Raw genomic sequence first — 144179 nt, 5'->3', positions numbered from 1 at the left:
AGATTGGTTAACAGTGTTTTCCTAAAACCAGCACCTCAGGAAAGTACATTTATCCTTTTCATGATGGTATCATGGTTTGTGAATAGTTTTCCAATCTTTTTTGTTCAAACTAAGTTTTGGTGCATTCGTGACTATTAAGGCGTTTTCAGGCCGAGAGAAAGCTGAAAACGCACAGAACACAAGAATGCATTGGTTAACAGTGCTTTCCTAAAACCAGCACCTCAGGAAAGTACATTTATCCTTTTCATGATGGTATCATGGTTTGTGAATAGTTTTCCAATCTTTTTTGTTCAAACTATGTTTTGGTGCATTCTTGACTGTTAAGGCGTTTGCAGGTCGAGAGAAAGCTGAAAACGCACGGAACACAAGAATGCATTGGTTAACAGTGTTTTCCTAAAACCAGCACCTCAGGAAAGTACATTTATCCTTTTCATGATGGTATCATGGTTTGTGAATAGTTTTCCAATCTTTTTTGTTCAAACTAAGTTTTGGTGCATTCGTGACTGTTAAGGCGTTTTCAGGCCGAGAGAACGCTGAAAACGCACAGAACACAAGAATAGATTGGTTAACAGTGTTTTCCTAAAACCAGCACCTCAGGAAAGTACATTTATCCTTTTCATGATGGTATCATGGTTTGTGAATAGTTTTCCAATCTTTTTTGTTCAAACTAAGTTTTGGTGCATTCGTGACTATTAAGGCGTTTTCAGGCCGAGAGAAAGCTGAAAACGCACAGAACACAAGAATGCATTGGTTAACAGTGCTTTCCTAAAACCAGCACCTCAGGAAAGTACATTTATCCTTTTCATGATGGTATCATGGTTTGTGAATAGTTTTCCAATCTTTTTTGTTCAAACTATGTTTTGGTGCATTCTTGACTGTTAAGGCGTTTGCAGGTCGAGAGAAAGCTGAAAACGCACGGAACACAAGAATGCATTGGTTAACAGTGTTTTCCTAAAACCAGCACCTCAGGAAAGTACATTTATCCTTTTCATGATGGTATCATGGTTTGTGAATAGTTTTCCAATCTTTTTTGTTCAAACTAAGTTTTGGTGCATTCGTGACTGTTAAGGCGTTTTCAGGCCGAGAGAACGCTGAAAACGCACAGAACACAAGAATGCATTGGTTAACAGTGTTTTCCTAAAACCAGCACCTCAGGAAAGTACATTTATCTGTTTTATGATGGTATCATGGTTTGTGAATAGTTTACAAACCATTTTTGTTCAAACTAAGTTTTGGTGCATTCATGACTATTAAGGCGTTTTCAGGCCGAGAGAACGCTGAAAACGCACAGAACACAAGAATGCATTGGTTAACAGTGTTTACCTAAAACTAGCACATCAGGAAAGTAAATGTATCTGTTTTATGATGGTATCATGGTTTATTAATAGTTTTCCAACCTTTTTTGTTCAAACTAAGTTTTGGTGCTTTCTTGACTATTAAGGCGTTTGCAGGCCGAGAGAACGCTGAAAACGCACAGAACACAAGAATGCATTGGTTAACAGTGTTTTCCTAAAACCAGCACCTCAGGAAAGTACATTTATCCTTTTAATGATGGTATCATGGTTTGTGAATAGTTTTCCAATCTTTTTTGTTCAAACTATGTTTTGGTGCATTCGTGACTGTTAAGGCGTTTTCAGGCCGAGAGGACACTGAAAACGCACAGAACACAAGAATGCATTGGTTTAACAGTGCTTTCCTAAAACTAGAACCTCAGGAAAGTACATTTATCCTTTTCATGATGGTATCATGGTTTGTGAATAGTTTTCCAATCTTTTTTGTTCAAACTAAGTTTTGGTGCATTCGTGACTGTTAAGGCGTTTTCAGGCCGAGAGAACGCTGAAAACGCACAGAACACAAGAATGCATTGGTTAACAGTGTTTTCCTAAAACCAGCACCTCAGGAAAGTACATTTATCTGTTTTATGATGGTATCATGGTTTGTGAATAGTTTACAAACCATTTTTGTTCAAACTAAGTTTTGGTGCATTCATGACTATTAAGGCGTTTTCAGGCCGAGAGAACGCTGAAAACGCACAGAACACAAGAATGCATTGGTTAACAGTGTTTACCTAAAACTAGCACATCAGGAAAGTAAATGTATCTGTTTTATGATGGTATCATGGTTTATTAATAGTTTTCCAACCTTTTTTGTTCAAACTAAGTTTTGGTGCTTTCTTGACTATTAAGGCGTTTGCAGGCCGAGAGAACGCTGAAAACGCACAGAACACAAGAATGCATTGGTTAACAGTGTTTTCCTAAAACCAGCACCTCAGGAAAGTACATTTATCCTTTTAATGATGGTATCATGGTTTGTGAATAGTTTTCCAATCTTTTTTGTTCAAACTAAGTTTTGGTGCATTCGTGACTGTTAAGGCGTTTTCAGGCCGAGAGAACGCTGAAAACGCACAGAACACAAGAATAGATTGGTTAACAGTGTTTTCCTAAAACCAGCACCTCAGGAAAGTACATTTATCCTTTTCATGATGGTATCATGGTTTGTGAATAGTTTTCCAATCTTTTTTGTTCAAACTAAGTTTTGGTGCATTCGTGACTATTAAGGCGTTTTCAGGCCGAGAGAAAGCTGAAAACGCACAGAACACAAGAATGCATTGGTTAACAGTGCTTTCCTAAAACCAGCACCTCAGGAAAGTACATTTATCCTTTTCATGATGGTATCATGGTTTGTGAATAGTTTTCCAATCTTTTTTGTTCAAACCAAGTTTTGGTGCATTCTTGACTGTTAAGGCGTTTGCAGGTCGAGAGAAAGCTGAAAACGCACGGAACACAAGAATGCATTGGTTAACAGTGTTTTCCTAAAACCAGCACCTCAGGAAAGTACATTTATCCTTTTCATGATGGTATCATGGTTTGTGAATAGTTTTCCAATCTTTTTTGTTCAAACTAAGTTGTGGTGCATTCGTGACTGTTAAGGCGTTTTCAGGCCGAGAGAACGCTGAAAACGCACAGAACACAAGAATGCATTGGTTAACAGTGTTTTCCTAAAACCAGCACCTCAGGAAAGTACATTTATCTGTTTTATGATGGTATCATGGTTTGTGAATAGTTTACAAACCATTTTTGTTCAAACTAAGTTTTGGTGCATTCGTGACTATTAAGGCGTTTTCAGGGCGAGAGAAAGCTGAAAACACACAGAACACAAGAATGCATTGGTTAACAGTGTTTTCCTAAAACCAGCACCTCAGGAAAGTACATTTATCCTTTTCATGATGGTTTCATGGTTTGTGAATAGTTTACCAACCATTTTTGTTTAAACTAAGTTTTGGTGCATTCATATCTGTTAAGGCGTTTGCAGGCCGAGAGAAGGCTGAAAACGCACAGAACACAAGAATGCATTGTTTAACAGTGTTTTCCTAAAACCAGCACCTCAGGAAAGTACATTTATCTGTTTTAGGATGGTATCATGGTTTGTGAATAGTTTACAAACCATTTTTGTTCAAACTAAGTTTTGGTGCATTCGTGACTATTAAGGCGTTTTCAGGGCGAGAGAAAGCTGAAAACACACAGAACACAAGAATGCATTGGTTAACAGTGTTTTCCTAAAACCAGCACCTCAGGAAAGTACATTTATCCTTTTCATGATGGTATCATGGTTTGTGAATAGTTTTCCAATCTTTTTTGTTCAAACTAAGTTTTGGTGCATTCGTGACTATTAAGGCGTTTTCAGGCCGAGAGAAAGCTGAAAACGCACAGAACACAAGAATGCATTGGTTAACAGTGCTTTCCTAAAACCAGCACCTCAGGAAAGTACATTTATCCTTTTCATGATGGTATCATGGTTTGTGAATAGTTTTCCAATCTTTTTTGTTCAAACTATGTTTTGGTGCATTCTTGACTGTTAAGGCGTTTGCAGGTCGAGAGAAAGCTGAAAACGCACGGAACACAAGAATGCATTGGTTAACAGTGTTTTCCTAAAACCAGCACCTCAGGAAAGTACATTTATCCTTTTCATGATGGTATCATGGTTTGTGAATAGTTTTCCAATCTTTTTTGTTCAAACTAAGTTTTGGTGCATTCGTGACTGTTAAGGCGTTTTCAGGCCGAGAGAACGCTGAAAACGCACAGAACACAAGAATGCATTGGTTAACAGTGTTTTCCTAAAACCAGCACCTCAGGAAAGTACATTTATCTGTTTTATGATGGTATCATGGTTTGTGAATAGTTTACAAACCATTTTTGTTCAAACTAAGTTTTGGTGCATTCATGACTATTAAGGCGTTTTCAGGCCGAGAGAACGCTGAAAACGCACAGAACACAAGAATGCATTGGTTAACAGTGTTTACCTAAAACTAGCACATCAGGAAAGTAAATGTATCTGTTTTATGATGGTATCATGGTTTATTAATAGTTTTCCAACCTTTTTTGTTCAAACTAAGTTTTGGTGCTTTCTTGACTATTAAGGCGTTTTCAGGCCGAGAGAACGCTGAAAACGCACAGAACACAAGAATGCATTGGTTAACAGTGTTTTCCTAAAACCAGCACCTCAGGAAAGTACATTTATCTGTTTTATGATGGTATCATGGTTTGTGAATAGTTTACAAACCATTTTTGTTCAAACTAAGTTTTGGTGCATTCGTGACTATTAAGGCGTTTTCAGGGCGAGAGAAAGCTGAAAACACACAGAACACAAGAATGCATTGGTTAACAGTGTTTTCCTAAAACCAGCACCTCAGGAAAGTACATTTATCCTTTTCATGATGGTTTCATGGTTTGTGAATAGTTTACCAACCATTTTTGTTTAAACTAAGTTTTGGTGCATTCATATCTGTTAAGGCGTTTGCAGGCCGAGAGAAGGCTGAAAACGCACAGAACACAAGAATGCATTGTTTAACAGTGTTTTCCTAAAACCAGCACCTCAGGAAAGTACATTTATCTGTTTTAGGATGGTATCATGGTTTGTGAATAGTTTACAAACCATTTTTGTTCAAACTAAGTTTTGGTGCATTCGTGACTATTAAGGCGTTTTCAGGGCGAGAGAAAGCTGAAAACACACAGAACACAAGAATGCATTGGTTAACAGTGTTTTCCTAAAACCAGCACCTCAGGAAAGTACATTTATCCTTTTCATGATGGTATCATGGTTTGTGAATAGTTTTCCAATCTTTTTTGTTCAAACTAAGTTTTGGTGCATTCGTGACTGTTATGGCGTTTTCAGGCCGAGAGAAAGCTGAAAACGCACAGAACACAAGAATGCATTGGTTAACAGTGTTTTCCTAAAACCAGCACCTCATTAAAGTACATTTATCTTTTTTATGATGGTCACATGGTTTGTTAATAGTTTTCCAACCTTTTTTGTTCAAACTAAGTTTTGGTGCATTCATGACTATTAAGGCGTTTGCAGGCCGAGAGAACGCTGAAAACGCACAGAACACAAGAACGCATTGGTTAACAGTGTTTTCCTAAAACTAGCACATCAGGAAAGTAAATGTATCTGTTTTATGATGGTATCATGGTTTGTGAATAGTTTTCCAATCTTTTTTGTTCAAACTAAGTTTTGGTGCATTCGTGACTATTAAGGCGTTTTCAGGCCGAGAGAAAGCTGAAAACGCACAGAACACAAGAATGCATTGTTTAACAGTGTTTTCCTAAAACCAGCACCTCAGGAAATTACATTCATCTGTTTTATGATGGTATCATGGTTTGTGTATAGTTTTCCAATCTTTTTTGTTCAAACTAAGTTTTGGTGCATTCGTGACTATTAAGGCGTTTTCAGGGCGAGAGAAAGCTGAAAACACACAGAACACAAGAATGCATTGGTTAACAGTGTTTTCCTTAAACTAGCACCTCAGGAAAGTACATTTATCTTTTTTATGATGGTATCATGGTTTGTGAATAGTTTACAAACCATTTTTGTTCAAACTAAGTTTTGGTGCATTCATGACTATTAAGGCGTTTGCAGGCCGAGAGAACGCTGAAAACGCACAGAACACAAGAATGCATTGGTTAACAGTGTTTTCCTAAAACCAGCACCTCAGGAAAGTACATTTATCCTTTTCATGATGGTATCATGGTTTGTGAATAGTTTTCCAATCTTTTTTGTTCAAACTAAGTTTTGGTGCATTCTTGACTGTTAAGGCGTTTGCAGGTCGAGAGAAAGCTGAAAACGCACGGAACACAAGAATGCATTGGTTAACAGTGTTTTCCTAAAACCAGCACCTCAGGAAAGTACATTTATCCTTTTCATGATGGTATCATGGTTTGTGAATAGTTTTCCAATCTTTTTTGTTCAAACTAAGTTTTGGTGCATTCGTGACTGTTAAGGCGTTTTCAGGCCGAGAGAACGCTGAAAACGCACAGAACACAAGAATGCATTGGTTAACAGTGTTTTCCTAAAACCAGCACCTCAGGAAAGTACATTTATCTGTTTTATGATGGTATCATGGTTTGTGAATAGTTTACAAACCATTTTTGTTCAAACTAAGTTTTGGTGCATTCATGACTATTAAGGCGTTTTCAGGCCGAGAGAACGCTGAAAACGCACAGAACACAAGAATGCATTGGTTAACAGTGTTTACCTAAAACTAGCACATCAGGAAAGTAAATGTATCTGTTTTATGATGGTATCATGGTTTGTGAATAGTTTACAAACCATTTTTGTTCAAACTAAGTTTTGGTGCATTCGTGACTATTAAGGCGTTTTCAGGGCGAGAGAAAGCTGAAAACACACAGAACACAAGAATGCATTGGTTAACAGTGTTTTCCTAAAACCAGCACCTCAGGAAAGTACATTTATCCTTTTCATGATGGTTTCATGGTTTGTGAATAGTTTACCAACCATTTTTGTTTAAACTAAGTTTTGGTGCATTCATATCTGTTAAGGCGTTTGCAGGCCGAGAGAAGGCTGAAAACGCACAGAACACAAGAATGCATTGTTTAACAGTGTTTTCCTAAAACCAGCACCTCAGGAAAGTACATTTATCTGTTTTAGGATGGTATCATGGTTTGTGAATAGTTTACAAACCATTTTTGTTCAAACTAAGTTTTGGTGCATTCGTGACTATTAAGGCGTTTTCAGGGCGAGAGAAAGCTGAAAACACACAGAACACAAGAATGCATTGGTTAACAGTGTTTTCCTAAAACCAGCACCTCAGGAAAGTACATTTATCCTTTTCATGATGGTATCATGGTTTGTGAATAGTTTTCCAATCTTTTTTGTTCAAACTAAGTTTTGGTGCATTCGTGACTGTTATGGCGTTTTCAGGCCGAGAGAAAGCTGAAAACGCACAGAACACAAGAATGCATTGGTTAACAGTGTTTTCCTAAAACCAGCACCTCATTAAAGTACATTTATCTTTTTTATGATGGTCACATGGTTTGTTAATAGTTTTCCAACCTTTTTTGTTCAAACTAAGTTTTGGTGCATTCATGACTATTAAGGCGTTTGCAGGCCGAGAGAACGCTGAAAACGCACAGAACACAAGAACGCATTGGTTAACAGTGTTTTCCTAAAACTAGCACATCAGGAAAGTAAATGTATCTGTTTTATGATGGTATCATGGTTTGTGAATAGTTTTCCAATCTTTTTTGTTCAAACTAAGTTTTGGTGCATTCGTGACTATTAAGGCGTTTTCAGGCCGAGAGAAAGCTGAAAACGCACAGAACACAAGAATGCATTGTTTAACAGTGTTTTCCTAAAACCAGCACCTCAGGAAATTACATTCATCTGTTTTATGATGGTATCATGGTTTGTGTATAGTTTTCCAATCTTTTTTGTTCAAACTAAGTTTTGGTGCATTCGTGACTATTAAGGCGTTTTCAGGGCGAGAGAAAGCTGAAAACACACAGAACACAAGAATGCATTGGTTAACAGTGTTTTCCTTAAACTAGCACCTCAGGAAAGTACATTTATCTTTTTTATGATGGTATCATGGTTTGTGAATAGTTTACAAACCATTTTTGTTCAAACTAAGTTTTGGTGCATTCATGACTATTAAGGCGTTTGCAGGCCGAGAGAACGCTGAAAACGCACAGAACACAAGAATGCATTGGTTAACAGTGTTTTCCTAAAACCAGCACCTCAGGAAAGTACATTTATCCTTTTCATGATGGTATCATGGTTTGTGAATAGTTTTCCAATCTTTTTTGTTCAAACTAAGTTTTGGTGCATTCTTGACTGTTAAGGCGTTTGCAGGTCGAGAGAAAGCTGAAAACGCACGGAACACAAGAATGCATTGGTTAACAGTGTTTTCCTAAAACCAGCACCTCAGGAAAGTACATTTATCCTTTTCATGATGGTATCATGGTTTGTGAATAGTTTTCCAATCTTTTTTGTTCAAACTAAGTTTTGGTGCATTCGTGACTGTTAAGGCGTTTTCAGGCCGAGAGAACGCTGAAAACGCACAGAACACAAGAATGCATTGGTTAACAGTGTTTTCCTAAAACCAGCACCTCAGGAAAGTACATTTATCTGTTTTATGATGGTATCATGGTTTGTGAATAGTTTACAAACCATTTTTGTTCAAACTAAGTTTTGGTGCATTCATGACTATTAAGGCGTTTTCAGGCCGAGAGAACGCTGAAAACGCACAGAACACAAGAATGCATTGGTTAACAGTGTTTACCTAAAACTAGCACATCAGGAAAGTAAATGTATCTGTTTTATGATGGTATCATGGTTTATTAATAGTTTTCCAACCTTTTTTGTTCAAACTAAGTTTTGGTGCTTTCTTGACTATTAAGGCGTTTGAAGGCCGAGAGAACGCTGAAAACGCACAGAACACAAGAATGCATTGGTTAACAGTGTTTTCCTAAAACCAGCACCTCAGGAAAGTACATTTATCCTTTTAATGATGGTATCATGGTTTGTGAATAGTTTTCCAATCTTTTTTGTTCAAACTAAGTTTTGGTGCATTCGTGACTGTTAAGGCGTTTTCAGGCCGAGAGAACGCTGAAAACGCACAGAACACAAGAATAGATTGGTTAACAGTGTTTTCCTAAAACCAGCACCTCAGGAAAGTACATTTATCCTTTTCATGATGGTATCATGGTTTGTGAATAGTTTTCCAATCTTTTTTGTTCAAACTAAGTTTTGGTGCATTCGTGACTATTAAGGCGTTTTCAGGCCGAGAGAAAGCTGAAAACGCACAGAACACAAGAATGCATTGGTTAACAGTGCTTTCCTAAAACCAGCACCTCAGGAAAGTACATTTATCCTTTTCATGATGGTATCATGGTTTGTGAATAGTTTTCCAATCTTTTTTGTTCAAACTATGTTTTGGTGCATTCTTGACTGTTAAGGCGTTTGCAGGTCGAGAGAAAGCTGAAAACGCACGGAACACAAGAATGCATTGGTTAACAGTGTTTTCCTAAAACCAGCACCTCAGGAAAGTACATTTATCCTTTTCATGATGGTATCATGGTTTGTGAATAGTTTTCCAATCTTTTTTGTTCAAACTAAGTTTTGGTGCATTCGTGACTGTTAAGGCGTTTTCAGGCCGAGAGAACGCTGAAAACGCACAGAACACAAGAATGCATTGGTTAACAGTGTTTTCCTAAAACCAGCACCTCAGGAAAGTACATTTATCTGTTTTATGATGGTATCATGGTTTGTGAATAGTTTACAAACCATTTTTGTTCAAACTAAGTTTTGGTGCATTCATGACTATTAAGGCGTTTTCAGGCCGAGAGAACGCTGAAAACGCACAGAACACAAGAATGCATTGGTTAACAGTGTTTACCTAAAACTAGCACATCAGGAAAGTAAATGTATCTGTTTTATGATGGTATCATGGTTTGTGAATAGTTTACAAACCATTTTTGTTCAAACTAAGTTTTGGTGCATTCGTGACTATTAAGGCGTTTTCAGGGCGAGAGAAAGCTGAAAACACACAGAACACAAGAATGCATTGGTTAACAGTGTTTTCCTAAAACCAGCACCTCAGGAAAGTACATTTATCCTTTTCATGATGGTTTCATGGTTTGTGAATAGTTTACCAACCATTTTTGTTTAAACTAAGTTTTGGTGCATTCATATCTGTTAAGGCGTTTGCAGGCCGAGAGAAGGCTGAAAACGCACAGAACACAAGAATGCATTGTTTAACAGTGTTTTCCTAAAACCAGCACCTCAGGAAAGTACATTTATCTGTTTTAGGATGGTATCATGGTTTGTGAATAGTTTACAAACCATTTTTGTTCAAACTAAGTTTTGGTGCATTCGTGACTATTAAGGCGTTTTCAGGGCGAGAGAAAGCTGAAAACACACAGAACACAAGAATGCATTGGTTAACAGTGTTTTCCTAAAACCAGCACCTCAGGAAAGTACATTTATCCTTTTCATGATGGTATCATGGTTTGTGAATAGTTTTCCAATCTTTTTTGTTCAAACTAAGTTTTGGTGCATTCGTGACTGTTATGGCGTTTTCAGGCCGAGAGAAAGCTGAAAACGCACAGAACACAAGAATGCATTGGTTAACAGTGTTTTCCTAAAACCAGCACCTCATTAAAGTACATTTATCTTTTTTATGATGGTCACATGGTTTGTTAATAGTTTTCCAACCTTTTTTGTTCAAACTAAGTTTTGGTGCATTCATGACTATTAAGGCGTTTGCAGGCCGAGAGAACGCTGAAAACGCACAGAACACAAGAACGCATTGGTTAACAGTGTTTTCCTAAAACTAGCACATCAGGAAAGTAAATGTATCTGTTTTATGATGGTATCATGGTTTGTGAATAGTTTTCCAATCTTTTTTGTTCAAACTAAGTTTTGGTGCATTCGTGACTATTAAGGCGTTTTCAGGCCGAGAGAAAGCTGAAAACGCACAGAACACAAGAATGCATTGTTTAACAGTGTTTTCCTAAAACCAGCACCTCAGGAAATTACATTCATCTGTTTTATGATGGTATCATGGTTTGTGTATAGTTTTCCAATCTTTTTTGTTCAAACTAAGTTTTGGTGCATTCGTGACTATTAAGGCGTTTTCAGGGCGAGAGAAAGCTGAAAACACACAGAACACAAGAATGCATTGGTTAACAGTGTTTTCCTTAAACTAGCACCTCAGGAAAGTACATTTATCTTTTTTATGATGGTATCATGGTTTGTGAATAGTTTACAAACCATTTTTGTTCAAACTAAGTTTTGGTGCATTCATGACTATTAAGGCGTTTGCAGGCCGAGAGAACGCTGAAAACGCACAGAACACAAGAATGCATTGGTTAACAGTGTTTTCCTAAAACCAGCACCTCAGGAAAGTACATTTATCCTTTTCATGATGGTATCATGGTTTGTGAATAGTTTTCCAATCTTTTTTGTTCAAACTAAGTTTTGGTGCATTCTTGACTGTTAAGGCGTTTGCAGGTCGAGAGAAAGCTGAAAACGCACGGAACACAAGAATGCATTGGTTAACAGTGTTTTCCTAAAACCAGCACCTCAGGAAAGTACATTTATCCTTTTCATGATGGTATCATGGTTTGTGAATAGTTTTCCAATCTTTTTTGTTCAAACTAAGTTTTGGTGCATTCGTGACTGTTAAGGCGTTTTCAGGCCGAGAGAACGCTGAAAACGCACAGAACACAAGAATGCATTGGTTAACAGTGTTTTCCTAAAACCAGCACCTCAGGAAAGTACATTTATCTGTTTTATGATGGTATCATGGTTTGTGAATAGTTTACAAACCATTTTTGTTCAAACTAAGTTTTGGTGCATTCATGACTATTAAGGCGTTTTCAGGCCGAGAGAACGCTGAAAACGCACAGAACACAAGAATGCATTGGTTAACAGTGTTTACCTAAAACTAGCACATCAGGAAAGTAAATGTATCTGTTTTATGATGGTATCATGGTTTATTAATAGTTTTCCAACCTTTTTTGTTCAAACTAAGTTTTGGTGCTTTCTTGACTATTAAGGCGTTTGAAGGCCGAGAGAACGCTGAAAACGCACAGAACACAAGAATGCATTGGTTAACAGTGTTTTCCTAAAACCAGCACCTCAGGAAAGTACATTTATCCTTTTAATGATGGTATCATGGTTTGTGAATAGTTTTCCAATCTTTTTTGTTCAAACTAAGTTTTGGTGCATTCGTGACTGTTAAGGCGTTTTCAGGCCGAGAGAACGCTGAAAACGCACAGAACACAAGAATAGATTGGTTAACAGTGTTTTCCTAAAACCAGCACCTCAGGAAAGTACATTTATCCTTTTCATGATGGTATCATGGTTTGTGAATAGTTTTCCAATCTTTTTTGTTCAAACTAAGTTTTGGTGCATTCGTGACTATTAAGGCGTTTTCAGGCCGAGAGAAAGCTGAAAACGCACAGAACACAAGAATGCATTGGTTAACAGTGCTTTCCTAAAACCAGCACCTCAGGAAAGTACATTTATCCTTTTCATGATGGTATCATGGTTTGTGAATAGTTTTCCAATCTTTTTTGTTCAAACTATGTTTTGGTGCATTCTTGACTGTTAAGGCGTTTGCAGGTCGAGAGAAAGCTGAAAACGCACGGAACACAAGAATGCATTGGTTAACAGTGTTTTCCTAAAACCAGCACCTCAGGAAAGTACATTTATCCTTTTCATGATGGTATCATGGTTTGTGAATAGTTTTCCAATCTTTTTTGTTCAAACTAAGTTTTGGTGCATTCGTGACTGTTAAGGCGTTTTCAGGCCGAGAGAACGCTGAAAACGCACAGAACACAAGAATAGATTGGTTAACAGTGTTTTCCTAAAACCAGCACCTCAGGAAAGTACATTTATCCTTTTCATGATGGTATCATGGTTTGTGAATAGTTTTCCAATCTTTTTTGTTCAAACTAAGTTTTGGTGCATTCGTGACTATTAAGGCGTTTTAAGGCCGAGAGAAAGCTGAAAACGCACAGAACACAAGAATGCATTGGTTAACAGTGCTTTCCTAAAACCAGCACCTCAGGAAAGTACATTTATCCTTTTCATGATGGTATCATGGTTTGTGAATAGTTTTCCAATCTTTTTTGTTCAAACTATGTTTTGGTGCATTCTTGACTGTTAAGGCGTTTGCAGGTCGAGAGAAAGCTGAAAACGCACGGAACACAAGAATGCATTGTTTAACAGTGTTTTCCTAAAACCAGCACCTCAGGAAAGTACATTTATCTGTTTTAGGATGGTATCATGGTTTGTGAATAGTTTACAAACCATTTTTGTTCAAACTAAGTTTTGGTGCATTCGTGACTATTAAGGCGTTTTCAGGGCGAGAGAAAGCTGAAAACACACAGAACACAAGAATGCATTGGTTAACAGTGTTTTCCTAAAACCAGCACCTCAGGAAAGTACATTTATCCTTTTCATGATGGTATCATGGTTTGTGAATAGTTTTCCAATCTTTTTTGTTCAAACTAAGTTTTGGTGCATTCGTGACTGTTATGGCGTTTTCAGGCCGAGAGAAAGCTGAAAACGCACAGAACACAAGAATGCATTGGTTAACAGTGTTTTCCTAAAACCAGCACCTCATTAAAGTACATTTATCTTTTTTATGATGGTCACATGGTTTGTTAATAGTTTTCCAACCTTTTTTGTTCAAACTAAGTTTTGGTGCATTCATGACTATTAAGGCGTTTGCAGGCCGAGAGAACGCTGAAAACGCACAGAACACAAGAACGCATTGGTTAACAGTGTTTTCCTAAAACTAGCACATCAGGAAAGTAAATGTATCTGTTTTATGATGGTATCATGGTTTGTGAATAGTTTTCCAATCTTTTTTGTTCAAACTAAGTTTTGGTGCATTCGTGACTATTAAGGCGTTTTCAGGCCGAGAGAAAGCTGAAAACGCACAGAACACAAGAATGCATTGTTTAACAGTGTTTTCCTAAAACCAGCACCTCAGGAAATTACATTCATCTGTTTTATGATGGTATCATGGTTTGTGTATAGTTTTCCAATCTTTTTTGTTCAAACTAAGTTTTGGTGCATTCGTGACTATTAAGGCGTTTTCAGGGCGAGAGAAAGCTGAAAACACACAGAACACAAGAATGCATTGGTTAACAGTGTTTTCCTTAAACTAGCACCTCAGGAAAGTACATTTATCTTTTTTATGATGGTATCATGGTTTGTGAATAGTTTACAAACCATTTTTGTTCAAACTAAGTTTTGGTGCATTCATGACTATTAAGGCGTTTGCAGGCCGAGAGAACGCTGAAAACGCACAGAACACAAGAATGCATTGGTTAACAGTGTTTTCCTAAAACCAGCACCTCAGGAAAGTACATTTATCCTTTTCATGATGGTATCATGGTTTGTGAATAGTTTTCCAATCTTTTTTGTTCAAACTAAGTTTTGGTGCATTCTTGACTGTTAAGGCGTTTGCAGGTCGAGAGAAAGCTGAAAACGCACGGAACACAAGAATGCATTGGTTAACAGTGTTTTCCTAAAACCAGCACCTCAGGAAAGTACATTTATCCTTTTCATGATGGTATCATGGTTTGTGAATAGTTTTCCAATCTTTTTTGTTCAAACTAAGTTTTGGTGCATTCGTGACTGTTAAGGCGTTTTCAGGCCGAGAGAACGCTGAAAACGCACAGAACACAAGAATGCATTGGTTAACAGTGTTTTCCTAAAACCAGCACCTCAGGAAAGTACATTTATCTGTTTTATGATGGTATCATGGTTTGTGAATAGTTTACAAACCATTTTTGTTCAAACTAAGTTTTGGTGCATTCATGACTATTAAGGCGTTTTCAGGCCGAGAGAACGCTGAAAACGCACAGAACACAAGAATGCATTGGTTAACAGTGTTTACCTAAAACTAGCACATCAGGAAAGTAAATGTATCTGTTTTATGATGGTATCATGGTTTATTAATAGTTTTCCAACCTTTTTTGTTCAAACTAAGTTTTGGTGCTTTCTTGACTATTAAGGCGTTTGAAGGCCGAGAGAACGCTGAAAACGCACAGAACACAAGAATGCATTGGTTAACAGTGTTTTCCTAAAACCAGCACCTCAGGAAAGTACATTTATCCTTTTAATGATGGTATCATGGTTTGTGAATAGTTTTCCAATCTTTTTTGTTCAAACTAAGTTTTGGTGCATTCGTGACTGTTAAGGCGTTTTCAGGCCGAGAGAACGCTGAAAACGCACAGAACACAAGAATAGATTGGTTAACAGTGTTTTCCTAAAACCAGCACCTCAGGAAAGTACATTTATCCTTTTCATGATGGTATCATGGTTTGTGAATAGTTTTCCAATCTTTTTTGTTCAAACTAAGTTTTGGTGCATTCGTGACTATTAAGGCGTTTTCAGGCCGAGAGAAAGCTGAAAACGCACAGAACACAAGAATGCATTGGTTAACAGTGCTTTCCTAAAACCAGCACCTCAGGAAAGTACATTTATCCTTTTCATGATGGTATCATGGTTTGTGAATAGTTTTCCAATCTTTTTTGTTCAAACTATGTTTTGGTGCATTCTTGACTGTTAAGGCGTTTGCAGGTCGAGAGAAAGCTGAAAACGCACGGAACACAAGAATGCATTGGTTAACAGTGTTTTCCTAAAACCAGCACCTCAGGAAAGTACATTTATCCTTTTCATGATGGTATCATGGTTTGTGAATAGTTTTCCAATCTTTTTTGTTCAAACTAAGTTTTGGTGCATTCGTGACTGTTAAGGCGTTTTCAGGCCGAGAGAACGCTGAAAACGCACAGAACACAAGAATAGATTGGTTAACAGTGTTTTCCTAAAACCAGCACCTCAGGAAAGTACATTTATCCTTTTCATGATGGTATCATGGTTTGTGAATAGTTTTCCAATCTTTTTTGTTCAAACTAAGTTTTGGTGCATTCGTGACTATTAAGGCGTTTTAAGGCCGAGAGAAAGCTGAAAACGCACAGAACACAAGAATGCATTGGTTAACAGTGCTTTCCTAAAACCAGCACCTCAGGAAAGTACATTTATCCTTTTCATGATGGTATCATGGTTTGTGAATAGTTTTCCAATCTTTTTTGTTCAAACTATGTTTTGGTGCATTCTTGACTGTTAAGGCGTTTGCAGGTCGAGAGAAAGCTGAAAACGCACGGAACACAAGAATGCATTGGTTAACAGTGTTTTCCTAAAACCAGCACCTCAGGAAAGTACATTTATCCTTTTCATGATGGTATCATGGTTTGTGAATAGTTTTCCAATCTTTTTTGTTCAAACTAAGTTTTGGTGCATTCGTGACTGTTAAGGCGTTTTCAGGCCGAGAGAACGCTGAAAACGCACAGAACACAAGAATGCATTGGTTAACAGTGTTTTCCTAAAACCAGCACCTCAGGAAAGTACATTTATCTGTTTTATGATGGTATCATGGTTTGTGAATAGTTTACAAACCATTTTTGTTCAAACTAAGTTTTGGTGCATTCATGACTATTAAGGCGTTTTCAGGCCGAGAGAACGCTGAAAACGCACAGAACACAAGAATGCATTGGTTAACAGTGTTTACCTAAAACTAGCACATCAGGAAAGTAAATGTATCTGTTTTATGATGGTATCATGGTTTATTAATAGTTTTCCAACCTTTTTTGTTCAAACTAAGTTTTGGTGCTTTCTTGACTATTAAGGCGTTTGCAGGCCGAGAGAACGCTGAAAACGCACAGAACACAAGAATGCATTGGTTAACAGTGTTTTCCTAAAACCAGCACCTCAGGAAAGTACATTTATCCTTTTAATGATGGTATCATGGTTTGTGAATAGTTTTCCAATCTTTTTTGTTCAAACTATGTTTTGGTGCATTCGTGACTGTTAAGGCGTTTTCAGGCCGAGAGGACACTGAAAACGCACAGAACACAAGAATGCATTGGTTTAACAGTGCTTTCCTAAAACTAGAACCTCAGGAAAGTACATTTATCCTTTTCATGATGGTATCATGGTTTGTGAATAGTTTTCCAATCTTTTTTGTTCAAACTAAGTTTTGGTGCATTCGTGACTGTTAAGGCGTTTTCAGGCCGAGAGAACGCTGAAAACGCACAGAACACAAGAATGCATTGGTTAACAGTGTTTTCCTAAAACCAGCACCTCAGGAAAGTACATTTATCTGTTTTATGATGGTATCATGGTTTGTGAATAGTTTACAAACCATTTTTGTTCAAACTAAGTTTTGGTGCATTCATGACTATTAAGGCGTTTTCAGGCCGAGAGAACGCTGAAAACGCACAGAACACAAGAATGCATTGGTTAACAGTGTTTACCTAAAACTAGCACATCAGGAAAGTAAATGTATCTGTTTTATGATGGTATCATGGTTTATTAATAGTTTTCCAACCTTTTTTGTTCAAACTAAGTTTTGGTGCTTTCTTGACTATTAAGGCGTTTGCAGGCCGAGAGAACGCTGAAAACGCACAGAACACAAGAATGCATTGGTTAACAGTGTTTTCCTAAAACCAGCACCTCAGGAAAGTACATTTATCCTTTTAATGATGGTATCATGGTTTGTGAATAGTTTTCCAATCTTTTTTGTTCAAACTAAGTTTTGGTGCATTCGTGACTGTTAAGGCGTTTTCAGGCCGAGAGAACGCTGAAAACGCACAGAACACAAGAATAGATTGGTTAACAGTGTTTTCCTAAAACCAGCACCTCAGGAAAGTACATTTATCCTTTTCATGATGGTATCATGGTTTGTGAATAGTTTTCCAATCTTTTTTGTTCAAACTAAGTTTTGGTGCATTCGTGACTATTAAGGCGTTTTCAGGCCGAGAGAAAGCTGAAAACGCACAGAACACAAGAATGCATTGGTTAACAGTGCTTTCCTAAAACCAGCACCTCAGGAAAGTACATTTATCCTTTTCATGATGGTATCATGGTTTGTGAATAGTTTTCCAATCTTTTTTGTTCAAACCAAGTTTTGGTGCATTCTTGACTGTTAAGGCGTTTGCAGGTCGAGAGAAAGCTGAAAACGCACGGAACACAAGAATGCATTGGTTAACAGTGTTTTCCTAAAACCAGCACCTCAGGAAAGTACATTTATCCTTTTCATGATGGTATCATGGTTTGTGAATAGTTTTCCAATCTTTTTTGTTCAAACTAAGTTGTGGTGCATTCGTGACTGTTAAGGCGTTTTCAGGCCGAGAGAACGCTGAAAACGCACAGAACACAAGAATGCATTGGTTAACAGTGTTTTCCTAAAACCAGCACCTCAGGAAAGTACATTTATCTGTTTTATGATGGTATCATGGTTTGTGAATAGTTTACAAACCATTTTTGTTCAAACTAAGTTTTGGTGCATTCGTGACTATTAAGGCGTTTTCAGGGCGAGAGAAAGCTGAAAACACACAGAACACAAGAATGCATTGGTTAACAGTGTTTTCCTAAAACCAGCACCTCAGGAAAGTACATTTATCCTTTTCATGATGGTTTCATGGTTTGTGAATAGTTTACCAACCATTTTTGTTTAAACTAAGTTTTGGTGCATTCATATCTGTTAAGGCGTTTGCAGGCCGAGAGAAGGCTGAAAACGCACAGAACACAAGAATGCATTGTTTAACAGTGTTTTCCTAAAACCAGCACCTCAGGAAAGTACATTTATCTGTTTTAGGATGGTATCATGGTTTGTGAATAGTTTACAAACCATTTTTGTTCAAACTAAGTTTTGGTGCATTCGTGACTATTAAGGCGTTTTCAGGGCGAGAGAAAGCTGAAAACACACAGAACACAAGAATGCATTGGTTAACAGTGTTTTCCTAAAACCAGCACCTCAGGAAAGTACATTTATCCTTTTCATGATGGTATCATGGTTTGTGAATAGTTTTCCAATCTTTTTTGTTCAAACTAAGTTTTGGTGCATTCGTGACTATTAAGGCGTTTTCAGGCCGAGAGAAAGCTGAAAACGCACAGAACACAAGAATGCATTGGTTAACAGTGCTTTCCTAAAACCAGCACCTCAGGAAAGTACATTTATCCTTTTCATGATGGTATCATGGTTTGTGAATAGTTTTCCAATCTTTTTTGTTCAAACTATGTTTTGGTGCATTCTTGACTGTTAAGGCGTTTGCAGGTCGAGAGAAAGCTGAAAACGCACGGAACACAAGAATGCATTGGTTTACCAGTGCTTTCCTAAAACTAGAACCTCAGGAAAGTACATTTATCCTTTTCATGATGGTATCATGGTTTGTGAATAGTTTTCCAATCTTTTTTGTTCAAACTAAGTTTTGGTGCATTCGTGACTGTTAAGGCGTTTTCAGGCCGAGAGAACGCTGAAAACGCACAGAACACAAGAATGCATTGGTTAACAGTGTTTACCTAAAACTAGCACACCAGGAAAGTAAATTTATCTGTTTTATGATGGTATCATGGTTTGTGAATAGTTTACAAACCATTTTTGTTCAAACTAAGTTTTGGTGCATTCATGACTATTAAGGCGTTTTCAGGCCGAGAGAACGCTGAAAACGCACAGAACACAAGAATGCATTGGTTAACAGTGTTTACCTAAAACTAGCACATCAGGAAAGTAAATGTATCTGTTTTATGATGGTATCATGGTTTATTAATAGTTTTCCAACCTTTTTTGTTCAAACTAAGTTTTGGTGCTTTCTTGACTATTAAGGCGTTTGCAGGCCGAGAGAACGCTGAAAACGCACAGAACACAAGAATGCATTGGTTAACAGTGTTTTCCTAAAACCAGCACCTCAGGAAAGTACATTTATCCTTTTAATGATGGTATCATGGTTTGTGAATAGTTTTCCAATCTTTTTTGTTCAAACTAAGTTTTGGTGCATTCGTGACTGTTAAGGCGTTTTCAGGCCGAGAGAACGCTGAAAACGCACAGAACACAAGAATAGATTGGTTAACAGTGTTTTCCTAAAACCAGCACCTCAGGAAAGTACATTTATCCTTTTCATGATGGTATCATGGTTTGTGAATAGTTTTCCAATCTTTTTTGTTCAAACTAAGTTTTGGTGCATTCGTGACTATTAAGGCGTTTTCAGGCCGAGAGAAAGCTGAAAACGCACAGAACACAAGAATGCATTGGTTAACAGTGCTTTCCTAAAACCAGCACCTCAGGAAAGTACATTTATCCTTTTCATGATGGTATCATGGTTTGTGAATAGTTTTCCAATCTTTTTTGTTCAAACTATGTTTTGGTGCATTCTTGACTGTTAAGGCGTTTGCAGGTCGAGAGAAAGCTGAAAACGCACGGAACACAAGAATGCATTGGTTAACAGTGTTTTCCTAAAACCAGCACCTCAGGAAAGTACATTTATCCTTTTCATGATGGTATCATGGTTTGTGAATAGTTTTCCAATCTTTTTTGTTCAAACTAAGTTTTGGTGCATTCGTGACTGTTAAGGCGTTTTCAGGCCGAGAGAACGCTGAAAACGCACAGAACACAAGAATGCATTGGTTAACAGTGTTTTCCTAAAACCAGCACCTCAGGAAAGTACATTTATCTGTTTTATGATGGTATCATGGTTTGTGAATAGTTTACAAACCATTTTTGTTCAAACTAAGTTTTGGTGCATTCATGACTATTAAGGCGTTTTCAGGCCGAGAGAACGCTGAAAACGCACAGAACACAAGAATGCATTGGTTAACAGTGTTTACCTAAAACTAGCACATCAGGAAAGTAAATGTATCTGTTTTATGATGGTATCACGGTTTATTAATAGTTTTCCAACCTTTTTTGTTCAAACTAAGTTTTGGTGCTTTCTTGACTATTAAGGCGTTTGCAGGCCGAGAGAACGCTGAAAACGCACAGAACACAAGAATGCATTGGTTAACAGTGTTTTCCTAAAACCAGCACCTCAGGAAAGTACATTTATCCTTTTAATGATGGTATCATGGTTTGTGAATAGTTTTCCAATCTTTTTTGTTCAAACTAAGTTTTGGTGCATTCGTGACTGTTAAGGCGTTTGCAGGTCGAGAGAAAGCTGAAAACGCACGGAACAGAAGAATGCATTGGTTAACAGTGTTTTCCTAAAACCAGCACCTCAGGAAATTACATTCATCTGTTTTATGATGGTATCATGGTTTGTGAATAGTTTTCCAATCTTTTTTGTTCAAACTAAGTTTTGGTGCATTCGTGACTATTAAGGCGTTTTCAGGGCGAGAGAAAGCTGAAAACACACAGAACACAAGAATGCATTGGTTAACAGTGTTTTCCTTAAACTAGCACCTCAGGAAAGTACATTTATCTTTTTTATGATGGTATCATGGTTTGTGAATAGTTTACAAATCTTTTTTGTTCAAACTAAGTTTTGGTGCATTCGTGACTATTGAGGCGTTTTCAGGCCGAGAGAAAGCTGAAAACGCACAGAACACAAGAATGCATTGGTTAACAGTGTTTACCTAAAACTAGCACATCAGGAAAGTAAATTTATCTGTTTTATGATGGTATCATGGTTTGTGAATAGTTTACCAACCATTTCTGTTCAAATTAAGTTTTGGTGCATTCATATCTGTTAAGGCGTTTGCAGGCCGAGAGAAGGCTGAAAACGCACAGAACACAAGAATGCATTGTTTAACAGTGTTTTCCTAAAACCAGCACCTCAGGAAAGTACATTTATCCTTTTCATGATGGTATCATGGTTTGTGAATAGTTTTCCAATCTTTTTTGTTCAAACTAAGTTTTGGTGCATTCGTGACTATTGAGGCGTTTTCAGGCCGAGAGAAAGCTAAAAACGCACAGAACACAAGAATGCATTGGTTAACAGTGTTTACCTAAAACTAGCACATCAGGAAAGTAAATTTATCTGTTTTATGATGGTATCATGGTTTGTGAATAGTTTACCAACCATTTTTGTTCAAATTACGTTTTGGTGCATTCATATCTGTTAAGGCGTTTTCAGGCCGAGAGGACGCTGAAAACGCACAGAACACAAGAATGCATTGCTTAACAGTGCTTTCCTAAAACTAGAACCTCAGGAAAGTACATTTATCCTTTTCATGATGGTATCATGGTTTGTGAATAGTTTTCCAATCTTTTTTGTTCAAACTAAGTTTTGGTGCATTCGTGACTATTAAGGCGTTTTCAGGCCGAGAGAAAGCTGAAAACGCACAGAACACAAGAATGCATTGTTTAACAGTGTTTTCCTAAAACCAGCACCTCAGGAAAGTACATTTATCTTTTTTATGATGGTATCATGGTTTGTGAATAGTTTACAAACCATTTTTGTTCAAACTAAGTTTTGGTGCATTCATGACTATTAAGGCGTTTGCAGGCCGAGAGAACGCTGAAAACGCACAGAACACAAGAATGCATTGGTTAACAGTGTTTTCCTAAAACCAGCACCTCAGGAAAGTACATTTATCCTTTTCATGATGGTATCATGGTTTGTGAATAATTTTCCAATCTTTTTTGTTCAAACTAAGTTTTGGTGCATTCTTGACTGTTAAGGCGTTTGCAGGTCGAGAGAAAGCTGAAAACGCACGGAACAGAAGAATGCATTGGTTAACAGTGTTTTCCTAAAACCAGCACCTCAGGAAATTACATTCATCTGTTTTATGATGGTATCATGGTTTGTGAATAGTTTTCCAATCTTTTTTGTTCAAACTAAGTTTTGGTGCATTCGTGACTATTAAGGCGTTTTCAGGGCGAGAGAAAGCTGAAAACACACAGAACACAAGAATGCATTGGTTAACAGTGTTTTCCTTAAACTAGCACCTCAGGAAAGTACATTTATCTTTTTTATGATGGTATCATGGTTTGTGAATAGTTTACAAATCTTTTTTGTTCAAACTAAGTTTTGGTGCATTCGTGACTATTGAGGCGTTTTCAGGCCGAGAGAAAGCTGAAAACGCACAGAACACAAGAATGCATTGGTTAACAGTGTTTACCTAAAACTAGCACATCAGGAAAGTAAATTTATCTGTTTTATGATGGTATCATGGTTTGTGAATAGTTTACCAACCATTTCTGTTCAAATTAAGTTTTGGTGCATTCATATCTGTTAAGGCGTTTGCAGGCCGAGAGAAGGCTGAAAACGCACAGAACACAAGAATGCATTGTTTAACAGTGTTTTCCTAAAACCAGCACCTCAGGAAAGTACATTTATCTGTTTTATGATGGTATCATGGTTTGTGAATAGTTTTCCAATCTTTTTTGTTCAAACTAAGTTTTGGTGCATTCGTGACTGTTAAGGCGTTTTCAGGCCGAGAGGACGCTGAAAACGCACAGAACACAAGAATGCATTGGTTAACAGTGCTTTCCTAAAACTAGAACCTCAGGAAAGTACATTTATCCTTTTCATGATGGTATCATGGTTTGTGAATAGTTTTCCAATCTTTTTTGTTCAAACTAAGTTTTGGTGCATTCGTGACTATTAAGGCGTTTTCAGGCCGAGAGAAAGCTGAAAACGCACAGAACACAAGAATGCATTGTTTAACAGTGTTTTCCTAAAACCAGCACCTCAGGAAAGTACATTTATCTTTTTTATGATGGTATCATGGTTTGTGAATAGTTTACAAACCATTTTTGTTCAAACTAAGTTTTGGTGCATTCATGACTATTAAGGCGTTTGCAGGCCGAGAGAACGCTGAAAACGCACAGAACACAAGAATGCATTGGTTAACAGTGTTTACCTAAAACTAGCACATCAGGAAAGTAAATGTATCTGTTTTATGATGGTATCATGGTTTATTAATAGTTTTCCAACCTTTTTTGTTCAAACTAAGTTTTGGTGCTTTCTTGACTATTAAGGCGTTTGCAGGCCGAGAGAACGCTGAAAACGCACAGAACACAAGAATGCATTGGTTAACAGTGTTTTCCTAAAACCAGCACCTCAGGAAAGTACATTTATCCTTTTAATGATGGTATCATGGTTTGTGAATAGTTTTCCAATCTTTTTTGTTCAAACTAAGTTTTGGTGCATTCGTGACTGTTAAGGCGTTTTCAGGCCGAGAGAACGCTGAAAACGCACAGAACACAAGAATAGATTGGTTAACAGTGTTTTCCTAAAACCAGCACCTCAGGAAAGTACATTTATCCTTTTCATGATGGTATCATGGTTTGTGAATAGTTTTCCAATCTTTTTTGTTCAAACTAAGTTTTGGTGCATTCGTGACTATTAAGGCGTTTTCAGGCCGAGAGAAAGCTGAAAACGCACAGAACACAAGAATGCATTGGTTAACAGTGCTTTCCTAAAACCAGCACCTCAGGAAAGTACATTTATCCTTTTCATGATGGTATCATGGTTTGTGAATAGTTTTCCAATCTTTTTTGTTCAAACCAAGTTTTGGTGCATTCTTGACTGTTAAGGCGTTTGCAGGTCGAGAGAAAGCTGAAAACGCACGGAACACAAGAATGCATTGGTTAACAGTGTTTTCCTAAAACCAGCACCTCAGGAAAGTACATTTATCCTTTTCATGATGGTATCATGGTTTGTGAATAGTTTTCCAATCTTTTTTGTTCAAACTAAGTTGTGGTGCATTCGTGACTGTTAAGGCGTTTTCAGGCCGAGAGAACGCTGAAAACGCACAGAACACAAGAATGCATTGGTTAACAGTGTTTTCCTAAAACCAGCACCTCAGGAAAGTACATTTATCTGTTTTATGATGGTATCATGGTTTGTGAATAGTTTACAAACCATTTTTGTTCAAACTAAGTTTTGGTGCATTCGTGACTATTAAGGCGTTTTCAGGGCGAGAGAAAGCTGAAAACACACAGAACACAAGAATGCATTGGTTAACAGTGTTTTCCTAAAACCAGCACCTCAGGAAAGTACATTTATCCTTTTCATGATGGTTTCATGGTTTGTGAATAGTTTACCAACCATTTTTGTTTAAACTAAGTTTTGGTGCATTCATATCTGTTAAGGCGTTTGCAGGCCGAGAGAAGGCTGAAAACGCACAGAACACAAGAATGCATTGTTTAACAGTGTTTTCCTAAAACCAGCACCTCAGGAAAGTACATTTATCTGTTTTAGGATGGTATCATGGTTTGTGAATAGTTTACAAACCATTTTTGTTCAAACTAAGTTTTGGTGCATTCGTGACTATTAAGGCGTTTTCAGGGCGAGAGAAAGCTGAAAACACACAGAACACAAGAATGCATTGGTTAACAGTGTTTTCCTAAAACCAGCACCTCAGGAAAGTACATTTATCCTTTTCATGATGGTACCATGGTTTGGGAATAGTTTTCCAATCTTTTTTGTTCAAACTAAGTTTTGGTGCATTCGTGACTGTTATGGCGTTTTCAGGCCGAGAGAAAGCTGAAAACGCACAGAACACAATAATGCATTGGTTAACAGTGTTTTCCTAAAACCAGCACCTCATTAAAGTACATTTATCTTTTTTATGATGGTCACATGGTTTGTTAATAGTTTTCCAACCTTTTTTGTTCAAACTAAGTTTTGGTGCATTCATGACTATTAAGGCGTTTGCAGGCCGAGAGAACGCTGAAAACGCACAGAACACAAGAACGCATTGGTTAACAGTGTTTTCCTAAAACTAGCACATCAGGAAAGTAAATGTATCTGTTTTATGATGGTATCATGGTTTGTGAATAGTTTTCCAATCTTTTTTGTTCAAACTAAGTTTTGGTGCATTCGTGACTATTAAGGCGTTTTCAGGCCGAGAGAAAGCTGAAAACGCACAGAACACAAGAATGCATTGTTTAACAGTGTTTTCCTAAAACCAGCACCTCAGGAAATTACATTCATCTGTTTTATGATGGTATCATGGTTTGTGTATAGTTTTCCAATCTTTTTTGTTCAAACTAAGTTTTGGTGCATTCGTGACTATTAAGGCGTTTTCAGGGCGAGAGAATGCTGAAAACACACAGAACACAAGAATGCATTGGTTAACAGTGTTTTCCTTAAACTAGCACCTCAGGAAAGTACATTTATCCTTTTCATGATGGTATCATGGTTTGTGAATAGTTTTCCAATCTTTTTTGTTCAAACTAAGTTTTGGTGCATTCGTGACTATTAAGGCGTTTTCAGGCCGAGAGAAAGCTGAAAACGCACAGAACACAAGAATGCATTGGTTAACAGTGCTTTCCTAAAACCAGCACCTCAGGAAAGTACATTTATCCTTTTCATGATGGTATCATGGTTTGTGAATAGTTTTCCAATCTTTTTTGTTCAAACTATGTTTTGGTGCATTCTTGACTGTTAAGGCGTTTGCAGGTCGAGAGAAAGCTGAAAACGCACGGAACACAAGAATGCATTGGTTAACAGTGTTTTCCTAAAACCAGCACCTCAGGAAAGTACATTTATCCTTTTCATGATGGTATCATGGTTTGTGAATAGTTTTCCAATCTTTTTTGTTCAAACTAAGTTTTGGTGCATTCGTTACTGTTAAGGCGTTTTCAGGCCGAGAGAACGCTGAAAACGCACAGAACACAAGAATGCATTGGTTAACAGTGTTTTCCTAAAACCAGCACCTCAGGAAAGTACATTTATCTGTTTTATGATGGTATCATGGTTTGTGAATAGTTTACAAACCATTTTTGTTCAAACTAAGTTTTGGTGCATTCATGACTATTAAGGCGTTTTCAGGCCGAGAGAACGCTGAAAACGCACAGAACACAAGAATGCATTGGTTAACAGTGTTTACCTAAAACTAGCACATCAGGAAAGTAAATGTATCTGTTTTATGATGGTATCATGGTTTATTAATAGTTTTCCAACCTTTTTTGTTCAAACTAAGTTTTGGTGCTTTCTTGACTATTAAGGCGTTTGCAGGCCGAGAGAACGCTGAAAACGCACAGAACACAAGAATGCATTGGTTAACAGTGTTTTCCTAAAACCAGCACCTCAGGAAAGTACATTTATCCTTTTAATGATGTTATCATGGTTTGTGAATAGTTTTCCAATCTTTTTTGTTCAAACTATGTTTTGGTGCATTCGTGACTGTTAAGGCGTTTTCAGGCCGAGAGGACACTGAAAACGCACAGAACACAAGAATGCATTGGTTTAACAGTGCTTTCCTAAAACTAGAACCTCAGGAAAGTACATTTATCCTTTTCATGATGGTATCATGGTTTGTGAATAGTTTTCCAATCTTTTTTGTTCAAACTAAGTTTTGGTGCATTCGTGACTGTTAAGGCGTTTTCAGGCCGAGAGAACGCTGAAAACGCACAGAACACAAGAATGCATTGGTTAACAGTGTTTTCCTAAAACCAGCACCTCAGGAAAGTACATTTATCTGTTTTATGATGGTATCATGGTTTGTGAATAGTTTACAAACCATTTTTGTTCAAACTAAGTTTTGGTGCATTCATGACTATTAAGGCGTTTTCAGGCCGAGAGAACGCTGAAAACGCACAGAACACAAGAATGCATTGGTTAACAGTGTTTACCTAAAACTAGCACATCAGGAAAGTAAATGTATCTGTTTTATGATGGTATCATGGTTTATTAATAGTTTTCCAACCTTTTTTGTTCAAACTAAGTTTTGGTGCTTTCTTGACTATTAAGGCGTTTGCAGGCCGAGAGAACGCTGAAAACGCACAGAACACAAGAATGCATTGGTTAACAGTGTTTTCCTAAAACCAGCACCTCAGGAAAGTACATTTATCCTTTTAATGATGGTATCATGGTTTGTGAATAGTTTTCCAATCTTTTTTGTTCAAACTAAGTTTTGGTGCATTCGTGACTGTTAAGGCGTTTTCAGGCCGAGAGAACGCTGAAAACGCACAGAACACAAGAATAGATTGGTTAACAGTGTTTTCCTAAAACCAGCACCTCAGGAAAGTACATTTATCCTTTTCATGATGGTATCATGGTTTGTGAATAGTTTTCCAATCTTTTTTGTTCAAACTAAGTTTTGGTGCATTCGTGACTATTAAGGCGTTTTCAGGCCGAGAGAAAGCTGAAAACGCACAGAACACAAGAATGCATTGGTTAACAGTGCTTTCCTAAAACCAGCACCTCAGGAAAGTACATTTATCCTTTTCATGATGGTATCATGGTTTGTGAATAGTTTTCCAATCTTTTTTGTTCAAACTATGTTTTGGTGCATTCTTGACTGTTAAGGCGTTTGCAGGTCGAGAGAAAGCTGAAAACGCACGGAACACAAGAATGCATTGGTTAACAGTGTTTTCCTAAAACCAGCACCTCAGGAAAGTACATTTATCCTTTTCATGATGGTATCATGGTTTGTGAATAGTTTTCCAATCTTTTTTGTTCAAACTAAGTTTTGGTGCATTCGTGACTGTTAAGGCGTTTTCAGGCCGAGAGAACGCTGAAAACGCACAGAACACAAGAATGCATTGGTTAACAGTGTTTTCCTAAAACCAGCACCTCAGGAAAGTACATTTATCTGTTTTATGATGGTATCATGGTTTGTGAATAGTTTACAAACCATTTTTGTTCAAACTAAGTTTTGGTGCATTCATGACTATTAAGGCGTTTTCAGGCCGAGAGAACGCTGAAAACGCACAGAACACAAGAATGCATTGGTTAACAGTGTTTACCTAAAACTAGCACATCAGGAAAGTAAATGTATCTGTTTTATGATGGTATCACGGTTTATTAATAGTTTTCCAACCTTTTTTGTTCAAACTAAGTTTTGGTGCTTTCTTGACTATTAAGGCGTTTGCAGGCCGAGAGAACGCTGAAAACGCACAGAACACAAGAATGCATTGGTTAACAGTGTTTTCCTAAAACCAGCACCTCAGGAAAGTACATTTATCCTTTTAATGATGGTATCATGGTTTGTGAATAGTTTTCCAATCTTTTTTGTTCAAACTAAGTTTTGGTGCATTCGTGACTATTAAGGCGTTTTCAGGCCGAGAGAAAGCTGAAAACGCACAGAACACAAGAATGCATTGTTTAACAGTGTCTTCCTAAAACCAGCACCTCAGGAAAGTACATTTATCTGTTTTATGATGGTATCATGGTTTGTGAATAGTTTTCCAATCTTTTTTGTTCAAACTAAGTTTTGGTGCATTCGTGACTATTAAGGCGTTTTCAGGCCGAGAGAAAGCTGAAAACGCACAGAACACAAGAATGCAGTGGTTAACAGTGTTTTCCTAAAACCAGCACCTCAGGAAAGTACATTTATCCTTTTCATGATGGTATCATGGTTTGTGAATAGTTTTCCAATCTTTTTTGTTCAAACTAAGTTTTGGTGCATTCGTGACTATTGAGGCGTTTTCAGGCCGAGAGAAAGCTAAAAACGCACAGAACACAAGAATGCATTGGTTAACAGTGTTTACCTAAAACTAGCACATCAGGAAAGTAAATTTATCTGTTTTATGATGGTATCATGGTTTGTGAATAGTTTACCAACCATTTTTGTTCAAATTAAGTTTTGGTGCATTCATATCTGTTAAGGCGTTTTCAGGCCGAGAGGACGCTGAAAACGCACAGAACACAAGAATGCATTGGTTAACAGTGCTTTCCTAAAACTAGAACCTCAGGAAAGTACATTTATCCTTTTCATGATGGTATCATGGTTTGTGAATAGTTTTCCAATCTTTTTTGTTCAAACTAAGTTTTGGTGCATTCTTGACTGTTAAGGCGTTTGCAGGTCGAGAGAAAGCTGAAAACGCACGGAACAGAAGAATGCATTGGTTAACAGTGTTTTCCTAAAACCAGCACCTCAGGAAATTACATTCATCTGTTTTATGATGGTATCATGGTTTGTGAATAGTTTTCCAATCTTTTTTGTTCAAACTAAGTTTTGGTGCATTCGTGACTATTAAGGCGTTTTCAGGGCGAGAGAAAGCTGAAAACACACAGAACACAAGAATGCATTGGTTAACAGTGTTTTCCTTAAACTAGCACCTCAGGAAAGTACATTTATCTTTTTTATGATGGTATCATGGTTTGTGAATAGTTTACAAATCTTTTTTGTTCAAACTAAGTTTTGGTGCATTCGTGACTATTGAGGCGTTTTCAGGCCGAGAGAAAGCTGAAAACGCACAGAACACAAGAATGCATTGGTTAACAGTGTTTACCTAAAACTAGCACATCAGGAAAGTAAATTTATCTGTTTTATGATGGTATCATGGTTTGTGAATAGTTTACCAACCATTTCTGTTCAAATTAAGTTTTGGTGCATTCATATCTGTTAAGGCGTTTGCAGGCCGAGAGAAGGCTGAAAACGCACAGAACACAAGAATGCATTGTTTAACAGTGTTTTCCTAAAACCAGCACCTCAGGAAAGTACATTTATCCTTTTCATGATGGTATCATGGTTTGTGAATAGTTTTCCAATCTTTTTTGTTCAAACTAAGTTTTGGTGCATTCGTGACTATTGAGGCGTTTTCAGGCCGAGAGAAAGCTAAAAACGCACAGAACACAAGAATGCATTGGTTAACAGTGTTTACCTAAAACTAGCACATCAGGAAAGTAAATTTATCTGTTTTATGATGGTATCATGGTTTGTGAATAGTTTACCAACCATTTTTGTTCAAATTAAGTTTTGGTGCATTAATATCTGTTAAGGCGTTTTCAGGCCGAGAGGACGCTGAAAACGCACAGAACACAAGAATGCATTGCTTAACAGTGCTTTCCTAAAACTAGAACCTCAGGAAAGTACATTTATCCTTTTCATGATGGTATCATGGTTTGTGAATAGTTTTCCAATCTTTTTTGTTCAAACTAAGTTTTGGTGCATTCGTGACTATTAAGGCGTTTTCAGGCCGAGAGAAAGCTGAAAACGCACAGAACACAAGAATGCATTGTTTAACAGTGTTTTCCTAAAACCAGCACCTCAGGAAAGTACATTTATCTTTTTTATGATGGTATCATGGTTTGTGAATAGTTTACAAACCATTTTTGTTTAAACTAAGTTTTGGTGCATTCATGACTATTAAGGCGTTTGCAGGCCGAGAGAACGCTGAAAACGCACAGAACACAAGAATGCATTGGTTAACAGTGTTTTCCTAAAACCAGCACCTCAGGAAAGTACATTTATCCTTTTCATGATGGTATCATGGTTTGTGAATAGTTTTCCAATCTTTTTTGTTCAAACTAAGTTTTGGTGCATTCTTGACTGTTAAGGCGTTTGCAGGTCGAGAGAAAGCTGAAAACGCACGGAACAGAAGAATGCATTGGTTAACAGTGTTTTCCTAAAACCAGCACCTCAGGAAATTACATTCATCTGTTTTATGATGGTATCATGGTTTGTGAATAGTTTTCCAATCTTTTTTGTTCAAACTAAGTTTTGGTGCATTCGTGACTATTAAGGCGTTTTCAGGGCGAGAGAAAGCTGAAAACACACAGAACACAAGAATGCATTGGTTAACAGTGTTTTCCTTAAACTAGCACCTCAGGAAAGTACATTTATCTTTTTTATGATGGTATCATGGTTTGTGAATAGTTTACAAATCTTTTTTGTTCAAACTAAGTTTTGGTGCATTCGTGACTATTGAGGCGTTTTCAGGCCGAGAGAAAGCTGAAAACGCACAGAACACAAGAATGCATTGGTTAACAGTGTTTACCTAAAACTAGCACATCAGGAAAGTAAATTTATCTGTTTTATGATGGTATCATGGTTTGTGAATAGTTTACCAACCATTTCTGTTCAAATTAAGTTTTGGTGCATTCATATCTGTTAAGGCGTTTGCAGGCCGAGAGAAGGCTGAAAACGCACAGAACACAAGAATGCATTGTTTAACAGTGTTTTCCTAAAACCAGCACCTCAGGAAAGTACATTTATCTGTTTTATGATGGTATCATGGTTTGTGAATAGTTTTCCAATCTTTTTTGTTCAAACTAAGTTTTGGTGCATTCGTGACTGTTAAGGCGTTTTCAGGCCGAGAGGACGCTGAAAACGCACAGAACACAAGAATGCATTGGTTAACAGTGCTTTCCTAAAACTAGAACCTCAGGAAAGTACATTTATCCTTTTCATGATGGTATCATGGTTTGTGAATAGTTTTCCAATCTTTTTTGTTCAAACTAAGTTTTGGTGCATTCGTGACTATTAAGGCGTTTTCAGGCCGAGAGAAAGCTGAAAACGCACAGAACACAAGAATGCATTGTTTAACAGTGTTTTCCTAAAACCGGCACCTCAGGAAAGTACATTTATCTGTTTTATGATGGTATCATGGTTTGTGAATAGTTTACAAACCATTTTTGTTCAAACTAAGTTTTGGTGCATTCGTGACTGTTAAGGCGTTTTCAGGCCGAGAGGACGCTGAAAACGCACAGAACACAAGAATGCATTGGTTAACAGTGCTTTCCTAAAACTAGAACCTCAGGAAAGTACATTTATCCTTTTCATGATGGTATCATGGTTTGTGAATAGTTTTCCAATCTTTTTTGTTCAAACTAAGTTTTGGTGCATTCGTGACTATTAAGGCGTTTTCAGGCCGAGAGAAAGCTGAAAACGCACAGAACACAAGAATGCATTGTTTAACAGTGTTTTCCTAAAACCAGCACCTCAGGAAAGTACATTTATCTTTTTTATGATGGTATCATGGTTTGTGAATAGTTTACAAACCATTTTTGTTCAAACTAAGTTTTGGTGCATTCATGACTATTAAGGCGTTTGCAGGCCGAGAGAACGCTGAAAACGCACAGAACACAAGAATGCATTGGTTAACAGTGTTTTCCTAAAACCAGCACCTCAGGAAAGTACATTTATCCTTCAGGCCGAGAGAAAGCTGAAAACGCACAGAACACAAGAATGCATTGGTTAACAGTGCTTTCCTAAAACCAGCACCTCAGGAAAGTACATTTATCCTTTTCATGATGGTATCATGGTTTGTGAATAGTTTTCCAATCTTTTTTGTTCAAACTAAGTTTTGGTGCATTAAGGCGTTTTCAGGCCGAGAGAACGCTGAAAACGCACAGAACACAAGAATGCATTGGTTAACAGTGTTTTCCTTAAACTAGCACCTCAGGAAAGTACATTTATCTTTTTTATGATGGTATCACGGTTTGTGAATAGTTTACAAACCATTTTTGTTCAAACTAAGTTTTGGTGCATTCATGACTATTAAGGCGTTTTCAGGCCGAGAGAACGCTGAAAACGCACAGAACACAAGAATGCATTGGTTAACAGTGTTTACCTAAAACTAGCACATCAGGAAAGTAAATGTATCTGTTTTATGATGGTATCATGGTTTATTAATAGTTTTCCAACCTTTTTTGTTCAAACTAAGTTTTGGTGCTTTCTTGACTATTAAGGCGTTTGCAGGCCGAGAGAACGCTGAAAACGCACAGAACACAAGAATGCATTGGTTAACAGTGTTTTCCTAAAACCAGCACCTCAGGAAAGTACATTTATCTGTTTTATGATGGTATCATGGTTTGTGAATAGTTTTCCAATCTTTTTTGTTCAAACTGAGTTGTGGTGCATTCGTGACTCTTAAGGCGTTTTCAGGCCGAGAGAACGCTGAAAACGCACAGAACACAAGAATGCATTGGTTAACAGTGTTTTCCTAAAACCAGCACCTCAGGAAAGTACATTTATCTGTTTTATGATGGTATCATGGTTTGTGAATAGTTTACAAACCATTTTTGTTCAAACTAAGTTTTGGTGCATTCATATCTGTTAAGGCGTTTGCAGGCCGAGAGAAGGCTGAAAACGCACAGAACACAAGAATGCATTGTTTAACAGTGTTTTCCTAAAACCAGCACCTCAGGAAAGTAAATGTATCTGTTTTATGATGGTATCATGGTTTGTGAATAGTTTTCCAATCTTTTTTGTTCAAACTAAGTTTTGGTGCATTCGTGACTGTTATGGCGTTTTCAGGCCGAGAGAAAGCTGAAAACGCACAGAACACAAGAATGCATTGGTTAACAGTGTTTTCCTAAAACCAGCACCTCATTAAAGTACATTTATCTTTTTTATGATGGTCACATGGTTTGTTAATAGTTTTCCAACCTTTTTTGTTCAAACTAAGTTTTGGTGCATTCATGACTATTAAGGCGTTTGCAGGCCGAGAGAACGCTGAAAACGCACAGAACACAAGAACGCATTGGTTAACAGTGTTTTCCTAAAACTAGCACATCAGGAAAGTAAATGTATCTGTTTTATGATGGTATCATGGTTTGTGAATAGTTTTCCAATCTTTTTTGTTCAAACTAAGTTTTGGTGCATTCGTGACTATTAAGGCGTTTTCAGGCCGAGAGAAAGCTGAAAACGCACAGAACACAAGAATGCATTGTTTAACAGTGTTTTCCTAAAACCAGCACCTCAGGAAATTACATTCATCTGTTTTATGATGGTATCATGGTTTGTGAATAGTTTTCCAATCTTTTTTGTTCAAACTAAGTTTTGGTGCATTCGTGACTGTTATGGCGTTTTCAGGCCGAGAGAAAGCTGAAAACGCACAGAACACAAGAATGCATTGGTTAACAGTGTTTTCCTAAAACCAGCACCTCATTAAAGTACATTTATCTTTTTTATGATGGTCACATGGTTTGTTAATAGTTTTCCAACCTTTTTTGTTCAAACTAAGTTTTGGTGCATTCGTGACTATTAAGGCGTTTGCAGGCCGAGAGAACGCTGAAAACGCACAGAACACAAGAATGCATTGGTTAACAGTGTTTTCCTAAAACCAGCACCTCAGGAAAGTACATTTATCCTTTTCATGATGGTATCATGGTTTGTGAATAGTTTTCCAATCTTTTTTGTTCAAACTAAGTTTTGGTGCATTCGTGAATGTTAAGGCGTTTTCAGGCCGAGAGAACGCTGAAAACGCACAGAACACAAGAATGCATTGGTTAACAGTGTTTTCCTAAAACCAGCACCTCAGGAAAGTACATTTATCTGTTTTATGATGGTATCATGGTTTGTGAATAGTTTACAAACCATTTTTGTTCAAACTAAGTTTTGGTGCATTCATGACTATTAAGGTGTTTTCAGGCCGAGAGAACGCTGAAAACGCACAGAACACAAGAATGCATTGGTTAACAGTGTTTACCTAAAACTAGCACATCAGGAAAGTAAATGTATCTGTTTTATGATGGTATCATGGTTTATTAATAGTTTTCCAACCTTTTTTGTTCAAACTAAGTTTTGGTGCTTTCTTGACTATTAATGCGTTTGCAGGCCGAGAGAACGCTGAAAACGCACAGAACACAAGAATGCATTGTTTAACAGTGTCTTCCTAAAACCAGCACCTCAGGAAAGTACATTTATCTGTTTCATGATGGTATCATGGTTTGTGAATAGTTTTCCAATCTTTTTTGTTCAAACTAAGTTTTGGTGCATTCGTGACTATTAAGGCGTTTTCAGGCCGAGAGAAAGCTGAAAACGCACAGAACACAAGCATGCAGTGGTTAACAGTGTTTTCCTAAAACCAGCACCTCAGGAAAGTACATTTATCCATTTCATGATGGTATCATGGTTTGTGAATAGTTTTCCAATCTTTTTTGTTCAAACTAAGTTTTGGTGCATTAAGGCGTTTTCAGGCCGAGAGAACGCTGAAAACGCACAGAACACAAGAATGCATTGGTTAACAGTGTTTTCCTTAAACTAGCACCTCAGGAAAGTACATTTATCTTTTTTATGATGGTATCACGGTTTGTGAATAGTTTACAAACCATTTTTGTTCAAACTAAGTTTTGGTGCATTCATGACTATTAAGGCGTTTTCAGGCCGAGAGAACGCTGAAAACGCACAGAACACAAGAATGCATTGGTTAACAGTGTTTACCTAAAACTAGCACATCAGGAAAGTAAATGTATCTGTTTTATGATGGTATCATGGTTTATTAATAGTTTTCCAACCTTTTTTGTTCAAACTAAGTTTTGGTGCTTTCTTGACTATTAAGGCGTTTGCAGGCCGAGAGAACGCTGAAAACGCACAGAACACAAGAATGCATTGGTTAACAGTGTTTTCCTAAAACCAGCACCTCAGGAAAGTACATTTATCTGTTTTATGATGGTATCATGGTTTGTGAATAGTTTTCCAATCTTTTTTGTTCAAACTGAGTTGTGGTGCATTCGTGACTCTTAAGGCGTTTTCAGGCCGAGAGAACGCTGAAAACGCACAGAACACAAGAATGCATTGGTTAACAGTGTTTTCCTAAAACCAGCACCTCAGGAAAGTACATTTATCTGTTTTATGATGGTATCATGGTTTGTGAATAGTTTACAAACCATTTTTGTTCAAACTAAGTTTTGGTGCATTCATATCTGTTAAGGCGTTTGCAGGCCGAGAGAAGGCTGAAAACGCACAGAACACAAGAATGCATTGTTTAACAGTGTTTTCCTAAAACCAGCACCTCAGGAAAGTAAATGTATCTGTTTTATGATGGTATCATGGTTTGTGAATAGTTTTCCAATCTTTTTTGTTCAAACTAAGTTTTGGTGCATTCGTGACTGTTATGGCGTTTTCAGGCCGAGAGAAAGCTGAAAACGCACAGAACACAAGAATGCATTGGTTAACAGTGTTTTCCTAAAACCAGCACCTCATTAAAGTACATTTATCTTTTTTATGATGGTCACATGGTTTGTTAATAGTTTTCCAACCTTTTTTGTTCAAACTAAGTTTTGGTGCATTCATGACTATTAAGGCGTTTGCAGGCCGAGAGAACGCTGAAAACGCACAGAACACAAGAACGCATTGGTTAACAGTGTTTTCCTAAAACTAGCACATCAGGAAAGTAAATGTATCTGTTTTATGATGGTATCATGGTTTGTGAATAGTTTTCCAATCTTTTTTGTTCAAACTAAGTTTTGGTGCATTCGTGACTATTAAGGCGTTTTCAGGCCGAGAGAAAGCTGAAAACGCACAGAACACAAGAATGCATTGTTTAACAGTGTTTTCCTAAAACCAGCACCTCAGGAAATTACATTCATCTGTTTTATGATGGTATCATGGTTTGTGAATAGTTTTCCAATCTTTTTTGTTCAAACTAAGTTTTGGTGCATTCGTGACTGTTATGGCGTTTTCAGGCCGAGAGAAAGCTGAAAACGCACAGAACACAAGAATGCATTGGTTAACAGTGTTTTCCTAAAACCAGCACCTCATTAAAGTACATTTATCTTTTTTATGATGGTCACATGGTTTGTTAATAGTTTTCCAACCTTTTTTGTTCAAACTAAGTTTTGGTGCATTCGTGACTATTAAGGCGTTTGCAGGCCGAGAGAACGCTGAAAACGCACAGAACACAAGAATGCATTGGTTAACAGTGTTTTCCTAAAACCAGCACCTCAGGAAAGTACATTTATCCTTTTCATGATGGTATCATGGTTTGTGAATAGTTTTCCAATCTTTTTTGTTCAAACTAAGTTTTGGTGCATTCGTGAATGTTAAGGCGTTTTCAGGCCGAGAGAACGCTGAAAACGCACAGAACACAAGAATGCATTGGTTAACAGTGTTTTCCTAAAACCAGCACCTCAGGATAGTACATTTATCTGTTTTATGATGGTATCATGGTTTGTGAATAGTTTACAAACCATTTTTGTTCAAACTAAGTTTTGGTGCATTCATGACTATTAAGGTGTTTTCAGGCCGAGAGAACGCTGAAAACGCACAGAACACAAGAATGCATTGGTTAACAGTGTTTACCTAAAACTAGCACATCAGGAAAGTAAATGTATCTGTTTTATGATGGTATCATGGTTTATTAATAGTTTTCCAACCTTTTTTGTTCAAACTAAGTTTTGGTGCTTTCTTGACTATTAATGCGTTTGCAGGCCGAGAGAACGCTGAAAACGCACAGAACACAAGAATGCATTGTTTAACAGTGTCTTCCTAAAACCAGCACCTCAGGAAAGTACATTTATCTGTTTCATGATGGTATCATGGTTTGTGAATAGTTTTCCAATCTTTTTTGTTCAAACTAAGTTTTGGTGCATTCGTGACTATTAAGGCGTTTTCAGGCCGAGAGAAAGCTGAAAACGCACAGAACACAAGCATGCAGTGGTTAACAGTGTTTTCCTAAAACCAGCACCTCAGGAAAGTACATTTATCCTTTTCATGATGGTATCATGGTTTGTGAATAGTTTTCCAATCTTTTTTGTTCAAACTAAGTTTTGGTGCATTCGTGACTATTGAGGCGTTTTCAGGCCGAGAGAAAGCTGAAAACGCACAGAACACAAGAATGCATTGGTTAACAGTGTTTACCTAAAACTAGCACATCAGGAAAGTAAATTTATCTGTTTTATGATGGTATCATGGTTTGTGAATAGTTTACCAACCATTTTTGTTCAAATTAAGTTTTGGTGCATTCATATCTGTTAAGGCGTTTGCAGGCCGAGAGAAGGCTGAAAACGCACAGAACACAAGAATGCATTGTTTAACAGTGTTTTCCTAAAACCGGCACCTCAGGAAAGTACATTTATCTGTTTTATGATGGTATCATGGTTTGTGAATAGTTTACAAACCATTTTTGTTCAAACTAAGTTTTGGTGCATTCGTGACTGTTAAGGCGTTTTCAGGCCGAGAGGACGCTGAAAACGCACAGAACACAAGAATGCATTGGTTAACAGTGCTTTCCTAAAACTAGAACCTCAGGAAAGTACATTTATCCTTTTCATGATGGTATCATGGTTTGTGAATAGTTTTCCAATCTTTTTTGTTCAAACTAAGTTTTGGTGCATTCGTGACTATTAAGGCGTTTTCAGGCCGAGAGAAAGCTGAAAACGCACAGAACACAAGAATGCATTGTTTAACAGTGTTTTCCTAAAACCAGCACCTCAGGAAAGTACATTTATCTTTTTTATGATGGTATCATGGTTTGTGAATAGTTTACAAACCATTTTTGTTCAAACTAAGTTTTGGTGCATTCATGACTATTAAGGCGTTTGCAGGCCGAGAGAACGCTGAAAACGCACAGAACACAAGAATGCATTGGTTAACAGTGTTTTCCTAAAACCAGCACCTCAGGAAAGTACATTTATCCTTCAGGCCGAGAGAAAGCTGAAAACGCACAGAACACAAGAATGCATTGGTTAACAGTGCTTTCCTAAAACCAGCACCTCAGGAAAGTACATTTATCCTTTTCATGATGGTATCATGGTTTGTGAATAGTTTTCCAATCTTTTTTGTTCAAACTAAGTTTTGGTGCATTAAGGCGTTTTCAGGCCGAGAGAACGCTGAAAACGCACAGAACACAAGAATGCATTGGTTAACAGTGTTTTCCTTAAACTAGCACCTCAGGAAAGTACATTTATCTTTTTTATGATGGTATCACGGTTTGTGAATAGTTTACAAACCATTTTTGTTCAAACTAAGTTTTGGTGCATTCATGACTATTAAGGCGTTTTCAGGCCGAGAGAACGCTGAAAACGCACAGAACACAAGAATGCATTGGTTAACAGTGTTTACCTAAAACTAGCACATCAGGAAAGTAAATGTATCTGTTTTATGATGGTATCATGGTTTATTAATAGTTTTCCAACCTTTTTTGTTCAAACTAAGTTTTGGTGCTTTCTTGACTATTAAGGCGTTTGCAGGCCGAGAGAACGCTGAAAATGCACAGAACACAAGAATGCATTGGTTAACAGTGTTTTCCTAAAACCAGCACCTCAGGAAATTACATTTATCCTTTTCATGATGGTATCATGGTTTGTGAATAGTTTTCCAATCTTTTTTGTTCAAACTAAGTTTTGGTGCATTCTTGACTGTTAAGGAGTTTGCAGGTCGAGAGAAAGCTGAAAACGCACGGAACACAAGAATGCATTGGTTAACAGTGTTTTCCTAAAACCAGCACCTCAGGAAAGTACATTTATCCTTTTAATGATGGTATCATGGTTTGTGAATAGTTTTCCAATCTTTTTTGTTCAAACTAAGTTTTGGTGCATTCGTGACTATTAAGGCGTTTTCAGGCCGAGAGAAAGCTGAAAACGCACAGAACACAAGAATGCATTGGTTAACAGTGTTTACCTAAAACTAGCACATCAGGAAAGTAAATTTATCTGTTTTATGATGGTATCATGGTTTGTGAATAGTTTACCAACCATTTTTGTTCAAATTAAGTTTTGGTGCATTCATATCTGTTAAGGCGTTTGCAGGCCGAGAGAAGGCTGAAAACGCACAGAACACAAGAATGCATTGGTTAACAGTGCTTTCCTAAAACCAGCACCTCAGGAAAGTACATTTATCCTTTTCATGATGGTATCATGGTTTGTGAATAGTTTTCCAATCTTTTTTGTTCAAACTAAGTTTTGGTGCATTAAGGCGTTTTCAGGCCGAGAGAACGCTGAAAACGCACAGAACACAAGAATGCATTGGTTAACAGTGTTTTCCTTAAACTAGCACCTCAGGAAAGTACATTTATCTTTTTTATGATGGTATCACGGTTTGTGAATAGTTTACAAACCATTTTTGTTCAAACTAAGTTTTGGTGCATTCATGACTATTAAGGCGTTTTCAGGCCGAGAGAACGCTGAAAACGCACAGAACACAAGAATGCATTGGTTAACAGTGTTTACCTAAAACTAGCACATCAGGAAAGTAAATGTATCTGTTTTATGATGGTATCATGGTTTATTAATAGTTTTCCAACCTTTTTTGTTCAAACTAAGTTTTGGTGCTTTCTTGACTATTAAGGCGTTTGCAGGCCGAGAGAACGCTGAAAACGCACAGAACACAAGAATGCATTGGTTAACAGTGTTTTCCTAAAACCAGCACCTCAGGAAAGTACATTTATCCTTTTAATGATGGTATCATGGTTTGTGAATAGTTTTCCAATCTTTTTTGTTCAAACTAAGTTTTGGTGCATTCGTGACTATTAAGGCGTTTTCAGGCCGAGAGAAAGCTGAAAACGCACAGAACACAAGAATGCATTGGTTAACAGTGTTTACCTAAAACTAGCACATCAGGAAAGTAAATTTATCTGTTTTATGATGGTATCATGGTTTGTGAATAGTTTACCAACCATTTTTGTTCAAATTAAGTTTTGGTGCATTCATATCTGTTAAGGCGTTTGCAGGCCGAGAGAAGGCTGAAAACGCACAGAACACAAGAATGCATTGTTTAACAGTGTTTTCCTAAAACCAGCACCTCAGGAAAGTACATTTATCTGTTTTATGATGGTATCATGGTTTGTGAATAGTTTTCCAATCTTTTTTGTTCAAACTAAGTTTTGGTGCATTCGTGACTGTTAAGGCGTTTTCAGGCCGAGAGGACGCTGAAAACGCACAGAACACAAGAATGCATTGGTTAACAGTGCTTTCCTAAAACTAGAACCTCAGGAAAGTACATTTATCCTTTTCATGATGGTATCATGGTTTGTGAATAGTTTTCCAATCTTTTTTGTTCAAACTAAGTTTTGGTGCATTCGTGACTATTAAGGCGTTTTCAGGCCGAGAGAAAGCTGAAAACGCACAGAACACAAGAATGCATTGGTTAACAGTGTTTTCCTAAAACCAGCACCTCAGGAAAGTACATTTATCCTTTTCATGATGGTATCATGGTTTGTGAATAGTTTTCCAATCTTTTTTGTTCAAACTAAGTTTTGGTGCATTCTTGACTGTTAAGGCGTTTGCAGGTCGAGAGAAAGCTGAAAACGCACGGAACACAAGAATGCATTGGTTAACAGTGTTTTCCTAAAACCAGCACCTCAGGAAATTACATTTATCTTTTTTATGATGGTATCATGGTTTGTGAATAGTTTACAAATCTTTTTTGTTCAAACTAAGTTTTGGTGCATTCGTGACTATTGAGGCGTTTTCAGGCCGAGAGAAAGCTGAAAACGCACAGAACACAAGAATGCATTGGTTAACAGTGTTTACCTAAAACTAGCACATCAGGAAAGTAAATTTATCTGTTTTATGATGGTATCATGGTTTGTGAATAGTTTACCAACCATTTCTGTTCAAATTAAGTTTTGGTGCATTCATATCTGTTAAGGCGTTTGCAGGCCGAGAGAACTGAAAACGCACAGAACACAAGAATGCATTGGTTAACAGTGTTTTCCTAAAACCAGCACCTCAGGAAAGTACATTTATCTGTTTTATGATGGTATCATGGTTTGTGAATAGTTTTCCAATCTTTTTTGTTCAAACTAAGTTTTGGTGCATTCGTGACTGTTATGGCGTTTTCAGGCCGAGAGAAAGCTGAAAACGCACAGAACACAAGAATGCATTGGTTAACAGTGTTTTCCTAAAACCAGCACCTCATTAAAGTACAATTATCTTTTTTATGATGGTCACATGGTTTGTTAATAGTTTTCCAACCTTTTTTGTTCAAACTAAGTTTTGGTGCATTCGTGACTGTTATGGCGTTTTCAGGCCGAGAGAAAGCTGAAAACGCACAGAACACAAGAATGCATTGGTTAACAGTGTTTTCCTAAAACCAGCACCTCATTAAAGTACATTTATCTTTTTTATGATGGTCACATGGTTTGTGAATAGTTTTCCAATCTTTTTTGTTCAAACTAAGTTTTGGTGCATTCGTGACTATTAAGGCGTTTTCAGGGCGAGAGAAAGCTGAAAACACACAGAACACAAGAATGCATTGGTTAACAGTGTTTTCCTTAAACTAGCACCTCAGGAAAGTACATTTATCTTTTTTATGATGGTATCATGGTTTGTGAATAGTTTACAAACTATTTTTGTTCAAACTAAGTTTTGGTGCATTCATGACTATTAAGGCGTTTGCAGGCCGAGAGAACGCTGAAAACGCACAGAACACAAGAATGCATTGGTTAACAGTGTTTTCCTAAAACCAGCACCTCAGGAAAGTACATTTATCCTTTTCATGATGGTATCATGGTTTGTGAATAGTTTTCCAATCTTTTTTGTTCAAACTAAGTTTTGGTGCATTCGTGACTATTAAGGCGTTTTCAGGCCGAGAGAAAGCTGAAAACGCACAGAACACAAGAATGCATTGTTTAACAGTGTTTTCCTAAAACCAGCACCTCAGGAAAGTACATTTATCTTTTTTATGATGGTATCATGGTTTGTGAATAGTTTACAAACCATTTTTGTTCAAACTAAGTTTTGGTGCATTCATGACTATTAAGGCGTTTGCAGGCCGAGAGAACGCTGAAAACGCACAGAACACAAGAATGCATTGGTTAACAGTGTTTTCCTAAAACCAGCACCTCAGGAAAGTACATTTATCCTTCAGGCCGAGAGAAAGCTGAAAACGCACAGAACACAAGAATGCATTGGTTAACAGTGCTTTCCTAAAACCAGCACCTCAGGAAAGTACATTTATCCTTTTCATGATGGTATCATGGTTTGTGAATAGTTTTCCAATCTTTTTTGTTCAAACTAAGTTTTGGTGCATTAAGGCGTTTTCAGGCCGAGAGAACGCTGAAAACGCACAGAACACAAGAATGCATTGGTTAACAGTGTTTTCCTTAAACTAGCACCTCAGGAAAGTACATTTATCTTTTTTATGATGGTATCACGGTTTGTGAATAGTTTACAAACCATTTTTGTTCAAACTAAGTTTTGGTGCATTCATGACTATTAAGGCGTTTTCAGGCCGAGAGAACGCTGAAAACGCACAGAACACAAGAATGCATTGGTTAACAGTGTTTACCTAAAACTAGCACATCAGGAAAGTAAATGTATCTGTTTTATGATGGTATCATGGTTTATTAATAGTTTTCCAACCTTTTTTGTTCAAACTAAGTTTTGGTGCTTTCTTGACTATTAAGGCGTTTGAAGGCCGAGAGAACGCTGAAAACGCACAGAACACAAGAATGCATTGGTTAACAGTGTTTTCCTAAAACCAGCACCTCAGGAAAGTACATTTATCCTTTTAATGATGGTATCATGGTTTGTGAATAGTTTTCCAATCTTTTTTGTTCAAACTAAGTTTTGGTGCATTCGTGACTATTAAGGCGTTTTCAGGCCGAGAGAAAGCTGAAAACGCACAGAACACAAGAATGCATTGGTTAACAGTGTTTACCTAAAACTAGCACATCAGGAAAGTAAATTTATCTGTTTTATGATGGTATCATGGTTTGTGAATAGTTTACCAACCATTTTTGTTCAAATTAAGTTTTGGTGCATTCATATCTGTTAAGGCGTTTGCAGGCCGAGAGAAGGCTGAAAACGCACAGAACACAAGAATGCATTGGTTAACAGTGCTTTCCTAAAACCAGCACCTCAGGAAAGTACATTTATCCTTTTCATGATGGTATCATGGTTTGTGAATAGTTTTCCAATCTTTTTTGTTCAAACTAAGTTTTGGTGCATTAAGGCGTTTTCAGGCCGAGAGAACGCTGAAAACGCACAGAACACAAGAATGCATTGGTTAACAGTGTTTTCCTTAAACTAGCACCTCAGGAAAGTACATTTATCTTTTTTATGATGGTATCACGGTTTGTGAATAGTTTACAAACCATTTTTGTTCAAACTAAGTTTTGGTGCATTCATGACTATTAAGGCGTTTTCAGGCCGAGAGAACGCTGAAAACGCACAGAACACAAGAATGCATTGGTTAACAGTGTTTACCTAAAACTAGCACATCAGGAAAGTAAATGTATCTGTTTTATGATGGTATCATGGTTTATTAATAGTTTTCCAACCTTTTTTGTTCAAACTAAGTTTTGGTGCTTTCTTGACTATTAAGGCGTTTGCAGGCCGAGAGAACGCTGAAAACGCACAGAACACAAGAATGCATTGGTTAACAGTGTTTTCCTAAAACCAGCACCTCAGGAAAGTACATTTATCCTTTTAATGATGGTATCATGGTTTGTGAATAGTTTTCCAATCTTTTTTGTTCAAACTAAGTTTTGGTGCATTCGTGACTATTAAGGCGTTTTCAGGCCGAGAGAAAGCTGAAAACGCACAGAACACAAGAATGCATTGGTTAACAGTGTTTACCTAAAACTAGCACATCAGGAAAGTAAATTTATCTGTTTTATGATGGTATCATGGTTTGTGAATAGTTTACCAACCATTTTTGTTCAAATTAAGTTTTGGTGCATTCATATCTGTTAAGGCGTTTGCAGGCCGAGAGAAGGCTGAAAACGCACAGAACACAAGAATGCATTGTTTAACAGTGTTTTCCTAAAACCAGCACCTCAGGAAAGTACATTTATCTGTTTTATGATGGTATCATGGTTTGTGAATAGTTTTCCAATCTTTTTTGTTCAAACTAAGTTTTGGTGCATTCGTGACTGTTAAGGCGTTTTCAGGCCGAGAGGACGCTGAAAACGCACAGAACACAAGAATGCATTGGTTAACAGTGCTTTCCTAAAACTAGAACCTCAGGAAAGTACATTTATCCTTTTCATGATGGTATCATGGTTTGTGAATAGTTTTCCAATCTTTTTTGTTCAAACTAAGTTTTGGTGCATTCGTGACTATTAAGGCGTTTTCAGGCCGAGAGAAAGCTGAAAACGCACAGAACACAAGAATGCATTGGTTAACAGTGTTTACCTAAAACTAGCACATCAGGAAAGTAAATTTATCTGTTTTATGATGGTATCATGGTTTGTGAATAGTTTACCAACCATTTTTGTTCAAATTAAGTTTTGGTGCATTCATATCTGTTAAGGCGTTTGCAGGCCGAGAGAAGGCTGAAAACGCACAGAACACAAGAATGCATTGGTTAACAGTGCTTTCCTAAAACCAGCACCTCAGGAAAGTACATTTATCCTTTTCATGATGGTATCATGGTTTGTGAATAGTTTTCCAATCTTTTTTGTTCAAACTAAGTTTTGGTGCATTAAGGCGTTTTCAGGCCGAGAGAACGCTGAAAACGCACAGAACACAAGAATGCATTGGTTAACAGTGTTTTCCTTAAACTAGCACCTCAGGAAAGTACATTTATCTTTTTTATGATGGTATCACGGTTTGTGAATAGTTTACAAACCATTTTTGTTCAAACTAAGTTTTGGTGCATTCATGACTATTAAGGCGTTTTCAGGCCGAGAGAACGCTGAAAACGCACAGAACACAAGAATGCATTGGTTAACAGTGTTTACCTAAAACTAGCACATCAGGAAAGTAAATGTATCTGTTTTATGATGGTATCATGGTTTATTAATAGTTTTCCAACCTTTTTTGTTCAAACTAAGTTTTGGTGCTTTCTTGACTATTAAGGCGTTTGCAGGCCGAGAGAACGCTGAAAACGCACAGAACACAAGAATGCATTGGTTAACAGTGTTTTCCTAAAACCAGCACCTCAGGAAAGTACATTTATCCTTTTAATGATGGTATCATGGTTTGTGAATAGTTTTCCAATCTTTTTTGTTCAAACTAAGTTTTGGTGCATTCGTGACTATTAAGGCGTTTTCAGGCCGAGAGAAAGCTGAAAACGCACAGAACACAAGAATGCATTGGTTAACAGTGTTTACCTAAAACTAGCACATCAGGAAAGTAAATTTATCTGTTTTATGATGGTATCATGGTTTGTGAATAGTTTACCAACCATTTTTGTTCAAATTAAGTTTTGGTGCATTCATATCTGTTAAGGCGTTTGCAGGCCGAGAGAAGGCTGAAAACGCACAGAACACAAGAATGCATTGTTTAACAGTGTTTTCCTAAAACCAGCACCTCAGGAAAGTACATTTATCTGTTTTATGATGGTATCATGGTTTGTGAATAGTTTTCCAATCTTTTTTGTTCAAACTAAGTTTTGGTGCATTCGTGACTGTTAAGGCGTTTTCAGGCCGAGAGGACGCTGAAAACGCACAGAACACAAGAATGCATTGGTTAACAGTGCTTTCCTAAAACTAGAACCTCAGGAAAGTACATTTATCCTTTTCATGATGGTATCATGGTTTGTGAATAGTTTTCCAATCTTTTTTGTTCAAACTAAGTTTTGGTGCATTCGTGACTATTAAGGCGTTTTCAGGCCGAGAGAAAGCTGAAAACGCACAGAACACAAGAATGCATTGGTTAACAGTGTTTTCCTAAAACCAGCACCTCAGGAAAGTACATTTATCCTTTTCATGATGGTATCATGGTTTGTGAATAGTTTTCCAATCTTTTTTGTTCAAACTAAGTTTTGGTGCATTCTTGACTGTTAAGGCGTTTGCAGGTCGAGAGAAAGCTGAAAACGCACGGAACACAAGAATGCATTGGTTAACAGTGTTTTCCTAAAACCAGCACCTCAGGAAATTACATTTATCTTTTTTATGATGGTATCATGGTTTGTGAATAGTTTACAAATCTTTTTTGTTCAAACTAAGTTTTGGTGCATTCGTGACTATTGAGGCGTTTTCAGGCCGAGAGAAAGCTGAAAACGCACAGAACACAAGAATGCATTGGTTAACAGTGTTTACCTAAAACTAGCACATCAGGAAAGTAAATTTATCTGTTTTATGATGGTATCATGGTTTGTGAATAGTTTACCAACCATTTCTGTTCAAATTAAGTTTTGGTGCATTCATATCTGTTAAGGCGTTTGCAGGCCGAGAGAAGGCTGAAAACGCACAGAACACAAGAATGCATTGGTTAACAGTGTTTTCCTAAAACCAGCACCTCAGGAAAGTACATTTATCTGTTTTATGATGGTATCATGGTTTGTGAATAGTTTTCCAATCTTTTTTGTTCAAACTAAGTTTTGGTGCATTCGTGACTGTTATGGCGTTTTCAGGCCGAGAGAAAGCTGAAAACGCACAGAACACAAGAATGCATTGGTTAACAGTGTTTTCCTAAAACCAGCACCTCATTAAAGTACATTTATCTTTTTTATGATGGTCACATGGTTTGTTAATAGTTTTCCAACCTTTTTTGTTCAAACTAAGTTTTGGTGCATTCGTGACTGTTATGTCGTTTTCAGGCCGAGAGAAAGCTGAAAACGCACAGAACACAAGAATGCATTGGTTAACAGTGTTTTCCTAAAACCAGCACCTCATTAAAGTACATTTATCTTTTTTATGATGGTCACATGGTTTGTGAATAGTTTTCCAATCTTTTTTGTTCAAACTAAGTTTTGGTGCATTCGTGACTATTAAGGCGTTTTCAGGGCGAGAGAAAGCTGAAAACACACAGAACACAAGAATGCATTGGTTAACAGTGTTTTCCTTAAACTAGCACCTCAGGAAAGTACATTTATCTTTTTTATGATGGTATCATGGTTTGTGAATAGTTTACAAACCATTTTTGTTCAAACTAAGTTTTGGTGCATTCATGACTATTAAGGCGTTTGCAGGCCGAGAGAACGCTGAAAACGCACAGAACACAAGAATGCATTGGTTAACAGTGTTTTCCTAAAACCAGCACCTCAGGAAAGTACATTTATCCTTTTCATGATGGTATCATGGTTTGTGAATAGTTTTCCAATCTTTTTTGTTCAAACTAAGTTTTGGTGCATTCGTCACTGTTAAGGCGTTTTCAGGCCGAGAGGACGCTGAAAACGCACAGAACACAAGAATGCATTGGTTAACAGTGCTTTCCTAAAACTAGAACCTCAGGAAAGTACATTTATCCTTTTCATGATGGTATCATGGTTTGTGAATAGTTTTCCAATCTTTTTTGTTCAAACTAAGTTTTGGTGCATTCGTGACTATTAAGGCGTTTTCAGGCCGAGAGAAAGCTGAAAACGCACAGAACACAAGAATGCATTGTTTAACAGTGTTTTCCTAAAACCAGCACCTCAGGAAAGTAAATTTATCTTTTTTATGATGGTATCATGGTTTGTGAATAGTTTACAAACCATTTTTGTTCAAACTAAGTTTTGGTGCATTCATGACTATTAAGGCGTTTGCAGGCCGAGAGAACGCTGAAAACGCACAGAACACAAGAATGCATTGGTTAACAGTGTTTTCCTAAAACCAGCACCTCAGGAAAGTACATTTATCCTTTTCATGATGGTATCATGGTTTGTGAATAGTTTTCCAATCTTTTTTGTTCAAACTAAGTTTTGGTGCATTCTTGACTGTTAAGGCGTTTGCAGGTCGAGAGAAAGCTGAAAACGCACGGAACACAAGAATGCATTGGTTAACAGTGTTTTCCTAAAACCAGCACCTCAGGAAATTACATTTATCTTTTTTATGATGGTATCATGGTTTGTGAATAGTTTACAAATCTTTTTTGTTCAAACTAAGTTTTGGTGCATTCGTGACTATTGAGGCGTTTTCAGGCCGAGAGAAAGCTGAAAACGCACAGAACACAAGAATGCATTGGTTAACAGTGTTTACCTAAAACTAGCACATCAGGAAAGTAAATTTATCTGTTTTATGATGGTATCATGGTTTGTGAATAGTTTACCAACTATTTCTGTTCAAATTAAGTTTTGGTGCATTCATATCTGTTAAGGCGTTTGCAGGCCGAGAGAAGGCTGAAAACGCACAGAACACAAGAATGCATTGTTTAACAGTGTTTTCCTAAAACCAGCACCTCAGGAAAGTACATTTATCTGTTTTATGATGGTATCATGGTTTGTGAATAGTTTTCCAATCTTTTTTGTTCAAACTAAGTTTTGGTGCATTCGTGACTATTAAGGCGTTTTCAGGGCGAGAGAAAGCTGAAAACACACAGAACACAAGAATGCATTGGTTAACAGTGTTTTCCTTAAACTAGCACCTCAGGAAAGTACATTTATCTTTTTTATGATGGTATCATGGTTTGTGAATAGTTTACAAACCATTTTTGTTCAAACTAAGTTTTGGTGCATTCATGACTATTAAGGCGTTTGCAGGCCGAGAGAACGCTGAAAACGCACAGAACACAAGAATGCATTGGTTAACAGTGTTTTCCTAAAACCAGCACCTCAGGAAAGTACATTTATCCTTTTCATTGTTGTATCATGGTTTGTGAATAGTTTTCCAATCTTTTTTGTTCAAACTAAGTTTTGGTGCATTCGTCACTGTTAAGGCGTTTTCAGGCCGAGAGGACGCTGAAAACGCACAGAACACAAGAATGCATTGGTTAACAGTGCTTTCCTAAAACTAGAACCTCAGGAAAGTACATTTATCCTTTTCATGATGGTATCATGGTTTGTGAATAGTTTTCCAATCTTTTTTGTTCAAACTAAGTTTTGGTGCATTCGTGACTATTAAGGCGTTTTCAGGCCGAGAGAAAGCTGAAAACGCACAGAACACAAGAATGCATTGTTTAACAGTGTTTTCCTAAAACCAGCACCTCAGGAAAGTACATTTATCTTTTTTATGATGGTATCATGGTTTGTGAATAGTTTACAAATCTTTTTTGTTCAAACTAAGTTTTGGTGCATTCGTGACTATTGAGGCGTTTTCAGGCCGAGAGAAAGCTGAAAACGCACAGAACACAAGAATGCATTGGTTAACAGTGTTTACCTAAAACTAGCACATCAGGAAAGTAAATTTATCTGTTTTATGATGGTATCATGGTTTGTGAATAGTTTACCAACCATTTCTTTTCAAATTAAGTTTTGGTGCATTCATATCTGTTAAGGCGTTTGCAGGCCGAGAGAAGGCTGAAAACGCACAGAACACAAGAATGCATTGTTTAACAGTGTTTTCCTAAAACCAGCACCTCAGGAAAGTACATTTATCTGTTTTATGATGGTATCATGGTTTGTGAATAGTTTTCCAATCTTTTTTGTTCAAACTAAGTTTTGGTGCATTCGTGACTGTTAAGGCGTTTTCAGGCCGAGAGGACGCTGAAAACGCACAGAACACAAGAATGCATTGGTTAACAGTGCTTTCCTAAAACTAGAACCTCAGGAAAGTACATTTATCCTTTTCATGATGGTATCATGGTTTGTGAATAGTTTTCCAATCTTTTTTGTTCAAACTAAGTTTTGGTGCATTCGTGACTATTAAGGCGTTTTCAGGCCGAGAGAAAGCTGAAAACGCACAGAACACAAGAATGCATTGTTTAACAGTGTTTTCCTAAAACCAGCACCTCAGGAAAGTACATTAATCTTTTTTATGATGGTATCATGGTTTGTGAATAGTTTACAAACCATTTTTGTTCAAACTAAGTTTTGGTGCATTCATGACTATTAAGGCGTTTGCAGGCCGAGAGAACGCTGAAAACGCACAGAACACAAGAATGCATTGGTTAACAGTGTTTTCCTAAAACCAGCACCTCAGGAAAGTACATTTATCCTTTTCATGATGGTATCATGGTTTGTGAATAGTTTTCCAATCTTTTTTGTTCAAACTAAGTTTTGGTGCATTCTTGACTGTTAAGGCGTTTGCAGGTCGAGAGAAAGCTGAAAACGCACGGAACACAAGAATGCATTGGTTAACAGTGTTTTCCTAAAACCAGCACCTCAGGAAAGTACATTTATCCTTTTCATGATGGTATCATGGTTTGTGAATAGTTTTCCAATCTTTTTTGTTCAAACTAAGTTTTGGTGCATTCGTGACTGTTAAGGCGTTTTCAGGCCGAGAGGACACTGAAAACGCACAGAACACAAGAATGCATTGGTTTAACAGTGCTTTCCTAAAACTAGAACCTCAGGAAAGTACATTTATCCTTTTCATGATGGTATCATGGTTTGTGAATAGTTTTCCAATCTTTTTTGTTCAAACTAAGTTTTGGTGCATTCGTGACTGTTAAGGCGTTTTCAGGCCGAGAGAACGCTGAAAACGCACAGAACACAAGAATGCATTGGTTAACAGTGTTTTCCTAAAACCAGCACCTCAGGAAAGTACATTTATCCTTTTCATGATGGTATCATGGTTTGTGAATAGTTTTCCAATCTTTTTTGTTCAAACTAAGTTTTGGTGCATTCGTGACTATTGAGGCGTTTTCAGGCCGAGAGAAAGCTGAAAACGCACAGAACACAAGAATGCATTGGTTAACAGTGTTTACCTAAAACTAGCACATCAGGAAAGTAAATTTATCTGTTTTATGATGGTATCATGGTTTGTGAATAGTTTACCAACCATTTTTGTTCAAATTAAGTTTTGGTGCATTCATATCTGTTAAGGCGTTTGCAGGCCGAGAGAAGGCTGAAAACGCACAGAACACAAGAATGCATTGTTTAACAGTGTTTTCCTAAAACCAGCACCTCAGGAAAGTACATTTATCTGTTTTATGATGGTATCATGGTTTGTGAATAGTTTTCCAATCTTTTTTGTTCAAACTAAGTTTTGGTGCATTCGTGACTGTTAAGGCGTTTTCAGGACGAGAGGACGCTGAAAACGCACAGAACACAAGAATGCATTGGTTAACAGTGCTTTCCTAAAACTAGAACCTCAGGAAAGTACATTTATCCTTTTCATGATGGTATCATGGTTTATGAATAGTTTTCCAATCTTTTTTGTTCAAACTAAGTTTTGGTGCATTCGTGACTATTAAGGCGTTTTCAGGCCGAGAGAAAGCTGAAAACACACAGAACACAAGAATGCATTGTTTAACAGTGTTTTCCTAAAACCAGCACCTCAGGAAAGTACATTTATCTTTTTTATGATGGTATCATGGTTTGTGAATAGTTTACAAACCATTTTTGTTCAAACTAAGTTTTGGTGCATTCATGACTATTAAGGCGTTTGCAGGCCGAGAGAACGCTGAAAACGCACAGAACACAAGAATGCATTGGTTAACAGTGTTTTCCTAAAACCAGCACCTCAGGAAAGTACATTTATCCTTTTCATGATGGTATCATGGTTTGTGAATAGTTTTCCAACCTTTTTTGTTCAAACTAAGTTTTGGTGCTTTCTTGACTATTAAGGCGTTTGCAGGCCGAGAGAACGCTGAAAACGCACAGAACACAAGAATGCATTGGTTAACAGTGTTTTCCTAAAACCAGCACCTCAGGAAAGTACATTTATCCTTTTAATGATGGTATCATGGTTTGTGAATAGTTTTCCAATCTTTTTTGTTCAAACTAAGTTTTGGTGCATTCGTGACTATTAAGGCGTTTTCAGGCCGAGAGAAAGCTGAAAACGCACAGAACACAAGAATGCATTGTTTAACAGTTTTTTCCTAAAACCAGCACCTCAGGAAAGTACATTTATCTGTTTTATGATGGTATCATGGTTTGTGAATAGTTTTCCAATCTTTTTTGTTCAAACTGAGTTTTGGTGCATTCGTGACTATTGACTATTGGTGCATTAAGGCGTTTTCAGGCCGAGAGAACGCTGAAAACGCACAGAACACAAGAATGCATTGGTTAACAGTGTTTTCCTAAAACCAGCACCTCAGGAAAGTACATTTATCCTTTTCATGATGGTATCATGGTTTGTGAATAGTTTTCCAACCTTTTTTGTTCAAACTAAGTTTTGGTGCTTTCTTGACTATTAAGGCGTTTGCAGGCCGAGAGAACGCTGAAAACGCACAGAACACAAGAATGCATTGGTTAACAGTGTTTTCCTAAAACCAGCACCTCAGGAAAGTACATTTATCCTTTTAATGATGGTATCATGGTTTGTGAATAGTTTTCCAATCTTTTTTGTTCAAACTAAGTTTTGGTGCATTCGTGACTATTAAGGCGTTTTCAGGCCGAGAGAAAGCTGAAAACGCACAGAACACAAGAATGCATTGTTTAACAGTTTTTTCCTAAAACCAGCACCTCAGGAAAGTACATTTATCTGTTTTATGATGGTATCATGGTTTGTGAATAGTTTTCCAATCTTTTTTGTTCAAACTGAGTTTTGGTGCATTCGTGACTATTGACTATTGGTGCATTAAGGCGTTTTCAGGCCGAGAGAACGCTGAAAACGCACAGAACACAAGAATGCATTGTTTAACAGTGTTTTCCTAAAACCAGCACCTCAGGAAATTACATTCATCTGTTTTATGATGGTATCATGGTTTGTGAATAGTTTTCCAATCTTTTTTGTTCAAACTAAGTTTTGGTGCATTCGTGACTATTAAGGCGTTTTCAGGGCGAGAGAAAGCTGAAAACACACAGAACACAAGAATGCATTGGTTAACAGTGTTTTCCTAAAACCAGCACCTCAGGAAAGTACATTTATCCTTTTCATGATGGTATCATGGTTTGTGAATAGTTTACCAACCATTTTTGTTCAAACTAAGTTTTGGTGCATTCATGACTATTAAGGCGTTTGCAGGCCGAGAGAACGCTGAAAACGCACAGAACACAAGAACGCATTGGTTAACAGTGTTTTCCTAAAACTAGCACATCAGGAAAGTAAATGTATCTGTTTTATGATGGTATCATGGTTTGTGAATAGTTTTCCAATCTTTTTTGTTCAAACTAAGTTTTGGTGCATTCGTGACTATTAAGGCGTTTTCAGGCCGAGAGAAAGCTGAAAACGCACAGAACACAAGAATGCATTGTTTAACAGTGTTTTCCTAAAACCAGCAACCTCAGGAAAGTACATTTATCTTTTTTATGATGGTATCATGGTTTGTGAATAGTTTACAAACCATTTTTGTTCAAACTAAGTTTTGGTGCATTCATGACTATTAAGGCGTTTGCAGGCCGAGAGAACGCTGAAAACGCACAGAACACAAGAATGCATTGGTTAACAGTGTTTTCCTAAAACCAGCACCTCAGGAAAGTACATTTATCCTTTTCATGATGGTATCATGGTTTGTGAATAGTTTTCCAATCTTTTTTGTTCAAACTAAGTTTTGGTGCATTCTTGACTGTTAAGGCGTTTACAGGTCGAGAGAAAGCTGAAAACGCACGGAACACAAGAATGCATTGGTTAACAGTGTTTTCCTAAAACCAGCACCTCAGGAAAGTACATTTATCCTTTTCATGATGGTATCATGGTTTGTGAATAGTTTTCCAATCTTTTTTGTTCAAACTAAGTTTTGGTGCATTCGTGACTATTAAGGCGTTTTCAGGCCGAGAGAAAGCTGAAAACGCACAGAACACAAGAATGCATTGTTTAACAGTGTTTTCCTAAAACCAGCACCTCAGGAAAGTACATTTATCTTTTTTATGATGGTATCATGGTTTGTGAATAGTTTACAAACCATTTTTGTTCAAACTAAGTTTTGGTGCATTCATGACTATTAAGGCGTTTGCAGGCCGAGAGAACGCTGAAAACGCACAGAACACAAGAATGCATTGTTTAACAGTGTTTTCCTAAAACCAGCAACCTCAGGAAAGTACATTTATCTTTTTTATGATGGTATCATGGTTTGTGAATAGTTTACAAACCATTTTTGTTCAAACTAAGTTTTGGTGCATTCATGACTATTAAGGCGTTTGCAGGCCGAGAGAACGCTGAAAACGCACAGAACACAAGAATGCATTGGTTAACAGTGTTTTCCTAAAACCAGCACCTCAGGAAAGTACATTTATCCTTTTCATGATGGTATCATGGTTTGTGAATAGTTTTCCAATCTTTTTTGTTCAAACTAAGTTTTGGTGCATTCTTGACTGTTAAGGCGTTTACAGGTCGAGAGAAAGCTGAAAACGCACGGAACACAAGAATGCATTGGTTAACAGTGTTTTCCTAAAACCAGCACCTCAGGAAAGTACATTTATCCTTTTCATGATGGTATCATGGTTTGTGAATAGTTTTCCAATCTTTTTTGTTCAAACTAAGTTTTGGTGCATTCGTGACTATTAAGGCGTTTTCAGGCCGAGAGAAAGCTGAAAACGCACAGAACACAAGAATGCATTGTTTAACAGTGTTTTCCTAAAACCAGCACCTCAGGAAAGTACATTTATCTTTTTTATGATGGTATCATGGTTTGTGAATAGTTTACAAACCATTTTTGTTCAAACTAAGTTTTGGTGCATTCATGACTATTAAGGCGTTTGCAGGCCGAGAGAACGCTGAAAACGCACAGAACACAAGAATGCATTGGTTAACAGTGCTTTCCTAAAACCAGCACCTCAGGAAAGTACATTTATCCTTTTCATGATGGTATCATGGTTTGTGAATAGTTTTCCAATCTTTTTTGTTCAAACTAAGTTTTGGTGCATTCGTGACTATTAAGGCGTTTTCAGGCCGAGAGAAAGCTGAAAACGTACAGAACACAAGAATGCATTGGTTAACAGTGCTTTCCTAAAACCAGCACCTCAGGAAAGTACATTTATCCTTTTCATGATGGTATCATGGTTTGTGAATAGTTTTCCAATCTTTTTTGTTCAAACTAAGTTTTGGTGCATTAAGGCGTTTTCAGGCCGAGAGAACGCTGAAAACGCACAGAACACAAGAATGCATTGTTTAACAGTGTTTTCCTAAAACCAGCAACTCAGGAAATTACATTCATCTGTTTTATGATGGTATCATGGTTTGTGAATAGTTTTCCAATCTTTTTTGTTCAAACTAAGTTTTGGTGCATTCGTGACTATTAAGGCGTTTTCAGGGCGAGAGAAAGCTGAAAACACACAGAACACAAGAATGCATTGGTTAACAGTGTTTTCCTAAAACCAGCACCTCAGGAAAGTACATTTATCCTTTTCATGATGGTATCATGGTTTGTGAATAGTGTACCAACCATTTTTGTTCAAACTAAGTTTTGGTGCATTCGTGACTATTAAGGCGTTTTCAGGCCGAGAGAAAGCTGAAAACGCACAGAACACAAGAATGCATTGTTTAACAGTGTTTTCCTAAAACCAGCACCTCAGGAAATTACATTCATCTGTTTTATGATGGTATCATGGTTTGTGAATAGTTTTCCAATCTTTTTTGTTCAAACTAAGTTTTGGTGCATTCGTGACTATTAAGGCGTTTTCAGGGCGAGAGAAAGCTGAAAACACACAGAACACAAGAATGCATTGTTTAACAGTGTTTTCCTAAAACCAGCACCTCAGGAAAGTACATTTATCTTTTTTATGATGGTATCATGGTTTGTGAATAGTTTACAAACCATTTTTGTTCAAACTAAGTTTTGGTGCATTCTTGACTGTTAAGGCGTTTACAGGTCGAGAGAAAGCTGAAAACGCACGGAACACAAGAATGCATTGGTTAACAGTGTTTTCCTAAAACCAGCACCTCAGGAAAGTACATTTATCCTTTTCATGATGGTATCATGGTTTGTGAATAGTTTCCCAATCTTTTTTGTTCAAACTAAGTTTTGGTGCATTCGTGACTATTAAGGCGTTTTCAGGCCGAGAGAAAGCTGAAAACGCACAGAACACAAGAATGCATTGTTTAACAGTGTTTTCCTAAAACCAGCACCTCAGGAAAGTACATTTATCTGTTTTAGGATGGTATCATGGTTTGTGAATAGTTTACAAACCATTTTTGTTCAAACTAAGTTTTGGTGCATTCATGACTATTAAGGCGTTTGCAGGCCGAGAGAACGCTGAAAACGCACAGAACACAAGAATGCATTGGTTAACAGTGCTTTCCTAAAACCAGCACCTCAGGAAAGTACATTTATCCTTTTCATGATGGTATCATGGTTTGTGAATAGTTTTCCAATCTTTTTTGTTCAAACTAAGTTTTGGTGCATTCGTGACTATTAAGGCGTTTTCAGGCCGAGAGAAAGCTGAAAACGTACAGAACACGAGAATGCATTGGTTAACAGTGCTTTCCTAAAACCAGCACCTCAGGAAAGTACATTTATCCTTTTCATGATGGTATCATGGTTTGTGAATAGTTTTCCAATCTTTTTTGTTCAAACTAAGTTTTGGTGCATTCGTGACTATTAAGGCGTTTTCAGGCCGAGAGAAAGCTGAAAACGTACAGAACACAAGAATGCATTGGTTAACAGTGCTTTCCTAAAACCAGCACCTCAGGAAAGTACATTTATCCTTTTCATGATGGTATCATGGTTTGTGAATAGTTTTCCAATCTTTTTTGTTCAAACTAAGTTTTGGTGCATTAAGGCGTTTTCAGGCCGAGAGAACGCTGAAAACGCACAGAACACAAGAATGCATTGTTTAACAGTGTTTTCCTAAAACCAGCAACTCAGGAAATTACATTCATCTGTTTTATGATGGTATCATGGTTTGTGAATAGTTTTCCAATCTTTTTTGTTCAAACTAAGTTTTGGTGCATTCGTGACTATTAAGGCGTTTTCAGGGCGAGAGAAAGCTGAAAACACACAGAACACAAGAATGCATTGGTTAACAGTGTTTTCCTAAAACCAGCACCTCAGGAAAGTACATTTATCCTTTTCATGATGGTATCATGGTTTGTGAATAGTGTACCAACCATTTTTGTTCAAACTAAGTTTTGGTGCATTCGTGACTATTAAGGCGTTTTCAGGCCGAGAGAAAGCTGAAAACGCACAGAACACAAGAATGCATTGTTTAACAGTGTTTTCCTAAAACCAGCACCTCAGGAAATTACATTCATCTGTTTTATGATGGTATCATGGTTTGTGAATAGTTTTCCAATCTTTTTTGTTCAAACTAAGTTTTGGTGCATTCGTGACTATTAAGGCGTTTTCAGGGCGAGAGAAAGCTGAAAACACACAGAACACAAGAATGCATTGTTTAACAGTGTTTTCCTAAAACCAGCACCTCAGGAAAGTACATTTATCTTTTTTATGATGGTATCATGGTTTGTGAATAGTTTACAAACCATTTTTGTTCAAACTAAGTTTTGGTGCATTCATGACTATTAAGGCGTTTGCAGGCCGAGAGAACGCTGAAAACGCACAGAACACAAGAATGCATTGGTTAACAGTGCTTTCCTAAAACCAGCACCTCAGGAAAGTACATTTATCCTTTTCATGATGGTATCATGGTTTGTGAATAGTTTTCCAATCTTTTTTGTTCAAACTAAGTTTTGGTGCATTCTTGACTGTTAAGGCGTTTGCAGGTCGAGAGAAAGCTGAAAACGCACGGAACACAAGAATGCATTGGTTAACAGTGTTTTCCTAAAACCAGCACCTCAGGAAAGTACATTTATCCCTTTCATGATGGTATCATGGTTTGTGAATAGTTTTCCAATCTTTTTTGTTCAAACTTAGTTTTGGTGCATTCGTGACTATTAAGGCGTTTTCAGGCCGAGAGAAAGCTGACAACGCACAGAACACAAGAATGCATTGTTTAACAGTGTTTTCCTAAAACCAGCACCTCAGGAAAGTACATTTATCTTTTTTATGATGGTATCATGGTTTGTGAATAGTTTACAAACCATTTTTGTTCAAACTAAGTTTTGGTGCATTCATGACTATTAAGGCGTTTGCAGGCCGAGAGAACGCTGAAAACGCACAGAACACAAGAATGCATTGGTTAACAGTGTTTTCCTAAAACCAGCACCTCAGGAAAGTACATTTATCCTTTTCATGATGGTATCATGGTTTGTGAATAGTTTTCCAATCTTTTTTGTTCAAACTAAGTTTTGGTGCATTCTTGACTGTTAAGGCGTTTGCAGGTCGAGAGAAAGCTGAAAACGCACGGAACACAAGAATGCATTGGTTAACAGTGCTTTCCTAAAACCAGCACCTCAGGAAAGTACATTTATCCTTTTCATGATGGTATCATGGTTTGTGAATAGTTTTCCAATCTTTTTTGTTCAAACTAAGTTTTGGTGCATTCGTGACTATTAAGGCGTTTTCAGGCCGAGAGAAAGCTGAAAACGTACAGAACACAAGAATGCATTGGTTAACAGTGCTTTTCTAAAACCAGCACCTCAGGAAAGTACATTTATCCTTTTCATGATGGTATCATGGTTTGTGAATAGTTTTCCAATCTTTTTTGTTCAAACTAAGTTTTGGTGCATTAAGGCGTTTTCAGGCCGAGAGAACGCTGAAAACGCACAGAACACAAGAATGCATTGTTTAACAGTGTTTTCCTAAAACCAGCAACTCAGGAAATTACATTCATCTGTTTTATGATGGTATCATGGTTTGTGAATAGTTTTCCAATCTTTTTTGTTCAAACTAAGTTTTGGTGCATTCGTGACTATTAAGGCGTTTTCAGGGCGAGAGAAAGCTGAAAACACACAGAACACAAGAATGCATTGGTTAACAGTGTTTTCCTAAAACCAGCACCTCAGGAAAGTACATTTATCCTTTTCATGATGGTATCATGGTTTGTGAATAGTGTACCAACCATTTTTGTTCAAACTAAGTTTTGGTGCATTCGTGACTATTAAGGCGTTTTCAGGCCGAGAGAAAGCTGAAAACGCACAGAACACAAGAATGCATTGTTTAACAGTGTTTTCCTAAAACCAGCACCTCAGGAAATTACATTCATCTGTTTTATGATGGTATCATGGTTTGTGAATAGTTTTCCAATCTTTTTTGTTCAAACTAAGTTTTGGTGCATTCGTGACTATTAAGGCGTTTTCAGGGCGAGAGAAAGCTGAAAACACACAGAACACAAGAATGCATTGTTTAACAGTGTTTTCCTAAAACCAGCACCTCAGGAAAGTACATTTATCTTTTTTATGATGGTATCATGGTTTGTGAATAGTTTACAAACCATTTTTGTTCAAACTAAGTTTTGGTGCATTCATGACTATTAAGGCGTTTGCAGGCCGAGAGAACGCTGAAAACGCACAGAACACAAGAATGCATTGGTTAACAGTGCTTTCCTAAAACCAGCACCTCAGGAAAGTACATTTATCCTTTTCATGATGGTATCATGGTTTGTGAATAGTTTTCCAATCTTTTTTGTTCAAACTAAGTTTTGGTGCATTCTTGACTGTTAAGGCGTTTGCAGGTCGAGAGAAAGCTGAAAACGCACGGAACACAAGAATGCATTGGTTAACAGTGTTTTCCTAAAACCAGCACCTCAGGAAAGTACATTTATCCTTTTCATGATGGTATCATGGTTTGTGAATAGTTTTCCAATCTTTTTTGTTCAAACTAAGTTTTGGTGCATTCGTGACTATTAAGGCGTTTTCAGGCCGAGAGAAAGCTGACAACGCACAGAACACAAGAATGCATTGTTTAACAGTGTTTTCCTAAAACCAGCACCTCAGGAAAGTACATTTATCTTTTTTATGATGGTATCATGGTTTGTGAATAGTTTACAAACCATTTTTGTTCAAACTAAGTTTTGGTGCATTCATGACTATTAAGGCGTTTGCAGGCCGAGAGAACGCTGAAAACGCACAGAACACAAGAATGCATTGGTTAACAGTGTTTTCCTAAAACCAGCACCTCAGGAAAGTACATTTATCCTTTTCATGATGGTATCATGGTTTGTGAATAGTTTTCCAATCTTTTTTGTTCAAACTAAGTTTTGGTGCATTCTTGACTGTTAAGGCGTTTGCAGGTCGAGAGAAAGCTGAAAACGCACGGAACACAAGAATGCATTGGTTAACAGTGTTTTCCTAAAACCAGCACCTCAGGAAAGTACATTTATCCTTTTCATGATGGTATCATGGTTTGTGAATAGTTTTCCAATCTTTTTTGTTCAAACTAAGTTTTGGTGCATTCGTGACTGTTAAGGCGTTTTCAGGCCGAGAGGACACTGAAAACGCACAGAACACAAGAATGCATTGGTTTAACAGTGCTTTCCTAAAACTAGAACCTCAGGAAAGTACATTTATCCTTTTCATGATGGTATCATGGTTTGTGAATAGTTTTCCAATCTTTTTTGTTCAAACTAAGTTTTGGTGCATTCGTGACTGTTAAGGCGTTTTCAGGCCGAGAGAACGCTGAAAACGCACAGAACACAAGAATGCATTGGTTAACAGTGTTTTCCTAAAACCAGCACCTCAGGAAAGTACATGTATCTGTTTTATGATGGTATCATGGTTTGTGAATAGTTTACAAACCATTTTTGTTCAAACTAAGTTTTGGTGCATTCATGACTATTAAGGCGTTTTCAGGCCGAGAGAACGCTGAAAACGCACAGAACACAAGAATGCATTGGTTAACAGTGTTTACCTAAAACTAGCACATCAGGAAAGTAAATGTATCTGTTTTATGATGGTATCATGGTTTATTAATAGTTTTCCAACCTTTTTTGTTCAAACTAAGTTTTGGTGCTTTCTTGACTATTAAGGCGTTTGCAGGCCGAGAGAACGCTGAAAACGCACAGAACACAAGAATGCATTGGTTAACAGTGTTTTCCTAAAACCAGCACCTCATTAAAGTACATTTATCTTTTTCATGATGGTATCATGGTTTGTGAATAGTTTTCCAATCTTTTTTGTTCAAACTAAGTTTTGGTGCATTCGTGACTATTAAGGCGTTTTCAGGCCGAGAGAAAGCTGAAAACGCACAGAACACAAGAATGCATTGTTTAACAGTGTTTTCCTAAAACCAGCACCTCAGGAAAGTACATTTATCTTTTTTATGATGGTATCATGGTTTGTGAATAGTTTACAAACCATTTTTGTTCAAACTAAGTTTTGGTGCATTCATGACTATTAAGGCGTTTGCAGGCCGAGAGAACGCTGAAAACGCACAGAACACAAGAATGCATTGGTTAACAGTGTTTTCCTAAAACCAGCACCTCAGGAAAGTACATTTATCCTTTTCATGATGGTATCATGGTTTGTGAATAGTTTTCCAATCTTTTTTGTTCAAACTAAGTTTTGGTGCATTCTTGACTGTTAAGGCGTTTGCAGGTCGAGAGAAAGCTGAAAACGCACGGAACACAAGAATGCATTGGTTAACAGTGTTTTCCTAAAACCAGCACCTCAGGAAATTACATTTATCTTTTTTATGATGGTATCATGGTTTGTGAATAGTTTACAAATCTTTTTTGTTCAAACTAAGTTTTGGTGCATTCGTGACTATTGAGGCGTTTTCAGGCCGAGAGAAAGCTGAAAACGCACAGAACACAAGAATGCATTGGTTAACAGTGTTTACCTAAAACTAGCACATCAGGAAAGTAAATTTATCTGTTTTATGATGGTATCATGGTTTGTGAATAGTTTACCAACTATTTCTGTTCAAATTAAGTTTTGGTGCATTCATATCTGTTAAGGCGTTTGCAGGCCGAGAGAAGGCTGAAAACGCACAGAACACAAGAATGCATTGTTTAACAGTGTTTTCCTAAAACCAGCACCTCAGGAAAGTACATTTATCTGTTTTATGATGGTATCATGGTTTGTGAATAGTTTTCCAATCTTTTTTGTTCAAACTAAGTTTTGGTGCATTCGTGACTATTAAGGCGTTTTCAGGGCGAGAGAAAGCTGAAAACACACAGAACACAAGAATGCATTGGTTAACAGTGTTTTCCTTAAACTAGCACCTCAGGAAAGTACATTTATCTTTTTTATGATGGTATCATGGTTTGTGAATAGTTTACAAACCATTTTTGTTCAAACTAAGTTTTGGTGCATTCATGACTATTAAGGCGTTTGCAGGCCGAGAGAACGCTGAAAACGCACAGAACACAAGAATGCATTGGTTAACAGTGTTTTCCTAAAACCAGCACCTCAGGAAAGTACATTTATCCTTTTCATTGTTGTATCATGGTTTGTGAATAGTTTTCCAATCTTTTTTGTTCAAACTAAGTTTTGGTGCATTCGTCACTGTTAAGGCGTTTTCAGGCCGAGAGGACGCTGAAAACGCACAGAACACAAGAATGCATTGGTTAACAGTGCTTTCCTAAAACTAGAACCTCAGGAAAGTACATTTATCCTTTTCATGATGGTATCATGGTTTGTGAATAGTTTTCCAATCTTTTTTGTTCAAACTAAGTTTTGGTGCATTCGTGACTATTAAGGCGTTTTCAGGCCGAGAGAAAGCTGAAAACGCACAGAACACAAGAATGCATTGTTTAACAGTGTTTTCCTAAAACCAGCACCTCAGGAAAGTACATTTATCTTTTTTATGATGGTATCATGGTTTGTGAATAGTTTACAAACCATTTTTGTTCAAACTAAGTTTTGGTGCATTCATGACTATTAAGGCGTTTGCAGGCCGAGAGAACGCTGAAAACGCACAGAACACAAGAATGCATTGGTTAACAGTGTTTTCCTAAAACCAGCACCTCAGGAAAGTACATTTATCCTTTTCATGATGGTATCATGGTTTGTGAATAGTTTTCCAATCTTTTTTGTTCAAACTAAGTTTTGGTGCATTCTTGACTGTTAAGGCGTTTGCAGGTCGAGAGAAAGCTGAAAACGCACGGAACACAAGAATGCATTGGTTAACAGTGTTTTCCTAAAACCAGCACCTCAGGAAATTACATTCATCTGTTTTATGATGGTATCATGGTTTGTGAATAGTTTTCCAATCTTTTTTGTTCAAACTAAGTTTTGGTGCATTCGTGACTATTAAGGCGTTTTCAGGGCGAGAGAAAGCTGAAAACACACAGAACACAAGAATGCATTGGTTAACAGTGTTTTCCTTAAACTAGCACCTCAGGAAAGTACATTTATCTTTTTTATGATGGTATCATGGTTTGTGAATAGTTTACAAATCTTTTTTGTTCAAACTAAGTTTTGGTGCATTCGTGACTATTGAGGCGTTTTCAGGCCGAGAGAAAGCTGAAAACGCACAGAACACAAGAATGCATTGGTTAACAGTGTTTACCTAAAACTAGCACATCAGGAAAGTAAATTTATCTGTTTTATGATGGTATCATGGTTTGTGAATAGTTTACCAACCATTTCTTTTCAAATTAAGTTTTGGTGCATTCATATCTGTTAAGGCGTTTGCAGGCCGAGAGAAGGCTGAAAACGCACAGAACACAAGAATGCATTGTTTAACAGTGTTTTCCTAAAACCAGCACCTCAGGAAAGTACATTTATCTGTTTTATGATGGTATCATGGTTTGTGAATAGTTTTCCAATCTTTTTTGTTCAAACTAAGTTTTGGTGCATTCGTGACTGTTAAGGCGTTTTCAGGCCGAGAGGACGCTGAAAACGCACAGAACACAAGAATGCATTGGTTAACAGTGCTTTCCTAAAACTAGAACCTCAGGAAAGTACATTTATCCTTTTCATGATGGTATCATGGTTTGTGAATAGTTTTCCAATCTTTTTTGTTCAAACTAAGTTTTGGTGCATTCGTGACTATTAAGGCGTTTTCAGGCCGAGAGAAAGCTGAAAACGCACAGAACACAAGAATGCATTGGTTAACAGTGTTTTCCTAAAACCAGCCCCTCAGGAAAGTACATTTATCCTTTTCATTGTTGTATCATGGTTTGTGAATAGTTTTCCAATCTTTTTTGTTCAAACTAAGTTTTGGTGCATTCGTCACTGTTAAGGCGTTTTCAGGCCGAGAGGACGCTGAAAACGCACAGAACACAAGAATGCATTGGTTAACAGTGCTTTCCTAAAACTAGAACCTCAGGAAAGTACATTTATCCTTTTCATGATGGTATCATGGTTTGTGAATAGTTTTCCAATCTTTTTTGTTCAAACTAAGTTTTGGTGCATTCGTGACTATTAAGGCGTTTTCAGGCCGAGAGAAAGCTGAAAACGCACAGAACACAAGAATGCATTGTTTAACAGTGTTTTCCTAAAACCAGCACCTCAGGAAAGTACATTTATCTTTTTTATGATGGTATCATGGTTTGTGAATAGTTTACAAACCATTTTTGTTCAAACTAAGTTTTGGTGCATTCATGACTATTAAGGCGTTTGCAGGCCGAGAGAACGCTGAAAACGCACAGAACACAAGAATGCATTGGTTAACAGTGTTTTCCTAAAACCAGCACCTCAGGAAAGTACATTTATCCTTTTCATGATGGTATCATGGTTTGTGAATAGTTTTCCAATCTTTTTTGTTCAAACTAAGTTTTGGTGCATTCTTGACTGTTAAGGCGTTTGCAGGTCGAGAGAAAGCTGAAAACGCACGGAACACAAGAATGCATTGGTTAACAGTGTTTTCCTAAAACCAGCACCTCAGGAAATTACATTCATCTGTTTTATGATGGTATCATGGTTTGTGAATAGTTTTCCAATCTTTTTTGTTCAAACTAAGTTTTGGTGCATTCGTGACTATTAAGGCGTTTTCAGGGCGAGAGAAAGCTGAAAACACACAGAACACAAGAATGCATTGGTTAACAGTGTTTTCCTTAAACTAGCACCTCAGGAAAGTACATTTATCTTTTTTATGATGGTATCATGGTTTGTGAATAGTTTACAAATCTTTTTTGTTCAAACTAAGTTTTGGTGCATTCGTGACTATTGAGGCGTTTTCAGGCCGAGAGAAAGCTGAAAACGCACAGAACACAAGAATGCATTGGTTAACAGTGTTTACCTAAAACTAGCACATCAGGAAAGTAAATTTATCTGTTTTATGATGGTATCATGGTTTGTGAATAGTTTACCAACCATTTCTTTTCAAATTAAGTTTTGGTGCATTCATATCTGTTAAGGCGTTTGCAGGCCGAGAGAAGGCTGAAAACGCACAGAACACAAGAATGCATTGTTTAACAGTGTTTTCCTAAAACCAGCACCTCAGGAAAGTACATTTATCTGTTTTATGATGGTATCATGGTTTGTGAATAGTTTTCCAATCTTTTTTGTTCAAACTAAGTTTTGGTGCATTCGTGACTGTTAAGGCGTTTTCAGGCCGAGAGGACGCTGAAAACGCACAGAACACAAGAATGCATTGGTTAACAGTGCTTTCCTAAAACTAGAACCTCAGGAAAGTACATTTATCCTTTTCATGATGGTATCATGGTTTGTGAATAGTTTTCCAATCTTTTTTGTTCAAACTAAGTTTTGGTGCATTCGTGACTATTAAGGCGTTTTCAGGCCGAGAGAAAGCTGAAAACGCACAGAACACAAGAATGCATTGTTTAACAGTGTTTTCCTAAAACCAGCACCTCAGGAAAGTACATTTATCTTTTTTATGATGGTATCATGGTTTGTGAATAGTTTACAAACCATTTTTGTTCAAACTAAGTTTTGGTGCATTCATGACTATTAAGGCGTTTGCAGGCCGAGAGAACGCTGAAAACGCACAGAACACAAGAATGCATTGGTTAACAGTGTTTTCCTAAAACCAGCACCTCAGGAAAGTACATTTATCCTTTTCATGATGGTATCATGGTTTGTGAATAGTTTTCCAATCTTTTTTGTTCAAACTAAGTTTTGGTGCATTCTTGACTGTTAAGGCGTTTGCAGGTCGAGAGAAAGCTGAAAACGCACGGAACACAAGAATGCATTGGTTAACAGTGTTTTCCTAAAACCAGCACCTCAGGAAAGTACATTTATCCTTTTCATGATGGTATCATGGTTTGTGAATAGTTTTCCAATCTTTTTTGTTCAAACTAAGTTTTGGTGCATTCGTGACTGTTAAGGCGTTTTCAGGCCGAGAGGACACTGAAAACGCACAGAACACAAGAATGCATTGGTTTAACAGTGCTTTCCTAAAACTAGAACCTCAGGAAAGTACATTCATCCTTTTCATGATGGTATCATGGTTTGTGAATAGTTTTCCAATCTTTTTTGTTCAAACTAAGTTTTGGTGCATTCGTGACTGTTAAGGCGTTTTCAGGCCGAGAGAACGCTGAAAACGCACAGAACACAAGAATGCATTGGTTAACAGTGTTTTCCTAAAACCAGCACCTCAGGAAAGTACATTTATCTGTTTTATGATGGTATCATGGTTTGTGAATAGTTTACAAACCATTTTTGTTCAAACTAAGTTTTGGTGCATTCATGACTATTAAGGCGTTTTCAGGCCGAGAGAAGGCTGAAAACGCACAGAACACAAGAATGCATTGGTTAACAGTGTTTACCTAAAACTAGCACATCAGGAAAGTAAATGTATCTGTTTTATGATGGTATCATGGTTTATTAATAGTTTTCCAACCTTTTTTGTTCAAACTAAGTTTTGGTGCTTTCTTGACTATTAAGGCGTTTGCAGGCCGAGAGAACGCTGAAAACGCACAGAACACAAGAATGCATTGGTTAACAGTGTTTTCCTAAAACCAGCACCTCAGGAAAGTACATTTATCCTTTTAATGATGGTATCATGGTTTGTGAATAGTTTTCCAATCTTTTTTGTTCAAACTAAGTTTTGGTGCATTCGTGACTATTAAGGCGTTTTCAGGCCGAGAGAAAGCTGAAAACGCACAGAACACAAGAATGCATTGTTTAACAGTGTTTTCCTAAAACCAGCACCTCAGGAAAGTACATTTATCTGTTTTATGATGGTATCATGGTTTGTGAATAGTTTTCCAATCTTTTTTGTTCAAACTAAGTTTTGGTGCATTCGTGACTATTAAGGCGTTTTCAGGGCGAGAGAAAGCTGAAAACACACAGAACACAAGAATGCATTGGTTAACAGTGTTTTCCTTAAACTAGCACCTCAGGAAAGTACATTTATCTTTTTTATGATGGTATCATGGTTTGTGAATAGTTTACAAATCTTTTTTGTTCAAACTAAGTTTTGGTGCATTCGTGACTATTGAGGCGTTTTCAGGCCGAGAGAAAGCTGAAAACGCACAGAACACAAGAATGCATTGGTTAACAGTGTTTACCTAAAACTAGCACATCAGGAAAGTAAATTTATCTGTTTTATGATGGTATCATGGTTTGTGAATAGTTTACCAACCATTTCTTTTCAAATTAAGTTTTGGTGCATTCATATCTGTTAAGGCGTTTGCAGGCCGAGAGAAGGCTGAAAACGCACAGAACACAAGAATGCATTGTTTAACAGTGTTTTCCTAAAACCAGCACCTCAGGAAAGTACATTTATCTGTTTTATGATGGTATCATGGTTTGTGAATAGTTTTCCAATCTTTTTTGTTCAAACTAAGTTTTGGTGCATTCGTGACTGTTAAGGCGTTTTCAGGCCGAGAGGACGCTGAAAACGCACAGAACACAAGAATGCATTGGTTAACAGTGCTTTCCTAAAACTAGAACCTCAGGAAAGTACATTTATCCTTTTCATGATGGTATCATGGTTTGTGAATAGTTTTCCAATCTTTTTTGTTCAAACTAAGTTTTGGTGCATTCGTGACTATTAAGGCGTTTTCAGGCCGAGAGAAAGCTGAAAACGCACAGAACACAAGAATGCATTGTTTAACAGTGTTTTCCTAAAACCAGCACCTCAGGAAAGTACATTTATCTTTTTTATGATGGTATCATGGTTTGTGAATAGTTTACAAACCATTTTTGTTCAAACTAAGTTTTGGTGCATTCATGACTATTAAGGCGTTTGCAGGCCGAGAGAACGCTGAAAACGCACAGAACACAAGAATGCATTGGTTAACAGTGTTTTCCTAAAACCAGCACCTCAGGAAAGTACATTTATCCTTTTCATGATGGTATCATGGTTTGTGAATAGTTTTCCAATCTTTTTTGTTCAAACTAAGTTTTGGTGCATTCTTGACTGTTAAGGCGTTTGCAGGTCGAGAGAAAGCTGAAAACGCACGGAACACAAGAATGCATTGGTTAACAGTGTTTTCCTAAAACCAGCACCTCAGGAAAGTACATTTATCCTTTTCATGATGGTATCATGGTTTGTGAATAGTTTTCCAATCTTTTTTGTTCAAACTAAGTTTTGGTGCATTCGTGACTGTTAAGGCGTTTTCAGGCCGAGAGGACACTGAAAACGCACAGAACACAAGAATGCATTGGTTTAACAGTGCTTTCCTAAAACTAGAACCTCAGGAAAGTACATTTATCCTTTTCATGATGGTATCATGGTTTGTGAATAGTTTTCCAATCTTTTTTGTTCAAACTAAGTTTTGGTGCATTCGTGACTGTTAAGGCGTTTTCAGGCCGAGAGAACGCTGAAAACGCACAGAACACAAGAATGCATTGGTTAACAGTGTTTTCCTAAAACCAGCACCTCAGGAAAGTACATTTATCTGTTTTATGATGGTATCATGGTTTGTGAATAGTTTACAAACCATTTTTGTTCAAACTAAGTTTTGGTGCATTCATGACTATTAAGGCGTTTTCAGGCCGAGAGAAGGCTGAAAACGCACAGAACACAAGAATGCATTGGTTAACAGTGTTTACCTAAAACTAGCACATCAGGAAAGTAAATGTATCTGTTTTATGATGGTATCATGGTTTATTAATAGTTTTCCAACCTTTTTTGTTCAAACTAAGTTTTGGTGCTTTCTTGACTATTAAGGCGTTTGCAGGCCGAGAGAACGCTGAAAACGCACAGAACACAAGAATGCATTGGTTAACAGTGTTTTCCTAAAACCAGCACCTCAGGAAAGTACATTTATCCTTTTAATGATGGTATCATGGTTTGTGAATAGTTTTCCAATCTTTTTTGTTCAAACTAAGTTTTGGTGCATTCGTGACTATTAAGGCGTTTTCAGGCCGAGAGAAAGCTGAAAACGCACAGAACACAAGAATGCATTGTTTAACAGTGTTTTCCTAAAACCAGCACCTCAGGAAAGTACATTTATCTGTTTTATGATGGTATCATGGTTTGTGAATAGTTTTCCAATCTTTTTTGTTCAAACTAAGTTTTGGTGCATTCGTGACTATTAAGGCGTTTTCAGGCCGAGAGAAAGCTGAAAACGCACAGAACACAAGAATGCATTGGTTAACAGTGTTTTCCTAAAACCAGCACCTCAGGAAAGTACATTTATCCTTTTCATGATGGTATCATGGTTTGTGAATAGTTTTCCAATCTTTTTTGTTCAAACTAAGTTTTGGTGCATTCGTGACTATTGAGGCGTTTTCAGGCCGAGAGAAAGCTGAAAACGCACAGAACACAAGAATGCATTGGTTAACAGTGTTTACCTAAAACTAGCACATCAGGAAAGTAAATTTATCTGTTTTATGATGGTATCATGGTTTGTGAATAGTTTACCAACCATTTTTGTTCAAATTAAGTTTTGGTGCATTCATATCTGTTAAGGCGTTTGCAGGCCGAGAGAAGGCTGAAAACGCACAGAACACAAGAATGCATTGTTTAACAGTGTTTTCCTAAAACCAGCACCTCAGGAAAGTACATTTATCTGTTTTATGATGGTATCATGGTTTGTGAATAGTTTTCCAATCTTTTTTGTTCAAACTAAGTTTTGGTGCATTCGTGACTGTTAAGGCGTTTTCAGGACGAGAGGACGCTGAAAACGCACAGAACACAAGAATGCATTGGTTAACAGTGCTTTCCTAAAACTAGAACCTCAGGAAAGTACATTTATCCTTTTCATGATGGTATCATGGTTTATGAATAGTTTTCCAATCTTTTTTGTTCAAACTAAGTTTTGGTGCATTCGTGACTATTAAGGCGTTTTCAGGCCGAGAGAAAGCTGAAAACACACAGAACACAAGAATGCATTGTTTAACAGTGTTTTCCTAAAACCAGCACCTCAGGAAAGTACATTTATCTTTTTTATGATGGTATCATGGTTTGTGAATAGTTTACAAACCATTTTTGTTCAAACTAAGTTTTGGTGCATTCATGACTATTAAGGCGTTTGCAGGCCGAGAGAACGCTGAAAACGCACAGAACACAAGAATGCATTGGTTAACAGTGTTTTCCTAAAACCAGCACCTCAGGAAAGTACATTTATCCTTTTCATGATGGTATCATGGTTTGTGAATAGTTTTCCAACCTTTTTTGTTCAAACTAAGTTTTGGTGCTTTCTTGACTATTAAGGCGTTTGCAGGCCGAGAGAACGCTGAAAACGCACAGAACACAAGAATGCATTGGTTAACAGTGTTTTCCTAAAACCAGCACCTCAGGAAAGTACATTTATCCTTTTAATGATGGTATCATGGTTTGTGAATAGTTTTCCAATCTTTTTTGTTCAAACTAAGTTTTGGTGCATTCGTGACTATTAAGGCGTTTTCAGGCCGAGAGAAAGCTGAAAACGCACAGAACACAAGAATGCATTGTTTAACAGTTTTTTCCTAAAACCAGCACCTCAGGAAAGTACATTTATCTGTTTTATGATGGTATCATGGTTTGTGAATAGTTTTCCAATCTTTTTTGTTCAAACTGAGTTTTGGTGCATTCGTGACTATTGACTATTGGTGCATTAAGGCGTTTTCAGGCCGAGAGAACGCTGAAAACGCACAGAACACAAGAATGCATTGGTTAACAGTGTTTTCCTAAAACCAGCACCTCAGGAAAGTACATTTATCCTTTTCATGATGGTATCATGGTTTGTGAATAGTTTTCCAACCTTTTTTGTTCAAACTAAGTTTTGGTGCTTTCTTGACTATTAAGGCGTTTGCAGGCCGAGAGAACGCTGAAAACGCACAGAACACAAGAATGCATTGGTTAACAGTGTTTTCCTAAAACCAGCACCTCAGGAAAGTACATTTATCCTTTTAATGATGGTATCATGGTTTGTGAATAGTTTTCCAATCTTTTTTGTTCAAACTAAGTTTTGGTGCATTCGTGACTATTAAGGCGTTTTCAGGCCGAGAGAAAGCTGAAAACGCACAGAACACAAGAATGCATTGTTTAACAGTTTTTTCCTAAAACCAGCACCTCAGGAAAGTACATTTATCTGTTTTATGATGGTATCATGGTTTGTGAATAGTTTTCCAATCTTTTTTGTTCAAACTGAGTTTTGGTGCATTCGTGACTATTGACTATTGGTGCATTAAGGCGTTTTCAGGCCGAGAGAACGCTGAAAACGCACAGAACACAAGAATGCATTGTTTAACAGTGTTTTCCTAAAACCAGCACCTCAGGAAATTACATTCATCTGTTTTATGATGGTATCATGGTTTGTGAATAGTTTTCCAATCTTTTTTGTTCAAACTAAGTTTTGGTGCATTCGTGACTATTAAGGCGTTTTCAGGGCGAGAGAAAGCTGAAAACACACAGAACACAAGAATGCATTGGTTAACAGTGTTTTCCTAAAACCAGCACCTCAGGAAAGTACATTTATCCTTTTCATGATGGTATCATGGTTTGTGAATAGTTTACCAACCATTTTTGTTCAAACTAAGTTTTGGTGCATTCATGACTATTAAGGCGTTTGCAGGCCGAGAGAACGCTGAAAACGCACAGAACACAAGAACGCATTGGTTAACAGTGTTTTCCTAAAACTAGCACATCAGGAAAGTAAATGTATCTGTTTTATGATGGTATCATGGTTTGTGAATAGTTTTCCAATCTTTTTTGTTCAAACTAAGTTTTGGTGCATTCGTGACTATTAAGGCGTTTTCAGGCCGAGAGAAAGCTGAAAACGCACAGAACACAAGAATGCATTGTTTAACAGTGTTTTCCTAAAACCAGCAACCTCAGGAAAGTACATTTATCTTTTTTATGATGGTATCATGGTTTGTGAATAGTTTACAAACCATTTTTGTTCAAACTAAGTTTTGGTGCATTCATGACTATTAAGGCGTTTGCAGGCCGAGAGAACGCTGAAAACGCACAGAACACAAGAATGCATTGGTTAACAGTGTTTTCCTAAAACCAGCACCTCAGGAAAGTACATTTATCCTTTTCATGATGGTATCATGGTTTGTGAATAGTTTTCCAATCTTTTTTGTTCAAACTAAGTTTTGGTGCATTCTTGACTGTTAAGGCGTTTACAGGTCGAGAGAAAGCTGAAAACGCACGGAACACAAGAATGCATTGGTTAACAGTGTTTTCCTAAAACCAGCACCTCAGGAAAGTACATTTATCCTTTTCATGATGGTATCATGGTTTGTGAATAGTTTTCCAATCTTTTTTGTTCAAACTAAGTTTTGGTGCATTCGTGACTATTAAGGCGTTTTCAGGCCGAGAGAAAGCTGAAAACGCACAGAACACAAGAATGCATTGTTTAACAGTGTTTTCCTAAAACCAGCACCTCAGGAAAGTACATTTATCTTTTTTATGATGGTATCATGGTTTGTGAATAGTTTACAAACCATTTTTGTTCAAACTAAGTTTTGGTGCATTCATGACTATTAAGGCGTTTGCAGGCCGAGAGAACGCTGAAAACGCACAGAACACAAGAATGCATTGTTTAACAGTGTTTTCCTAAAACCAGCAACCTCAGGAAAGTACATTTATCTTTTTTATGATGGTATCATGGTTTGTGAATAGTTTACAAACCATTTTTGTTCAAACTAAGTTTTGGTGCATTCATGACTATTAAGGCGTTTGCAGGCCGAGAGAACGCTGAAAACGCACAGAACACAAGAATGCATTGGTTAACAGTGTTTTCCTAAAACCAGCACCTCAGGAAAGTACATTTATCCTTTTCATGATGGTATCATGGTTTGTGAATAGTTTTCCAATCTTTTTTGTTCAAACTAAGTTTTGGTGCATTCTTGACTGTTAAGGCGTTTACAGGTCGAGAGAAAGCTGAAAACGCACGGAACACAAGAATGCATTGGTTAACAGTGTTTTCCTAAAACCAGCACCTCAGGAAAGTACATTTATCCTTTTCATGATGGTATCATGGTTTGTGAATAGTTTTCCAATCTTTTTTGTTCAAACTAAGTTTTGGTGCATTCGTGACTATTAAGGCGTTTTCAGGCCGAGAGAAAGCTGAAAACGCACAGAACACAAGAATGCATTGTTTAACAGTGTTTTCCTAAAACCAGCACCTCAGGAAAGTACATTTATCTTTTTTATGATGGTATCATGGTTTGTGAATAGTTTACAAACCATTTTTGTTCAAACTAAGTTTTGGTGCATTCATGACTATTAAGGCGTTTGCAGGCCGAGAGAACGCTGAAAACGCACAGAACACAAGAATGCATTGGTTAACAGTGCTTTCCTAAAACCAGCACCTCAGGAAAGTACATTTATCCTTTTCATGATGGTATCATGGTTTGTGAATAGTTTTCCAATCTTTTTTGTTCAAACTAAGTTTTGGTGCATTCGTGACTATTAAGGCGTTTTCAGGCCGAGAGAAAGCTGAAAACGTACAGAACACAAGAATGCATTGGTTAACAGTGCTTTCCTAAAACCAGCACCTCAGGAAAGTACATTTATCCTTTTCATGATGGTATCATGGTTTGTGAATAGTTTTCCAATCTTTTTTGTTCAAACTAAGTTTTGGTGCATTAAGGCGTTTTCAGGCCGAGAGAACGCTGAAAACGCACAGAACACAAGAATGCATTGTTTAACAGTGTTTTCCTAAAACCAGCAACTCAGGAAATTACATTCATCTGTTTTATGATGGTATCATGGTTTGTGAATAGTTTTCCAATCTTTTTTGTTCAAACTAAGTTTTGGTGCATTCGTGACTATTAAGGCGTTTTCAGGGCGAGAGAAAGCTGAAAACACACAGAACACAAGAATGCATTGGTTAACAGTGTTTTCCTAAAACCAGCACCTCAGGAAAGTACATTTATCCTTTTCATGATGGTATCATGGTTTGTGAATAGTGTACCAACCATTTTTGTTCAAACTAAGTTTTGGTGCATTCGTGACTATTAAGGCGTTTTCAGGCCGAGAGAAAGCTGAAAACGCACAGAACACAAGAATGCATTGTTTAACAGTGTTTTCCTAAAACCAGCACCTCAGGAAATTACATTCATCTGTTTTATGATGGTATCATGGTTTGTGAATAGTTTTCCAATCTTTTTTGTTCAAACTAAGTTTTGGTGCATTCGTGACTATTAAGGCGTTTTCAGGGCGAGAGAAAGCTGAAAACACACAGAACACAAGAATGCATTGTTTAACAGTGTTTTCCTAAAACCAGCACCTCAGGAAAGTACATTTATCTTTTTTATGATGGTATCATGGTTTGTGAATAGTTTACAAACCATTTTTGTTCAAACTAAGTTTTGGTGCATTCTTGACTGTTAAGGCGTTTACAGGTCGAGAGAAAGCTGAAAACGCACGGAACACAAGAATGCATTGGTTAACAGTGTTTTCCTAAAACCAGCACCTCAGGAAAGTACATTTATCCTTTTCATGATGGTATCATGGTTTGTGAATAGTTTCCCAATCTTTTTTGTTCAAACTAAGTTTTGGTGCATTCGTGACTATTAAGGCGTTTTCAGGCCGAGAGAAAGCTGAAAACGCACAGAACACAAGAATGCATTGTTTAACAGTGTTTTCCTAAAACCAGCACCTCAGGAAAGTACATTTATCTTTTTTATGATGGTATCATGGTTTGTGAATAGTTTACAAACCATTTTTGTTCAAACTAAGTTTTGGTGCATTCATGACTATTAAGGCGTTTGCAGGCCGAGAGAACGCTGAAAACGCACAGAACACAAGAATGCATTGGTTAACAGTGCTTTCCTAAAACCAGCACCTCAGGAAAGTACATTTATCCTTTTCATGATGGTATCATGGTTTGTGAATAGTTTTCCAATCTTTTTTGTTCAAACTAAGTTTTGGTGCATTCGTGACTATTAAGGCGTTTTCAGGCCGAGAGAAAGCTGAAAACGTACAGAACACAAGAATGCATTGGTTAACAGTGCTTTCCTAAAACCAGCACCTCAGGAAAGTACATTTATCCTTTTCATGATGGTATCATGGTTTGTGAATAGTTTTCCAATCTTTTTTGTTCAAACTAAGTTTTGGTGCATTCGTGACTATTAAGGCGTTTTCAGGCCGAGAGAAAGCTGAAAACGTACAGAACACAAGAATGCATTGGTTAACAGTGCTTTCCTAAAACCAGCACCTCAGGAAAGTACATTTATCCTTTTCATGATGGTATCATGGTTTGTGAATAGTTTTCCAATCTTTTTTGTTCAAACTAAGTTTTGGTGCATTAAGGCGTTTTCAGGCCGAGAGAACGCTGAAAACGCACAGAACACAAGAATGCATTGTTTAACAGTGTTTTCCTAAAACCAGCAACTCAGGAAATTACATTCATCTGTTTTATGATGGTATCATGGTTTGTGAATAGTTTTCCAATCTTTTTTGTTCAAACTAAGTTTTGGTGCATTCGTGACTATTAAGGCGTTTTCAGGGCGAGAGAAAGCTGAAAACACACAGAACACAAGAATGCATTGGTTAACAGTGTTTTCCTAAAACCAGCACCTCAGGAAAGTACATTTATCTTTTTTATGATGGTATCATGGTTTGTGAATAGTTTACAAACCATTTTTGTTCAAACTAAGTTTTGGTGCATTCATGACTATTAAGGCGTTTGCAGGCCGAGAGAACGCTGAAAACGCACAGAACACAAGAATGCATTGGTTAACAGTGTTTTCCTAAAACCAGCACCTCAGGAAAGTACATTTATCCTTTTCATGATGGTATCATGGTTTGTGAATAGTTTTCCAATCTTTTTTGTTCAAACTAAGTTTTGGTGCATTCTTGACTGTTAAGGCGTTTGCAGGTCGAGAGAAAGCTGAAAACGCACGGAACACAAGAATGCATTGGTTAACAGTGCTTTCCTAAAACCAGCACCTCAGGAAAGTACATTTATCCTTTTCATGATGGTATCATGGTTTGTGAATAGTTTTCCAATCTTTTTTGTTCAAACTAAGTTTTGGTGCATTCGTGACTATTAAGGCGTTTTCAGGCCGAGAGAAAGCTGAAAACGTACAGAACACAAGAATGCATTGGTTAACAGTGCTTTTCTAAAACCAGCACCTCAGGAAAGTACATTTATCCTTTTCATGATGGTATCATGGTTTGTGAATAGTTTTCCAATCTTTTTTGTTCAAACTAAGTTTTGGTGCATTAAGGCGTTTTCAGGCCGAGAGAACGCTGAAAACGCACAGAACACAAGAATGCATTGTTTAACAGTGTTTTCCTAAAACCAGCAACTCAGGAAATTACATTCATCTGTTTTATGATGGTATCATGGTTTGTGAATAGTTTTCCAATCTTTTTTGTTCAAACTAAGTTTTGGTGCATTCGTGACTATTAAGGCGTTTTCAGGGCGAGAGAAAGCTGAAAACACACAGAACACAAGAATGCATTGGTTAACAGTGTTTTCCTAAAACCAGCACCTCAGGAAAGTACATTTATCCTTTTCATGATGGTATCATGGTTTGTGAATAGTGTACCAACCATTTTTGTTCAAACTAAGTTTTGGTGCATTCGTGACTATTAAGGCGTTTTCAGGCCGAGAGAAAGCTGAAAACGCACAGAACACAAGAATGCATTGTTTAACAGTGTTTTCCTAAAACCAGCACCTCAGGAAATTACATTCATCTGTTTTATGATGGTATCATGGTTTGTGAATAGTTTTCCAATCTTTTTTGTTCAAACTAAGTTTTGGTGCATTCGTGACTATTAAGGCGTTTTCAGGGCGAGAGAAAGCTGAAAACACACAGAACACAAGAATGCATTGTTTAACAGTGTTTTCCTAAAACCAGCACCTCAGGAAAGTACATTTATCTTTTTTATGATGGTATCATGGTTTGTGAATAGTTTACAAACCATTTTTGTTCAAACTAAGTTTTGGTGCATTCATGACTATTAAGGCGTTTGCAGGCCGAGAGAACGCTGAAAACGCACAGAACACAAGAATGCATTGGTTAACAGTGCTTTCCTAAAACCAGCACCTCAGGAAAGTACATTTATCCTTTTCATGATGGTATCATGGTTTGTGAATAGTTTTCCAATCTTTTTTGTTCAAACTAAGTTTTGGTGCATTCTTGACTGTTAAGGCGTTTGCAGGTCGAGAGAAAGCTGAAAACGCACGGAACACAAGAATGCATTGGTTAACAGTGTTTTCCTAAAACCAGCACCTCAGGAAAGTACATTTATCCTTTTCATGATGGTATCATGGTTTGTGAATAGTTTTCCAATCTTTTTTGTTCAAACTAAGTTTTGGTGCATTCGTGACTATTAAGGCGTTTTCAGGCCGAGAGAAAGCTGACAACGCACAGAACACAAGAATGCATTGTTTAACAGTGTTTTCCTAAAACCAGCACCTCAGGAAAGTACATTTATCTTTTTTATGATGGTATCATGGTTTGTGAATAGTTTACAAACCATTTTTGTTCAAACTAAGTTTTGGTGCATTCATGACTATTAAGGCGTTTGCAGGCCGAGAGAACGCTGAAAACGCACAGAACACAAGAATGCATTGGTTAACAGTGTTTTCCTAAAACCAGCACCTCAGGAAAGTACATTTATCCTTTTCATGATGGTATCATGGTTTGTGAATAGTTTTCCAATCTTTTTTGTTCAAACTAAGTTTTGGTGCATTCGTGACTGTTAAGGCGTTTGCAGGTCGAGAGAAAGCTGAAAACGCACGGAACACAAGAATGCATTGGTTAACAGTGTTTTCCTAAAACCAGCACCTCAGGAAAGTACATTTATCCTTTTCATGATGGTATCATGGTTTGTGAATAGTTTTCCAATCTTTTTTGTTCAAACTAAGTTTTGGTGCATTCGTGACTGTTAAGGCGTTTTCAGGCCGAGAGGACACTGAAAACGCACAGAACACAAGAATGCATTGGTTTAACAGTGCTTTCCTAAAACTAGAACCTCAGGAAAGTACATTTATCCTTTTCATGATGGTATCATGGTTTGTGAATAGTTTTCCAATCTTTTTTGTTCAAACTAAGTTTTGGTGCATTCGTGACTGTTAAGGCGTTTTCAGGCCGAGAGAACGCTGAAAACGCACAGAACACAAGAATGCATTGGTTAACAGTGTTTTCCTAAAACCAGCACCTCAGGAAAGTACATTTATCTGTTTTATGATGGTATCATGGTTTGTGAATAGTTTACAAACCATTTTTGTTCAAACTAAGTTTTGGTGCATTCATGACTATTAAGGCGTTTTCAGGCCGAGAGAACGCTGAAAACGCACAGAACACAAGAATGCATTGGTTAACAGTGTTTACCTAAAACTAGCACATCAGGAAAGTAAATGTATCTGTTTTATGATGGTATCATGGTTTATTAATAGTTTTCCAACCTTTTTTGTTCAAACTAAGTTTTGGTGCTTTCTTGACTATTAAGGCGTTTGCAGGCCGAGAGAACGCTGAAAACGCACAGAACACAAGAATGCATTGGTTAACAGTGTTTTCCTAAAACCAGCACCTCAGGAAAGTACATTTATCCTTTTAATGATGGTATCATGGTTTGTGAATAGTTTTCCAATCTTTTTTGTTCAAACTAAGTTTTGGTGCATTCGTGACTATTAAGGCGTTTTCAGGCCGAGAGAAAGCTGAAAACGCACAGAACACAAGAATGCATTGTTTAACAGTGTTTTCCTAAAACCAGCACCTCAGGAAAGTACATTTATCTGTTTTATGATGGTATCATGGTTTGTGAATAGTTTTCCAATCTTTTTTGTTCAAACTAAGTTTTGGTGCATTCGTGACTATTAAGGCGTTTTCAGGCCGAGAGAAAGCTGAAAACGCACAGAACACAAGAATGCATTGGTTAACAGTGTTTTCCTAAAACCAGCACCTCAGGAAAGTACATTTATCCTTTTCATGATGGTATCATGGTTTGTGAATAGTTTTCCAATCTTTTTTGTTCAAACTAAGTTTTGGTGCATTCGTGACTATTGAGGCGTTTTCAGGCCGAGAGAAAGCTGAAAACGCACAGAACACAAGAATGCATTGGTTAACAGTGTTTACCTAAAACTAGCACATCAGGAAAGTAAATTTATCTGTTTTATGATGGTATCATGGTTTGTGAATAGTTTACCAACCATTTTTGTTCAAATTAAGTTTTGGTGCATTCATATCTGTTAAGGCGTTTGCAGGCCGAGAGAAGGCTGAAAACGCACAGAACACAAGAATGCATTGTTTAACAGTGTTTTCCTAAAACCAGCACCTCAGGAAAGTACATTTATCTGTTTTATGATGGTATCATGGTTTGTGAATAGTTTTCCAATCTTTTTTGTTCAAACTAAGTTTTGGTGCATTCGTGACTGTTAAGGCGTTTTCAGGACGAGAGGACGCTGAAAACGCACAGAACACAAGAATGCATTGGTTAACAGTGCTTTCCTAAAACTAGAACCTCAGGAAAGTACATTTATCCTTTTCATGATGGTATCATGGTTTGTGAATAGTTTTCCAATCTTTTTTGTTCAAACTAAGTTTTGGTGCATTCTTGACTGTTAAGGCGTTTACAGGTCGAGAGAAAGCTGAAAACGCACAGAACACAAGAATGCATTGGTTAACAGTGTTTTCCTAAAACCAGCACCTCAGGAAATTACATTTATCCTTTTCATGATGGTATCATGGTTTGTGAATAGTTTTCCAATCTTTTTTGTTCAAACTAAGTTTTGGTGCATTAAGGCGTTTTCAGGCCGAGAGAACGCTGAAAACGCACAGAACACAAGAATGCATTGTTTAACAGTGTTTTCCTAAAACCAGCAACTCAGGAAATTACATTCATCTGTTTTATGATGGTATCATGGTTTGTGAATAGTTTTCCAATCTTTTTTGTTCAAACTAAGTTTTGGTGCATTCGTGACTATTAAGGCGTTTTCAGGGCGAGAGAAAGCTGAAAACACACAGAACACAAGAATGCATTGGTTAACAGTGTTTTCCTAAAACCAGCACCTCAGGAAAGTACATTTATCCTTTTCATGATGGTATCATGGTTTGTGAATAGTGTACCAACCATTTTTGTTCAAACTAAGTTTTGGTGCATTCGTGACTATTAAGGCGTTTTCAGGGCGAGAGAAAGCTGAAAACACACAGAACACAAGAATGCATTGTTTAACAGTGTTTTCCTAAAACCAGCACCTCAGGAAAGTACATTTATCTTTTTTATGATGGTATCATGGTTTGTGAATAGTTTACAAACCATTTTTGTTCAAACTAAGTTTTGGTGCATTCATGACTATTAAGGCGTTTGCAGGCCGAGAGAACGCTGAAAACGCACAGAACACAAGAATGCATTGGTTAACAGTGTTTTCCTAAAACCAGCACCTCAGGAAAGTACATTTATCCTTTTAATGATGGTATCATGGTTTGTGAATAGTTTTCCAATCTTTTTTGTTCAAACTAAGTTTTGGTGCATTCGTGACTATTAAGGCGTTTTCAGGCCGAGAGAAAGCTGAAAACGCACAGAACACAAGAATGCATTGTTTAACAGTGTTTTCCTAAAACCAGCACCTCAGGAAAGTACATTTATCTTTTTTATGATGGTATCATGGTTTGTGAATAGTTTACAAACCATTTTTGTTCAAACTAAGTTTTGGTGCATTCATGACTATTAGGGCGTTTGCAGGCCGAGAGAACGCTGAAAACGCACAGAACACAAGAATGCATTGGTTAACAGTGTTTTCCTAAAACCAGCACCTCAGGAAAGTACATTTATCCTTTTCATGATGGTATCATGGTTTGTGAATAGTTTTCCAATCTTTTTTGTTCAAACTAAGTTTTGGTGCATTCTTGACTGTTAAGGCGTTTACAGGTCGAGAGAAAGCTGAAAACGCACAGAACACAAGAATGCATTGGTTAACAGTGTTTTCCTAAAACCAGCACCTCAGGAAAGTACATTTATCCTTTTCATGATGGTATCATGGTTTGTGAATAGTTTTCCAATCTTTTTTGTTCAAACTAAGTTTTGGTGCATTCGTGACTATTAAGGCGTTTTCAGGCCGAGAGAAAGCTGAAAACGCACAGAACACAAGAATGCATTGTTTAACAGTGTTTTCCTAAAGCCAGCACCTCAGGAAAGTACATTTATCTTTTTTATGATGGTATCATGGTTTGTGAATAGTTTACAAACCATTTTTGTTCAAACTAAGTTTTGGTGCATTCATGACTATTAAGGCGTTTGCAGGCCGAGAGAACGCTGAAAACGCACAGAACACAAGAATGCATTGGTTAACAGTGCTTTCCTAAAACCAGCACCTCAGGAAAGTACATTTATCCTTTTCATGATGGTATCATGGTTTGTGAATAGTTTTCCAATCTTTTTTGTTCAAACTAAGTTTTGGTGCATTCTTGACTGTTAAGGCGTTTTCAGGCCGAGAGAAAGCTGAAAACGTACAGAACACAAGAATGCATTGGTTAACAGTGCTTTCCTAAAACCAGCACCTCAGGAAAGTACATTTATCCTTTTCATGATGGTATCATGGTTTGTAAATAGTTTTCCAATCTTTTTTGTTCAAACTAAGTTTTGGTGCATTAAGGCGTTTTCAGGCCGAGAGAACGCTGAAAACGCACAGAACACAAGAATGCATTGTTTAACAGTGTTTTCCTAAAACCAGCACCTCAGGAAATTACATTCATCTGTTTTATGATGGTATCATGGTTTGTGAATAGTTTTCCAATCTTTTTTGTTCAAACTAAGTTTTGGTGCATTCGTGACTATAAAGGCGTTTTCAGGGCGAGAGAAAGCTGAAAACACACAGAACACAAGAATGCATTGGTTAACAGTGTTTTCCTAAAACCAGCACCTCAGGAAAGTACATTTATCCTTTTCATGATGGTATCATGGTTTGTGAATAGTGTACCAACCATTTTTGTTCAAACTAAGTTTTGGTGCATTCGTGACTATTAAGGCGTTTTCAGGGCGAGAGAAAGCTGAAAACACACAGAACACAAGAATGCATTGTTTAACAGTGTTTTCCTAAAACCAGCACCTCAGGAAAGTACATTTATCTTTTTTATGATGGTATCATGGTTTGTGAATAGTTTACAAACCATTTTTGTTCAAACTAAGTTTTGGTGCATTCATGACTATTAAGGCGTTTGCAGGCCGAGAGAACGCTGAAAACGCACAGAACACAAGAATGCATTGGTTAACAGTGCTTTCCTAAAACCAGCACCTCAGGAAAGTACATTTATCCTTTTCATGATGGTATCATGGTTTGTGAATAGTTTTCCAATCTTTTTTGTTCAAACTAAGTTTTGGTGCATTCTTGACTGTTAAGGCGTTTGCAGGTCGAGAGAAAGCTGAAAACGCACGGAACACAAGAATGCATTGGTTAACAGTGTTTTCCTAAAACCAGCACCTCAGGAAAGTACATTTATCCTTTTCATGATGGTATCATGGTTTGTGAATAGTTTTCCAATCTTTTTTGTTCAAACTAAGTTTTGGTGCATTCGTGACTATTAAGGCGTTTTCAGGCCGAGAGAAAGCTGAAAACGTACAGAACACAAGAATGCATTGGTTAACAGTGCTTTCCTAAAACCAGCACCTCAGGAAAGTACATTTATCCTTTTCATGATGGTATCATGGTTTGTGAATAGTTTTCCAATCTTTTTTGTTCAAACTAAGTTTTGGTGCATTCGTGACTGTTAAGGCGTTTTCAGGCCGAGAGGACGCTGAAAACGCACAGAACACAAGAATGCATTGGTTAACAGTGCTTTCCTAAAACTAGAACCTCAGGAAAGTACATTTATCCTTTTCATGATTGTATCATGGTTTGTGAATAGTTTTCCAATCTTTTTTGTTCAAACTAAGTTGTGGTGCATTCGTGACTGTTAAGGCGTTTTCAGGCCGAGAGAACGCTGAAAACGCACAGAACACAAGAATGCATTGGTTAACAGTGTTTTCCTAAAACCAGCACCTCAGGAAAGTACATTTATCTTTTTTATGATGGTAACATGGTTTGTTAATAGTTTTCGAACCTTTTTTGTTCAAACTAAGTTTTGGTGCATTCATGACTATTAAGGCGTTTGCAGGCCGAGAGAACGCTGAAAACGCACAGAACACAAGAATGCATTGTTTAACAGTGTTTTCCTAAAACCAGCACCTCAGGAAATTACATTCATCTGTTTTATGATGGTATCATGGTTTGTGAATAGTTTTCCAATCTTTTTTGTTCTGTTTTATGATGGTATCATGGTTTATTAATAGTTTTCCAATCTTTTTTGTTCAAACTAAGTTTTGGTGCTTTCTTGACTATTAAGGCGTTTTCAGGCCGAGAGAAAGCTGAAAACGCACAGAACACAAGAATGCATTGTTTAACAGTGTTTTCCTAAAACCAGCACCTCAGGAAAGTACATTTATCCTTTTCATGATGGTATCATGGTTTGTGAATAGTTTTCCAATCTTTTTTGTTCAAACTAAGTTTTGGTGCATTCGTGACTATTAAGGCGTTTTCAGGCCGAGAGAAAGCTGAAAACGCACAGAACACAAGAATGCATTGGTTAACAGTGTTTTCCTAAAACCAGCACCTCAGGAAAGTACATTTATCCTTTTCATGATGGTATCATGGTCTGTGAATAGTTTTCCAATCTTTTTTGTTCAAACTAAGTTTTGGTGCATTCGTGACTATTGAGGCGTTTTCAGGCCGAGAGAAAGCTGAAAACGCACAGAACACAAGAATGCATTGGTTAACAGTGTTTACCTAAAACCAGCAACTCAGGAAATTACATTCATCTGTTTTATGATGGTATCATGGTTTGTGAATAGTTTTCCAATCTTTTTTGTTCAAACTAAGTTTTGGTGCATTCGTGACTATTAAGGCGTTTTCAGGGCGAGAGAAAGCTGAAAACACACAGAACACAAGAATGCATTGGTTAACAGTGTTTTCCTAAAACCAGCACCTCAGGAAAGTACATTTATCCTTTTCATGATGGTATCATGGTTTGTGAATAGTGTACAAACCATTTTTGTTCAAACTAAGTTTTGGTGCATTCGTGACTATTAAGGCGTTTTCAGGCCGAGAGAAAGCTGAAAACGCACAGAACACAAGAATGCATTGGTTAACAGTGTTTTCCTTAAACTAGCACCTCAGGAAAGTACATTTATCTTTTTTATGATGGTATCATGGTTTGTGAATAGTTTACAAACCATTTTTGTTCAAACTAAGTTTTGGTGCATTCATGACTATTAAGGCGTTTGCAGGCCGAGAGAACGCTGAAAACGCACAGAACACAAGAATGCATTGGTTAACAGTGTTTTCCTAAAACCAGCACCTCAGGAAAGTACATTTATCCTTTTCATGATGGTATCATGGTTTGTGAATAGTTTTCCAATCTTTTTTGTTCAAACTAAGTTTTGGTGCATTCTTGACTGTTAAGGCGTTTGCAGGTCGAGAGAAAGCTGAAAACGCACGGAACACAAGAATGCATTGGTTAACAGTGTTTTCCTAAAACCAGCACCTCAGGAAAGTACATTTATCCTTTTCATGATGGTATCATGGTTTGTGAATAGTTTTCCAATCTTTTTTGTTCAAACTAAGTTTTGGTGCATTAAGGCGTTTTCAGGCCGAGAGAAGGCTGAAAACGCACAGAACACAAGAATGCATTGTTTAACAGTGTTTTCCTAAAACCAGCACCTCAGGAAAGTAAATGTATCTGTTTTATGATGGTATCATGGTTTGTGAATAGTTTTCCAATCTTTTTTGTTCAAACTACGTTTTGGTGCATTCGTGACTGTTATGGCGTTTTCAGGCCGAGAGAAAGCTGAAAACGCACAGAACACAAGAATGCATTGGTTAACAGTGTTTTCCTAAAACCAGCACCTCATTAAAAAACATTTATCTTTTTTATGATGGTCACATGGTTTGTTAATAGTTTTCCAACCTTTTTTGTTCAAACTAAGTTTTGGTGCATTCATGACTATTAAGGCGTTTGCAGGCCGAGAGAACGCTGAAAACGCACAGAACACAAGAACGCATTGGTTAACAGTGTTTTCCTAAAACTAGCACATCAGGAAAGTAAATGTATCTGTTTTATGATGGTATCATGGTTTGTGAATAGTTTTCCAATCTTTTTTGTTCAAACTAAGTTTTGGTGCATTCGTGACTATTAAGGCGTTTTCAGGCCGAGAGAAAGCTGAAAACGCACAGAACACAAGAATGCATTGTTTAACAGTGTTTTCCTAAAACCAGCACCTCAGGAAATTACATTCATCTGTTTTATGATGGTATCATGGTTTGTGAATAGTTTTCCAATCTTTTTTGTTCAAACTAAGTTTTGGTGCATTCGTGACTATTAAGGCGTTTTCAGGGCGAGAGAAAGCTGAAAACACACAGAACACAAGAATGCATTGGTTAACAGTGTTTTCCTAAAACCAGCACCTCAGGAAAGTACATTTATCCTTTTCATGATGGTATCATGGTTTGTGAATAGTGTACCAACCATTTTTGTTCAAACTAAGTTTTGGTGCATTCGTGACTATTAAGGCGTTTTCAGGCCGAGAGAAAGCTGAAAACGCACAGAACACAAGAATGCATTGTTTAACAGTGTTTTCCTAAAACCAGCACCTCAGGAAATTACATTCATCTGTTTTATGATGGTATCATGGTTTGTGAATAGTTTTCCAATCTTTTTTGTTCAAACTAAGTTTTGGTGCATTCGTGACTATTAAGGCGTTTTCAGGGCGAGAGAAAGCTGAAAACACACAGAACACAAGAATGCATTGGTTAACAGTGTTTTCCTTAAACTAGCACCTCAGGAAAGTACATTTATCTTTTTTATGATGGTATCATGGTTTGTGAATAGTTTACAAACCATTTTTGTTCAAACTAAGTTTTGGTGCATTCATGACTATTAAGGCGTTTGCAGGCCGAGAGAACGCTGAAAACGCACAGAACACAAGAATGCATTGGTTAACAGTGTTTTCCTAAAACCAGCACCTCAGGAAAGTACATTTATCCTTTTCATGATGGTATCATGGTTTGTGAATAGTTTTCCAATCTTTTTTGTTCAAACTAAGTTTTGGTGCATTCTTGACTGTTAAGGCGTTTGCAGGTCGAGAGAAAGCTGAAAACGCACGGAACACAAGAATGCATTGGTTAACAGTGTTTTCCTAAAACCAGCACCTCAGGAAAGTACATTTATCCTTTTCATGATGGTATCATGGTTTGTGAATAGTTTTCCAATCTTTTTTGTTCAAACTAAGTTTTGGTGCATTAAGGCGTTTTCAGGCCAAGAGAAGGCTGAAAACGCACAGAACACAAGAATGCATTGTTTAACAGTGTTTTCCTAAAACCAGCACCTCAGGAAAGTAAATGTATCTGTTTTATGATGGTATCATGGTTTGTGAATAGTTTTCCAATCTTTTTTGTTCAAACTACGTTTTGGTGCATTCGTGACTGTTATGGCGTTTTCAGGCCGAGAGAAAGCTGAAAACGCACAGAACACAAGAATGCATTGGTTAACAGTGTTTTCCTAAAACCAGCACCTCATTAAAAAACATTTATCTTTTTTATGATGGTCACATGGTTTGTTAATAGTTTTCCAACCTTTTTTGTTCAAACTAAGTTTTGGTGCATTCATGACTATTAAGGCGTTTGCAGGCCGAGAGAACGCTGAAAACGCACAGAACACAAGAACGCATTGGTTAACAGTGTTTTCCTAAAACTAGCACATCAGGAAAGTAAATGTATCTGTTTTATGATGGTATCATGGTTTGTGAATAGTTTTCCAATCTTTTTTGTTCAAACTAAGTTTTGGTGCATTCGTGACTATTAAGGCGTTTTCAGGCCGAGAGAAAGCTGAAAACGCACAGAACACAAGAATGCATTGTTTAACAGTGTTTTCCTAAAACCAGCACCTCAGGAAATTACATTCATCTGTTTTATGATGGTATCATGGTTTGTGAATAGTTTTCCAATCTTTTTTGTTCAAACTAAGTTTTGGTGCATTCGTGACTATTAAGGCGTTTTCAGGGCGAGAGAAAGCTGAAAACACACAGAACACAAGAATGCATTGGTTAACAGTGTTTTCCTTAAACTAGCACCTCAGGAAAGTACATTTATCTTTTTTATGATGGTATCATGGTTTGTGAATAGTTTACAAACCATTTTTGTTCAAACTAAGTTTTGGTGCATTCATGACTATTAAGGCGTTTGCAGGCCGAGAGAACGCTGAAAACGCACAGAACACAAGAATGCATTGGTTAACAGTGTTTTCCTAAAACCAGCACCTCAGGAAAGTACATTTATCCTTTTCATGATGGTATCATGGTTTGTGAATAGTTTTCCAATCTTTTTTGTTCAAACTAAGTTTTGGTGCATTCTTGACTGTTAAGGCGTTTGCAGGTCGAGAGAAAGCTGAAAACGCACGGAACACAAGAATGCATTGGTTAACAGTGTTTTCCTAAAACCAGCACCTCAGGAAAGTACATTTATCCTTTTCATGATGGTATCATGGTTTGTGAATAGTTTTCCAATCTTTTTTGTTCAAACTAAGTTTTGGTGCATTCGTGACTGTTAAGGCGTTTTCAGGCCGAGAGAACGCTGAAAACGCACAGAACACAAGAATGCATTGGTTAACAGTGTTTTCCTAAAACCAGCACCTCAGGAAAGTACATTTATCTGTTTTATGATGGTATCATGGTTTGTGAATAGTTTACAAACCATTTTTGTTCAAACTAAGTTTTGGTGCATTCATGACTATTAAGGCGTTTTCAGGCCGAGAGAACGCTGAAAACGCACAGAACACAAGAATGCATTGGTTAACAGTGTTTTCCTAAAACCAGCACCTCAGGAAATCACATTCATCTGTTTTATGATGGTATCATGGTTTGTGAATAGTTTTCCAATCTTTTTTGTTCAAACTAAGTTTTGGTGCATTCGTGACTATTAAGGCGTTTTCAGGGCGAGAGAAAGCTGAAAACACACAGAACACAAGAATGCATTGGTTAACAGTGTTTTCCTAAAACCAGCACCTCAGGAAAGTACATTTATCCTTTTCATGATGGTATCATGGTTTGTGAATAGTTTTCCAATCTTTTTTGTTCAAACTAAGTTTTGGTGCATTCGTGACTGTTAAGGCGTTTTCAGGCCGAGAGAACGCTGAAAACGCACAGAACACAAGAATGCATTGGTTAACAGTGTTTTCCTAAAACCAGCACCTCAGGAAAGTACATTTATCTGTTTTATGATGGTATCATGGTTTGTGAATAGTTTACAAACCATTTTTGTTCAAACTAAGTTTTGGTGCATTCATGACTATTAAGGCGTTTTCAGGCCGAGAGAACGCTGAAAACGCACAGAACACAAGAATGCATTGGTTAACAGTGTTTTCCTAAAACCAGCACCTCAGGAAATCACATTCATCTGTTTTATGATGGTATCATGGTTTGTGAATAGTTTTCCAATCTTTTTTGTTCAAACTAAGTTTTGGTGCATTCGTGACTATTAAGGCGTTTTCAGGGCGAGAGAAAGCTGAAAACACACAGAACACAAGAATGCATTGGTTAACAGTGTTTTCCTAAAACCAGCACCTCAGGAAAGTACATTTATCCTTTTCATGATGGTATCATGGTTTGTGAATAGTTTACCAACCATTTTTGTTCAAACTAAGTTTTGGTGCATTCATATCTGTTAAGGCGTTTGCAGGCCGAGAGAAGGCTGAAAACGCACAGAACACAAGAATGCATTGTTTAACAGTGTTTTCCTAAAACCAGCACCTCAGGAAAGTAAATGTATCTGTTTTATGATGGTATCATGGTTTGTGAATAGTTTTCCAATCTTTTTTGTTCAAACTACGTTTTGGTGCATTCGTGACTGTTATGGCGTTTTCAGGCCGAGAGAAAGCTGAAAACGCACAGAACACAAGAATGCATTGGTTAACAGTGTTTTCCTAAAACCAGCACCTCATTAAAAAACATTTATCTTTTTTATGATGGTCACATGGTTTGTTAATAGTTTTCCAACCTTTTTTGTTCAAACTAAGTTTTGGTGCATTCATGACTATTAAGGCGTTTGCAGGCCGAGAGAACGCTGAAAACGCACAGAACACAAGAACGCATTGGTTAACAGTGTTTTCCTAAAACTAGCACATCAGGAAAGTAAATGTATCTGTTTTATGATGGTATCATGGTTTGTGAATAGTTTTCCAATCTTTTTTGTTCAAACTAAGTTTTGGTGCATTCGTGACTATTAAGGCGTTTTCAGGCCGAGAGAAAGCTGAAAACGCACAGAACACAAGAATGCATTGTTTAACAGTGTTTTCCTAAAATCAGCACCTCAGGAAATTACATTCATCTGTTTTATGATGGTATCATGGTTTGTGAATAGTTTTCCAATCTTTTTTGTTCAAACTAAGTTTTGGTGCATTCGTGACTATTAAGGCGTTTTCAGGGCGAGAGAAAGCTGAAAACACACAGAACACAAGAATGCATTGGTTAACAGTGTTTTCCTTAAACTAGCACCTCAGGAAAGTACATTTATCTTTTTTATGATGGTATCATGGTTTGTGAATAGTTTACAAACCATTTTTGTTCAAACTAAGTTTTGGTGCATTCATGACTATTAAGGCGTTTGCAGGCCGAGAGAACGCTGAAAACGCACAGAACACAAGAATGCATTGGTTAACAGTGTTTTCCTAAAACCAGCACCTCAGGAAAGTACATTTATCCTTTTCATGATGGTATCATGGTTTGTGAATAGTTTTCCAATCTTTTTTGTTCAAACTAAGTTTTGGTGCATTCTTGACTGTTAAGGCGTTTGCAGGTCGAGAGAAAGCTGAAAACGCACGGAACACAAGAATGCATTGGTTAAAAGTGTTTTCCTAAAACCACTACCTCAGGAAAGTACATTTATCCTTTTCATGATGGTATCATGGTTTGTGAATAGTTTTCCAATCTTTTTTGTTCAAACTAAGTTTTGGTGCATTCGTGACTGTTAAGGCGTTTTCAGGCCGAGAGAAGGCTGAAAACGCACAGAACACAAGAATGCATTGTTTAACAGTGTTTTCCTAAAACCAGCACCTCAGGAAAGTAAATGTATCTGTTTTATGATGGTATCATGGTTTGTGAATAGTTTTCCAATCTTTTTTGTTCAAACTACGTTTTGGTGCATTCGTGACTGTTATGGCGTTTTCAGGCCGAGAGAAAGCTGAAAACGCACAGAACACAAGAATGCATTGGTTAACAGTGTTTTCCTAAAACCAGCACCTCATTAAAAAACATTTATCTTTTTTATGATGGTCACATGGTTTGTTAATAGTTTTCCAACCTTTTTTGTTCAAACTAAGTTTTGGTGCATTCATGACTATTAAGGCGTTTGCAGGCCGAGAGAACGCTGAAAACGCACAGAACACAAGAACGCATTGGTTAACAGTGTTTTCCTAAAACTAGCACATCAGGAAAGTAAATGTATCTGTTTTATGATGGTATCAAGGTTTGTGAATAGTTTTCCAATCTTTTTTGTTCAAACTAAGTTTTGGTGCATTCGTGACTATTAAGGCGTTTTCAGGCCGAGAGAAAGCTGAAAACGCACAGAACACAAGAATGCATTGTTTAACAGTGTTTTCCTTAAACTAGCACCTCAGGAAAGTACATTTATCTTTTTTATGATGGTATCATGGTTTGTGAATAGTTTACAAACCATTTTTGTTCAAACTAAGTTTTGGTGCATTCATGACTATTAAGGCGTTTGCAGGCCGAGAGAACGCTGAAAACGCACAGAACACAAGAATGCATTGGTTAACAGTGTTTTCCTAAAACCAGCACCTCAGGAAAGTACATTTATCCTTTTCATGATGGTATCATGGTTTGTGAATAGTTTTCCAATCTTTTTTGTTCAAACTAAGTTTTGGTGCATTCTTGACTGTTAAGGCGTTTGCAGGTCGAGAGAAAGCTGAAAACGCACGGAACACAAGAATGCATTGGTTAACAGTGTTTTCCTAAAACCAGCACCTCAGGAAAGTACATTTATCCTTTTCATGATGGTATCATGGTTTGTGAATAGTTTTCCAATCTTTTTTGTTCAAACTAAGTTTTGGTGCATTCGTGACTGTTAAGGCGTTTTCAGGCCGAGAGAACGCTGAAAACGCACAGAACACAAGAATGCATTGGTTAACAGTGTTTTCCTAAAACCAGCACCTCAGGAAAGTACATTTATCTGTTTTATGATGGTATCATGGTTTGTGAATAGTTTACAAACCATTTTTGTTCAAACTAAGTTTTGGTGCATTCATGACTATTAAGGCGTTTTCAGGCCGAGAGAAGGCTGAAAACGCACAGAACACAAGAATGCATTGTTTAACAGTGTTTTCCTAAAACCAGCACCTCAGGAAAGTAAATGTATCTGTTTTATGATGGTATCATGGTTTGTGAATAGTTTTCCAATCTTTTTTGTTCAAACTACGTTTTGGTGCATTCGTGACTGTTATGGCGTTTTCAGGCCGAGAGAAAGCTGAAAACGCACAGAACACAAGAATGCATTGGTTAACAGTGTTTTCCTAAAACCAGCACCTCATTAAAAAACATTTATCTTTTTTATGATGGTCACATGGTTTGTTAATAGTTTTCCAACCTTTTTTGTTCAAACTAAGTTTTGGTGCATTCATGACTATTAAGGCGTTTGCAGGCCGAGAGAACGCTGAAAACGCACAGAACACAAGAACGCATTGGTTAACAGTGTTTTCCTAAAACTAGCACATCAGGAAAGTAAATGTATCTGTTTTATGATGGTATCAAGGTTTGTGAATAGTTTTCCAATCTTTTTTGTTCAAACTAAGTTTTGGTGCATTCGTGACTATTAAGGCGTTTTCAGGCCGAGAGAAAGCTGAAAACGCACAGAACACAAGAATGCATTGTTTAACAGTGTTTTCCTTAAACTAGCACCTCAGGAAAGTACATTTATCTTTTTTATGATGGTATCATGGTTTGTGAATAGTTTACAAACCATTTTTGTTCAAACTAAGTTTTGGTGCATTCATGACTATTAAGGCGTTTGCAGGCCGAGAGAACGCTGAAAACGCACAGAACACAAGAATGCATTGGTTAACAGTGTTTTCCTAAAACCAGCACCTCAGGAAAGTACATTTATCCTTTTCATGATGGTATCATGGTTTGTGAATAGTTTTCCAATCTTTTTTGTTCAAACTAAGTTTTGGTGCATTCTTGACTGTTAAGGCGTTTGCAGGTCGAGAGAAAGCTGAAAACGCACGGAACACAAGAATGCATTGGTTAACAGTGTTTTCCTAAAACCAGCACCTCAGGAAAGTACATTTATCCTTTTCATGATGGTATCATGGTTTGTGAATAGTTTTCCAATCTTTTTTGTTCAAACTAAGTTTTGGTGCATTCGTGACTGTTAAGGCGTTTTCAGGCCGAGAGAACGCTGAAAACGCACAGAACACAAGAATGCATTGGTTAACAGTGTTTTCCTAAAACCAGCACCTCAGGAAAGTACATTTATCTGTTTTATGATGGTATCATGGTTTGTGAATAGTTTACAAACCATTTTTGTTCAAACTAAGTTTTGGTGCATTCATGACTATTAAGGCGTTTTCAGGCCGAGAGAACGCTGAAAACGCACAGAACACAAGAATGCATTGGTTAACAGTGTTTACCTAAAACTAGAACCTCAGGAAAGTACATTTATCCTTTTCATGATGGTATCATGGTTTGTGAATAGTTTACCAACCATTTTTGTTCAAACTAAGTTTTGGTGCATTCGTGACTATTAAGGCGTTTTCAGGCCGAGAGAAAGCTGAAAACGCACAGAACACAAGAATGCATTGGTTAACAGTGTTTTCCTAAAACCAGCACCTCAGGAAAGTACATTTATCCTTTTCATGATGGTATCATGGTTTGTGAATAGTTTTCCAATCTTTTTTGTTCAAACTAAGTTTTGGTGCATTCGTGACTATTGAGGCGTTTTCAGGCCGAGAGAAAGCTGAAAACGCACAGAACACAAGAATGCATTGGTTAACAGTGTTTACCTAAAACTAGCACATCAGGAAAGTAAATTTATCTGTTTTATGATGGTATCATGGTTTGTGAATAGTTTACCAACCATTTTTGTTCAAACTAAGTTTTGGTGCATTCGTGACTGTTAAGGCGTTTTCAGGCCGAGAGAAGGCTGAAAACGCACAGAACACAAGAATGCATTGTTTAACAGTGTTTTCCTAAAACCAGCACCTCAGGAAAGTAAATGTATCTGTTTTATGATGGTATCACGGTTTGTGAATAGTTTTCCAATCTTTTTTGTTCAAACTACGTTTTGGTGCATTCGTGACTGTTATGGCGTTTTCAGGCCGAGAGAAAGCTGAAAACGCACAGAACACAAGAATGCATTGGTTAACAGTGTTTTCCTAAAACCAGCACCTCATTAAAAAACATTTATCTTTTTTATGATGGTCACATGGTTTGTTAATAGTTTTCCAACCTTTTTTGTTCAAACTAAGTTTTGGTGCATTCATGACTATTAAGGCGTTTGCAGGCCGAGAGAACGCTGAAAACGCACAGAACACAAGAACGCATTGGTTAACAGTGTTTACCTAAAACTAGCACATCAGGAAAGTAAATTTATCTGTTTTATGATGGTATCATGGTTTGTGAATAGTTTACCAACTATTTTTGTTCAAATTAAGTTTTGGTGCATTCATATCTGTTAAGGCGTTTGCAGGCCGAGAGAAGGCTGAAAACGCACAGAACACAAGAATGCATTGTTTAACAGTGTTTTCCTAAAACCAGCACCTCAGGAAAGTACATTTATCTGTTTTATGATGGTATCATGGTTTGTGAATAGTTTTCCAACCATTTTTGTTCAAATTAAGTTTTGGTGCATTCATATCTGTTAAGGCGTTTGCAGGCCGAGAGAACGCTGAAAACGCACAGAACACAAGAATGCATTGTTTAACAGTGTTTTCCTAAAACCAGCACCTCAGGAAATTACATTCATCTGTTTTATGATGGTATCATGGTTTGTGAATAGTTTTCCAATCTTTTTTGTTCTGTTTTATGATAGTATCATGGTTTATTAATAGTTTTCCAATCTTTTTTGTTCAAACTAAGTTTTGGTGCTTTCTTGACTATTAAGGCGTTTTCAGGCCGAGAGAAAGCTGAAAACGCACAGAACACAAGAATGCATTGTTTAACAGTGTTTTCCTAAAACCAGCACCTCAGGAAAGTACATTTATCCTTTTCATGATGGTATCATGGTTTGTGAATAGTTTTCCAATCTTTTTTGTTCAAACTAAGTTTTGGTGCATTCGTGACTATTAAGGCGTTTTCAGGCCGAGAGAAAGCTGAAAACGCACAGAACACAAGAATGCATTGGTTAACAGTGTTTTCCTAAAACCAGCACCTCAGGAAAGTACATTTATCCTTTTCATGATGGTATCATGGTCTGTGAATAGTTTTCCAATCTTTTTTGTTCAAACTAAGTTTTGGTGCATTCGTGACTATTGAGGCGTTTTCAGGCCGAGAGAAAGCTGAAAACGCACAGAACACAAGAATGCATTGTTTAACAGTGTTTTCCTAAAACCAGCACCTCAGGAAAGTACATTTATCTGTTTTATGATGGTATCATGGTTTGTGAATAGTTTTCCAATCTTTTTTGTTCAAACTAAGTTTTGGTGCATTCGTGACTATTAAGGCGTTTTCAGGCCGAGAGAAAGCTGAAAACGCACAGAACACAAGAATGCATTGGTTAACAGTGTTTTCCTAAAACCAGCACCTCAGGAAAGTACATTTATCCTTTTCATGATGGTATCATGGTTTGTGAATAGTTTTCCAATCTTTTTTGTTCAAACTAAGTTTTGGTGCATTCGTGACTGTTAAGGCGTTTTCAGGCCGAGAGAACGCTGAAAACGCACAGAACACAAGAATGCATTGGTTAACAGTGTTTTCCTAAAACCAGCACCTCAGGAAAGTACATTCATCTGTTTTATGATGGTATCATGGTTTGTGAATAGTTTACAAACCATTTTTGTTCAAACTAAGTTTTGGTGCATTCATGACTATTAAGGCGTTTTCAGGCCGAGAGAACGCTGAAAACGCACAGAACACAAGAATGCATTGGTTAACAGTGTTTACCTAAAACTAGCACATCAGGAAAGTAAATGTATCTGTTTTTTGATGGTATCATGGTTTATTAATAGTTTTCCAACCTTTTTTGTTCAAACTAAGTTTTGGTGCTTTCTTGACTATTAAGGCGTTTGCAGGCCGAGAGAACGCTGAAAACGCACAGAACACAAGAATGCATTGTTTAACAGTGTTTTCCTAAAACCAGCACCTCAGGAAAGTACATTTATCTGTTTTATGATGGTATCATGGTTTGTGAATAGTTTTCCAATCTTTTTTGTTCAAACTAAGTTTTGGTGCATTCGTGACTATTAAGGCGTTTTCAGGCCGAGAGAAAGCTGAAAACGCACAGAACACAAGAATGCATTGGTTAACAGTGTTTTCCTAAAACAAGCACCTCAGGAAAGTACATTTATCCTTTTCATGATGGTATCATGGTTTGTGAATAGTTTTCCAATCTTTTTTGTTCAAACTAAGTTTTGGTGCATTCGTGACTATTGAGGCGTTTTCAGGCCGAGAGAAAGCTGAAAACGCACAGAACACAAGAATGCATTGGTTAACAGTGTTTACCTAAAACTAGCACATCAGGAAAGTAAATTTATCTGTTTTATGATGGTATCATGGTTTGTGAATAGTTTACCAACCATTTTTGTTCAAACTAAGTTTTGGTGCATTCGTGACTGTTAAGGCGTTTTCAGGCCGAGAGAAGGCTGAAAACGCACAGAACACAAGAATGCATTGTTTAACAGTGTTTTCCTAAAACCAGCACCTCAGGAAAGTAAATGTATCTGTTTTATGATGGTATCACGGTTTGTGAATAGTTTTCCAATCTTTTTTGTTCAAACTACGTTTTGGTGCATTCGTGACTGTTATGGCGTTTTCAGGCCGAGAGAAAGCTGAAAACGCACAGAACACAAGAATGCATTGGTTAACAGTGTTTTCCTAAAACCAGCACCTCATTAAAAAACATTTATCTTTTTTATGATGGTCACATGGTTTGTTAATAGTTTTCCAACCTTTTTTGTTCAAACTAAGTTTTGGTGCATTCATGACTATTAAGGCGTTTGCAGGCCGAGAGAACGCTGAAAACGCACAGAACACAAGAACGCATTGGTTAACAGTGTTTTCCTAAAACTAGCACATCAGGAAAGTAAATGTATCTGTTTTATGATGGTATCATGGTTTGTGAATAGTTTTCCAATCTTTTTTGTTCAAACTAAGTTTTGGTGCATTCGTGACTATTAAGGCGTTTTCAGGCCGAGAGAAAGCTGAAAACGCACAGAACACAAGAATGCATTGTTTAACAGTGTTTTCCTAAAACCAGCACCTCAGGAAATTACATTCATCTGTTTTATGATGGTATCATGGTTTGTGAATAGTTTTCCAATCTTTTTTGTTCAAACTAAGTTTTGGTGCATTCGTGACTATTAAGGCGTTTTCAGGGCGAGAGAAAGCTGAAAACACACAGAACACAAGAATGCATTGGTTAACAGTGTTTTCCTTAAACTAGCACCTCAGGAAAGTACATTTATCTTTTTTATGATGGTATCATGGTTTGTGAATAGTTTACAAACCATTTTTGTTCAAACTAAGTTTTGGTGCATTCATGACTATTAAGGCGTTTGCAGGCCGAGAGAAGGCTGAAAACGCACAGAACACAAGAATGCATTGTTTAACAGTGTTTTCCTAAAACCAGCACCTCAGGAAAGTACATTTATCTGTTTTATGATGGTATCATGGTTTGTGAATAGTTTTCCAATCTTTTTTGTTCAAACTAAGTTTTGGTGCATTCGTGACTATTAAGGCGTTTTCAGGCCGAGAGAAAGCTGAAAACGCACAGAACACAAGAATGCATTGGTTAACAGTGTTTTCCTAAAACCAGCACCTCAGGAAAGTACATTTATCTGTTTTATGATGGTATCATGGTTTGTGAATAGTTTACAAACCATTTTTGTTCAAACTAAGTTTTGGTGCATTCATGACTATTAAGGCGTTTTCAGGCCGAGAGAACGCTGAAAACGCACAGAACACAAGAATGCATTGGTTAACAGTGTTTACCTAAAACTAGCACATCAGGAAAGTAAATGTATCTGTTTTATGATGGTATCATGGTTTATTAATAGTTTTCCAACCTTTTTTGTTCAAACTAAGTTTTGGTGCTTTCTTGACTATTAAGGCGTTTGCAGGCCGAGAGGACGCTGAAAACGCACAGAACACAAGAATGCATTGTTTAACAGTGTTTTCCTAAAACCAGCACCTCAGGAAAGTACATTTATCTGTTTTATGATGGTATCATGGTTTGTGAATAGTTTTCCAATCTTTTTTGTTCAAACTAAGTTTTGGTGCATTCGTGACTATTAAGGCGTTTTCAGGCCGAGAGAAAGCTGAAAACGCACAGAACACAAGAATGCATTGTTTAACAGTGTTTTCCTAAAACCAGCACCTCAGGAAAGTACATTTATCTGTTTTATGATGGTATCATGGTTTGTGAATAGTTTTCCAATCTTTTTTGTTCAAACTAAGTTTTGGTGCATTCGTGACTATTAAGGCGTTTTCAGGCCGAGAGAAAGCTGAAAACGCACAGAACACAAGAATGCATTGGTTAACAGTGTTTTCCTAAAACCAGCACCTCAGGAAAGTACATTTATCTGTTTTATGATGGTATCATGGTTTGTGAATAGTTTACCAACCATTTTTGTTCAAATTAAGTTTTGGTGCATTCATATCTGTTAAGGCGTTTGCAGGCCGAGAGAAGGCTGAAAACGCACAGAACACAAGAATGCATTGTTTAACAGTGTTTTCCTAAAACCAGCACCTCAGGAAAGTACATTTATCTGTTTTATGATGGTATCATGGTTTGTGAATAGTTTTCCAATCTTTTTTGTTCAAACTAAGTTTTGGTGCATTCGTGACTGTTAAGGCGTTTTCAGGCCGAGAGGACGCTGAAAACGCACAGAACACAAGAATGCATTGGTTAACAGTGCTTTCCTAAAACTAGAACCTCAGGAAAGTACATTTATCCTTTTCATGATGGTATCACGGTTTATGAATAGTTTACAAACCATTTTTGTTCAAACTAAGTTTTGGTGCATTCATGACTATTAAGGCGTTTGCAGGCCGAGAGAACGCTGAAAACGCACAGAACACAAGAATGCATTGGTTAACAGTGTTTTCCTAAAACCAGCACCTCAGGAAATTACATTTATCCTTTTCATGATGGTATCATGGTTTGTGAATAGTTTTCCAATCTTTTTTGTTCAAACTAAGTTTTGGTGCATTCGTGACTATTAAGGCGTTTTCAGGCCGAGAGAAAGCTGAAAACGCACAGAACACAAGAATGCATTGTTTAACAGTGTTTTCCTAAAACCAGCACCTCAGGAAATTACATTCATCTGTTTTATGATGGTATCATGGTTTGTGAATAGTTTTCCAATCTTTTTTGTTCAAACTAAGTTTTGGTGCATTCGTGACTATTAAGGCGTTTTCAGGGGGAGAGAAAGCTGAAAACGCACAGAACACAAGAATGCATTGGTTAACAGTGTTTACCTAAAACTAGCACATCAGGAAAGTAAATGTATCTGTTTTATGATGGTATCATGGTTTATTAATAGTTTTCCAACCTTTTTTGTTCAAACTAAGTTTTGGTGCTTTCTTGACTATTAAGGCGTTTGCAGGCCGAGAGAACGCTGAAAACGCACAGAACACAAGAATGCATTGTTTAACAGTGTTTTCCTAAAACCAGCACCTCAGGAAAGTACATTTATCTGTTTTATGATGGTATCATGGTTTGTGAATAGTTTTCCAATCTTTTTTGTTCAAACTAAGTTTTGGTGCATTCGTGACTATTAAGGCGTTTTCAGGCCGAGAGAACGCTGAAAACGCACAGAACACAAGAATGCATTGGTTAACAGTGTTTTCCTAAAACAAGCACCTCAGGAAAGTACATTTATCCTTTTCATGATGGTATCATGGTTTGTGAATAGTTTTCCAATCTTTTTTGTTCAAACTAAGTTTTGGTGCATTCGTGACTATTGAGGCGTTTTCAGGCCGAGAGAAAGCTGAAAACGCACAGAACACAAGAATGCATTGGTTAACAGTGTTTACCTAAAACTAGCACATCAGGAAAGTAAATTTATCTGTTTTATGATGGTATCATGGTTTGTGAATAGTTTACCAACCATTTTTGTTCAAATTAAGTTTTGGTGCATTCATATCTGTTAAGGCGTTTGCAGGCCGAGAGAAGGCTGAAAACGCACAGAACACAAGAATGCATTGTTTAACAGTGTTTTCCTAAAACCAGCACCTCAGGAAAGTACATTTATCTGTTTTATGATGGTATCATGGTTTGTGAATAGTTTTCCAATCTTTTTTGTTCAAACTAAGTTTTGGTGCATTCGTGACTGTTAAGGCGTTTTCAGGCCGAGAGAAAGCTGAAAACGCACAGAACACAAGAATGCATTGGTTAACAGTGTTTTCCTAAAACCAGCACCTCATTAAAAAACATTTATCTTTTTTATGATGGTCACATGGTTTGTTAATAGTTTTCCAACCTTTTTTGTTCAAACTAAGTTTTGGTGCATTCATGACTATTAAGGCGTTTGCAGGCCGAGAGAACGCTGAAAACGCACAGAACACAAGAACGCATTGGTTAACAGTGTTTTCCTAAAACTAGCACATCAGGAAAGTAAATGTATCTGTTTTATGATGGTATCATGGTTTGTGAATAGTTTTCCAATCTTTTTTGTTCAAACTAAGTTTTGGTGCATTCGTGACTATTAAGGCGTTTTCAGGCCGAGAGAAAGCTGAAAACGCACAGAACACAAGAATGCATTGTTTAACAGTGTTTTCCTAAAACCAGCACCTCAGGAAATTACATTCATCTGTTTTATGATGGTATCATGGTTTGTGAATAGTTTTCCAATCTTTTTTGTTCAAACTAAGTTTTGGTGCATTCGTGACTATTAAGGCGTTTTCAGGGCGAGAGAAAGCTGAAAACACACAGAACACAAGAATGCATTGGTTAACAGTGTTTTCCTTAAACTAGCACCTCAGGAAAGTACATTTATCTTTTTTATGATGGTATCATGGTTTGTGAATAGTTTACAAACCATTTTTGTTCAAACTAAGTTTTGGTGCATTCATGACTATTAAGGCGTTTGCAGGCCGAGAGAAGGCTGAAAACGCACAGAACACAAGAATGCATTGTTTAACAGTGTTTTCCTAAAACCAGCACCTCAGGAAAGTACATTTATCTGTTTTATGATGGTATCATGGTTTGTGAATAGTTTTCCAATCTTTTTTGTTCAAACTAAGTTTTGGTGCATTCGTGACTATTAAGGCGTTTTCAGGCCGAGAGAAAGCTGAAAACGCACAGAACACAAGAATGCATTGGTTAACAGTGTTTTCCTAAAACCAGCACCTCAGGAAAGTACATTTATCTGTTTTATGATGGTATCATGGTTTGTGAATAGTTTACAAACCATTTTTGTTCAAACTAAGTTTTGGTGCATTCATGACTATTAAGGCGTTTTCAGGCCGAGAGAACGCTGAAAACGCACAGAACACAAGAATGCATTGGTTAACAGTGTTTACCTAAAACTAGCACATCAGGAAAGTAAATGTATCTGTTTTATGATGGTATCATGGTTTATTAATAGTTTTCCAACCTTTTTTGTTCAAACTAAGTTTTGGTGCTTTCTTGACTATTAAGGCGTTTGCAGGCCGAGAGGACGCTGAAAACGCACAGAACACAAGAATGCATTGTTTAACAGTGTTTTCCTAAAACCAGCACCTCAGGAAAGTACATTTATCTGTTTTATGATGGTATCATGGTTTGTGAATAGTTTTCCAATCTTTTTTGTTCAAACTAAGTTTTGGTGCATTCGTGACTATTAAGGCGTTTTCAGGCCGAGAGAAAGCTGAAAACGCACAGAACACAAGAATGCATTGTTTAACAGTGTTTTCCTAAAACCAGCACCTCAGGAAAGTACATTTATCTGTTTTATGATGGTATCATGGTTTGTGAATAGTTTTCCAATCTTTTTTGTTCAAACTAAGTTTTGGTGCATTCGTGACTATTAAGGCGTTTTCAGGCCGAGAGAAAGCTGAAAACGCACAGAACACAAGAATGCATTGGTTAACAGTGTTTTCCTAAAACCAGCACCTCAGGAAAGTACATTTATCTGTTTTATGATGGTATCATGGTTTGTGAATAGTTTACCAACCATTTTTGTTCAAATTAAGTTTTGGTGCATTCATATCTGTTAAGGCGTTTGCAGGCCGAGAGAAGGCTGAAAACGCACAGAACACAAGAATGCATTGTTTAACAGTGTTTTCCTAAAACCAGCACCTCAGGAAAGTACATTTATCTGTTTTATGATGGTATCATGGTTTGTGAATAGTTTTCCAATCTTTTTTGTTCAAACTAAGTTTTGGTGCATTCGTGACTGTTAAGGCGTTTTCAGGCCGAGAGGACGCTGAAAACGCACAGAACACAAGAATGCATTGGTTAACAGTGCTTTCCTAAAACTAGAACCTCAGGAAAGTACATTTATCCTTTTCATGATGGTATCACGGTTTATGAATAGTTTACAAACCATTTTTGTTCAAACTAAGTTTTGGTGCATTCATGACTATTAAGGCGTTTGCAGGCCGAGAGAACGCTGAAAACGCACAGAACACAAGAATGCATTGGTTAACAGTGTTTTCCTAAAACCAGCACCTCAGGAAATTACATTTATCCTTTTCATGATGGTATCATGGTTTGTGAATAGTTTTCCAATCTTTTTTGTTCAAACTAAGTTTTGGTGCATTCGTGACTATTAAGGCGTTTTCAGGCCGAGAGAAAGCTGAAAACGCACAGAACACAAGAATGCATTGTTTAACAGTGTTTTCCTAAAACCAGCACCTCAGGAAATTACATTCATCTGTTTTATGATGGTATCATGGTTTGTGAATAGTTTTCCAATCTTTTTTGTTCAAACTAAGTTTTGGTGCATTCGTGACTATTAAGGCGTTTTCAGGGGGAGAGAAAGCTGAAAACGCACAGAACACAAGAATGCATTGGTTAACAGTGTTTACCTAAAACTAGCACATCAGGAAAGTAAATGTATCTGTTTTATGATGGTATCATGGTTTATTAATAGTTTTCCAACCTTTTTTGTTCAAACTAAGTTTTGGTGCTTTCTTGACTATTAAGGCGTTTGCAGGCCGAGAGAACGCTGAAAACGCACAGAACACAAGAATGCATTGTTTAACAGTGTTTTCCTAAAACCAGCACCTCAGGAAAGTACATTTATCTGTTTTATGATGGTATCATGGTTTGTGAATAGTTTTCCAATCTTTTTTGTTCAAACTAAGTTTTGGTGCATTCGTGACTATTAAGGCGTTTTCAGGCCGAGAGAACGCTGAAAACGCACAGAACACAAGAATGCATTGGTTAACAGTGTTTTCCTAAAACAAGCACCTCAGGAAAGTACATTTATCCTTTTCATGATGGTATCATGGTTTGTGAATAGTTTTCCAATCTTTTTTGTTCAAACTAAGTTTTGGTGCATTCGTGACTATTGAGGCGTTTTCAGGCCGAGAGAAAGCTGAAAACGCACAGAACACAAGAATGCATTGGTTAACAGTGTTTACCTAAAACTAGCACATCAGGAAAGTAAATTTATCTGTTTTATGATGGTATCATGGTTTGTGAATAGTTTACCAACCATTTTTGTTCAAATTAAGTTTTGGTGCATTCATATCTGTTAAGGCGTTTGCAGGCCGAGAGAAGGCTGAAAACGCACAGAACACAAGAATGCATTGTTTAACAGTGTTTTCCTAAAACCAGCACCTCAGGAAAGTACATTTATCTGTTTTATGATGGTATCATGGTTTGTGAATAGTTTTCCAATCTTTTTTGTTCAAACTAAGTTTTGGTGCATTCGTGACTGTTAAGGCGTTTTCAGGCCGAGAGGACGCTGAAAACGCACAGAACACAAGAATGCATTGGTTAACAGTGCTTTCCTAAAACTAGAACCTCAGGAAAGTACATTTATCCTTTTCATGATGGTATCACGGTTTATGAATAGTTTACAAACCATTTTTGTTCAAACTAAGTTTTGGTGCATTCATGACTATTAAGGCGTTTGCAGGCCGAGAGAACGCTGAAAACGCACAGAACACAAGAATGCATTGGTTAACAGTGTTTACCTAAAACTAGCACATCAGGAAAGTAAATGTATCTGTTTTATGATGGTATCATGGTTTATTAATAGTTTTCCCAACCTTTTTTGTTCAAACTAAGTTTTGGTGCTTTCTTGACTATTAAGGCGTTTGCAGGCCGAGAGAACGCTGAAAACGCACAGAACACAAGAATGCATTGGTTAACAGTGTTTTCCTAAAACCAGCACCTCAGGAAAGTACATTTATCCTTTTAATGATGGTATCATGGTTTGTGAATAGTTTTCCAATCTTTTTTGTTCAAACTAAGTTTTGGTGCATTCGTGACTATTAAGGCGTTTTCAGGCCGAGAGAAAGCTGAAAACGCACAGAACACAAGAATGCATTGTTTAACAGTGTTTTCCTAAAACCAGCACCTCAGGAAAGTACATTTATCTGTTTTATGATGGTATCAAGGTTTGTGAATAGTTTTCCAATCTTTTTTGTTCAAACTAAGTTTTGGTGCATTCGTGACTATTAAGGCGTTTTCAGGCCGAGAGAAAGCTGAAAACGCACAGAACACAAGAATGCATTGTTTAACAGTGTTTTCCTAAAACCAGCACCTCAGGAAATTACATTCATCTGTTTTATGATGGTATCATGGTTTGTGAATAGTTTTCCAATCTTTTTTGTTCAAACTAAGTTTTGGTGCATTCGTGACTATTAAGGCGTTTTCAGGGCGAGAGAAAGCTGAAAACACACAGAACACAAGAATGCATTGGTTAACAGTGTTTTCCTTAAACTAGCACCTCAGGAAAGTACATTTATCTTTTTTATGATGGTATCATGGTTTGTGAATAGTTTACAAACCATTTTTGTTCAAACTAAGTTTTGGTGCATTCATGACTATTAAGGCGTTTGCAGGCCGAGAGAACGCTGAAAACGCACAGAACACAAGAATGCATTGGTTAACAGTGTTTTCCTAAAACCAGCACCTCAGGAAAGTACATTTATCCTTTTCATGATGGTATCATGGTTTGTGAATAGTTTTCCAATCTTTTTTGTTCAAACTAAGTTTTGGTGCATTCTTGACTGTTAAGGCGTTTGCAGGTCGAGAGAAAGCTGAAAACGCACGGAACACAAGAATGCATTGGTTAACAGTGTTTTCCTAAAACCAGCACCTCAGGAAAGTACATTTATCCTTTTCATGATGGTATCATGGTTTGTGAATAGTTTTCCAATCTTTTTTGTTCAAACTAAGTTTTGGTGCATTCGTGACTGTTAAGGCGTTTTCAGGCCGAGAGAACGCTGAAAACGCACAGAACACAAGAATGCATTGGTTAACAGTGTTTTCCTAAAACCAGCACCTCAGGAAAGTACATTTATCTGTTTTATGATGGTATCATGGTTTGTGAATAGTTTACAAACCATTTTTGTTCAAACTAAGTTTTGGTGCATTCATGACTATTAAGGCGTTTTCAGGCCGAGAGAACGCTGAAAACGCACAGAACACAAGAATGCATTGGTTAACAGTGTTTACCTAAAACTAGAACCTCAGGAAAGTACATTTATCCTTTTCATGATGGTATCATGGTTTGTGAATAGTTTACCAACCATTTTTGTTCAAACTAAGTTTTGGTGCATTCGTGACTATTAAGGCGTTTTCAGGCCGAGAGAAAGCTGAAAACGCACAGAACACAAGAATGCATTGGTTAACAGTGTTTTCCTAAAACCAGCACCTCAGGAAAGTACATTTATCCTTTTCATGATGGTATCATGGTTTGTGAATAGTTTTCCAATCTTTTTTGTTCAAACTAAGTTTTGGTGCATTCGTGACTATTGAGGCGTTTTCAGGCCGAGAGAAAGCTGAAAACGCACAGAACACAAGAATGCATTGGTTAACAGTGTTTACCTAAAACTAGCACATCAGGAAAGTAAATTTATCTGTTTTATGATGGTATCATGGTTTGTGAATAGTTTACCAACCATTTTTGTTCAAATTAAGTTTTGGTGCATTCATATCTGTTAAGGCGTTTGCAGGCCGAGAGAAGGCTGAAAACGCACAGAACACAAGAATGCATTGTTTAACAGTGTTTTCCTAAAACCAGCACCTCAGGAAAGTACATTTATCTGTTTTATGATGGTATCATGGTTTGTGAATAGTTTTCCAACCATTTTTGTTCAAATTAAGTTTTGGTGCATTCATATCTGTTAAGGCGTTTGCAGGCCGAGAGAACGCTGAAAACGCACAGAACACAAGAATGCATTGTTTAACAGTGTTTTCCTAAAACCAGCACCTCAGGAAATTACATTCATCTGTTTTATGATGGTATCATGGTTTGTGAATAGTTTTCCAATCTTTTTTGTTCTGTTTTATGATAGTATCATGGTTTATTAATAGTTTTCCAATCTTTTTTGTTCAAACTAAGTTTTGGTGCTTTCTTGACTATTAAGGCGTTTTCAGGCCGAGAGAAAGCTGAAAACGCACAGAACACAAGAATGCATTGTTTAACAGTGTTTTCCTAAAACCAGCACCTCAGGAAAGTACATTTATCCTTTTCATGATGGTATCATGGTTTGTGAATAGTTTTCCAATCTTTTTTGTTCAAACTAAGTTTTGGTGCATTCGTGACTATTAAGGCGTTTTCAGGCCGAGAGAAAGCTGAAAACGCACAGAACACAAGAATGCATTGGTTAACAGTGTTTTCCTAAAACCAGCACCTCAGGAAAGTACATTTATACTTTTCATGATGGTATCATGGTCTGTGAATAGTTTTCCAATCTTTTTTGTTCAAACTAAGTTTTGGTGCATTCGTGACTATTGAGGCGTTTTCAGGCCGAGAGAAAGCTGAAAACGCACAGAACACAAGAATGCATTGTTTAACAGTGTTTACCTAAAACTAGCACATCAGGAAAGTAAATTTATCTGTTTTATGATGGTATCATGGTTTGTGAATAGTTTACCAACCATTTTTGTTCAAATTAAGTTTTGGTGCATTCATATCTGTTAAGGCGTTTGCAGGCCGAGAGAAGGCTGAAAACGCACAGAACACAAGAATGCATTGTTTAACAGTGTTTTCCTAAAACCAGCACCTCAGGAAAGTACATTTATCTGTTTTATGATGGTATCATGGTTTGTGAATAGTTTTCCAATCTTTTTTGTTCAAACTAAGTTTTGGTGCATTCGTGACTATTAAGGCGTTTTCAGGCCGAGAGAAAGCTGAAAACGCACAGAACACAAGAATGCATTGGTTAACAGTGTTTTCCTAAAACCAGCACCTCAGGAAAGTACATTTATCCTTTTCATGATGGTATCATGGTTTGTGAATAGTTTTCCAATCTTTTTTGTTCAAACTAAGTTTTGGTGCATTCGTGACTGTTAAGGCGTTTTCAGGCCGAGAGAACGCTGAAAACGCACAGAACACAAGAATGCATTGGTTAACAGTGTTTTCCTAAAACCAGCACCTCAGGAAAGTACATTCATCTGTTTTATGATGGTATCATGGTTTGTGAATAGTTTACAAACCATTTTTGTTCAAACTAAGTTTTGGTGCATTCATGACTATTAAGGCGTTTTCAGGCCGAGAGAACGCTGAAAACGCACAGAACACAAGAATGCATTGGTTAACAGTGTTTACCTAAAACTAGCACATCAGGAAAGTAAATGTATCTGTTTTATGATGGTATCATGGTTTATTAATAGTTTTCCAACCTTTTTTGTTCAAACTAAGTTTTGGTGCTTTCTTGACTATTAAGGCGTTTGCAGGCCGAGAGAACGCTGAAAACGCACAGAACACAAGAATGCATTGTTTAACAGTGTTTTCCTAAAACCAGCACCTCAGGAAAGTACATTTATCTGTTTTATGATGGTATCATGGTTTGTGAATAGTTTTCCAATCTTTTTTGTTCAAACTAAGTTTTGGTGCATTCGTGACTATTAAGGCGTTTTCAGGCCGAGAGAAAGCTGAAAACGCACAGAACACAAGAATGCATTGGTTAACAGTGTTTTCCTAAAACAAGCACCTCAGGAAAGTACATTTATCCTTTTCATGATGGTATCATGGTTTGTGAATAGTTTTCCAATCTTTTTTGTTCAAACTAAGTTTTGGTGCATTCGTGACTATTGAGGCGTTTTCAGGCCGAGAGAAAGCTGAAAACGCACAGAACACAAGAATGCATTGGTTAACAGTGTTTACCTAAAACTAGCACATCAGGAAAGTAAATTTATCTGTTTTATGATGGTATCATGGTTTGTGAATAGTTTACCAACCATTTTTGTTCAAACTAAGTTTTGGTGCATTCGTGACTGTTAAGGCGTTTTCAGGCCGAGAGAAGGCTGAAAACGCACAGAACACAAGAATGCATTGTTTAACAGTGTTTTCCTAAAACCAGCACCTCAGGAAAGTAAATGTATCTGTTTTATGATGGTATCACGGTTTGTGAATAGTTTTCCAATCTTTTTTGTTCAAACTACGTTTTGGTGCATTCGTGACTGTTATGGCGTTTTCAGGCCGAGAGAAAGCTGAAAACGCACAGAACACAAGAATGCATTGGTTAACAGTGTTTTCCTAAAACCAGCACCTCATTAAAAAACATTTATCTTTTTTATGATGGTCACATGGTTTGTTAATAGTTTTCCAACCTTTTTTGTTCAAACTAAGTTTTGGTGCATTCATGACTATTAAGGCGTTTGCAGGCCGAGAGAACGCTGAAAACGCACAGAACACAAGAACGCATTGGTTAACAGTGTTTTCCTAAAACTAGCACATCAGGAAAGTAAATGTATCTGTTTTATGATGGTATCATGGTTTGTGAATAGTTTTCCAATCTTTTTTGTTCAAACTAAGTTTTGGTGCATTCGTGACTATTAAGGCGTTTTCAGGCCGAGAGAAAGCTGAAAACGCACAGAACACAAGAATGCATTGTTTAACAGTGTTTTCCTAAAACCAGCACCTCAGGAAATTACATTCATCTGTTTTATGATGGTATCATGGTTTGTGAATAGTTTTCCAATCTTTTTTGTTCAAACTAAGTTTTGGTGCATTCGTGACTATTAAGGCGTTTTCAGGGCGAGAGAAAGCTGAAAACACACAGAACACAAGAATGCATTGGTTAACAGTGTTTTCCTTAAACTAGCACCTCAGGAAAGTACATTTATCTTTTTTATGATGGTATCATGGTTTGTGAATAGTTTACAAACCATTTTTGTTCAAACTAAGTTTTGGTGCATTCATGACTATTAAGGCGTTTGCAGGCCGAGAGAAGGCTGAAAACGCACAGAACACAAGAATGCATTGTTTAACAGTGTTTTCCTAAAACCAGCACCTCAGGAAAGTACATTTTTCTGTTTTATGATGGTATCATGGTTTGTGAATAGTTTTCCAATCTTTTTTGTTCAAACTAAGTTTTGGTGCATTCGTGACTATTAAGGCGTTTTCAGGCCGAGAGAAAGCTGAAAACGCACAGAACACAAGAATGCATTGGTTAACAGTGTTTTCCTAAAACCAGCACCTCAGGAAAGTACATTTATCTGTTTTATGATGGTATCATGGTTTGTGAATAGTTTACAAACCATTTTTGTTCAAACTAAGTTTTGGTGCATTCATGACTATTAAGGCGTTTTCAGGCCGAGAGAACGCTGAAAACGCACAGAACACAAGAATGCATTGGTTAACAGTGTTTACCTAAAACTAGCACATCAGGAAAGTAAATGTATCTGTTTTATGATGGTATCATGGTTTATTAATAGTTTTCCAACCTTTTTTGTTCAAACTAAGTTTTGGTGCTTTCTTGACTATTAAGGCGTTTGCAGGCCGAGAGGACGCTGAAAACGCACAGAACACAAGAATGCATTGTTTAACAGTGTTTTCCTAAAACCAGCACCTCAGGAAAGTACATTTATCTGTTTTATGATGGTATCATGGTTTGTGAATAGTTTTCCAATCTTTTTTGTTCAAACTAAGTTTTGGTGCATTCGTGACTATTAAGGCGTTTTCAGGCCGAGAGAAAGCTGAAAACGCACAGAACACAAGAATGCATTGTTTAACAGTGTTTTCCTAAAACCAGCACCTCAGGAAAGTACATTTATCTGTTTTATGATGGTATCATGGTTTGTGAATAGTTTTCCAATCTTTTTTGTTCAAACTAAGTTTTGGTGCATTCGTGACTATTAAGGCGTTTGCAGGCCGAGAGAAGGCTGAAAACGCACAGAACACAAGAATGCATTGTTTAACAGTGTTTTCCTAAAACCAGCACCTCAGGAAAGTACATTTTTCTGTTTTATGATGGTATCATGGTTTGTGAATAGTTTTCCAATCTTTTTTGTTCAAACTAAGTTTTGGTGCATTCGTGACTATTAAGGCGTTTTCAGGCCGAGAGAAAGCTGAAAACGCACAGAACACAAGAATGCATTGGTTAACAGTGTTTTCCTAAAACCAGCACCTCAGGAAAGTACATTTATCTGTTTTATGATGGTATCATGGTTTGTGAATAGTTTACAAACCATTTTTGTTCAAACTAAGTTTTGGTGCATTCATGACTATTAAGGCGTTTTCAGGCCGAGAGAACGCTGAAAACGCACAGAACACAAGAATGCATTGGTTAACAGTGTTTACCTAAAACTAGCACATCAGGAAAGTAAATGTATCTGTTTTATGATGGTATCATGGTTTATTAATAGTTTTCCAACCTTTTTTGTTCAAACTAAGTTTTGGTGCTTTCTTGACTATTAAGGCGTTTGCAGGCCGAGAGGACGCTGAAAACGCACAGAACACAAGAATGCATTGTTTAACAGTGTTTTCCTAAAACCAGCACCTCAGGAAAGTACATTTATCTGTTTTATGATGGTATCATGGTTTGTGAATAGTTTTCCAATCTTTTTTGTTCAAACTAAGTTTTGGTGCATTCGTGACTATTAAGGCGTTTTCAGGCCGAGAGAAAGCTGAAAACGCACAGAACACAAGAATGCATTGTTTAACAGTGTTTTCCTAAAACCAGCACCTCAGGAAAGTACATTTATCTGTTTTATGATGGTATCATGGTTTGTGAATAGTTTTCCAATCTTTTTTGTTCAAACTAAGTTTTGGTGCATTCGTGACTATTAAGGCGTTTTCAGGCCGAGAGAAAGCTGAAAACGCACAGAACACAAGAATGCATTGGTTAACAGTGTTTTCCTAAAACCAGCACCTCAGGAAAGTACATTTATCTGTTTTATGATGGTATCATGGTTTGTGAATAGTTTACCAACCATTTTTGTTCAAATTAAGTTTTGGTGCATTCATATCTGTTAAGGCGTTTGCAGGCCGAGAGAAGGCTGAAAACGCACAGAACACAAGAATGCATTGTTTAACAGTGTTTTCCTAAAACCAGCACCTCAGGAAAGTACATTTATCTGTTTTATGATGGTATCATGGTTTGTGAATAGTTTTCCAATCTTTTTTGTTCAAACTAAGTTTTGGTGCATTCGTGACTGTTAAGGCGTTTTCAGGCCGAGAGGACGCTGAAAACGCACAGAACACAAGAATGCATTGGTTAACAGTGCTTTCCTAAAACTAGAACCTCAGGAAAGTACATTTATCTGTTTTATGATGGTATCATGGTTTGTGAATAGTTTACAAACCATTTTTGTTCAAACTAAGTTTTGGTGCATTCATGACTATTAAGGCGTTTTCAGGCCGAGAGAACGCTGAAAACGCACAGAACACAAGAATGCATTGGTTAACAGTGTTTACCTAAAACTAGCACATCAGGAAAGTAAATTTATCTGTTTTATGATGGTATCATGGTTTATTAATAGTTTTCCAACCTTTTTTGTTCAAACTAAGTTTTGGTGCTATGAAGTGCATTCATATCTGTTAAGGCGTTTGCAGGCCGAGAGAAGGCTGAAAACGCACAGAACACAAGAATGCATTGGTTAACAGTGTTTTCCTAAAACCAGCACCTCAGGAAAGTACATTTATCCTTTTCATGATGGTATCATGGTTTGTGAATAGTTTTCCAATCTTTTTTGTTCAAACTAAGTTTTGGTGCATTCTTGACTGTTAAGGCGTTTGCAGGTCGAGAGAAAGCTGAAAACGCACGGAACACAAGAATGCATTGGTTACCAGTGTTTTCCTAAAACAAGCACCTCAGGAAAGTACATTTATCCTTTTCATGATGGTATCATGGTTTGTGAATAGTTTTCCAATCTTTTTTGTTCAAACTAAGTTTTGGTGCATTCGTGACTATTAAGGCGTTTTCAGGCCGAGAGAAAGCTGAAAACGCACAGAACACAAGAATGCATTGGTTAACAGTGCTTTCCTAAAACCAGCACCTCAGGAAAGTACATTTATCCTTTTCATGATGGTATCATGGTTTGTGAATAGTTTTCCAATCTTTTTTGTTCAAACTAAGTTTTGGTGCATTAAGGCGTTTTCAGGCCGAGAGAATGCTGAAAACGCACAGAACACAAGAATGCATTGGTTAACAGTGTTTTCCTAAAACCAGCACCTCAGGAAAGTACATTTATCTGTTTTATGATGGTATCATGGTTTGTGAATAGTTTACAAACCATTTTTGTTCAAACTAAGTTTTGGTGCATTCATGACTATTAAGGCGTTTTCAGGCCGAGAGAACGCTGAAAACGCACAGAACACAAGAATGCATTGGTTAACAGTGTTTACCTAAAACTAGCACATCAGGAAAGTAAATGTATCTGTTTTATGATGGTATCATGGTTTATTAATAGTTTTCCAACCTTTTTTGTTCAAACTAAGTTTTGGTGCATTCGTGACTATTAAGGCGTTTTCAGGCCGAGAGAAAGCTGAAAACGCACAGAACACAAGAATGCATTGGTTAACAGTGTTTACCTAAAACTAGCACATCAGGAAAGTAAATTTATCTGTTTTATGATGGTATCATGGTTTGTGAATAGTTTACAAACCATTTTTGTTCAAACTAAGTTTTGGTGCATTCATGAATATTAAGGCGTTTTCAGGCCGAGAGAACGCTGAAAACACACAGAACACAAGAATGCATTGGTTAACAGTGTTTACCTAAAACTAGCACATCAGGAAAGTAAATTTATCTGTTTTATGATGGTATCATGGTTTATTAATAGTTTTCCAACCTTTTTTGTTCAAACTAAGTTTTGGTGCTTTCTTGACTATTAAGGCGTTTTCAGGCCGAGAGAACGCTGAAAACGCACAGAACACAAGAATGCATTGGTTAACAGTGTTTACCTAAAACTAGCACATCAGGAAAGTAAATGTATCTGTTTTATGATGGTATCATGGTTTATTAATAGTTTTCCAACCTTTTTTGTTCAAACTAAGTTTTGGTGCTTTCTTGACTATTAAGGCGTTTGCAGCCCGAGAGAACGCTGAAAACGCACAGAACACAAGAATGCATTGGTTAACAGTGTTTTCCTAAAACCAGCACCTCAGGAAAGTACATTTATCCTTTTAATGATGGTATCATGGTTTGTGAATAGTTTTCCAATCTTTTTTGTTCAAACTAAGTTTTGGTGCTATGAAGTGCATTCATATCTGTTAAGGCGTTTGCAGGCCGAGAGAAGGCTGAAAACGCACAGAACACAAGAATGCATTGGTTAACAGTGTTTTCCTAAAACCAGCACCTCAGGAAAGTACATTTATCCTTTTCATGATGGTATCATGGTTTGTGAATAGTTTTCCAATCTTTTTTGTTCAAACTAAGTTTTGGTGCATTCTTGACTGTTAAGGCGTTTGCAGGTCGAGAGAAAGCTGAAAACGCACGGAACACAAGAATGCATTGGTTAACAGTGTTTACCTAAAACTAGCACATCAGGAAAGTAAATGTATCTGTTTTATGATGGTCACATGGTTTGTTAATAGTTTTCCAATCTTTTTTGTTCAAACTAAGTTTTGGTGCATTCGTGACTATTAAGGCGTTTTCAGGCCGAGAGAAAGCTGAAAACGCACAGAACACAAGAATGCATTGGTTAACAGTGCTTTCCTAAAACCAGCACCTCAGGAAAGTACATTTATCCTTTTCATGATGGTATCATGGTTTGTGAATAGTTTTCCAATCTTTTTTGTTCAAACTAAGTTTTGGTGCATTAAGGCGTTTTCAGGCCGAGAGAACGCTGAAAACGCACAGAACACAAGAATGCATTGGTTAACAGTGTTTTCCCAAAACCAGCACCTCAGGAAAGTACATTTATCTGTTTTATGATGGTATCATGGTTTGTGAATAGTTTACAAACCATTTTTGTTCAAACTAAGTTTTGGTGCATTCATGACTATTAAGGCGTTTTCAGGCCGAGAGAACGCTGAAAACGCACAGAACACAAGAATGCATTGGTTAACAGTGTTTACCTAAAACTAGCACATCAGGAAAGTAAATGTATCTGTTTTATGATGGTATCATGGTTTATTAATAGTTTTCCAACCTTTTTTGTTCAAACTAAGTTTTGGTGCTTTCTTGACTATTAAGGCGTTTGCAGGCCGAGAGAACGCTGAAAACGCACAGAACACAAGAATGCATTGGTTAACAGTGTTTTCCTAAAACCAGCACCTCAGGAAATTACATTCATCTGTTTTATGATGGTATCATGGTTTGTGAATAGTTTTCCAATCTTTTTTGTTCAAACTAAGTTTTGGTGCATTCGTGACTATTAAGGCGTTTTCAGGGCGAGAGAAAGCTGAAAACACACAGAACACAAGAATGCATTGGTTAACAGTGTTTTCCTAAAACCAGCACCTCAGGAAAGTACATTTATCCTTTTAATGATGGTATCATGGTTTGTGAATAGTTTTCCAATCTTTTTTGTTCAAACTAAGTTTTGGTGCATTCGTGACTATTAAGGCGTTTTCAGGCCGAGAGAAAGCTGAAAACGCACAGAACACAAGAATGCATTGTTTAACAGTGTTTTCCTAAAACCAGCACCTCAGGAAAGTACATTTATCTGTTTTATGATGGTATCATGGTTTGTGAATAGTTTTCCAATCTTTTTTGTTCAAACTAAGTTTTGGTGCATTCGTGACTATTAAGGCGTTTTCAGGCCGAGAGAAAGCTGAAAACGCACAGAACACAAGAATGCATTGGTTAACAGTGTTTACCTAAAACTAGCACATCAGGAAAGTAAATTTATCTGTTTTATGATGGTATCATGGTTTGTGAATAGTTTACAAACCATTTTTGTTCAAACTAAGTTTTGGTGCATTCATGAATATTAAGGCGTTTTCAGGCCGAGAGAACGCTGAAAACGCACAGAACACAAGAATGCATTGGTTAACAGTGTTTACCTAAAACTAGCACATCAGGAAAGTAAATGTATCTGTTTTATGATGGTATCATGGTTTATTAATAGTTTTCCAAACTTTTTTGTTCAAACTAAGTTTTGGTGCTATGAAGTGCATTCATATCTGTTAAGGCGTTTGCAGGCCGAGAGAAGGCTGAAAACGCACAGAACACAAGAATGCATTGGTTAACAGTGTTTTCCTAAAACCAGCACCTCAGGAAAGTACATTTATCCTTTTCATGATGGTATCATGGTTTGTGAATAGTTTTCCAATCTTTTATGTTCAAACTAAGTTTTGGTGCATTCTTGACTGTTAAGGCGTTTGCAGGTCGAGAGAAAGCTGAAAACGCACGGAACACAAGAATGCATTGGTTAACAGTGTTTTCCTAAAACAAGCACCTCAGGAAAGTACATTTATCCTTTTCATGATGGTATCATGGTTTGTGAATAGTTTTCCAATCTTTTTTGTTCAAACTAAGTTTTGGTGCATTCGTGACTATTAAGGCGTTTTCAGGCCGAGAGAAAGCTGAAAACGCACAGAACACAAGAATGCATTGGTTAACAGTGCTTTCCTAAAACCAGCACCTCAGGAAAGTACATTTATCCTTTTCATGATGGTATCATGGTTTGTGAATAGTTTTCCAATCTTTTTTGTTCAAACTAAGTTTTGGTGCATTAAGGCGTTTTCAGGCCGAGAGAACGCTGAAAACGCACAGAACACAAGAATGCATTGGTTAACAGTGTTTTCCTAAAACCAGCACCTCAGGAAAGTACATTTATCTGTTTTATGATGGTATCATGGTTTGTGAATAGTTTACAAACCATTTTTGTTCAAACTAAGTTTTGGTGCATTCATGACTATTAAGGCGTTTTCAGGCCGAGAGAACGCTGAAAACGCACAGAACACAAGAATGCATTGGTTAACAGTGTTTACCTAAAACTAGCACATCAGGAAAGTAAATGTATCTGTTTTATGATGGTATCATGGTTTATTAATAGTTTTCCAACCTTTTTTGTTCAAACTAAGTTTTGGTGCATTCGTGACTATTAAGGCGTTTTCAGGCCGAGAGAAAGCTGAAAACGCACAGAACACAAGAATGCATTGGTTAACAGTGTTTACCTAAAACTAGCACATCAGGAAAGTAAATTTATCTGTTTTATGATGGTATCATGGTTTGTGAATAGTTTACAAACCATTTTTGTTCAAACTAAGTTTTGGTGCATTCATGAATATTAAGGCGTTTTCAGGCCGAGAGAACGCTGAAAACACACAGAACACAAGAATGCATTGGTTAACAGTGTTTACCTAAAACTAGCACATCAGGAAAGTAAATTTATCTGTTTTATGATGGTATCATGGTTTATTAATAGTTTTCCAACCTTTTTTGTTCAAACTAAGTTTTGGTGCTTTCTTGACTATTAAGGCGTTTTCAGGCCGAGAGAACGCTGAAAACGCACAGAACACAAGAATGCATTGGTTAACAGTGTTTACCTAAAACTAGCACATCAGGAAAGTAAATGTATCTGTTTTATGATGGTATCATGGTTTATTAATAGTTTTCCAACCTTTTTTGTTCAAACTAAGTTTTGGTGCTATGAAGTGCATTCATATCTGTTAAGGCGTTTGCAGGCCGAGAGAAGGCTGAAAACGCACAGAACACAAGAATGCATTGGTTAACAGTGTTTTCCTAAAACCAGCACCTCAGGAAAGTACATTTATCCTTTTCATGATGGTATCATGGTTTGTGAATAGTTTTCCAATCTTTTTTGTTCAAACTAAGTTTTGGTGCATTCTTGACTGTTAAGGCGTTTGCAGGTCGAGAGAAAGCTGAAAACGCACGGAACACAAGAATGCATTGGTTAACAGTGTTTTCCTAAAACCAGCACCTCAGGAAAGTACATTTATCCTTTTCATGATGGTATCATGGTTTGTGAATAGTTTTCCAATCTTTTTTGTTCAAACTAAGTTTTGGTGCATTCGTGACTATTAAGGCGTTTTCAGGCCGAGAGAAAGCTGAAAACGCACAGAACACAAGAATGCATTGGTTAACAGTGCTTTCCTAAAACCAGCACCTCAGGAAAGTACATTTATCCTTTTAATGATGGTATCATGGTTTGTGAATAGTTTTCCAATCTTTTTTGTTCAAACTAAGTTTTGGTGCATTAAGGCGTTTTCAGGCCGAGAGAACGCTGAAAACGCACAGAACACAAGAATGCATTGGTTAACAGTGTTTTCCTAAAACCAGCACCTCAGGAAAGTACATTTATCTGTTTTATGATGGTATCATGGTTTGTGAATAGTTTACAAACCATTTTTGTTCAAACTAAGTTTTGGTGCATTCATGACTATTAAGGCGTTTTCAGGCCGAGAGAACGCTGAAAACGCACAGAACACAAGAATGCATTGGTTAACAGTGTTTACCTAAAACTAGCACATCAGGAAAGTAAATGTATCTGTTTTATGATGGTATCATGGTTTATTAATAGTTTTCCAACCTTTTTTGTTCAAACTAAGTTTTGGTGCTTTCTTGACTATTAAGGCGTTTGCAGGCCGAGAGAACGCTGAAAACGCACAGAACACAAGAATGCATTGGTTAACAGTGTTTTCCTAAAACCAGCACCTCAGGAAAGTACATTTATCCTTTTAATGATGGTATCATGGTTTGTGAATAGTTTTCCAATCTTTTTTGTTCAAACTAAGTTTTGGTGCATTCGTGACTATTAAGGCGTTGTCAGGCCGAGAGAAAGCTGAAAACGCACAGAACACAAGAATGCATTGGTTAACAGTGCTTTCCTAAAACCAGCACCTCAGGAAAGTACATTTATCCTTTTAATGATGGTATCATGGTTTGTGAATAGTTTTCCAATCTTTTTTGTTCAAACTAAGTTTTGGTGCATTAAGGCGTTTTCAGGCCGAGAGAACGCTGAAAACGCACAGAACACAAGAATGCATTGGTTAACAGTGTTTTCCTAAAACCAGCACCTCAGGAAAGTACATTTATCTGTTTTATGATGGTATCATGGTTTGTGAATAGTTTACAAACCATTTTTGTTCAAACTAAGTTTTGGTGCATTCATGACTATTAAGGCGTTTTCAGGCCGAGAGAACGCTGAAAACGCACAGAACACAAGAATGCATTGGTTAACAGTGTTTACCTAAAACTAGCACATCAGGAAAGTAAATGTATCTGTTTTATGATGGTATCATGGTTTATTAATAGTTTTCCAACCTTTTTTGTTCAAACTAAGTTTTGGTGCTTTCTTGACTATTAAGGCGTTTGCAGGCCGAGAGAACGCTGAAAACGCACAGAACACAAGAATGCATTGGTTAACAGTGTTTTCCTAAAACCAGCACCTCAGGAAAGTACATTTATCCTTTTAATGATGGTATCATGGTTTGTGAATAGTTTTCCAATCTTTTTTGTTCAAACTAAGTTTTGGTGCATTCGTGACTATTAAGGCGTTGTCAGGCCGAGAGAAAGCTGAAAACGCACAGAACACAAGAATGCATTGGTTAACAGTGCTTTCCTAAAACCAGCACCTCAGGAAAGTACATTTATCATTTTCATGATGGTATCATGGTTTGTGAATAGTTTTCCAATCTTTTTTGTTCAAACTAAGTTTTGGTGCATTAAGGCGTTTTCAGGCCGAGAGAACGCTGAAAACGCACAGAACACAAGAATGCATTGGTTAACAGTGTTTTCCTAAAACCAGCACCTCAGGAAAGTACATTTATCTGTTTTATGATGGTATCATGGTTTGTGAATAGTTTACAAACCATTTTTGTTCAAACTAAGTTTTGGTGCATTCATGACTATTAAGGCGTTTTCAGGCCGAGAGAACGCTGAAAACGCACAGAACACAAGAATGCATTGGTTAACAGTGTTTACCTAAAACTAGCACATCAGGAAAGTAAATGTATCTGTTTTATGATGGTATCATGGTTTATTAATAGTTTTCCAACCTTTTTTGTTCAAACTAAGTTTTGGTGCTTTCTTGACTATTAAGGCGTTTGCAGGCCGAGAGAACGCTGAAAACGCACAGAACACAAGAATGCATTGGTTAACAGTGTTTTCCTAAAACCAGCACCTCAGGAAATTACATTCATCTGTTTTATGATGGTATCATGGTTTGTGAATAGTTTACAAACCATTTTTGTTCAAACTAAGTTTTGGTGCATTCATGACTATTAAGGCGTTTTCAGGCCGAGAGAACGCTGAAAACGCACAGAACACAAGAATGCATTGGTTAACAGTGTTTACCTAAAACTAGCACATCAGGAAAGTAAATGTATCTGTTTTATGATGGTATCATGGTTTATTAATAGTTTTCCAACCTTTTTTGTTCAAACTAAGTTTTGGTGCATTCGTGACTATTAAGGCGTTTTCAGGCCGAGAGAAAGCTGAAAACGCACAGAACACAAGAATGCATTGGTTAACAGTGTTTACCTAAAACTAGCACATCAGGAAAGTAAATTTATCTGTTTTATGATGGTATCATGGTTTGTGAATAGTTTACAAACCATTTTTGTTCAAACTAAGTTTTGGTGCATTCATGAATATTAAGGCGTTTTCAGGCCGAGAGAACGCTGAAAACACACAGAACACAAGAATGCATTGGTTAACAGTGTTTACCTAAAACTAGCACATCAGGAAAGTAAATTTATCTGTTTTATGATGGTATCATGGTTTATTAATAGTTTTCCAACCTTTTTTGTTCAAACTAAGTTTTGGTGCTTTCTTGACTATTAAGGCGTTTTCAGGCCGAGAGAACGCTGAAAACGCACAGAACACAAGAATGCATTGGTTAACAGTGTTTACCTAAAACTAGCACATCAGGAAAGTAAATGTATCTGTTTTATGATGGTATCATGGTTTATTAATAGTTTTCCAACCTTTTTTGTTCAAACTAAGTTTTGGTGCTATGAAGTGCATTCATATCTGTTAAGGCGTTTGCAGGCCGAGAGAAGGCTGAAAACGCACAGAACACAAGAATGCATTGGTTAACAGTGTTTTCCTAAAACCAGCACCTCAGGAAAGTACATTTATCCTTTTCATGATGGTATCATGGTTTGTGAATAGTTTTCCAATCTTTTTTGTTCAAACTAAGTTTTGGTGCATTCTTGACTGTTAAGGCGTTTGCAGGTCGAGAGAAAGCTGAAAACGCACGGAACACAAGAATGCATTGGTTAACAGTGTTTTCCTAAAACCAGCACCTCAGGAAAGTACATTTATCCTTTTCATGATGGTATCATGGTTTGTGAATAGTTTTCCAATCTTTTTTGTTCAAACTAAGTTTTGGTGCATTCGTGACTATTAAGGCGTTTTCAGGCCGAGAGAAAGCTGAAAACGCACAGAACACAAGAATGCATTGGTTAACAGTGCTTTCCTAAAACCAGCACCTCAGGAAAGTACATTTATCCTTTTAATGATGGTATCATGGTTTGTGAATAGTTTTCCAATCTTTTTTGTTCAAACTAAGTTTTGGTGCATTAAGGCGTTTTCAGGCCGAGAGAACGCTGAAAACGCACAGAACACAAGAATGCATTGGTTAACAGTGTTTTCCTAAAACCAGCACCTCAGGAAAGTACATTTATCTGTTTTATGATGGTATCATGGTTTGTGAATAGTTTACAAACCATTTTTGTTCAAACTAAGTTTTGGTGCATTCATGACTATTAAGGCGTTTTCAGGCCGAGAGAACGCTGAAAACGCACAGAACACAAGAATGCATTGGTTAACAGTGTTTACCTAAAACTAGCACATCAGGAAAGTAAATGTATCTGTTTTATGATGGTATCATGGTTTATTAATAGTTTTCCAACCTTTTTTGTTCAAACTAAGTTTTGGTGCTTTCTTGACTATTAAGGCGTTTGCAGGCCGAGAGAACGCTGAAAACGCACAGAACACAAGAATGCATTGGTTAACAGTGTTTTCCTAAAACCAGCACCTCAGGAAAGTACATTTATCCTTTTAATGATGGTATCATGGTTTGTGAATAGTTTTCCAATCTTTTTTGTTCAAACTAAGTTTTGGTGCATTCGTGACTATTAAGGCGTTGTCAGGCCGAGAGAAAGCTGAAAACGCACAGAACACAAGAATGCATTGGTTAACAGTGCTTTCCTAAAACCAGCACCTCAGGAAAGTACATTTATCATTTTCATGATGGTATCATGGTTTGTGAATAGTTTTCCAATCTTTTTTGTTCAAACTAAGTTTTGGTGCATTAAGGCGTTTTCAGGCCGAGAGAACGCTGAAAACGCACAGAACACAAGAATGCATTGGTTAACAGTGTTTTCCTAAAACCAGCACCTCAGGAAAGTACATTTATCTGTTTTATGATGGTATCATGGTTTGTGAATAGTTTACAAACCATTTTTGTTCAAACTAAGTTTTGGTGCATTCATGACTATTAAGGCGTTTTCAGGCCGAGAGAACGCTGAAAACGCACAGAACACAAGAATGCATTGGTTAACAGTGTTTACCTAAAACTAGCACATCAGGAAAGTAAATGTATCTGTTTTATGATGGTATCATGGTTTATTAATAGTTTTCCAACCTTTTTTGTTCAAACTAAGTTTTGGTGCTTTCTTGACTATTAAGGCGTTTGCAGGCCGAGAGAACGCTGAAAACGCACAGAACACAAGAATGCATTGGTTAACAGTGTTTTCCTAAAACCAGCACCTCAGGAAATTACATTCATCTGTTTTATGATGGTATCATGGTTTGTGAATAGTTTACAAACCATTTTTGTTCAAACTAAGTTTTGGTGCATTCATGACTATTAAGGCGTTTTCAGGCCGAGAGAACGCTGAAAACGCACAGAACACAAGAATGCATTGGTTAACAGTGTTTACCTAAAACTAGCACATCAGGAAAGTAAATGTATCTGTTTTATGATGGTATCATGGTTTATTAATAGTTTTCCAACCTTTTTTGTTCAAACTAAGTTTTGGTGCATTCGTGACTATTAAGGCGTTTTCAGGCCGAGAGAAAGCTGAAAACGCACAGAACACAAGAATGCATTGGTTAACAGTGTTTACCTAAAACTAGCACATCAGGAAAGTAAATTTATCTGTTTTATGATGGTATCATGGTTTGTGAATAGTTTACAAACCATTTTTGTTCAAACTAAGTTTTGGTGCATTCATGAATATTAAGGCGTTTTCAGGCCGAGAGAACGCTGAAAACACACAGAACACAAGAATGCATTGGTTAACAGTGTTTACCTAAAACTAGCACATCAGGAAAGTAAATTTATCTGTTTTATGATGGTATCATGGTTTATTAATAGTTTTCCAACCTTTTTTGTTCAAACTAAGTTTTGGTGCTTTCTTGACTATTAAGGCGTTTTCAGGCCGAGAGAACGCTGAAAACGCACAGAACACAAGAATGCATTGGTTAACAGTGTTTACCTAAAACTAGCACATCAGGAAAGTAAATGTATCTGTTTTATGATGGTATCATGGTTTATTAATAGTTTTCCAACCTTTTTTGTTCAAACTAAGTTTTGGTGCTATGAAGTGCATTCATATCTGTTAAGGCGTTTGCAGGCCGAGAGAAGGCTGAAAACGCACAGAACACAAGAATGCATTGGTTAACAGTGTTTTCCTAAAACCAGCACCTCAGGAAAGTACATTTATCCTTTTCATGATGGTATCATGGTTTGTGAATAGTTTTCCAATCTTTTTTGTTCAAACTAAGTTTTGGTGCATTCTTGACTGTTAAGGCGTTTGCAGGTCGAGAGAAAGCTGAAAACGCACGGAACACAAGAATGCATTGGTTAACAGTGTTTTCCTAAAACCAGCACCTCAGGAAAGTACATTTATCCTTTTCATGATGGTATCATGGTTTGTGAATAGTTTTCCAATCTTTTTTGTTCAAACTAAGTTTTGGTGCATTCGTGACTATTAAGGCGTTTTCAGGCCGAGAGAAAGCTGAAAACGCACAGAACACAAGAATGCATTGGTTAACAGTGCTTTCCTAAAACCAGCACCTCAGGAAAGTACATTTATCCTTTTAATGATGGTATCATGGTTTGTGAATAGTTTTCCAATCTTTTTTGTTCAAACTAAGTTTTGGTGCATTAAGGCGTTTTCAGGCCGAGAGAACGCTGAAAACGCACAGAACACAAGAATGCATTGGTTAACAGTGTTTTCCTAAAACCAGCACCTCAGGAAAGTACATTTATCTGTTTTATGATGGTATCATGGTTTGTGAATAGTTTACAAACCATTTTTGTTCAAACTAAGTTTTGGTGCATTCATGACTATTAAGGCGTTTTCAGGCCGAGAGAACGCTGAAAACGCACAGAACACAAGAATGCATTGGTTAACAGTGTTTACCTAAAACTAGCACATCAGGAAAGTAAATGTATCTGTTTTATGATGGTATCATGGTTTATTAATAGTTTTCCAACCTTTTTTGTTCAAACTAAGTTTTGGTGCTTTCTTGACTATTAAGGCGTTTGCAGGCCGAGAGAACGCTGAAAACGCACAGAACACAAGAATGCATTGGTTAACAGTGTTTTCCTAAAACCAGCACCTCAGGAAAGTACATTTATCCTTTTAATGATGGTATCATGGTTTGTGAATAGTTTTCCAATCTTTTTTGTTCAAACTAAGTTTTGGTGCATTCGTGACTATTAAGGCGTTGTCAGGCCGAGAGAAAGCTGAAAACGCACAGAACACAAGAATGCATTGGTTAACAGTGCTTTCCTAAAACCAGCACCTCAGGAAAGTACATTTATCATTTTCATGATGGTATCATGGTTTGTGAATAGTTTTCCAATCTTTTTTGTTCAAACTAAGTTTTGGTGCATTAAGGCGTTTTCAGGCCGAGAGAACGCTGAAAACGCACAGAACACAAGAATGCATTGGTTAACAGTGTTTTCCTAAAACCAGCACCTCAGGAAAGTACATTTATCTGTTTTATGATGGTATCATGGTTTGTGAATAGTTTACAAACCATTTTTGTTCAAACTAAGTTTTGGTGCATTCATGACTATTAAGGCGTTTTCAGGCCGAGAGAACGCTGAAAACGCACAGAACACAAGAATGCATTGGTTAACAGTGTTTACCTAAAACTAGCACATCAGGAAAGTAAATGTATCTGTTTTATGATGGTATCATGGTTTATTAATAGTTTTCCAACCTTTTTTGTTCAAACTAAGTTTTGGTGCTTTCTTGACTATTAAGGCGTTTGCAGGCCGAGAGAACGCTGAAAACGCACAGAACACAAGAATGCATTGGTTAACAGTGTTTTCCTAAAACCAGCACCTCAGGAAATTACATTCATCTGTTTTATGATGGTATCATGGTTTGTGAATAGTTTTCCAATCTTTTTTGTTCAAACTAAGTTTTGGTGCATTCGTGACTATTAAGGCGTTTTCAGGGCGAGAGAAAGCTGAAAACACACAGAACACAAGAATGCATTGGTTAACAGTGTTTTCCTAAAACCAGCACCTCAGGAAAGTACATTTATCCTTTTCATGATGGTATCATGGTTTGTGAATAGTTTACCAACCATTTTTGTTCAAACTAAGTTTTGGTGCATTCATATCTGTTAAGGCGTTTGCAGGCCGAGAGAAGGCTGAAAACGCACAGAACACAAGAATGCATTGTTTAACAGTGTTTTCCTAAAACCAGCACCTCAGGAAAGTAAATGTATCTGTTTTATGATGGTATCATGGTTTGTGAATAGTTTTCCAATCTTTTTTGTTCAAACTACGTTTTGGTGCATTCGTGACTGTTATGGCGTTTTCAGGCCGAGAGAAAGCTGAAAACGCACAGAACACAAGAATGCATTGGTTAACAGTGTTTTCCTAAAACCAGCACCTCATTAAAGTACATTTATCTTTTTTATGATGGTCACATGGTTTGTTAATAGTTTTCCAACCTTTTTTGTTCAAACTAAGTTTTGGTGCATTCATGACTATTAAGGCGTTTGCAGGCCGAGAGAACGCTGAAAACGCACAGAACACAAGAACGCATTGGTTAACAGTGTTTTCCTAAAACTAGCACATCAGGAAAGTAAATGTATCTGTTTTATGATGGTATCATGGTTTGTGAATAGTTTTCCAATCTTTTTTGTTCAAACTCAGTTTTGGTGCATTCGTGACCATTAAGGCGTTTTCAGGCCGAGAGAAAGCTGAAAACGCACAGAACACAAGAATGCATTGTTTAACAGTGTTTTCCTAAAACCAGCACCTCAGGAAATTACATTCATCTGTTTTATGATGGTATCATGTTTGTGAATAGTTTTCCAATCTTTTTTGTTCAAACTAAGTTTTGGTGCATTCGTGACTATTAAGGCGTTTTCAGGGCGAGAGAAAGCTGAAAACACACAGAACACAAGAATGCATTGGTTAACAGTGTTTTCCTTAAACTAGCACCTCAGGAAAGTACATTTATCTTTTTCATGATGGTATCATGGTTTGTGAATAGTTTACAAACCATTTTTGTTCAAACTAAGTTTTGGTGCATTCATGACTATTAAGGCGTTTGCAGGCCGAGAGAACGCTGAAAACGCACAGAACACAAGAATGCATTGGTTAACAGTGTTTTCCTAAAACCAGCACCTCAGGAAAGTACATTTATCCTTTTCATGATGGTATCATGGTTTGTGAATAGTTTACAAACCATTTTTGTTCAAACTAAGTTTTGGTGCATTCATGACTATTAAGGCGTTTGCAGGCCGAGAGAACGCTGAAAACGCACAGAACACAAGAATGCATTGGTTAACAGTGTTTTCCTAAAACCAGCACCTCAGGAAAGTACATTTATCCTTTTCATGATGGTATCATGGTTTGTGAATAGTTTTCCAATCTTTTTTGTTCAAACTAAGTTTTGGTGCATTCTTGACTGTTAAGGCGTTTGCAGGTCGAGAGAAAGCTGAAAACGCACGGAACACAAGAATGCATTGGTTAACAGTGTTTTCCTAAAACCAGCACCTCAGGAAAGTACATTTATCCTTTTCATGATGGTATCATGGTTTGTGAATAGTTTTCCAATCTTTTTTGTTCAAACTAAGTTTTGGTGCATTCGTGACCATTAAGGCGTTTTCAGGCCGAGAGAAAGCTGAAAACGCACAGAACACAAGAATGCATTGTTTAACAGTGTTTTCCTAAAACCAGCACCTCAGGAAATTACATTCATCTGTTTTATGATGGTATCATGGTTTGTGAATAGTTTTCCAATCTTTTTTGTTCAAACTAAGTTTTGGTGCATTCGTGACTATTAAGGCGTTTTCAGGGCGAGAGAAAGCTGAAAACACACAGAACACAAGAATGCATTGGTTAACAGTGTTTTCCTTAAACTAGCACCTCAGGAAAGTACATTTATCTTTTTTATGATGGTATCATGGTTTGTGAATAGTTTACAAACCATTTTTGTTCAAACTAAGTTTTGGTGCATTCATGACTATTAAGGCGTTTTCAGGCCGAGAGAACGCTGAAAACACACAGAACACAAGAATGCATTGGTTAACAGTGTTTACCTAAAACCAGCACATCAGGAAAGTAAATTTTTCTGTTTTATGATGGTATCATGGTTTATTAATAGTTTTCCAACCTTTTTTGTTCAAACTAAGTTTTGGTGCTTTCTTGAATTAAGGCGTTTTCAGGCCGAGAGAACGCTGAAAACGCACAGAACACAAGAATGCATTGGTTAACAGTGTTTTCCTAAAACCAGCACCTCAGGAAAGTACATTTATCCTTTTCATGATGGTATCATGGTTTGTGAATAGTTTTCCAATCTTTTTTGTTCAAACTAAGTTTTGGTGCATTCGTGACTATTAAGGCGTTTTCAGGCCGAGAGAAAGCTGAAAACGCACAGAACACAAGAATGCATTGGTTAACAGTGTTTACCTAAAACTAGCACATCAGGAAAGTAAATTTATCTGTTTTATGATGGTATCATGGTTTGTGAATAGTTTACCAACCATTTTTGTTCAAATTAAGTTTTGGTGCATTCATATCTGTTAAGGCGTTTTCAGGCCGAGAGAAGGCTGAAAACGCACAGAACACAAGAATGCATTGTTTAACAGTGTTTTCCTAAAACCAGCACCTCAGGAAAGTACATTTATCTGTTTTATGATGGTATCATGGTTTGTGAATAGTTTTCCAATCTTTTTTGTTCAAACTAAGTTTTGGTGCATTCGTGACTGTTAAGGCGTTTTCAGGCCGAGAGGACGCTGAAAACGCACAGAACACAAGAATGCATTGGTTAACAGTGCTTTCCTAAAACTAGAACCTCAGGAAAGTACATTTATCCTTTTCATGATGGTATCATGGTTTGTGAATAGTTTTCCAATCTTTTTTGTTCAAACTAAGTTTTGGTGCATTCGTGACTGTTAAGGCGTTTTCAGGCCGAGAGAACGCTGAAAACGCACAGAACACAAGAATGCATTGGTTAACAGTGTTTTCCTAAAACCAGCACCTCAGGAAAGTACATTTATCTTTTTTATGATGGTAAAATGGTTTGTTAATAGTTTTCCAACCTTTTTTGTTCAAACTAAGTTTTGGTGCATTCATGACTATTAAGGCGTTTGCAGGCCGAGAGAACGCTGAAAACGCACAGAACACAAGAATGCATTGTTTAACAGTGTTTTCCTAAAACCAGCACCTCAGGAAATTACATTCATCTGTTTTATGATGGTATCATCGTTTGTGAATAGTTTTCCAATCTTTTTTGTTCAAACTAAGTTTTGGTGCATTCGTGACTATTAAGGCGTTTTCAGGCCGAGAGAAAGCTGAACACACACAGAACACAAGAATGCATTGGTTAACAGTGTTTTCCTTAAACTAGCACCTCAGGAAAGTACATTTATCTTTTTTATGATGGTATCACGGTTTGTGAATAGTTTACAAACCATTTTTGTTCAAACTAAGTTTTGGTGCATTCATGACTATTAAGGCGTTTGCAGGCCGAGAGAACGCTGAAAACGCACAGAACACAAGAATGCATTGGTTAACAGTGTTTTCCTAAAACCAGCACCTCAGGAAATTACATTTATCCTTTTCATGATGGTATCATGGTTTGTGAATAGTTTTCCAATCTTTTTTGTTCAAACTAAGTTTTGGTGCATTAAGGCGTTTTCAGGCCGAGAGAAAGCTGAAAACGCACAGAACACAAGAATGCATTGTTTAACAGTGTTTTCCTAAAACCAGCACCTCAGGAAATTACATTCATCTGTTTTATGATGGTATCATGGTTTGTGAATAGTTTTCCAATCTTTTTTGTTCAAACTAAGTTTTGGTGCATTCGTGACTATTAAGGCGTTTTCAGGGCGAGAGAAAGCTGAAAACACACAGAACACAAGAATGCATTGGTTAACAGTGTTTTCCTTAAACTAGCACCTCAGGAAAGTACATTTATCTTTTTTATGATGGTATCATGGTTTGTGAATAGTTTACAAACCATTTTTGTTCAAACTAAGTTTTGGTGCATTCATGACTATTAAGGCGTTTTCAGGCCGAGAGAACGCTGAAAACACACAGAACACAAGAATGCATTGGTTAACAGTGTTTACCTAAAACCAGCACATCAGGAAAGTAAATTTATCTGTTTTATGATGGTATCATGGTTTATTAATAGTTTTCCAACCTTTTTTGTTCAAACTAAGTTTTGGTGCTTTCTTGACTATTAAGGCGTTTGCAGGCCGAGAGAACGCTGAAAACGCACAGAACACAAGAATGCATTGGTTAACAGTGTTTTCCTAAAACCAGCACCTCAGGAAAGTACATTTATCCTTTTAATGATGGTATCATGGTTTGTGAATAGTTTTCCAATCTTTTTTGTTCAAACTAAGTTTTGGTGCATTCGTGACTATTAAGGCGTTTTCAGGCCGAGAGAAAGCTGAAAACGCACAGAACACAAGAACGCATTGGTTAACAGTGTTTTCCTAAAACCAGCACATCAGGAAAGTACATTCATCTGTTTTATGATGGTATCATGGTTTGTGAATAGTTTACCAACCATTTTTGTTCAAACTAAGTTTTGGTGCATTCGTGACTATTAAGGCGTTTTCAGGCCGAGAGAAAGCTGAAAACGCACAGAACACAAGAATGCATTGTTTAACAGTGTTTTCCTAAAACCAGCACCTCAGGAAATTACATTCATCTGTTTTATGATGGTATCATGGTTTGTGAATAGTTTCCCAATCTTTTTTGTTCAAACTAAGTTTTGGTGCATTCGTGACTATTAAGGCGTTTTCAGGGCGAGAGAAAATTGAAAAAACACAGAACACAAGAATGCATTGGTTAACAGTGTTTTCCTTAAACTAGCACCTCAGGAAAGTACATTTATCTTTTTTATGATGGTATCATGGTTTGTGAATAGTTTACAAACCATTTTTGTTCAAACTAAGTTTTGGTGCATTCATGACTATTAAGGCGTTTGCAGGCCGAGAGAACGCTGAAAACGCACAGAACACAAGAATGCATTGGTTAACAGTGTTTTCCTAAAACCAGCACCTCAGGAAAGTACATTTATCCTTTTCATGATGGTATCATGGTTTGTGAATAGTTTTCCAATCTTTTTTGTTCAAACTAAGTTTTGGTGCATTCTTGACTGTTAAGGCGTTTGCAGGTCGAGAGAAAGCTGAAAACGCACGGAACACAAGAATGCATTGGTTAACAGTGTTTTCTTAAAACCAGCACCTCAGGAAAGTACATTTATCTGTTTTATGATGGTATCATGGTTTGTGAATAGTTTACAAACCATTTTTGTTCAAACTAAGTTTTGGTGCATTCATGACTATTAAGGCGTTTTCAGGCCGAGAGAAAGCTGAAAACACACAGAACACAAGAATGCATTGGTTAACAGTGTTTTCCTAAAACCAGCACCTCATTAAAGTACATTTATCTTTTTTATGATGGTCACATGGTTTGTTAATAGTTTTCCAACCTTTTTTGTTCAAACTAAGTTTTGGTGCATTCATGACTATTAAGGCGTTTGCAGGCCGAGAGAACGCTGAAAACGCACAGAACACAAGAACGCATTGGTTAACAGTGTTTTCCTAAAACTAGCACATCAGGAAAGTAAATGTATCTGTTTTATGATGGTATCATGGTTTGTGAATAGTTTTCCAATCTTTTTTGTTCAAACTCAGTTTTGGTGCATTCGTGACCATTAAGGCGTTTTCAGGCCGAGAGAAAGCTGAAAACGCACAGAACACAAGAATGCATTGTTTAACAGTGTTTTCCTAAAACCAGCACCTCAGGAAATTACATTCATCTGTTTTATGATGGTATCATGTTTGTGAATAGTTTTCCAATCTTTTTTGTTCAAACTAAGTTTTGGTGCATTCGTGACTATTAAGGCGTTTTCAGGGCGAGAGAAAGCTGAAAACACACAGAACACAAGAATGCATTGGTTAACAGTGTTTTCCTTAAACTAGCACCTCAGGAAAGTACATTTATCTTTTTCATGATGGTATCATGGTTTGTGAATAGTTTACAAACCATTTTTGTTCAAACTAAGTTTTGGTGCATTCATGACTATTAAGGCGTTTGCAGGCCGAGAGAACGCTGAAAACGCACAGAACACAAGAATGCATTGGTTAACAGTGTTTTCCTAAAACCAGCACCTCAGGAAAGTACATTTATCCTTTTCATGATGGTATCATGGTTTGTGAATAGTTTACAAACCATTTTTGTTCAAACTAAGTTTTGGTGCATTCATGACTATTAAGGCGTTTGCAGGCCGAGAGAACGCTGAAAACGCACAGAACACAAGAATGCATTGGTTAACAGTGTTTTCCTAAAACCAGCACCTCAGGAAAGTACATTTATCCTTTTCATGATGGTATCATGGTTTGTGAATAGTTTTCCAATCTTTTTTGTTCAAACTAAGTTTTGGTGCATTCTTGACTGTTAAGGCGTTTGCAGGTCGAGAGAAAGCTGAAAACGCACGGAACACAAGAATGCATTGGTTAACAGTGTTTTCCTAAAACCAGCACCTCAGGAAAGTACATTTATCCTTTTCATGATGGTATCATGGTTTGTGAATAGTTTTCCAATCTTTTTTGTTCAAACTAAGTTTTGGTGCATTCGTGACCATTAAGGCGTTTTCAGGCCGAGAGAAAGCTGAAAACGCACAGAACACAAGAATGCATTGGTTAACAGTGTTTACCTAAAACTAGCACATCAGGAAAGTAAATTTATCTGTTTTATGATGGTATCATGGTTTGTGAATAGTTTACCAACCATTTTTGTTCAAATTAAGTTTTGGTGCATTCATATCTGTTAAGGCGTTTGCAGGCCGAGAGAAGGCTGAAAACGCACAGAACACAAGAATGCATTGTTTAACAGTGTTTTCCTAAAACCAGCACCTCAGGAAAGTACATTTATCTTTTTTATGATGGTATCATGGTTTGTGAATAGTTTACAAACCATTTTTGTTCAAACTAAGTTTTGGTGCATTCATGACTATTAAGGCGTTTTCAGGCCGAGAGAACGCTGAAAACACACAGAACACAAGAATGCATTGGTTAACAGTGTTTACCTAAAACCAGCACATCAGGAAAGTAAATTTATCTGTTTTATGATGGTATCATGGTTTATTAATAGTTTTCCAACCTTTTTTGTTCAAACTAAGTTTTGGTGCTTTCTTGACTATTAAGGCGTTTGCAGGCCGAGAGAACGCTGAAAACGCACAGAACACAAGAATGCATTGGTTAACAGTGTTTTCCTAAAACCAGCACCTCAGGAAAGTACATTTATCCTTTTAATGATGGTATCATGGTTTGTGAATAGTTTTCCAATCTTTTTTGTTCAAACTAAGTTTTGGTGCATTCGTGACTATTAAGGCGTTTGCAGGCCGAGAGAACGCTGAAAACGCACAGAACACAAGAATGCATTGTTTAACAGTGTTTTCCTAAAACCAGCACCTCAGGAAATTACATTCATCTGTTTTATGATGGTATCATCGTTTGTGAATAGTTTTCCAATCTTTTTTGTTCAAACTAAGTTTTGGTGCATTCGTGACTATTAAGGCGTTTTCAGGCCGAGAGAAAGCTGAACACACACAGAACACAAGAATGCATTGGTTAACAGTGTTTTCCTTAAACTAGCACCTCAGGAAAGTACATTTATCTTTTTTATGATGGTATCACGGTTTGTGAATAGTTTACAAACCATTTTTGTTCAAACTAAGTTTTGGTGCATTCATGACTATTAAGGCGTTTTCAGGCCGAGAGAACGCTGAAAACACACAGAACACAAGAATGCATTGGTTAACAGTGTTTACCTAAAACCAGCACATCAGGAAAGTAAATTTATCTGTTTTATGATGGTATCATGGTTTATTAATAGTTTTCCAACCTTTTTTGTTCAAACTAAGTTTTGGTGCTTTCTTGACTATTAAGGCGTTTGCAGGCCGAGAGAACGCTGAAAACGCACAGAACACAAGAATGCATTGGTTAACAGTGTTTTCCTAAAACCAGCACCTCAGGAAAGTACATTTATCCTTTTAATGATGGTATCATGGTTTGTGAATAGTTTTCCAATCTTTTTTGTTCAAACTAAGTTTTGGTGCATTCGTGACTATTAAGGCGTTTGCAGGCCGAGAGAACGCTGAAAACGCACAGAACACAAGAATGCATTGTTTAACAGTGTTTTCCTAAAACCAGCACCTCAGGAAATTACATTCATCTGTTTTATGATGGTATCATCGTTTGTGAATAGTTTTCCAATCTTTTTTGTTCAAACTAAGTTTTGGTGCATTCATGACTATTAAGGCGTTTGCAGGCCGAGAGAACGCTGAAAACGCACAGAACACAAGAATGCATTGGTTAACAGTGTTTTCCTAAAACCAGCACCTCAGGAAATTACATTTATCCTTTTCATGATGGTATCATGGTTTGTGAATAGTTTTCCAATCTTTTTTGTTCAAACTAAGTTTTGGTGCATTAAGGCGTTTTCAGGCCGAGAGAAAGCTGAAAACGCACAGAACACAAGAATGCATTGTTTAACAGTGTTTTCCTAAAACCAGCACCTCAGGAAATTACATTCATCTGTTTTATGATGGTATCATGGTTTGTGAATAGTTTTCCAATCTTTTTTGTTCAAACTAAGTTTTGGTGCATTCGTGACTATTAAGGCGTTTTCAGGGCGAGAGAAAGCTGAAAACACACAGAACACAAGAATGCATTGGTTAACAGTGTTTTCCTTAAACTAGCACCTCAGGAAAGTACATTTATCTTTTTTATGATGGTATCATGGTTTGTGAATAGTTTACAAACCATTTTTGTTCAAACTAAGTTTTGGTGCATTCATGACTATTAAGGCGTTTTCAGGCCGAGAGAACGCTGAAAACACACAGAACACAAGAATGCATTGGTTAACAGTGTTTACCTAAAACCAGCACATCAGGAAAGTAAATTTATCTGTTTTATGATGGTATCATGGTTTATTAATAGTTTTCCAACCTTTTTTGTTCAAACTAAGTTTTGGTGCTTTCTTGACTATTAAGGCGTTTGCAGGCCGAGAGAACGCTGAAAACGCACAGAACACAAGAATGCATTGGTTAACAGTGTTTTCCTAAAACCAGCACCTCAGGAAAGTACATTTATCCTTTTAATGATGGTATCATGGTTTGTGAATAGTTTTCCAATCTTTTTTGTTCAAACTAAGTTTTGGTGCATTCGTGACTATTAAGGCGTTTTCAGGCCGAGAGAAAGCTGAAAACGCACAGAACACAAGAACGCATTGGTTAACAGTGTTTTCCTAAAACCAGCACCTCAGGAAAGTACATTCATCTGTTTTATGATGGTATCATGGTTTGTGAATAGTTTACCAACCATTTTTGTTCAAACTAAGTTTTGGTGCATTCGTGACTATTAAGGCGTTTTCAGGCCGAGAGAAAGCTGAAAACGCACAGAACACAAGAATGCATTGTTTAACAGTGTTTTCCTAAAACCAGCACCTCAGGAAATTACATTCATCTGTTTTATGATGGTATCATGGTTTGTGAATAGTTTCCCAATCTTTTTTGTTCAAACTAAGTTTTGGTGCATTCGTGACTATTAAGGCGTTTTCAGGGCGAGAGAAAATTGAAAAAACACAGAACACAAGAATGCATTGGTTAACAGTGTTTTCCTTAAACTAGCACCTCAGGAAAGTACATTTATCTTTTTTATGATGGTATCATGGTTTGTGAATAGTTTACAAACCATTTTTGTTCAAACTAAGTTTTGGTGCATTCATGACTATTAAGGCGTTTGCAGGCCGAGAGAACGCTGAAAACGCACAGAACACAAGAATGCATTGGTTAACAGTGTTTTCCTAAAACCAGCACCTCAGGAAAGTACATTTATCCTTTTCATGATGGTATCATGGTTTGTGAATAGTTTTCCAATCTTTTTTGTTCAAACTAAGTTTTGGTGCATTCTTGACTGTTAAGGCGTTTGCAGGTCGAGAGAAAGCTGAAAACGCACGGAACACAAGAATGCATTGGTTAACAGTGTTTTCCTAAAACCAGCACCTCAGGAAAGTACATTTATCTGTTTTATGATGGTATCATGGTTTGTGAATAGTTTACAAACCATTTTTGTTCAAACTAAGTTTTGGTGCATTCATGACTATTAAGGCGTTTTCAGGCCGAGAGAAAGCTGAAAACGCACAGAACACAAGAATGCATTGGTTAACAGTGTTTTCCTAAAACCAGCACCTCATTAAAGTACATTTATCTTTTTTATGATGGTCACATGGTTTGTTAATAGTTTTCCAACCTTTTTTGTTCAAACTAAGTTTTGGTGCATTCATGACTATTAAGGCGTTTGCAGGCCGAGAGAACGCTGAAAACGCACAGAACACAAGAACGCATTGGTTAACAGTGTTTTCCTAAAACTAGCACATCAGGAAAGTAAATGTATCTGTTTTATGATGGTATCATGGTTTGTGAATAGTTTTCCAATCTTTTTTGTTCAAACTCAGTTTTGGTGCATTCGTGACCATTAAAAAGATTGGAAAACTATTCACAAACCATGATACCATCATGAAAAGGATAAATGTACTTTCCTGAGGTTCTAGTTTTAGGAAAGCACTGTTAACCAATGCATTCTTGTGTTCTGTGCGTTTTCAGCGTCCTCTCGGCCTGAAAACGCCTTAACAGTCACGAATGCACCAAAACTTAGTTTGAACAAAAAAGATTGGAAAACTATTCACAAACCATGATACCATCATAAAACAGATAAATGTACTTTCCTGAGGTGCTGGTTTTAGGAAAACACTGTTAAACAATGCATTCTTGTGTTCTGTGCGTTTTCAGCCTTCTCTCGGCCTGCAAACGCCTTAACAGATATAAATGCACCAAAACTTAATTTGAACAAAAATGGTTGGTAAACTATTCACAAACCATGATACCATCATAAAACAGATAAATTTACTTTCCTGATGTGCTAGTTTTAGGTAAACACTGTTAACCAATGCATTCTTGTGTTCTGTGCGTTTTCAGCTTTCTCTCGGCCTGAAAACGCCTTAATAGTCACGAATGCACCAAAACTTAGTTTGAACAAAAAAGATTGGAAAACTATTCACAAACCATGATACCATCATGAAAAGGATAAATGTACTTTCCTGAGGTGCTGGTTTTAGGAAAACACTGTTAACCAATGCATTCTTGTGTTCTGTGCGTTTTCAGCGTTCTCTCGGCCTGAAAACGCCTTAATAGTCAAGAAAGCACCAAAACTTAGTTTGAACAAAAAAGATTGGAAAACTATTCACAAACCATGATACCATCATTAAAAGGATAAATGTACTTTCCTGAGGTGCTGGTTTTAGGAAAACACTGTTAACCAATGCATTCTTGTGTTCTGTGCGTTTTCAGCGTTCTCTCGGCCTGCAAACGCCTTAATAGTCAAGAAAGCACCAAAACTTAGTTTGAACAAAAAAGGTTGGAAAACTATTAATAAACCATGATACCATCATAAAACAGATAAATTTACTTTCCTGATGTGCTGGTTTTAGGTAAACACTGTTAACCAATGCATTCTTGTGTTCTGTGTGTTTTCAGCGTTCTCTCGGCCTGAAAACGCCTTCATGTTTGTGAATAGTTTTCCAATCTTTTTTGTTCAAACTAAGTTTTGGTGCATTCGTGACTATTAAGGCGTTTTCAGGGCGAGAGAAAGCTGAAAACACACAGAACACAAGAATGCATTGGTTAACAGTGTTTTCCTTAAACTAGCACCTCAGGAAAGTACATTTATCTTTTTCATGATGGTATCATGGTTTGTGAATAGTTTACAAACCATTTTTGTTCAAACTAAGTTTTGGTGCATTCATGACTATTAAGGCGTTTGCAGGCCGAGAGAACGCTGAAAACGCACAGAACACAAGAATGCATTGGTTAACAGTGTTTTCCTAAAACCAGCACCTCAGGAAAGTACATTTATCCTTTTCATGATGGTATCATGGTTTGTGAATAGTTTACAAACCATTTTTGTTCAAACTAAGTTTTGGTGCATTCATGACTATTAAGGCGTTTGCAGGCCGAGAGAACGCTGAAAACGCACAGAACACAAGAATGCATTGGTTAACAGTGTTTTCCTAAAACCAGCACCTCAGGAAAGTACATTTATCCTTTTCATGATGGTATCATGGTTTGTGAATAGTTTTCCAATCTTTTTTGTTCAAACTAAGTTTTGGTGCATTCTTGACTGTTAAGGCGTTTGCAGGTCGAGAGAAAGCTGAAAACGCACGGAACACAAGAATGCATTGGTTAACAGTGTTTTCCTAAAACCAGCACCTCAGGAAAGTACATTTATCCTTTTCATGATGGTATCATGGTTTGTGAATAGTTTTCCAATCTTTTTTGTTCAAACTAAGTTTTGGTGCATTCGTGACCATTAAGGCGTTTTCAGGCCGAGAGAAAGCTGAAAACGCACAGAACACAAGAATGCATTGGTTAACAGTGTTTACCTAAAACTAGCACATCAGGAAAGTAAATTTATCTGTTTTATGATGGTATCATGGTTTGTGAATAGTTTACCAACCATTTTTGTTCAAATTAAGTTTTGGTGCATTCATATCTGTTAAGGCGTTTGCAGGCCGAGAGAAGGCTGAAAACGCACAGAACACAAGAATGCATTGTTTAACAGTGTTTTCCTAAAACCAGCACCTCAGGAAAGTACATTTATCTTTTTTATGATGGTATCATGGTTTGTGAATAGTTTACAAACCATTTTTGTTCAAACTAAGTTTTGGTGCATTCATGACTATTAAGGCGTTTTCAGGCCGAGAGAACGCTGAAAACACACAGAACACAAGAATGCATTGGTTAACAGTGTTTACCTAAAACCAGCACATCAGGAAAGTAAATTTATCTGTTTTATGATGGTATCATGGTTTATTAATAGTTTTCCAACCTTTTTTGTTCAAACTAAGTTTTGGTGCTTTCTTGACTATTAAGGCGTTTGCAGGCCGAGAGAACGCTGAAAACGCACAGAACACAAGAATGCATTGGTTAACAGTGTTTTCCTAAAACCAGCACCTCAGGAAAGTACATTTATCCTTTTAATGATGGTATCATGGTTTGTGAATAGTTTTCCAATCTTTTTTGTTCAAACTAAGTTTTGGTGCATTCGTGACTATTAAGGCGTTTGCAGGCCGAGAGAACGCTGAAAACGCACAGAACACAAGAATGCATTGTTTAACAGTGTTTTCCTAAAACCAGCACCTCAGGAAATTACATTCATCTGTTTTATGATGGTATCATCGTTTGTGAATAGTTTTCCAATCTTTTTTGTTCAAACTAAGTTTTGGTGCATTCGTGACTATTAAGGCGTTTTCAGGCCGAGAGAAAGCTGAACACACACAGAACACAAGAATGCATTGGTTAACAGTGTTTTCCTTAAACTAGCACCTCAGGAAAGTACATTTATCTTTTTTATGATGGTATCACGGTTTGTGAATAGTTTACAAACCATTTTTGTTCAAACTAAGTTTTGGTGCATTCATGACTATTAAGGCGTTTTCAGGCCGAGAGAACGCTGAAAACACACAGAACACAAGAATGCATTGGTTAACAGTGTTTACCTAAAACCAGCACATCAGGAAAGTAAATTTATCTGTTTTATGATGGTATCATGGTTTATTAATAGTTTTCCAACCTTTTTTGTTCAAACTAAGTTTTGGTGCTTTCTTGACTATTAAGGCGTTTGCAGGCCGAGAGAACGCTGAAAACGCACAGAACACAAGAATGCATTGGTTAACAGTGTTTTCCTAAAACCAGCACCTCAGGAAAGTACATTTATCCTTTTAATGATGGTATCATGGTTTGTGAATAGTTTTCCAATCTTTTTTGTTCAAACTAAGTTTTGGTGCATTCGTGACTATTAAGGCGTTTGCAGGCCGAGAGAACGCTGAAAACGCACAGAACACAAGAATGCATTGTTTAACAGTGTTTTCCTAAAACCAGCACCTCAGGAAATTACATTCATCTGTTTTATGATGGTATCATCGTTTGTGAATAGTTTTCCAATCTTTTTTGTTCAAACTAAGTTTTGGTGCATTCATGACTATTAAGGCGTTTGCAGGCCGAGAGAACGCTGAAAACGCACAGAACACAAGAATGCATTGGTTAACAGTGTTTTCCTAAAACCAGCACCTCAGGAAATTACATTTATCCTTTTCATGATGGTATCATGGTTTGTGAATAGTTTTCCAATCTTTTTTGTTCAAACTAAGTTTTGGTGCATTAAGGCGTTTTCAGGCCGAGAGAAAGCTGAAAACGCACAGAACACAAGAATGCATTGTTTAACAGTGTTTTCCTAAAACCAGCACCTCAGGAAATTACATTCATCTGTTTTATGATGGTATCATGGTTTGTGAATAGTTTTCCAATCTTTTTTGTTCAAACTAAGTTTTGGTGCATTCGTGACTATTAAGGCGTTTTCAGGGCGAGAGAAAGCTGAAAACACACAGAACACAAGAATGCATTGGTTAACAGTGTTTTCCTTAAACTAGCACCTCAGGAAAGTACATTTATCTTTTTTATGATGGTATCATGGTTTGTGAATAGTTTTCCAATCTTTTTTGTTCAAACTAAGTTTTGGTGCATTCTTGACTGTTAAGGCGTTTGCAGGTCGAGAGAAAGCTGAAAACGCACGGAACACAAGAATGCATTGGTTAACAGTGTTTTCCTAAAACCAGCACCTCAGGAAAGTACATTTATCTGTTTTATGATGGTATCATGGTTTGTGAATAGTTTACAAACCATTTTTGTTCAAACTAAGTTTTGGTGCATTCATGACTATTAAGGCGTTTTCAGGCCGAGAGAAAGCTGAAAACGCACAGAACACAAGAATGCATTGGTTAACAGTGTTTTCCTAAAACCAGCACCTCATTAAAGTACATTTATCTTTTTTATGATGGTCACATGGTTTGTTAATAGTTTTCCAACCTTTTTTGTTCAAACTAAGTTTTGGTGCATTCATGACTATTAAGGCGTTTGCAGGCCGAGAGAACGCTGAAAACGCACAGAACACAAGAACGCATTGGTTAACAGTGTTTTCCTAAAACTAGCACATCAGGAAAGTAAATGTATCTGTTTTATGATGGTATCATGGTTTGTGAATAGTTTTCCAATCTTTTTTGTTCAAACTCAGTTTTGGTGCATTCGTGACCATTAAAAAGATTGGAAAACTATTCACAAACCATGATACCATCATGAAAAGGATAAATGTACTTTCCTGAGGTTCTAGTTTTAGGAAAGCACTGTTAACCAATGCATTCTTGTGTTCTGTGCGTTTTCAGCGTCCTCTCGGCCTGAAAACGCCTTAACAGTCACGAATGCACCAAAACTTAGTTTGAACAAAAAAGATTGGAAAACTATTCACAAACCATGATACCATCATAAAACAGATAAATGTACTTTCCTGAGGTGCTGGTTTTAGGAAAACACTGTTAAACAATGCATTCTTGTGTTCTGTGCGTTTTCAGCCTTCTCTCGGCCTGCAAACGCCTTAACAGATATAAATGCACCAAAACTTAATTTGAACAAAAATGGTTGGTAAACTATTCACAAACCATGATACCATCATAAAACAGATAAATTTACTTTCCTGATGTGCTAGTTTTAGGTAAACACTGTTAACCAATGCATTCTTGTGTTCTGTGCGTTTTCAGCTTTCTCTCGGCCTGAAAACGCCTTAATAGTCACGAATGCACCAAAACTTAGTTTGAACAAAAAAGATTGGAAAACTATTCACAAACCATGATACCATCATGAAAAGGATAAATGTACTTTCCTGAGGTGCTGGTTTTAGGAAAACACTGTTAACCAATGCATTCTTGTGTTCTGTGCGTTTTCAGCGTTCTCTCGGCCTGAAAACGCCTTAATAGTCAAGAAAGCACCAAAACTTAGTTTGAACAAAAAAGATTGGAAAACTATTCACAAACCATGATACCATCATTAAAAGGATAAATGTACTTTCCTGAGGTGCTGGTTTTAGGAAAACACTGTTAACCAATGCATTCTTGTGTTCTGTGCGTTTTCAGCGTTCTCTCGGCCTGCAAACGCCTTAATAGTCAAGAAAGCACCAAAACTTAGTTTGAACAAAAAAGGTTGGAAAACTATTAATAAACCATGATACCATCATAAAACAGATAAATTTACTTTCCTGATGTGCTGGTTTTAGGTAAACACTGTTAACCAATGCATTCTTGTGTTCTGTGTGTTTTCAGCGTTCTCTCGGCCTGAAAACGCCTTCATGTTTGTGAATAGTTTTCCAATCTTTTTTGTTCAAACTAAGTTTTGGTGCATTCGTGACTATTAAGGCGTTTTCAGGGCGAGAGAAAGCTGAAAACACACAGAACACAAGAATGCATTGGTTAACAGTGTTTTCCTTAAACTAGCACCTCAGGAAAGTACATTTATCTTTTTCATGATGGTATCATGGTTTGTGAATAGTTTACAAACCATTTTTGTTCAAACTAAGTTTTGGTGCATTCATGACTATTAAGGCGTTTGCAGGCCGAGAGAACGCTGAAAACGCACAGAACACAAGAATGCATTGGTTAACAGTGTTTTCCTAAAACCAGCACCTCAGGAAAGTACATTTATCCTTTTCATGATGGTATCATGGTTTGTGAATAGTTTACAAACCATTTTTGTTCAAACTAAGTTTTGGTGCATTCATGACTATTAAGGCGTTTGCAGGCCGAGAGAACGCTGAAAACGCACAGAACACAAGAATGCATTGGTTAACAGTGTTTTCCTAAAACCAGCACCTCAGGAAAGTACATTTATCCTTTTCATGATGGTATCATGGTTTGTGAATAGTTTTCCAATCTTTTTTGTTCAAACTAAGTTTTGGTGCATTCTTGACTGTTAAGGCGTTTGCAGGTCGAGAGAAAGCTGAAAACGCACGGAACACAAGAATGCATTGGTTAACAGTGTTTTCCTAAAACCAGCACCTCAGGAAAGTACATTTATCCTTTTCATGATGGTATCATGGTTTGTGAATAGTTTTCCAATCTTTTTTGTTCAAACTAAGTTTTGGTGCATTCGTGACCATTAAGGCGTTTTCAGGCCGAGAGAAAGCTGAAAACGCACAGAACACAAGAATGCATTGGTTAACAGTGTTTACCTAAAACTAGCACATCAGGAAAGTAAATTTATCTGTTTTATGATGGTATCATGGTTTGTGAATAGTTTACCAACCATTTTTGTTCAAATTAAGTTTTGGTGCATTCATATCTGTTAAGGCGTTTGCAGGCCGAGAGAAGGCTGAAAACGCACAGAACACAAGAATGCATTGTTTAACAGTGTTTTCCTAAAACCAGCACCTCAGGAAAGTACATTTATCTTTTTTATGATGGTATCATGGTTTGTGAATAGTTTACAAACCATTTTTGTTCAAACTAAGTTTTGGTGCATTCATGACTATTAAGGCGTTTTCAGGCCGAGAGAACGCTGAAAACACACAGAACACAAGAATGCATTGGTTAACAGTGTTTACCTAAAACCAGCACATCAGGAAAGTAAATTTATCTGTTTTATGATGGTATCATGGTTTATTAATAGTTTTCCAACCTTTTTTGTTCAAACTAAGTTTTGGTGCTTTCTTGACTATTAAGGCGTTTGCAGGCCGAGAGAACGCTGAAAACGCACAGAACACAAGAATGCATTGGTTAACAGTGTTTTCCTAAAACCAGCACCTCAGGAAAGTACATTTATCCTTTTAATGATGGTATCATGGTTTGTGAATAGTTTTCCAATCTTTTTTGTTCAAACTAAGTTTTGGTGCATTCGTGACTATTAAGGCGTTTGCAGGCCGAGAGAACGCTGAAAACGCACAGAACACAAGAATGCATTGTTTAACAGTGTTTTCCTAAAACCAGCACCTCAGGAAATTACATTCATCTGTTTTATGATGGTATCATCGTTTGTGAATAGTTTTCCAATCTTTTTTGTTCAAACTAAGTTTTGGTGCATTCGTGACTATTAAGGCGTTTTCAGGCCGAGAGAAAGCTGAACACACACAGAACACAAGAATGCATTGGTTAACAGTGTTTTCCTTAAACTAGCACCTCAGGAAAGTACATTTATCTTTTTTATGATGGTATCACGGTTTGTGAATAGTTTACAAACCATTTTTGTTCAAACTAAGTTTTGGTGCATTCATGACTATTAAGGCGTTTTCAGGCCGAGAGAACGCTGAAAACACACAGAACACAAGAATGCATTGGTTAACAGTGTTTACCTAAAACCAGCACATCAGGAAAGTAAATTTATCTGTTTTATGATGGTATCATGGTTTATTAATAGTTTTCCAACCTTTTTTGTTCAAACTAAGTTTTGGTGCTTTCTTGACTATTAAGGCGTTTGCAGGCCGAGAGAACGCTGAAAACGCACAGAACACAAGAATGCATTGGTTAACAGTGTTTTCCTAAAACCAGCACCTCAGGAAAGTACATTTATCCTTTTAATGATGGTATCATGGTTTGTGAATAGTTTTCCAATCTTTTTTGTTCAAACTAAGTTTTGGTGCATTCGTGACTATTAAGGCGTTTGCAGGCCGAGAGAACGCTGAAAACGCACAGAACACAAGAATGCATTGTTTAACAGTGTTTTCCTAAAACCAGCACCTCAGGAAATTACATTCATCTGTTTTATGATGGTATCATCGTTTGTGAATAGTTTTCCAATCTTTTTTGTTCAAACTAAGTTTTGGTGCATTCATGACTATTAAGGCGTTTGCAGGCCGAGAGAACGCTGAAAACGCACAGAACACAAGAATGCATTGGTTAACAGTGTTTTCCTAAAACCAGCACCTCAGGAAATTACATTTATCCTTTTCATGATGGTATCATGGTTTGTGAATAGTTTTCCAATCTTTTTTGTTCAAACTAAGTTTTGGTGCATTAAGGCGTTTTCAGGCCGAGAGAAAGCTGAAAACGCACAGAACACAAGAATGCATTGTTTAACAGTGTTTTCCTAAAACCAGCACCTCAGGAAATTACATTCATCTGTTTTATGATGGTATCATGGTTTGTGAATAGTTTTCCAATCTTTTTTGTTCAAACTAAGTTTTGGTGCATTCGTGACTATTAAGGCGTTTTCAGGGCGAGAGAAAGCTGAAAACACACAGAACACAAGAATGCATTGGTTAACAGTGTTTTCCTTAAACTAGCACCTCAGGAAAGTACATTTATCTTTTTTATGATGGTATCATGGTTTGTGAATAGTTTACAAACCATTTTTGTTCAAACTAAGTTTTGGTGCATTCATGACTATTAAGGCGTTTTCAGGCCGAGAGAACGCTGAAAACACACAGAACACAAGAATGCATTGGTTAACAGTGTTTACCTAAAACCAGCACATCAGGAAAGTAAATTTATCTGTTTTATGATGGTATCATGGTTTATTAATAGTTTTCCAACCTTTTTTGTTCAAACTAAGTTTTGGTGCTTTCTTGACTATTAAGGCGTTTGCAGGCCGAGAGAACGCTGAAAACGCACAGAACACAAGAATGCATTGGTTAACAGTGTTTTCCTAAAACCAGCACCTCAGGAAAGTACATTTATCCTTTTAATGATGGTATCATGGT

Source organism: Gasterosteus aculeatus, chromosome 17, assembly GCF_964276395.1.
Source record: "Gasterosteus aculeatus chromosome 17, fGasAcu3.hap1.1, whole genome shotgun sequence".
Classification (NCBI taxonomy): Eukaryota; Metazoa; Chordata; class Actinopteri; order Perciformes; family Gasterosteidae; genus Gasterosteus; species Gasterosteus aculeatus.
Note: the sequence above shows the minus strand (reverse complement) of the source record.